The sequence below is a fragment of the Phoenix dactylifera genome, chromosome 8 (assembly GCF_009389715.1).
Source record: "Phoenix dactylifera cultivar Barhee BC4 chromosome 8, palm_55x_up_171113_PBpolish2nd_filt_p, whole genome shotgun sequence".
Classification (NCBI taxonomy): Eukaryota; Viridiplantae; Streptophyta; class Magnoliopsida; order Arecales; family Arecaceae; genus Phoenix; species Phoenix dactylifera.
Genome location: NC_052399.1, coordinates 22252827 through 22370882, shown reverse-complemented (window position 1 = coordinate 22370882; position 118056 = coordinate 22252827). Strand labels below are relative to the sequence as shown.

General features: G+C 41.9%; 11 protein-coding genes and 3 long non-coding RNA genes across 23 annotated transcripts in view; 3 read left to right on the top strand and 11 right to left on the bottom strand.

Annotated features, from left to right (window-relative positions):
- Positions 1–8364: 8364 nt before the first annotated feature.
- Positions 8365–12150, top strand: LOC103718641 (cytokinin dehydrogenase 6-like). Its single transcript, XM_039129266.1, has 4 exons — positions 8365–9042; positions 9154–9584; positions 11288–11553; positions 11636–12150. Exons 1-4 carry the CDS (start codon positions 8415–8417, stop codon positions 11949–11951), a joined length of 1641 nt encoding a protein of 546 aa, XP_038985194.1. The 5' UTR covers positions 8365–8414; the 3' UTR covers positions 11952–12150.
- A 190-nt stretch (positions 12151–12340) lies between these two features.
- On the top strand, positions 12341–16668 carry LOC103718660 (putative pentatricopeptide repeat-containing protein At1g17630). The gene has a single exon (XM_008807580.4). The coding sequence runs from the start codon at positions 14246–14248 to the stop codon at positions 16382–16384; it is 2139 nt and encodes a 712-aa protein (XP_008805802.2). The 5' UTR covers positions 12341–14245; the 3' UTR covers positions 16385–16668.
- A 432-nt stretch (positions 16669–17100) lies between these two features.
- Positions 17101–22674, bottom strand: LOC103718642. The gene is made up of 2 exons (XM_008807556.3): positions 22299–22674; positions 17101–17538 (listed from the first exon to the last, which is right to left on the bottom strand). Exons 1-2 carry the CDS (start codon positions 22591–22593, stop codon positions 17489–17491), a joined length of 345 nt encoding a protein of 114 aa, XP_008805778.1. The 5' UTR covers positions 22594–22674; the 3' UTR covers positions 17101–17488.
- Positions 22675–33725: 11051 nt separating this feature from the next.
- LOC103718643 (nucleosome assembly protein 1;1-like) lies at positions 33726–41838 on the bottom strand. The gene is made up of 12 exons (XM_008807558.4): positions 41636–41838; positions 41501–41544; positions 41255–41350; positions 36003–36095; positions 35695–35785; positions 35550–35611; positions 35271–35455; positions 34956–35133; positions 34817–34860; positions 34344–34542; positions 34225–34242; positions 33726–34116 (listed from the first exon to the last, which is right to left on the bottom strand). The coding sequence occupies exons 1-12, from the start codon at positions 41706–41708 to the stop codon at positions 34060–34062; spliced, it is 1140 nt and encodes a 379-aa protein (XP_008805780.2). The 5' UTR covers positions 41709–41838; the 3' UTR covers positions 33726–34059.
- Positions 41839–43366: 1528 nt separating this feature from the next.
- LOC103718645 lies at positions 43367–52475 on the bottom strand. Its single transcript, XM_008807559.4, has 6 exons — positions 51748–52475; positions 44430–44482; positions 44243–44330; positions 44038–44136; positions 43824–43945; positions 43367–43745 (listed from the first exon to the last, which is right to left on the bottom strand). Exons 1-6 carry the CDS (start codon positions 52249–52251, stop codon positions 43709–43711), a joined length of 903 nt encoding a protein of 300 aa, XP_008805781.2. The 5' UTR covers positions 52252–52475; the 3' UTR covers positions 43367–43708.
- Positions 52476–54161: 1686 nt separating this feature from the next.
- LOC103718646 (mini-ribonuclease 3) lies at positions 54162–60133 on the bottom strand. Of its 2 annotated transcripts, none has more exons than XM_008807561.3 (7): positions 59817–60133; positions 59397–59521; positions 56970–57059; positions 56468–56520; positions 55094–55196; positions 54775–54890; positions 54162–54679 (listed from the first exon to the last, which is right to left on the bottom strand). In XM_008807561.3, the coding sequence occupies exons 1-7, from the start codon at positions 60046–60048 to the stop codon at positions 54649–54651; spliced, it is 750 nt and encodes a 249-aa protein (XP_008805783.2). In that variant the 5' UTR covers positions 60049–60133; the 3' UTR covers positions 54162–54648. The 2 variants fall into 2 exon arrangements, with proteins under 2 accessions (XP_008805783.2, XP_008805782.2); XM_008807560.3 differs by having other exon boundaries at positions 54162–54657.
- A 2719-nt stretch (positions 60134–62852) lies between these two features.
- Positions 62853–76263, top strand: LOC103718647 (DEAD-box ATP-dependent RNA helicase 20). Of its 2 annotated transcripts, XM_008807564.3 has the most exons (10): positions 62853–63183; positions 63293–63543; positions 65146–65325; positions 65421–65582; positions 65942–66096; positions 74509–74601; positions 74698–74783; positions 74865–75091; positions 75182–75415; positions 75803–76263. In XM_008807564.3, exons 1-10 carry the CDS (start codon positions 63134–63136, stop codon positions 75859–75861), a joined length of 1497 nt encoding a protein of 498 aa, XP_008805786.1. In that variant the 5' UTR covers positions 62853–63133; the 3' UTR covers positions 75862–76263. The 2 variants fall into 2 exon arrangements, with proteins under 2 accessions (XP_008805786.1, XP_008805785.1); XM_008807563.3 differs by having other exon boundaries at positions 74509–74783.
- Positions 66221–74501, bottom strand: LOC113463494. The gene is made up of 2 exons (XR_003387814.2): positions 72480–74501; positions 66221–72280 (listed from the first exon to the last, which is right to left on the bottom strand). It is a non-coding gene; the product is annotated as an uncharacterized LOC113463494 (long non-coding RNA).
- Positions 76264–78688: 2425 nt separating the features above from the next.
- LOC113463495 lies at positions 78689–85070 on the bottom strand. Of its 2 annotated transcripts, none has more exons than XR_005513043.1 (2): positions 84245–85070; positions 78689–79709 (listed from the first exon to the last, which is right to left on the bottom strand). It is a non-coding gene; the product is annotated as an uncharacterized LOC113463495 (long non-coding RNA). The 2 variants fall into 2 exon arrangements; XR_003387815.2 differs by lacking the exon at positions 78689–79709 and adding an exon at positions 80843–81541 and having other exon boundaries at positions 84245–85065.
- A 1131-nt stretch (positions 85071–86201) lies between these two features.
- LOC103718648 (cytochrome P450 90D2-like) lies at positions 86202–90795 on the bottom strand. 3 transcript variants are annotated; one of them, XM_026809092.2, is made up of 8 exons: positions 90381–90795; positions 89827–90151; positions 89298–89456; positions 88972–89217; positions 88303–88392; positions 88018–88203; positions 87741–87909; positions 86202–87132 (listed from the first exon to the last, which is right to left on the bottom strand). In XM_026809092.2, the coding sequence occupies exons 1-7, from the start codon at positions 90608–90610 to the stop codon at positions 87784–87786; spliced, it is 1362 nt and encodes a 453-aa protein (XP_026664893.2). In that variant the 5' UTR covers positions 90611–90795; the 3' UTR covers positions 86202–87132; positions 87741–87783. The 3 variants fall into 3 exon arrangements, with proteins under 3 accessions (XP_026664893.2, XP_026664892.2, XP_008805787.2); XM_026809091.2 differs by having other exon boundaries at positions 87788–87909; XM_008807565.4 differs by having other exon boundaries at positions 87788–87909; positions 89307–89456; positions 90381–90794.
- Positions 90796–96917: 6122 nt separating this feature from the next.
- Positions 96918–97272, bottom strand: LOC120111632. The gene is made up of 2 exons (XR_005513042.1): positions 97205–97272; positions 96918–97080 (listed from the first exon to the last, which is right to left on the bottom strand). It is a non-coding gene; the product is annotated as an uncharacterized LOC120111632 (long non-coding RNA).
- A 209-nt stretch (positions 97273–97481) lies between these two features.
- On the bottom strand, positions 97482–98977 carry LOC103700319 (protein CYTOKININ-RESPONSIVE GATA TRANSCRIPTION FACTOR 1-like). Its single transcript, XM_008782269.3, has 3 exons — positions 98598–98977; positions 98073–98444; positions 97482–97947 (listed from the first exon to the last, which is right to left on the bottom strand). Exons 1-3 carry the CDS (start codon positions 98778–98780, stop codon positions 97627–97629), a joined length of 876 nt encoding a protein of 291 aa, XP_008780491.3. The 5' UTR covers positions 98781–98977; the 3' UTR covers positions 97482–97626.
- A 7082-nt stretch (positions 98978–106059) lies between these two features.
- LOC103718649 (sulfated surface glycoprotein 185-like) lies at positions 106060–111464 on the bottom strand. Of its 5 annotated transcripts, XR_005513041.1 has the most exons (5): positions 111155–111463; positions 110827–111063; positions 108601–108876; positions 108405–108516; positions 106060–106588 (listed from the first exon to the last, which is right to left on the bottom strand). XR_005513041.1 is itself a non-coding variant. In XM_008807568.4 (3 exons), the coding sequence occupies exons 1-3, from the start codon at positions 111312–111314 to the stop codon at positions 108815–108817; spliced, it is 459 nt and encodes a 152-aa protein (XP_008805790.1). In that variant the 5' UTR covers positions 111315–111462; the 3' UTR covers positions 108454–108814. The 5 variants fall into 5 exon arrangements, 2 of the variants coding, with proteins under 2 accessions (XP_008805790.1, XP_008805788.1); XR_003387818.2 differs by lacking the exon at positions 108405–108516 and having other exon boundaries at positions 106081–106588; positions 111155–111461; XR_003387817.2 differs by lacking the exon at positions 106060–106588 and having other exon boundaries at positions 106608–108516; positions 111155–111461.
- A 2899-nt stretch (positions 111465–114363) lies between these two features.
- LOC103718662 (cytochrome P450 90B2-like) overlaps positions 114364–118056 on the bottom strand; it is a 4396-nt gene continuing 703 nt past the window's right edge. The window contains exons 2-8 of the mRNA XM_039129622.1: positions 117261–117585; positions 116873–117157; positions 116133–116381; positions 115813–115908; positions 115636–115711; positions 115446–115552; positions 114364–114722 (exon numbers count right to left, since the gene is read on the bottom strand). Coding sequence (XP_038985550.1) covers positions 114498–114722; positions 115446–115552; positions 115636–115711; positions 115813–115908; positions 116133–116381; positions 116873–117157; positions 117261–117585 — 1363 coding nt within the window. The 3' untranslated portion in view covers positions 114364–114497. The remainder of the gene's footprint in view (positions 114723–115445; positions 115553–115635; positions 115712–115812; positions 115909–116132; positions 116382–116872; positions 117158–117260; positions 117586–118056) is intronic.

Sequence of the window (118056 nt, the reverse complement as noted above, 5' to 3'; positions counted from 1 at the left end):
GCCGAGGGGACACGGACGACCAAGAACCCGAGCCGCACCGTGGCTTCTGCGGGTGCAATGCCCGCAGTCACAGGCAGCTCGATGACACCTTCGGCCGAGATAGCGTCTCCAGTGAATCCTATGAGGGGGGTGGATGTTTTGTGCAACAATTGTCGGGAAAAGCCCATCTTTTGGAAGGCCTCGTAATACAAAATATCAGCTGAGCTTCCACTATCCACAAGAACACGCCTTACATCATAGTCCGCCATAGTGAGAGAGATCACCATGGCGTCATCGTGGGGAGTCTGAACCCCCTTTACATCTTCATCACAAAAAGTGATTACATTTCCGACCCGCTGCCTCTTCGCGACGGCCACTCCTGATACTTCCGCCGAGCCCCCTGCGTTCCTCACGGGCCGAGAGCAGCCCCCAGCGATGGTGTGGATCACTCCCGCGACGGGTCGATTCTGCTCCCGAGGCTCCTGAGGGGCCGGGTCGGCTGGACGCGGGTCTGCGGGGGGACGTCGGTCGTTTACATATCGACCGAGACGTCCTCGGCGAATGAGAGCCTCGATCTCGTCCCGAAGCTGGAAGCAGTCTTCGGTATCGTGGCCGTGGTCTCGGTGGTACTCACAGTACGCCCGAGAAGGCTTCCTCCCAGGGATCTTCTTCATCTGCCTCGGAACCGGGAGGTCCTCCCGCCCCTTGACCTCCATGAGGATCTGGGCCCGGGGGGCCAGGAGTGGGGTGTACCGGTTGAAGCGTCGGTGCGGAGAACGAGGGCGTGTGGCGCCGTGGTTCCTTGCTGGTGACGGGCTTCTGCGCCGGCGTTGAGGCGTCGGGCTCCTCCTCTGGGGTGCCTCTTTTCGCCTTTTCTTCCCGGGCTTTAGAGGGGCTTCGGCGGCCTCCTTGTTCCGGTGGGAGGCTGCCTCCTCGGCATCTGCATACTGGTTTGCCCGAGACAACAGCTCCGGGAAGCTCCGCGGCAGACGTTTGTCCAGGGAGAAGGTGAGTCTGCCCTTCCGGAAGCCTCGCTTCAGGGCTGAGAGAGCCACCTCCTGGCTCAAATTCCGGACCTCCAGTGTTGCCTTGTTGAAGCGGGTGAGATAATCCCGCAGGCTCTCTCCCTCGTTCTGCCGGACATCGAAGAGGGAGTCGGAGACCAGTCTTCGCCGGCTACTGACGGCGAAATGGCTGATGAAGAGACGGGTGAACTGGTGGAAGGACTGGATGGAATTAGCCTCCAGGCCGGCGAACCACGCCCTTGCCGGGCCGCGGAGGGTCGCCGGGAAGGCCTTGCAGAGGAGAGGATCCGATGCTCCATGGAGGAGCATAAGAGTCCTGAAACTCTCCACGTGGTCCCGTGGGTCCGCCGCCCCGTCGTAGGGTTCGATCGCCGGCATTTTGAACCCCGGCGGGTTTAGGGTTCGCAGGATCCTTGAGGCAAGCGCCGGCTGGGAGGAGATTTCCAAGTCGGCGAAGGGATCTTTGGAGTGGCCCTTCAGGACCTGGAGCTGTCTGTGGAGATCGTCCACCCGCCGGTCCAGGGAGCGCGACCGGTGGGTGGGAGACAAGGAGCGGCGCGAGGGGGACCGACTGGAGTGCGGGCCCCTCGAGGACTGGGGTGTCTGAGAACGCGCCCGGGTCCGCCTCTCGTACCCCGCGCAGCTCCGATGAGAAGGTCCTGGCAGAATGGACCGCACTCGAGAATCCTCCCCGCGCCGGCGCTCCTCTCCATGGGAGAGGAAGGAGCGCGGGTTGTGAGGAAGAGGCGAGTGCTCGGGGAGCAGCGGCTCCTGAGCCCGCTGCGGCACCCGAGAGATCACACCCTGCAGATTCTGCACTGCCTCCGCGAGGGTGCGAACCTGCTGGGCTAGCTGGTCGAACTGAGCAGGTTCGACCGTCTGAATGGGAGGAGAAGCGGTGGAATGCTGCTGAGAGTGTGTTGGGGACGCAGCAGCCTCCCGGCCAGAGGCGCGAGAGGCTCCGCGACCGGAAGCATTGGAAGCTCCGCGACCACCTCGCCGTGCCATTACGATCGTTCTGAGATTCGGTGCCCTTCCTCTAGCGCCAACTGTTGCTGGTGGTCCAAACCGAGAACGATTGACACGACGGTGTGAACGGGGTTCCGCCTGAGTTGTCTTGGTTGGTGCTGGTTGCGCTCCACCTTCCGCCAAGGAACCTGCAAACAAGCCTTGCACCACCACCAGGGTGGTGATGGCCCTCCGACGGTCAAGTCAGAGGAGATTGGAGGAGGAGAGATGATAATCACAAGTGGGAGAGAGTGCTCTGGGAGGTATTGCTTACCCCCCCCTTCTCCCCCCAGCCGCATATATGCCTGGCTGGGAGGTCTCTCAGGGGGGTTTGTCGTCGTGGGGCACGATAGAATGGCCACTGACATGGCCGTTACGGGGCGTCGTGGAGCAGCGCCGGGTACGGTCATGGCAGGGCGTAGTGGAGCTCCGCTTTGTACGGTCGATACAGGAGATCGTGGGCAGCATCGGGTACAGCCGTTGCAGGGAGTAGTGGAGCAGGAGGCCGCGGCGTGCCTCTGGAGAATAGCCTGTCGTTATCAAAAGATCTCCGATTCGGGGTCGGAATGCTGGATCATAGGGCAGCCGACCCGGGGTCGGGCTGCGGAGCCGAGTAGGTCCGACTCGGGGTCGGAGTGCTGGATCATAGGGCAGCCGACCCGGGGTCGGGCTGCGGAGCCGAGGAGGTCCGACTCGGGGTCGGAGTGCTGGATCATAGGGCAGCCGACCCGGGGTCGGGCTGCGGAGCCGAGGAGGTCCGACTCGGGGTCGGAGTGCTGGATCATAGGGCAGCCGACCCGGGGTCGGGCTGCGGAGCCGAGGAGGTCCGACTCGGGGTCGGAGTGCTGGATCATAGGGCAGCTGTAGCTTTCCTGGATACGCGTGCCGATCACGTGGGGCATGGCGGCTCAATTCCCCCATAACAATATTTATAGTATAATACAAAAATAAAGGTATAAAATATTATAATTATTAGTATAAAATAATTTTTCATAATAATTTCCCATAAAATAATTTTCCGCGGTCCAGGGGCTCTTCTTTGTGGTCCATGCTCGAGGAGGATCTCAGCGTGGGCGCGAAATTGATGATAAAAAAAAAACAATAGATTGATTTTGGAAGGTATGGAAAAAGATTAAAAAAATTTTCTTCTAAGATGTGGTTCAAGAGATGCATACAAAAATTGAAAAGAAAAATACCTTTTCTTACGGAAGGAAGTCTGACGGCTAGGGTTCTTGGCTCCAGCAGATTTTTAGGTTTATAAAGGGACAAACTATGTAATTATGTTATTTTAATATGAGAATTTTTGTCAAAAATACAGCTTTCCAAAAAAGCTGAAACAGCTTCCTCCCAAAAGCTCCAAATTGGAGTTTCCTCCCGAAAGCTATTTTCAGCTTTCCGCAAAAGCTGAAACAGCTTTTCAAAAAATTTACCAAACACAGTTTTTCATCTAAAAGTACTTTTAGAGGGTCAGAAAGTGCTTTCTGGCCCTCCAAAAGCTCCCCAAACAGGGCCTAAGTATAATTGCCGATTTGACAAGCAGTACAGGGCTGGGCTACTTTGACGGATGTACATAGTGGAAGGACGGCCAATGTTAGTTACTAAAATCATTAGAAGTGGAGGCGAGACGTAGATAGAAAACATCAGAGTGGGAAGCGATAACACTAGCATATGATTAAGCTGCCAAAGTTGAAAAACTAGAACTTGGCTATATCCTCAAAACATTAGATATGGTTGCGATCCAGCAAGAAATCTATGTTTTTTGCGGAGAAAGCGAGGCAACGAGAACCACCATGCAAGTTGCTGAAGATACATTGAAACACATGCTTAATTTTACCTAAGCCAAGGCCGAGGCTGGAAGACTTTTTGCTTCCCAAGGCAACAAAAGATCGAAAATTCTCCAAGCAGGTAACCTACCATCGTACAAACGACAAGCAGAGACCCATCAGCAAAATCTAGCTACAGCAAAAACCCTAGCTAGCCCTAGCCATCAATTTCAAATTTCAAGATCCCTTGGAACCTTGGCACACAAAGATATGCAGGTCCCCATCTGTGCTCCCGTGAGCAATCCACCCGCTGGATGGCTGGAGTAGCGTGCGCCGACCACCAGCCAGAAAACCGGATGGATTAAGGGGTTAGGTTGGAAAAGGGGACGACCACTGAAAACTCTCCGCCAAGGCTCCCACGGGAAAAGAAGCTCCATATTGTGGGCGATCATTACACCAGCAAACAAGGCTCGTGTGCTGACGTGTGAGGCCACTATTAGGTGCTCATCATCTTCCCCTCGGTCTCTGGTCTCTGCAGCGCTAGATTCGGGTCTATTTCTTTCTCTGTAGGATGCGATGGGCGCATCGGGTTTGGAGATTTAGGCTCCAATCCCTACAAAGATCTTACGTATCTGCTGTCGCCGTCCACCTTCTCATGAAATCTTTTGAAAAGGGACGGCACGATGTCGCTTCCAAGACCGCAACGGCGTCAGCTCCCATGCACGACGCTATCTCGGCGTCATCCATGCAACGGGCACGGGTTGGATGGACGGCCGGAGGGCAGATTTATGGGTGCCAACGCCAGCGTCGCTATTGGCTCGACGGCTCGATCGGGCGCACATGGATGATGGGTGTCATAATTTGTTGCTTTATTATTTTTTTTTTCTTTTCTTTTTAGTTTAGTGTGGCCTCACAAGTTTGAGAAGAGTTGGAAAATCCAAACCTGCTTTCATCACGAGCGCTTGAATAAAGTACTTATATTTTGCATGCAGAAAGGAATTACAAAATTGATGCACATATTTTCAAATTTAAAGTACCAAAAGATGCATCCTTAATTACATTATTAGAAGGCCAGCAAATTTTAGGTTCCTTTCTAGCTCTAGCTTCGTTCATGCCTATCACGAACTGCAATGGTAATCATGAAATGGATCCTAGGGATTAGCCATTATTGTATAAATCATACATTCCACGTTTTGTTTTTTATATTCATGCAAATCATCTTCAACGCTAAATTAACATAGGTCTAGATATCTTTGATAGATTAGGGTTAGAGAACAACATAATCTCCTTTAAAGATCGAATAACATATTTTGCTAATAACAAGGCAACCCCCTAGTTCTGAACCTATTCTTTCAAGTTTGCTTGCGAAGGGCCATGCTGGTTTAGTTTTTTTTTTTTTTTAATGAAGCACGAGAAATAATTGAGATCATGGAAACAAAGTGTTTCGGCCTCTCAGGAGGATATAGTTCATGATCATTTGACGGTGCTTGTTTAGCATTATTAGCGCATTCGAGAGTACAAAATGCAAAGAAATCCTATGTTAAAGCTCAAAATTTCTACAACTCTACGCGCTCCTATGGAATTCTCTCTCAAGATTCTCTAGCATTCTTTTCTTAATTCCAGAAAATAATCTTGATTTTTTCACCCAAACAGAAGATGAATCTTGCTTATTCATTTATCCTTTCGACACTCACCATACTTTTCTCTCAAAAATAGTCTTCAATAACTAAGCTGGAAGCTTAACTCCATCTACAAGTGGTATAACAGTGGCCTAGGGGATAAGTAATTGGTTTCTTTACTTGATTTCTTCGGCAGCCGTAGGTCTCTAGGGTTTCATCGCATAAGGTATCGATAAAGACACTTCTAAGAGACGAACTTGCTTTCATGTCTCTCTTTATAAAGCATACCTAAAGAAACATGCAGAAAGAAAGAGCACATCCTTACTTGTTTTATTAATTATTTCTAGTGCCCTGCACGAGACCTGTGCTTTTATATCTTGTCAGCCAGCTCACATTTTAGGCCACAGAATGTCACGTAATGTACTGTTCGTTCATCACAATCCAAGACGCTTGTCCTGTGAGATCCCAGCACGTAGTTACACCCAATTGCCTTTCCAAGGCTCGGCACTTTTGATTCCCAGCGCTGAAGAGTGGATTCTGTGTCGTTGGGATTGCTCTGCAGCTGGGATTGATTTCGTTTGTTCAAGCCACATGCAAGTCCTGACCACTTGCACCCTAGCCTATTTATGGTGACCCATCACCCATATTATTAGTATAATTTTAAAAATTATATAATAATTTATATCAATTTAATATTTTCTTATTCATACAATTTTATATTGATCAATATTATATTTTATTAGTATGATCTTATTTGAGTGATTTCAATAATCGCATAACAACTTATATCAGCGAGTAATATTTTTCTTTGTTAGCATTATCCTATATCAGCTTATGTTATTTTTCTTATATAGAGTTTGTACACAAATATATATAAGCCCTAAAATACATCGAGTGAGATGGAATGAAAACAAATAAAATTATTTTTTTTATATAAATATTTTAATACATATATATTGTGTCCGTGACCTGCTGACACATGGCCATGTCACCATTATATTTATCTAAACCACATGTTACACTGTAGAACCCACTAGAGGGATAGAATCTAGTGGGGATTTGTCATTGTGACGTGGCTATGGACTGCCACACATAACGTGTTCTACATGTGCTATTATCATAGACGATGATGCATGAAGAAGAAGTTGTGGGAAAATTGAGCTTCTTTGAGATTTCAGCCCAAGGAATTGATGCTGTTAAAGATGTTCCTGATGATATGCTTGCAGGATTCGATCTCGTAAAGCAATATAACCTGGGCCTATTGCTAGCTAGGAATTATGGGGCCTTCTGTTGAGGGTAGGCCATGTTTCCCTTGAATCCATTGTTTAAGGCATCGTTGTCCATGAAAAAGTGGGCAAAGCAATTGAACTCGGGCCATGTACAAATAGGCTTCTATTAATCATGCATTAACCAGACTTTAGGAGCTAAGAGTTGCAAATAATATATCAAGTGGCATTCTAATCTGGCTTGAAGGCTAAACCAATGTTTTGGACAAACTTATGATCCTTATTTGCAATCCTCTTATCTGTAAAGTAGCACGCGAATTATGCTTATAAATTGTAGATGATCTTGACCAACCTAACTAGCTCCTATTTGCACTCCATCCAAAATTGTAGATCAAAGAATTCTTTTTTAACATCATTATTTCTATCATTTTCAGATTAGGCTTTTTTCAGTCGGTATGCAAACCTTAGTCAATTTGGAACATGACTAGATTGTCATTCGTTGTAAAATTTCATCCTAATCCCTAGGAGTCCATCTTTTCGTGGCAAGTACTATAGATAGACCAGATCTACCAGTACAAAAGGAAGGTTCTTCGGAATATCACGCAAGAACTTGATATATTCCGAGAAAAAGAAGAAGAGAGAAGTGACTTGCCAACGGGGACCATGACACCATGTCCATGTGAGATGTTTACCAATTCGAAGATCATTAGTCTTATCAACAAGCCTAGATATTTTGGCCACAAATCCCCAATCATCACTAGTATATACAGGCTGTAAAAAATCTTGGAACATCCAAATCATCCAATCAGCCAAGTTTTTATGCCAACTTGCCGAGTCCTCCAAGCGATCAGCCTGGACCTATCAGTTTGGACGCAATCAGCTGGATCGGGATTCAGGAATGACCTCACTCGATCTAATTGACTAGGACCAGTTCCAAATAGTTCGAAGCTAAAAAAGTCAATATATGACTAGGCTAGTTATAAGTCACTTGGGTGCAAGAATTGTTATGATTTTTTTTTTGGAAAAAAGCACAAAAAACTTACCTCGACATATTTGAACAATAACAATGCCTGTTTCAGAGCATTATTAGTTCATAAGAAAATTAAAAGCATCATTAGAACAATAATAATGCGTGCGATCAATCCACCCTTACGGTGAGCCCTGCTTCTAATCTTCACAGGTTCCGACGTTCCGTGCAGCAAACAGGAAAAGATTTCATGCCGCTGCTGCAAGCGGGCTTTGCCGTGATTTCTGGAGAAGCTCAACCTTCCAGAGTTCCAGCTCCAGAAGCATTTGACTGGCTTATAAACACTTCACACCGAGTCAAAAATCAAATTAAACAGATAAAGCTGGATCCAGAGGAAAGCTAATTGAGGTCCAGGCTGTGTCGCACCCGGGCAGCATCCCTGAGCATCGTATTCTTGCTTGCTAGCCAGGACAAAATAGTAACAGGAGCCTCCGGACTCGATAATATTCTGAGAAGCTGCCCAATTTCTTACTACTTTTCCCTTCTGTTTTTTGGCAGGCTTCCTTTTTAACCGCTTTCCCTCTACTCTCCTACATATCATAGAATCTCTGGGCCTCGTCCTCCGTATCTTTGAAGACCCACATGTCTGCCCCAGAACGACCTCCGCAAACCAGAAGCCAGGATTTTCTCACCTGCTCCCCAAAGATCTCCTCCCCCATCTTTTCATGAGAATATCTTGTATATAATGACTCCCACCCCCTCCCTCTCTTTCTCAACTTCAATCACCATTCTTACCACCCCCCTCTCCTTTATAGCCAGTTAGTGAAATGGCCTGGCTAAGGACCGGCTCCATCTCATCCTTCCTTATAGTCATCTTCCTCGTAATTACTAGCCTCATGTCCATAGTCAGCCAAATCGGGCCCTGGCCTGGGGCCCTGCCCCAAGACCTTGTTGCCATCGACCTCGCCGCGAAGCTCCGTCTGGACTCCCATGCTACTGCTCTAGTCTCTACCGACTTCGGCGGCCTCACCCAGGTCGCCCCCGCCGCTGTTTTCTACCCGTCGTCGCCCCACGACATTGCCGTCCTGGTGCAATTCTCCTACTCCTCGTCCCGGCCCTTCACGGTAGCCCCCCGAGGCCACGGCCACTCCATCAGGGGCCAGGCCTTTGCTCCTGATGGAGTGGTCATAGACATGCCATCGCTCGGCCGCGGACGCGCCGATCGGATCATCGTGCACTCGGATGACTCCTCATTTCGGTACGTCGATGCCGGCGGCGAGCAGCTATGGATCGACGTGCTGCATGCAGCGTTGGAACACGGGCTTTCGCCGCCCTCATGGACCGATTACCTCTACTTGACCGTCGGCGGCACCCTCTCTAATGCCGGCGTGAGCGGCCAGGCTTTCCGACACGGCCCGCAGATCTCCAATGTATATGAATTGGACGTCATCACCGGTACTGAACCTACCAACTTATGAATCAAGTGTTGAGATATGTGTGAAGAAAATATTACAAAATGCTTTAGTAACTCATTAAGATGGAATTGCTGGACTGCATGTGGAACAGGGAAGGGGGAGATGGTCACATGTTCCAGGGACTACAACTCGGAGCTCTTCTACGCCGTGTTAGGAGGGCTGGGCCAGTTCGGGATCATCACCCGGGCTCGGATCGCCTTGGAGCCCGCGCCCCAGAGGGTGCGCTGGGTTCGGTTGATATACGATGATTTCGGGGCGTTCACGAGGGACCAGGAGCGCCTCATAGCGATATCTGCATCCTGGGAGAGCAAGAAGAAAGGAGGGGGTTTCGACTACGTGGAGGGATCGGTTCTGGCGGCGGATGGAAGTCCTATCGGGAGCTGGAGGTCGTCTTCCTTCGCGGGGTGGGACGCCGAGAGGATCGCCAGGCTCGGAGCGCAGCACGGCGTCATCTACTGCTTGGAAGGGGCCATGTACTACGACTCGGTCAGGGCATCACGTTCGTGGGTGGTGGTGGATGAGGTAAAAAAAAAAAAAAAAAGTACCGACTAGTTTGCCGGTTCCTATTTGTACCAAAAAATTATATCCTACACTGCATGCACCACATGGCCATAGCCATGCATGACGCGAATAACAACTGCTTGTTTCTGCATGCACCACCATGTGCATCGGAAATGAGTGGCTGTGATTATTAGTTAGGACCCACATGCTTCTACTCCAAACATTCTTGATCCAGCAAAATTTTTAGTTGGATCACATCCGCTATTGACCTGATGGGCTAATCCAACCAAAAAGCAACACGGCCATGAATTTCTTTTACGTGGCCGTGTACGCCACCAATAACAACCGCTTGTTCTTGCATGCACCATCATGTGCATTGTTGCAAAAATGAGTGGCTGTAATTATCAGCGTGCAGAACCCTGTGGTGCACAACGTCTACGATATAATTTATCCTTGTATCCATGATCGTATCTTTCGTAGGGCCCATATGCTTCTACTTCAAACATCCTTGATCTAGCAAAATTTTTAGGTCGATCAAATCTACTATTGAGTGGGTGGACCAATCCAACTAAAAAGCAACATGAACCTGGCTCCCTTTTTCCTCTTTATTCTTCTTTGTGTGTGTTTGGCCATGTTGCTTTCTAGTGGGACTGCTCCACCGGCTCAACGATGGATCTGATCTAACCAAATTTTTTTCTTAATTTGTGTCTCTGCCACACCCCAAGAAAAAAGTGTGCGGTCTCCTTTAATCAGACTTCTAATAGCAATATAGTAAAAATAGATTCATGTGAAGCTCCTCCTTTAAAAACATTTACAACCTCTACGTTTACATCTGGTAAGAAGACTGGTGACTCATCTCTCTTTTTATAATCTTAATTTGTTAGGTTTGACTCGAGCCGTTGGTAAACATATCTATGGTTAGCTGGATGGTAGGCTCACGTTTGACAAAGCAACAAACCAAGCCCAAGCTTCTAAATGTTTAGATTTTGACTCCTAATGGAGCCAGGACCAGACAGTGTCGATTAGCTAGTTGTCGATACGGAAAGCTAGGTGTCACTTGGATATATAATAGGCTCCTTCAAGTTGCATCATCATGAAATAATAACCACATCTCACGTTTGTGATTAAGTTGGGCTTAAGATGTAGCGCTCATTCCGTTTACCAACCCAAGCCTGAGCAGCCCAAAGTTTTTCACGTCTCAGCTTATTCTCAGACGGTCCTCCAGAAATAGTCTCACATCGTACGTGTTTGAGCCATTCTCATGAATACTAACCTGCATGTCACACTGTTTTTGTTCATAACCTTCATATATTCGATCATTTGCATTAGTAGTGTAGTTTACTTTTTCAATCCGTTGTTAGTACATCAGCTTTCATTTTGGAGTACCTTCTCATAGGTACAAGTGCAATAAAACTGTTGTATTCAGTACCATTTTTGGCCTTATAGGAAGGCCTGTCCTGAAGTCTTTTAATAGATCGACACTGATCTTTGAGACTTGAGGTTGTTAAATAAGCTGTAAAAGCATGAACGAATAGTTGGTTGGATTGTCCTCGGTCCGTTCATTGGATGCGTGTGAACAAAGAAGTGTTTGACCTATTCGAAGGCAAAAAAAAAAAAAGGAAAGTGTTGACCTTGTATTCTAGTTTGTGTGCAAGCATAGAGTATTGACTTTTGGCATTTTCTGTAGTTTTTCCAAGCTGCTGACAATTTGGACCTACTGACAGGAGCTTGAATTGTTGCTTGAAGAGCTAAGCTTTGTCCCAGGGTTTGCGTTCACAAACGATGTCTCCTATGAGCGATTTCTAGATAGAGTTCATGATGGGGAGTTGAAACTCCGTTCGATGGGCCTCTGGGATGTTCCTCACCCATGGCTTAATATATTTTTACCCAAGTCTGGAATACAGGATTTTAATAGTGGAGTCTTCAAGAAGATACTGAAGCACAACGAGTCAACGGGCCCAATTCTGTTCTATCCTCTGAATAAGAACAAGTACGTAAACTATTCAATTCATTAATGATCCATGGATGAATTATAATATTGTTGGCTAATTATACGGATGCATGTGTTACAGGTGGGACGAGAGGATGTCGTCCGTGATCCCTGACGAAGAGATCTTTTATTCCATAGGTTTGCTATGGTCTGCGATAATGGATGATTGGGAGTACTTGGAGAATCTAAACATGGAGATCATACAGTTCTGCGATCAGAAAGGCATCAAATATAAACAGTACTTGCCTCATTATTTATCTCAGGAGGATTGGATGAAGCACTTCGGTCCCAGATGGGACAAGTTCGTCGAGATGAAGAGGAAGTATGATCCTAAAGCACTCTTATCTCCAGGGCAGAAAATATTTACAACCTCGCTCGTGGACCATGCCACCAATTAGCAGTGTCGTGGCAGATTAGTTAATCCAAATCAAGGCTTCATATATAGAAAAAAAATTAGCCGACATCTATCAATATCTTGTACAAATTGCTTATGATTTGTTAAAGCGTCTTTTAATTAACATTCAGTATCTGGAGCAGAAGAGGTTCTTTAGAAAAAGAATCAAATCTCTATGGAAATTTTGTAATTTTTCTTAGTTCCTCCATTAGCGCTCTTGTGCACCATGCATGTTGATATATCTAACGCGAGGCTGGTGGACTGTCTGTTTAAAGTGCAGCTTTTTTTATTTTTTTTGCTAAAAACGAAAGTATTATATATAATATGTACGGTTATAATTAAAATAATTAAAAAATAGCATATTATGAATTGCACCGAATAATTATTTTTTTATTTAAAAATATTTTTTAAGTGGTTGGTAATGAAAGAGGCCATCCAACCTATGGTGTTATTGGTTCCTTTGAATATGTGCTCTGCCGGTGAGGCTTCGGCAGCTCTGAAAGGTGGCGTCAACGGACAATATACGTCATCGTAAAGATTTCTAACGTTAGGACGAAGGCATTGGGTGGACGTGAGTGCGGACGACTTCCTTTGTCAATGTCCTTGCTCGAACTACTTGACCCTACAAGGGGGATGATGAGTTGATGACCGGAATGGCAAGACTTGCGAGATTTCCATCACGTCATGGGCCACCCTTCACATCATTGTGATTGGGCAAAACATTGAGGCAGATCTGGGAAGGACACTAGAAAGATTCGCAGATACATCAATAGACTGTTCTACGTTTGAAGGAGGACAAGAGTTACGGTGGCCGGATACTCGGGTGGTACGTCAGTCAGTCGTTGTATGATTGGAAACTCGACGGAAGTTACCATGGCTCGATGATCACGTTGTTGGTCATGTCATCGCTGCAATTACAAAGGGCAAGGATAAAAAGGTTCCTAGATTGTTCTGCTCAGACTTTGCTCATCTTTGGTTCCCAAAAAAATCAAAATGTTGTTCTTGTGATTTAGATTAATCATAGTAGGCGATTTTGAGTTATAACTATTCTGAGGCACTTTGTCTTAAATGAAATGGGACTCTTTGAGATGTGTCCCCATAGCAAAATGTTGGTACTATACTTCTTTTTTTTTTAATCTTTAGTCTTATAAAAGTACTCAAAATCTTTCTAGTAAATAATCGATGTGGGATCAAACACACTTATACATATTCTTACATACTTCCCCTATTTAAGTTCCGATGTTCTCGTTAGGCTCAAAGTTAAAATTTATTCAAATCTACTCACAAGCACTACAATCAGCCTCAATAAACTCGTACTGCAATATTTTCTAGTCCACATGGATTATGAGCTGGATCCGCTCTGATATCACTTGTAATAATACAGGACTTCATCCAAAAAGATTAGTCGGAATGTATTTTTTGGATTCGTTAGTTCTATATAAGTACCTAATATTTTTTCAATGAATTACCGATGTAAAACTAAACACATATTTGCACGGATCCTCATAGTTTATTATGAGAAATAATACCCAACATCTGGTATACCACCTCAACGGCACGCCAAGTCAATCCATTTTCCCTGTGATAGGAACCCTTTGGGAGGCCAAGATCATGATCTCACTACTCGCGAGATCAGGGAAAAAAAAGGACCTCCTCTCTAACCTCCTCAACTACAATCTTACCCTCTGGGAGGTCAAGAGTGCAATCTTGCATGCTCGCGAGATCTGCAAAAAAAAAAAAAGGGACCTTATTTTTGACCACCTCGATCACGATCTCACTCTCCAGCGGACAAAAATTCACTAGCCCGCTTGTGTGAGAAACTCCCATGCCACCTATGAGGATGCCGACTCTCTCCACCTCGTCCTTCCGCTAATGGAGGCCATTGCCACCGGCTGGGGATCACCCATCGAGTCGTGAAGAGGGATTCCCATCATAAAGCGCTCCGATTCAAACTCATCTCGAATTAGTGTTCGAGAAAAAGTTGCACCAGAGAGGATTCAAACTAATCTTAAATTAGTGTTCCAGCAGCATAGTTTCCTTATATGTACAGCAAATTTTGAAGTTTTAGAATTTGAGGAACCTACTTTGGACTTCAAGATAGGTTTATGCCGAGCTGATCATGATTTATGCCGAGCAGATCATGAGCCGAGCTTCGGGTCTCAACTATTTAAAATTGAACATCTTCCATGCCCAAGCCCTGATCATGATCAGCTCCAGACTTCATGGTGAGGCTGTAAGACGCCAAAATCTTGCATCCAAATCGCACCTTATTTGTTACTACCGGTGTAGTACGATACAATGTTCCCTCTGGGAGACAAATTTACTACCGCTCTGGGTCGTTACCACCTCCTCCTGACCCCGCCACCGTCCCGTCTCCTCCTTCCATTCTCCTCCATCTCCCATCCCCGCCATCCCACCGAACTCGAGTCCTCCCTCGACTTTCTTCTTCAGCAATGCGCGACCCCTCGTCAAGCCAAGCAAATCCACGCCCAGCTCCTCACCTCCTCCGCCTTCCACCATCCCGACTCCGCCTACCTCTTCGCGCGGCTCGTCTCCGTCTACGGCCGCCTCGGCCTCCTCCCTGACGCCCGCTCCGTCTTCCGCGCCGCCCACGACCGCCGCTCCTCCCTCCTCTGGAACTCCATCCTCCGCGCCAACCTCGCCCACAGCCATTCCCTCGAAACTCTCTGCCTCTACAACGAAATGCGTGCCCTCGGCGCCCTCCCGGACGGTTTCACCTTCCCTCTAGTTATCAGGGCCTGCGCCGCCCTCGGCGTCCCCAGACTGTGTGGTCCTGTCCACAACCACGCTGTCTCTATGGGCTTCCAGTGGCATCTCCACGTTGCCAACGAACTGATGGTGATGTACGGCAACATCGGGAGGATGGACCTGGCCCGCCGAGTGTTCGACGCGATGCCTCTCAGAAATGTCGTCTCTTGGAACACTTTGATTTCTGGCTACTCGCGGAATTATGATTCTGAGGCAGCACACGATGCATTCCGATTGATGGAATTCACGGGGTTTGAGCCGAACCCTGTCACATGGACGGCACTGCTGTCGGCCCATGCCCGGTGCCAGCGGCACGATGAAGTTATCGGATTGTTTGATAAGATGAGGACGAAAGGAGGTAAAGCCACAGCACAAGCTGTTGCGGTGGCTCTATCCGTTTACCCTTACGCGAGCAGCGCGTCATTGCAGAAGGGCAAGGAGATGCACAGCTATGCTATCAGGAGTGGCTTCGAATGGTACTCTTTTGTTAAAAATTCGCTCATCTGCATGTATGGGAAGCTTGGGTATAGAGAGGATGCCGAGAGGCTATTTTTGGAGACAACAGTGAAGGATTTAGTCAGCTGGAATGCGTTGATTTCTAGCTATGCGGCTGCTGGTTTGTGCGGCGAAGCTTATGAGATCTTCTCACGAATGGAGAAAACCGGGGAATTCAGACCCAACGTGGTAAGTTGGAGTGCAGTGATTGGAGTGTTTGCATCAGGCGGGATGGTGGAGCAATCGCTGGACCTCTTTCGGCAGATGCAGCAAGCTGGTGTAGCACCCAATTCGATCACAGCTGCCACTGTTCTAGCTGCATGCGCAGAGTTATCGTCATTGCGCTTGGGTAAAGAGATTCATGGCCACGCCATTCGAGGCTTAATGGATCATAATTTGTTGGTAGCAAATGGACTTCTCAATATGTACACCAAAAGTGGGAGCCTGAGAGAAGGGCAGTCGGTGTTCAATAGAATGGAAGACAAGGATTTGATCTCATGGAACTCGATGATTGCTGGTTATGGGATACATGGATTCTGCGATGAAGCTCTTGGCACATTCAGTGACATGGTGAGAGCTGGTTGTGAGCCGGATGGGATCACCTTCATTGCCGTTCTGTCTGCGTGCAGTCGCTCAGGGCATGTCTCTCAAGGCCGTCGCTTGTTCGTTCAGATGGTTGACGAGTATAAGATCCAGCCATGCATGGAGCATTACTCATGCATGGTGGACCTTCTTGGGCGTGCAGGATTGCTACGAGAAGCAAGTCAGCTCATGGAGTGTATGCCGGTGAAGCCCAATGCTTGTGTTTGGGGGGCCTTGCTGAACTCTTGCAGGATATATGGGAACACGGCAACAGCTGAAGATACAATGGCACAAGTTTTGGGGCCCGAAGGGCAGGCTACAGGGAACTACATGCTTCTTTCTAATATATATGCTGCGTGTGGGAGGTGGGAGGACTCAGCAAGGGTAAGAGTGATGACAAAGGTGAAAGGTTTGAAGAAAAGTCCTGGGCAGAGTTGGATTGAGGTGAAGAATAATGTGTATGTGTTCTCGGCAGGAAGTTCATTGCCACCTGGTGCAGAGGACGTTTATGAAGTTCTCGAGGATTTGTATCGGCATATGGAGAGTGATGAGTTTGCATTGGACTGGCCTTTGTTGCAATGCAAATTGTAGTCAAGGGAGATTGGGCAGTGGACTAAAGTCTCTGCCTACAATTGATGTCCATTTTTTTTAAGGCAGATGAGTTTTTTTGTGCTGTGGTTGGCACATGGCAAGAGACTTCACCGTGCCAATTATACAATGGTTTTCAGAAACAGGTTGGGTTCTCGCAGAAACAAATTGGCAGAATCCTTTTGGTGCATTAACCATGGGATCAGTCAATTTGAGAATAATGCTGAGTTCACTTTGGAGGCATTGGAGAATTCCAGCTTAAGATTTTATTTCAATTCCTGGAGAAATGCCATTGCCTTGTGTCTTTTAACATTGAGATGTGGATTGGTGGGGGATCTTAGTAGAGACCAGCAGAAAAATTACATAACTTAAGCTAGTAGTGATGACCTGGGAGAAGAAGAAAGGCCGGTGGGATTTCAGTGTCCTGGGTCAACACAAACCTGCACAAGGCTATTCATCCATCTTCCTTGTCGGTGCCACATTCTGAAAAAATATTAAGATTGCCAAGGTGCAATTTAAGATAATAAAATGCCCTTGAAATTGTCAACCTTTGGACCTAAAGCAGTTGAGGAAATTTTGCTCCGCACCATCTGACCATATCAAAGCCAACCTAACTGGCACCAAACCTCTAACCATGTCAAACAGAAGTAATAACCATGTCTACGTTGACAAAAGGCAGAACAAGACGGTATCATCGCCCCATGAACTTGGTGATGATATTCTGAGACTGAATGGTGTACCACCAAAAACAACAATGATCAAAAGGCGTTGATCATCCTGTTCAACACAGTTGTTTAAAGGCAATGTTAGGTGCTAGTTCTACAGCAGGATGCATACTTCAGTAAATATTCAATACGCCCCATCACACGGGGCCAAGCCATTCACCATACATGAGGTCCTGCGTGCCAAACAAAGTCGTCATTCACTACAGGTCTTTGTCCAAAATATACCACCACAGAAGAGAAACTTGTTTTTGCTCGCGACTTGCGTCATTTTCTCGGTATGCATTCTTCAGCATTTTAACATGGTTATGCGAGAATGAGCACAGGTTCATGGGCTACGTGCTTATTAAAATGGCCAGACCATCTATGCCAAGTTTAAACAACATTAGGCTATAGTGATTGATTCTTCGGCGGTGGCGGTAACCTCTCCTGCACCTGCAAATCAGATAATATAGAGGAACAACATCAGAGAGCTGAAGATAATTAGCCTTGGAGACAAATCTGCATCTCACCGATTCCTAGATCACCAAACACTAGCAGATAAAATAAGGGGAAACTTCTTTTAGGCTGCCTACTTCGGCAATCAACTTGATGTACATCATCCATTTAATGCACGTTAGGCAAGTAGATTGTCCTGCCTCTATAAGAAAGTAGTCAGCTATATGACAAGAACATCATTAGAATGGTCCACAAAACAACTAGCATTCCAGACTATCCATAATTAATGATTGTTGTATGATATTCTGTCTCCAAATAAAGGATTTAACTTTCTTTCATGCCGATTCAACAAGGTCTCTGGTTAGTCTAAGTAATAAGTAACACACTATGGATTCAACCAACCCTATGATGTAAACTCTAAATTTTTTTTATGCTGTGCTTAAAATACGTGCTGATTGCAGAAGATGTTGTGCAAGCAATTAAATAAGAAGATTATCTGTTTCCTGCATAGAGGACCGCAAAGGTTTAGAAAACCAAATTCTGAAATTGGCAATACATGCTGGCAAAGTAGAGGTAATTTTCCCCATTAAACTTTTGATCTTGAAGGTCTGTAAAATAAGTCTGATGGATTTCCATTAAATAAGGCTAGTGAAACCTCAAGTAGGGATTTTGTTATGCTGTGGCCCTCCCTTGTCTATGGCCCTTGATAGGGACATAAGGAAACTGAGATTTGCAAAGCCAACCTCAGATAACGAGCATATCACTGATTATGATAATTCATGAGGAGCTCGCCCTCTACTTGAAAACTCACTCTAAAACAAATTGTGTCCTAACTATATGGGCAAAAGTACCTAGTACAAGCATGCCGTTTGGGGGTGAAGAAAATTATAAACAACACTATGAAAAAACATTGATAGGCCTTATTATTCATGGGCAGTACTTATTACATAATACAGGACAGTGCAACTTAGGATAAAGAGAGAGCAAATTATGGAACTGGTACAATATATTTAGCTTACAACGAAAATGACCCTTCAGGACAACACTATTTTGGGAATTGAGCTCTAGTAGGCCTCAAATTCTAATACTCTATTTGCATATGTATTTACATATAAATATGCATCACATATATAATGTTGCACAATCTTTTTATAAATGACCCATGGATGTAAGAACCTGCTAAGAAATCAGATAGAACTGAAGAAAATACAAACAACAGAAAGTGCTAAACAAGTAACACAAAAGTCTTCGTTCAAAACTTTCAAGTCCTTTTTATCTTATCTTGGTGCCATGTTCATTGATATCAATTAATTTGCTATGAACTAACCATCAGCGCTGCCAGAATTTGCTTCTTTCTCTCTCTATCTCCCTATGTGTGTGTGTATTTGTTTCTTCTCCCAATTTCATCATGTAAGGATATTCCTGCCATCAAATAGCTATAGAAAAGGCAACAAGCTCAATGATCATCTTATACTTAAACCCAACATTTTCTCCTTGGATTTGCATTTTGGGTGTTATCCTGGACATTGTTAGAGCACGTGTTTAACATCAGGTAGTCTCAAATGGTTTGTTTTTGACTATACAGCCTTTGGGCCTGGATGGAGACTACTTGATCTAGAAGTCTCCTCTGAGGTGGTAGACCTTGATCAAGTCTCTTCAAAGATTGATGAATGTATGTCTATTACTTTCAAATCTGGATAATTACTCAGATTACCACCGTTTTATCTAAGAGGTTGTTCAGTTGCTTATATGCAAAATAATTTCTACCTCAAGCTTATAATGACTCAACATGTCTACATAACCTAGACACTAAAAGAAAAAAATACACGTATACAGATCAAATGAAAGAACATGTGCAACTTTTGTTAAAAGGAATTCCTTTCCACAAAGAAGATAACTGCATTGGTTATTCTGTCTTGCCCAATTTTCTAAGTGCTCAACATATGCATGTTTTATTAAGAAAAGAATGCCTAATTATGTTATATTACTCTTCTCAAAACTTTCTTTCTGCTTCTGCCAATCCAAACAATAGCAAACTTGAGATCCGAATGAAAATAACTATATCATGGGTTATATGGCTATATGAATGTCCTTGACTGTGAGAGGGATATAAGATTAATATGACATATAAAACAGGTGGTGAAAGTAGAGATAGATACATAAAGGGCATTTGGACAGGTAGGTACCAGTTATCCCTAGTATGATCACAGTGCATTGCAATTGCCTCTAAACCAAGTGAGGGTGTAGTAGGCCATAGGTCAGGAGAAGAGGAGAAAGGCACCCTATTCTCAAAGAATTTGACTAAATAGGAAGTGGTCTTTCTCCTTAGTCTTGTAAAAAAAGTTAGGGTGGAGGGAGGAGCAGAGGATAAAAATATTTGAAACTGGTATTCTACAATCCACTCATGAAAGATCATTGCTTTATAGATTAGTGATGAAAAGTAGTGAAACTGATAGGAAATGCTCCAATTAGTGGATTACACATGTGCGAAGAGTATTGAGATGCTTCTATCTATCGCATTAGAAGCTCATGAACACAACAATGGGAAACTCGCCCACATAAATGAACAAAGAAGTCCTGCTGGTTATAGGCGAGAAAACACTTGTTTAGCAGGCCACATGTCCAAATATCTAAAAATTATTAACCAATAGATAAACCCACCACCTCTGATCATCAAAAAAAAACAAAAACAAAAAAAAAAAACAAAAAAAAGGACAGAGAGAAGGGGGCTCCAAATTTATAGCTGGTTTTTGGGGGAGAAGGTCAAAACACCCTTCCCCTTTCATCTGAAGGGCCAGCCCCATGGGGGAAAAAAAAAACTTTGCTTTGAGAGGTGATGAAAATGGGGGCAAGGATTTAGAACTATGTAAAGTGAGAAGTGCTTTGATCAATGTGAAGAGAGGTGAAACACAGGACCATAACATGTGCTAGAACCCGGCCACAAGCCAAGCTTGGACCAGTAAACCAAGGGTTCAAGATGAGTTATTGGTAAGCATGGATGTGGTTATTGATGGCATTATTAATGGCAAGATGTTGGAAGTCAAACCAATAAGGGTTTCCACGAGAAGAGAACTTAGGCTAAGGTGGCTCAAGGAGCAAGCAAGTATGTTTTAAGAGACATGGAAGGTTTCCAAGGAGGAAACCACTAGCCTCTAGGAGACTTTTCTAATGTTCTAGTTCTTCTCAAGGACAGTGGTGAGGAGTCTAGGAAGGAATGGGACACTAGGGCCCTTGTTGGCAAGAGCCTTGGTCATTGGCTATCGATTGATTATGTGAGACGAATGGAGAGATCGAAGATAGGCAATACGATTAAGCTCTCTCCCTAGTGGATGGTATCCACCTATTTTAATTCAAAACAGAGGAGAGAAACACGGTGCTTCTGGAAGGTCCTTGGACCATCACTAGCCAACTCTTGGCCCTTGAACCATGGCCTCCTGATTTCATCCCAGAGGTTGATGCAATCTAGCATGTGGCTGTTTAGATAAGGTTACCAAAACTTTCTATCAAGCATTGGTATCGATCTCTTGTTCATTGTATTGCCACTACTATCAATCAATTGCTACTTGCACAGATCTTCTGGCAAGGTTGGGTATGTGATGGTTTATGTTCAAGTGGACCTTTCCTAGTCCTTGCAACTAGGACCGCAAATCCGAGATGAGCACTGGAGCTTTTGGCAACTCAACATTTACAAGAATATTATCGCTTGTTTCGGATGTGGCCTAATTGGCCATCTTGATCTTGCATGCACTTTTCCAGATCGGTGGTCAACAAATTATCAGCCTATTGTAGGAGCCCTCACCCTTGGCATCCTCAAGATTAGCTTTGACTAGTCCATTAAAGTAGCAAGTGTTGTGACACGGAACCCATCATTAGCAATCATATTGGCAAGCTTCTTGCTATTGGGGGTAGCTTTCAGCAGGACTCTAGGTCCTCCAAACTGAAATTCAAGCAGAGCTTGGGTGGGGATCACCTTTGCTGCGATGCACCACCAAGCTGATAAAATTTGGCTAAAAGGCAAATCCTCCACCGTAATTTCCTAGATCAAGCCCATCAGCTACCATGGACCCTATCCCTTTGTTCCTTCACATCTTTTATCTCACTTGGCGTCTCGAACTTCAAATGTTCTCATACTTATCGAGAAGTTAATCAATGGCTGACTGGATTGCCAATCTTGTAGCCGACAATGCTGTCTTATCTTTTACCTCTTCTACTGGGTTATATTTGCTCTCATCTATATAAGTTCCCTAGTCGACTGGACTGGAGGGAAATGAAGCATCTCAGAGAAGTAAAAAAAACTAAAAATCACTCCTCGGCACGCTGTATCTTTGACGGTGTTAGATAGTATCCAGATTAATAAAATTAAACAAAAATCCTTTCTTGCATGATAGTTTTCAAGGGTATCATATAGAAGAGGTGTGCGGACAACCAAATTAATATTTTTTTTAAAAAAAAAATCACTTCTGGCAGCAATGCTGCATTGGTAGCGCTTTAGATTGAAGGATATGTGGGATACAAGATCAATATTATGGAACGAAAAAAAAAGGCATCTTGGCTTGCTATTTTGAGGGTCTCGGATAGAAGGGATACGTAGATCACCAGATTAACAAAATCAAAATAAAATTCACAGAAAGGGCAAGTGGAGTAACAAACAAATCTGTAAAACTAGACAATAAACGTTTTTGTGTTGTTGTTTTGTACGATAGTCTTCTACTAGGGTTTAGATAGAACAAGGGTGTCCGAGTGTGTCAGGTGGATACCTTGGTCGTCAGCGGCGGCGGGGTCATCCTCGCCGTAGATGGCGCGGAGGCGTGCGAGAGAAATGGGGGCTTCGGAGGGATCGCCCTCGGCGAGGCCGAAGAGATGCTGGCGCCAAGCCCACATGGCGGAGGCCATGGCGGTGTTGGCGGAGCGGAGGGTCGTCTTCTCGGCCTCCAAGACCGCGATCTCCTGCTGCTGCTTGAACGAGCGGACTCCGAGCGCCGCGAAAGTGCCCAAAAGGAGGAGGTGGATCACGTTGTCCTTCTTCCCCACCACCCTCAGCACCGCCTCCATCCTCTCCTCCCGCGGTCTTCCCTCTCGATGTATGTATGATGTATGTCCGTTGCAAGCATGTGCATCATGTGATGTGATGCGATACAACAAATGGGTCTCGACCTGGCTCAATTATGTTGTGGGTCCAGGATTTGGTCTAACCGGTCATTGGCTGGATCTGACCGGTCTTCGGGCAATTGGAAACCCCTCCCCGATTATATGAACAGTTGTATTGAAAAGATCATCGTTATGCTATATTAGTGTTTGATGGGAGGCAAAATGGATTGTCCTATTCCAACACAGAGTCATCCATTTCCGGCCAAACAAACATCTGAACCAAGTAGGCTGATAAGGCTCCCTCGACCGCAGGCGACAACCTCAACCAGAGCCTGACTGACCTCGGCTCCACCAAGAGCTAGAGTCGACCTTGCCCACCAAAGGCCAGAGCCGACCTTGGGTCCTACCTAAGACCGAGCCGACCTCAGCAAGAGGCGACCTCTGCCAGAGCCGACTTCGAGTCCTACCGAAGATCGAACCGATCTCGGCTAGAGGCCCAGCCGACCTCGGACCCCGCTAAAAGCCGAGCCGACCTCGCCAAGTATATGCCAAGGGCCATATCCTGCCACACCGGCCAAGGGCCATACCCTGCCACACCTGCCAAGGGCCATATCCTGCCACACCGGCTAAGGGCCATAGTCTGCCACATCTGCCAAGGATCATACTATGCTATATTTGCCAGGAGCCATACCCTACCACACCTGGCCAAGACCATTCCCTCTCATGATGAGGATTATCTATACGGCAGCCACCTGGTTGCTCTTATGAGGACTATAAATAGACCACACCAACAACACTCAGGAAGTTTTTTTTCTTTTTTCCTACAAAAAAAGACTCCAAAAACTCTGATAGCTTAGCCATTGGAGGGCTTTTGCCGAAATCCTGGTGAAGGCTTTGTGCAGGTCTCCAGGAGCGCAGGAGGTGGCTCCCCTTCTTCATCCCGGACGGCGGCTTCTCGTCTTCCTCCAGCATGGTCACCCTCAGGCCAAATTTCAACCACAATATTGTTAACTGTAGAAAATAGTAGAAAATAATGGAAGAATAACTGTATTTATCATCAGATTTCCTTTTGTTTAATGCTTTTAGAAAAATTAATATAAAAAATTAAATTAAAACAAATAACACCGTGTCCGTGATCCGCCCTTTGTGCATCTAATGGCCTTGGCCGGCCTTTGCATCTAAATTAGTGGTGGCATGAGCCTTCAAGAAGGTGCGCTCTTTGTGGTGGTGACCAGCCTGACTCTTTCATGGACAAACTGGTGAGGTCCAGCCGCACTACCATGTAGGCAAAGTTTATAAATATAAATTCATTTGATTGGGCTAAAAAATACCGAGTCCAAATCCAATCTAATTTTAAATTAGGCTCGAAAATTGAGGTTGGTCTGGCCTGTCAAGCCAAAAATCTTATCCCAAGCTCAACAACATTTGGCTCCATAAGCCAAGCTAGTTTGGCTCAAATAAAATGCTATTCGGGCAGCGGCCTCTAGAGAGTAAAATAGACCGCAGAAGCCCTCCAAACATAGAGAAGAGGAGATATAAATAGCAATATCTTTTGGATTTGCTTGTAGCTATTCAAGTGAATGAAGCTTTTAATCATTCAAAATTATTAAGAAGTAGATAGACAGACAAGCAGATAGATAGATAAATAGATATAGAGAGAGATCACGAGGTGCTTATGTCCAATTCATCTGACCTAGGTAGGAAATTAATCTTCTCTTGCTTAGCGTGCAAAAAACAGTATCATCTGAACTATAAGATTGGATGGTTAAAAAGAAAAATATTGGCTATAGACCTTCGTGTGCAGCAAAAATTGCTATCTATAAAAGCATAAATGATGAAGAAAGTCAATGCAGCACTAGGAAAAGTCCTCACAGCATCACTTAATAATAAAATTGAACTTTTTGTGCCCTTTAAAAAGAAGAAAAAAAGTTCAAATGGAGAGCTGCATTTTCTAGCGAACAAAGTCCAACATGTAACGCTTGACGCGCTGATCTAACCGTGAGCCATTCTTAATGTTGTAATGCTCCAAAGTTTGGTGGTCTTCCAGCTCATGCTCTCCAAATATGAGAATTTGTCGGTCCTTCGGTGTCCCCTCCACGTAGCACATCGCTTCCTTGATATCGCTAATGCTAGTAGAACTCATCACCTCAAGCTCCAGTACCATTGAGGTCCATAACCTAACATATATGGTGAACTCGAATGCTTCTATAGCTTGCTCAACACCTCTTTGAGAACTCTCTCTAGCACCATTACACTTTGAGTTCGCAGCATTAGCCATCTACACGAGGAAAGAATGATAATGAAGATAAAATAGATGGATAACTGTCAAAACATATGATATAAACTAAAGGCATAAATTTATATGGGAGTTCTGGTCTAAGCATTGAAAACAGTTCATTTTGAAGGGGAACCAATGAAACCATTGGTGCAATTTCAACCAACTGGCCTATTGGCAAGGTAAAGTTTGGGGTCTGTGTTTTAAGAACGAATTTAAGATGCATTTGGTTCATGATCGGAATCAGAATTGATTGAAATGAGAATCGAAATGACCATATTTTTTGAGGTATTTGGTTTGTAACTGAAATCAAAATCGAAATTGGAATAGGATTTGAATATTAGAAGAAAGTTAGAATAGACCGAAAATAGAATGAGAATAGAGCTCATTCCAACCGAATGGAGGGTATAGAAATCTCTCATTCTCATTTCTATTCCAGAGTCTAACTTCGACGAACCAAATATGCCCTCAAATTTGTGAAATTGCAGTTTAAATCGGACATGATTTGCCCAATCTACGTAGGCAAGCCAAAGGGGTTAAAAAAAAGCATAAATATTTAACAATCTAGTTATGTTGTTTTGGAGTAAACCATAAGGATTCTATTGAAGGTTGGAAACACAAAACCAACACCATATTCACAAATAAATAAATAAATAAAATGCCAACAAAAAATATATAAAAAAATTTACCGGAGAGAAATAAGTACTAGGAAAGTAAAATCTATGGATTTCTAATGGACAAGGCCTAAGGTATATTTAGTTGCTAGAAAATATATGGGAAATAGAAAAAAAAAGTTAACATTAAAAATTATTTTTTAAAAAAATCACTTTTAATATTGGAATCACTTTTAAAAAATTACTTTTTTAAGAAAAATAAATTCTTCGCATGATTTTTCTTAGTATATGTTTGGTTGTTTGAAAAAGCTTTGGGAAAACTAAAGTTTTCGAGAAAAAACGAGTTTTCCGGCTATTCTTAGAAGTGCAACATCGTTTTCTTCTGCTCTGATTTATTCTACCAATGCAAGAGGAAAAAGAAAACCTAAAAGAAGCATAAGATCGAGAACTATAAGATCATTGTCGTACCTTCTTTGATCGCTTTAAGACTTTTGCAAGTTGATGGCGATGATCCTGGCGGAATACAATCAGGTACAAGTTGCCAACGAACGAATAAATAAAATCCTATCCCTGATGTAGAAGCCGTTGAAAGATTTTTTTTTTTTTTTTTTTTTATGACTCCTGAGAGGCGAAGCCGCTGAGAGACGAACAACAGTGCAAACAGTACCCGATTTTGAAGAGGGGAGGGGAGTTTTTACCAAGAAAAAAAAAGAAAAAAAAAAGAGGGGAGGTGAGTATTCGGTTTTGGTGGATATCTAGATGTAATCAATTGGTGTCCTCCACGTCTACTATCTTACAGGCTGTAATCTTTGAATCCAAATTGAGAGAAAAACATTAAATCCACCGAAATAAATAGAACATCGGTAAAAAGTTTCAAAGGCCAGAGATAAAAACTTACCAATTATCACTTTTTTTTTTTTGGTTAATAATAGAATCTAGTCCTAAAATTCCATGCCTGATATGTTTAGATCTAATGAGGCTTGCTCCATCTATTTCCAAATATTTTGAAAGCAATAGAAAATCTTGAGGCTTTTCGCTATTGAACTTCATTTATTAGATTAATCCATGATATCCAAAACATCGAACCGTCTAACAAACAAATGATTCAGTTAGCATAAAGTGATGTTACGGGGCGTCAGCTTTATGCGCACAAAACTTTCTTTCGGTCGCATGGCTTAAAAGGATTAATGAGTGTCCCAAGGCATTTTTCATTTTTTTTTTTTTTGGTACATCGGCGGCTCACACCCTACGGGTGTGGATACGGCCTGCAAAATCTAAAGAAAGTAAAGCTAAAAGGGACTCCGGCACTGTGTCGGACTCCCTCAAAATAAAACCTCCAGTGTGATGAGCCGCATAGGAAGCGACCCAATCAGCTGCACAATTCGCTTCCCTGTAAACATGTGTAGCCTGATAGGTATCACACGCATGCAGAAGTCTGCGAATGTCCAGAAGCAGCGGTCTGCCCTCACCTGCACGATCTCGGCCCCTGACCCAGTCAATCACAGTAGCCGAGTCGCCCTCAAGAATAATCCGGTCTGCACCTAGTATCTGTCTCGCATAAGATGCACCCTCCCAGGCGGCTCGGAGCTCAGCACACACCACCGACGCATCGAAGATCCGCCGACCCCCCAACGCCACTAGCCTGGCATCGTGATCTCGAATGACGAATCCCACACCTCCACCTCTCCCATCAGCTGTCATGCTGCCGTCAAAGTTCACCTTCAGAAAACCAGGGGGTGGGGGTACCCAGGATACGAACACATATCTGGGCGCTACAAGAGCAGAATGGGTACCCCAGATGTCCCTGGCCAACCCATAAGGTGGCCTCACAGCAGTACTCAGGAACTCCTCTGCATGCAATAAAGCCCTGGCCACCACCACCCCCGCGGGTGATCTGCGGCCCTCAAACACTCGTGCATTCCTGTCTAACCAGGAGTGGTAAGCCAGGTATGCAACGCGAGTCCCTCTCTCCTCCGCCTCGGGCCCACCTCCCGGGATCTCCAGGAAGCGGAGGAACTCAGCAATGGACGACCACCTCTGCCCCGGGTCATAGGAGATCCGTGCCCCCCTCCAGATCTGAACAGCCCGCGGGCACTCGACTAGCACATGATAGATGGACTCCTCCACCTCCGGGCAGACTCCACAATCTCCAGCTATCCGTACACCCCGTCGCATCAGAACACTCCTAGTAGGTAGACAACCCCATGCTACCTTCCACAGGAAGAGTGCGACGCGTGGATGGACCCGTAGTCTCCATATCCAGGCACCGTCAAAATGTCGGGTCACGACTCCTCCTCTCCACTGCGCTATGTCGCGAAAACTCACTGACGTCCGCCCGGACAAGCTCCATATCCTCCTATCCACTGTCAGCCCCACCGGAATCTGCAAGGCCAGTACTCGCTCTGCGAGCTGCTCATGAAAGACCCGTCTAACAAGATCTGCATCCCATCTCTGCTCCCCCTGAACAAACAGAGAACTCACTGTGCGCCCCTCCAACCAAACATGGTCCATCACTGTAGGCCAGTCCCGCAGTATGCCCTCCGGAAGCCACCTGTCCTCTAGAATGCTGATAGTCCGACCATCCCCAATCTCCCACCGGATCATAGGCAGCACCCCCGGGGCACGAGAGCAAATCTCTCTCCAGATAAATGAAGACCCACGTCCAGCTCTGAAAGTGGCCGAAGAGATGGGGTCGCCATACTTCGCCCTCAGCAGAGAAGCCCAAAGACTCCCCGGCTCCAAAAGAAATCTAACTGCAAGTCTAGTGGCCAGTGTCTCCCTGCGCTCGACTAGAGAGGGGACTCCCAGTCCACCCCGGCTGGTTGGCTGACAAATGACCTCCCAAGCCAATAGGTGGATGCCCTCTCTATCCCCACGGTGCCCCTAAATGAAACTCCTGAACATCCTCTCTTGGTTGCGGATAACAGACACCGGTACTAGAGTATTGGACATTAGGTAAATAGGAATAGAGCTCAAAACAGACCTCAGTAGGGTGACTCTGCCCATCATCGATAATGTACTCGCCTGCCAACTCTCCAGTCTCCGTCTGATACACGCCTCCATAACCGTGCACTCCCCCTGCCGCAGGCGCCGGCCAGTAATCGGAACTCCGAGGTATCTAAGGGTCCCCTCCTGCTCGGCTATCCCCAAACTGCTCACGATGGAGGCCTTCACCCTAGGGTCAGTCCTCGGGCTAAAGCTGATGGCTGACTTAGAAAAGTTGACCATCTGACCTGAAGCTCCACAGTATCCCTCCAGGATCCCTCTAATCGTCAGAGCTGACCTCCGTGTCGCGCGGGTCAATAGTAAGCAGTTATCCGCAAACAATAAATGTGAGATACATGTCACACCCCTCGCCGGCCTATATGCCTCAATCTCCTGTGCCGCTGATGCATGGCGAAGTGCTCGTGACAGGTAATCCGAGCATATGATGAACAACAGTGGTGACAACGGGCAACCCTGCCTCAGGCCCACTGATGACTCAAAGTATCGCGATGGGGAGCCATTTATCAGTAATGCAAAAGATGGTGACAGAATACACCCCTGAATCCATCTAATCCACTGTGGATGGAAACCAAACCTCTCCAATGCTCGCCTAACAAAGTCCCACCTCATCCTATCATATGCCCGCTCCATATCCAATTTGACCCCCATCAGACTCCTACAACGAGGAGCACACTGCAGATCAGTCATGAACTCATGAGCGCAAAGGACATTGTCAGAAATCGAGCGTCCTCCAACAAAGGCTCCCTGCTCCTGACAAATAATCCTGGGCAAAACACCTCTCAATCTCTGTACTAGCACCTTCGCCACTACTTTGTGCATAGTCGTGCACAAACTGATAGGACGAAAGTGGCCCGGCTCAACTGGGTCATGTCTCTTCGGGATCAAAGTAATAAAGGTCCGCCTCCACTCCATAGGCATCGATGCCGATACAAAGAACTGCTGAATAGCCTCTATAGTCTCCTGTCTAATAATCTGCCAATACCTCCTGAAGAAAAGTGGGGGAAAGCCGTCTGGGCCTGGGGCTTTATCCTCACCTAGGGACCATAAGGCCTCCTGAATCTCCATATCTGACACTGGTCTGCTCAAAGCTGCATTCTCTCCCTCGGTGATCTGCACCTCTGGAACCAACCCCCACTCATAGCCATCCTCATCCGACCTCCCTATGTCAGTCCATCTGGCATGAAAGAACTGCAGTAAAGTCCTCCTGACAACCTCCATATCCTCTGACTCCTGACTCCTGCTGTCCCTGATCCTACGAATCCTGTTCTGCTGTCTCCGCATGATGGTCGACTGATGAAAAAACTTCGTGTTGCGGTCCCCCTCACGAATCCACTGAACCCTCGACTTCTGTCTCCAGAATACCTCCTGCTGTCTAAGTAAAGAATGATGCCTAGCCAAAAGCCTCCTGAGCTCCCCCTGGTCCTCCTCAAACAGTCCTCCCCCACTATCCTCTTGGGCCTGTGCCGCAGTAATGGATGCTTCAACTTCCTCCACCCTTCTAAATAAATTCCCCACTTCCTCCTTATTCCACCGAGTCAATCGGCGTCTAGTCAGCTCAAGCTTCCGGGTCACCCTATACATCGCACTCCCACGAACAGGCGTCCTCCAGGCCTCCCTCACCACATCCCAAGACCTCGGATAGGACAACCAAATCTTCTCAAACTGAAAAGGACAATGAGACTGAACAGAGTGTGAGGTACTAACCAATATGGGGCTGTGGTCAGAGGCAATCCTAGGCAAGTGGCGCACCCAATAGTCTGAGAATCTCTGGATCCAACCGGTAGAGGCAAATACTCGGTCAAGCCGCTCCCAAACTCTGGCCTGGCCCTACTGGTTGTTGCACCAAGTGAATCTCGGACCTGTGAAGCCAAGGTCAGCAAGCCCATTAGACATCAAAAAATCCTGAAATTCCCGAACCTCAATTTTGTTGGTGAATGCCTTCCCGCCCCTCTTCTCCACCGGACCATCAATGCAATTGAAGTCCCCAGCTACCATCACCGGGTGCCCCAACTGAATGAGGCTTGTGGCCTCCTCCCATAACACTCGTCTCTCCCTATAGTCTATACTTGCATATACAGCAAGTAAAACCCATGGGGGAGCACTACCCTCTGATATCACTAAATTCGCCTGCTGCTTGCACTGGTGGAAGACGTCAATGTTGCACGACCCCACCCTCCACAACACGATAATCCCCCCTGATAACCCCTGTGACTCCACAGCATAAGTCCCCCAAGACCTCGGAATAACATGCCTGACCCGCTCCAGGCTACCTCCCGACAATCTTGTCTCAAACAGAATGCAAATCTCCGGATCATGAAGGCTTACCAATCTCTGGAAAGCCGGTTTAAAGGACGGCTTCCCCGCCCCCCTACAATTCCATAGTAGAACCTTCATCACAAAAGCTGAGTAGTCCTTGGGTGAGTCTCAAGTTCCTGTGACTCGTCCCCCTCCCGTGACCCCTTCACATCTGAGGAAGACCCTGCCTCCCTCTTTAGCAGCACCTCCTTCATCTGCTTAGCTATCTCAGCATGAATCGGGCCACTAATTACTCCTCCCCCAGCATCCCGATCGGTCGGAATCTCAAGTGCCCCACCAGCTGGCAAGCAACTGGGTACATCCTCCCCTGCTGCCGGACGTGACAGGCTACCCAATGGAGCCCCCGCCGGATCCCCGCCGTCGGTCGCCGAAATGATCGCCGGAGTAGAAGTCCCCGGCGTCGCCGTCCCACAGATTGGTACCTTATCGCCGTGGCCCCCCTTCACAGCATCACCGGGATTCAGGTCCACTCCAGGCACCCCACCAGCAGGTCGGACTCCTCCCAAGATCGCCGGCGACAAACTCCGGCTGCGAAACCTCCGCCGGTCAGCTCCCAGGCCTGCCGGCACCCCCCTCGGCACGCTTGGCACGGAAGGAAACCGTGCCAAGCGGGCCGTGCCAGACGAGCGCTTCGTTGGGTCCGAGCCCGTTTCAGCAGGACGGGCCCCGCCCAGGCCGATGACATCCCTTGGCCCGATCCAAATTCAAAGAGCCCACCACAACGTTTGGCCCGCGAACCTTACTTGGCCCAGGGTCTTTGGGTCTAATTGGTGAGTTTGGCACCCGGTCTGCTACAGGGTCTAGCCCGGGGTCCGAGTCGAGTTCCTGGATCGGACTCGCCCCCCGCTGCACCCGGTGTTGGGTTGACTCAGTCATCCGGGATGCCACCGCCGCACCAGTCTCCGGATGCCCTAGGCCCTTCCCCGGCGACCCCCGTCGGGCGAACTTCTTTGGCTTCCGCCACCCCTCGACGTCCGGCGATGAGTCGACCAGAGTCTCAGCCGGCTCCGGAGTCGGTTTCACCGGGCTCGTCCGCCGGGACGCCACAGGCCCCTCCGTTGTCTTCTTCCCTCCAGCCGGAGCGCCGCTATTCCTCCAAAACCTCTGCTGAGGTACCGTCATCCAAGGGCCGAAGATCGACCGATCCTCCACCATCCGCGGGGATGTTTCCGTGCCAATGGGTGGTTCGGCTCGATCTTCCGCCGCTTTGACCCCCGGTTCTGCCCCCGTTTTCAGTCCCGGTGTCTGGAAAGGACATTCACCAGTCTGGTGGCCCAAACGAGCACACCGGTAACACAACCCCGGCAGATCTTCGTAGGCGAAGGTCTGCCAGAACCGCGCCTGTACTCCCTGGACGATGGTTCCCGGGAGTAATGGTTGCCGGGTGTTGATCTCAACCTTCACTCTGGCATACCCAATGCGCCTTCTTTCATTGGAGAAGCGATCGAGCTCCAGGGGATTTCCGACCTCCGCCACTATCACCCTGATCGTCTCCAAGTCCCAGTACTCAACAGGCAACCCCGGCAGCCGAACCCAAACGACTGCACGATTCACCGAGTGGCTGCCCGGAATGAAGTCGGGTACCCATTTTTCCATCGCCAGCAACTGCCCCGCAACCACCCACGGCCCAGCAGCAAGCACCGCCGCCCGGTCGTCGCCAGAGGCAAAACGAATGGTGATGAATCCCTCCATCATTGGCAGGACCTCAACCTCGTTCTTCAACTTCCCCCTGCTTCGGAGGTCCCGTGCCACCAGCTCCGGGGATACCCGCCGCCCCAAGCTCCGTGCAATCACGGCCGTTTCCATCCATAGCTTCCTGGCTGTCGACACCCCCTCTTCCGGGACCACCGCCACCCGAGGGAACCTTCGTTGCAGTTCCTCCAGCTCCGCCGCAGAAAGTCGGTAAGTTGGTTCCTCCAGCCGTCGTGCCGTCCCTCCCGCCACCTCCAACCACAACGGGGTGGTCTTGGCTTGCCCAGGAGCAGAATGTGGGGGCCGAGACCTGCCCGCGTCACCTGGCACCGCCGTGCCAGGGGCCGCCATGGCCGCACACCAGGTGTTTGTCGAGGGTTACCCACCGACTCTCTCTCTCCTCTCTCTCTCTCTCCTCAATCAGGTAGCCTTTCGCTAGCCATTACAGGCATTTTTCATTCAGTACGATGAAAATGGAAGAGAATATAATGGGCGAAATTGCAAATAGCATGGTTATGAAAAAGTTCCCCATATTTCTCGGAGATGATTTCTAGTATCCTAATTTTTTTTTTCACTAAAAACGGAAATATTATACATAATATGAATACAACCAAGAAAATTAAAAGGCAAGACATCGCGAAGAGAACTGAGCAACTCCGCCTCTCACCCAGAGATGGTCTTCAGAGTGGTTGGCAACAAAAAAAACCACTCAATCCCCAGCTCCATTTGCCTCTCTAAATATATGTTTCACCTGAAACACATCCCACAACAAACCATGGTCCGAATATCTCTTAGAAGTAGGTGATAATTGCCGACCCTCCTTCAAAACTTGCAGAATTCATCCAATGTCTGTTAAAGAATATCTCTTAGAAGTATCCCAATTTTTTTGGAGAGTTTTTCCTGGCCTATTTAGGATGGAAAATGCTAAAGCAACATGCCATAAAACTCAGGCGCAAGGTGACGAGGAAGCGCGGAATCAGAGAGACAAGGAAAGGAAAACACCATGCATGAGACGATGCCGCGCACTGGCTGATACATAATTTGACAAGCTGCGTGCTGTCACAATGTTACCAGAAACAGCTTTAACCAAATATAAATTACGTATTCTGAATCCAATCTTTTAAACATCAAAAAGTAGCTCTACGGAACCATACAGAACCATGAAAGCAAAACTTACATCATACTCAAAAACCTGAAGGCATAACAGCAGTCTGCTATATATAATAAATATAAGAATTAATGGTTCATCTGTGTACACACTAGGCAGTAAAAAAAATCTTCCCCAAGGACCCCAACCAACCAAACATGCATGAACATAATACGCGATACCCACACACGAGTAAAAGAATAGCTACCACGGATTAGAGACACCAAAAAAATTCGGTTCCCCCACCCTTCTTTCTCAGTTTTTCCAGATAAAAAGACAGCAGGGAATGAGAACAAATTCAGTTTAATTGACCAACACCTCAAAACAGACCCTCCAAACTTTAATCTAAAGGTCCAGAAAATACTTCATTCATAAAAAGTTTACTGCTGCTTGCATTCAGCTGGCCGATCCCCTTGTTGATCTTCCCCTCCATTTTTCTGCAGTAATACAACCATCATTTAGAAAATAGACCAGGACACAATAAAGGCTATTAAAATTAAGAAGAGTGTACAGACTAAGATCAAGAGGATGAGTGGATATCTCACCTTCTTTGTTGTAGCCATCTGCTTGGGACAATAAAACAGATCAAAATTAAGCATATGAGTATCAACTATTAGAAAACCAAAAGAGTAGAGTTAGTATCTTAGTAATTTCAGAGATATACCTTCCTCTTGGTCTTGCCTTCATCCTCAACATCATCGTCCTCCTCCTCCTCCTCCTCCTCATCCTCTTCTTCATCTTCATCATCCTCCCCATCTTCATCTTCATCATCATCTTCTAAGTCTTCAAAATCATCCCCCTGAACAGCCTCCCCCGTGAACCACAAAACAGCATGAGGAATTATTTTGTCTCTAATAGCGGACCTGCAGGACAATGACGCCATCAACTCAGTACGTGTATAGGGAAATGCATGAGCTTGCATGATAATGAGAAGGGTTCATCTCCACAATAATCCTATGGGCAAACCATTGCCGGTACTTGCAAACAAATGTCAAGAGACAAGATGGCCAAATACGATTCTGAAAATGTTATCTCGATTTCACTTTTTTCCTGTTTTAACAGAATAAATACATCCTTTTTGCCTGTCTTCAAACTGTAGTAGGTCTGCTCAAATGCGAGAGAAAAAGAAGGGCTCACCCAATATCATAATCTTGCTCCATTTGACTCTGTAGCTGCTCAGCCTGTTCAAAGGCAGAAGAAGACAAGTTACTAATCTGTTTGATTTTCTTCTCATAGTTTCTTTTCTCCGGGAAGGTAGGTCATGATGTCAACTTACAGTGTCTTCATCAATATCCTCATCATCATCTGGGACTTGTGGTGGGTTAAAGAAGTTGAAAAAACTTTCACAATCTTCAGTTTTGGTGATGGGCTTGGCATTCTTTGAACCCTTCTTGGGCTTCTTTTTCATAAGCTTCTGAGTCAAGCACATCCCTGGCAACCATTCAATTTGAGTCCTACAACAGAAGGAAAGAAAAATGTGATGAGATTTTCAATAAAGAAAAATCCTTAAAAGATAAATATTTAGCAGATAAATAATAAAAAAACTACTGCCTTGGATAAATATTTAGCAGATATATAGAAAAGAAAATACCCTATTGCTTTCTCTAAGATTGGGTCTTCTTCATCAATCATGTGATATGTTTTTGACAAGATGGAATTCTTGAAATAAGGGTTAGGATCAAAGAAAAACTCAAGCTTGAAACCCTTAGGATTATCAATTCTGGACCATTTGATATCCTTTAGATACTTGAGAGCTCCCTCATCACGCTCTTGAATCTGGGTTCAAGAAACATAATTCAACTCTCATAGGTTACCTATCCAATTCATAAGGACTAAAAGAACAAAAAACATGGCACTATACACTCATTACCTCCTCAGCCAGCACTTCATTTGTTTTCATAGCAGCAAGCCAAAAATTTGGCACACCTTTTTCTGATGCATGAAAGCTCAATAAGCATACAAGAAAATAGAAATGAATTCAACAAACATTTGAGGTCACCAGTTCCGCCACAAACCTTCACTAGCTTTATCTTCACTTGGATTTTCCTCTACATGTTCATTTGTAACACCTTCAACTTCAGCCAATCCATTCACAATCTCATACCTCTACATTTTTTGATGAGCAAAGACAAAAATAATGAGATTTGCCACTAAAAGCAGTAGAATAACAATAGGTTACACTTTTGGTGATGTCTGTATAGCAACCAAAACATGCCACCAGAAAATATTTACCAAGTCTTCGAAATTTTTGAAGCACCAGAGAAATGCTTGTGGAAAAAGTAATGACATATTTTACAACATTATTCATCATTAAAGAGCATACCTTGCTGTATAGTGGCTCATAAAGTTTCTGATATTTAGCTTCAAGAGCAGCTCTTTCCTCAAAAAATTTTGCCTCAAGTTCATCATGTTGGCCCTAGAAAATAAAACGCAGTCAGAATATTCACAATTCGGTGTAATTAAACTTGCAGGCCTACTCATAAACTTGACTTGAAACACACACTACTTCAGGTTACAAGCAATATCTTTGGACCATTCAATCACACAAATCATCAATGTGAGGAACTAAAACTACTTAGCCATTCAATAGAAAGGCAAAAAATTAAAAAAAAATAAGCAAATAATAAGCGAACTTATTAGGGCTGAAATCAGATCGGATATAGATCAGATACTAGTATATCCATATCCATATTTGTTTTGTTTGACATATACAAATATGGTTACAGATGTTAGTCGAATTCAAAAATTTATATCCATATTTGTTTTAAATAGATACGAATACAAATTGGATAATGGAAGCATGGATATAAATACTTATAATTCGGATAATTAAACTGTATAATCACAGAATCAAAATATTACTAAGTGGATGATAAATTAAGTTCATAGCATGTTAATGTGGTCATTTATTTCTCTTACAAGTTCATGAGTGCTATATATAATTAAATAAGATTACAAATCAAATCGGATAATCGGATACAGATCAAGTAATTATCTCTCCATATCCATATCCGTTTTTCTTTGATAGATATAGATACGAATATTAGTCAGATGGTCCAAATTTTATGCATATCCGAATAGATTCGGATATGAAAATGGATCCGGATGGATATTATCCGATTTACTTTCACCCCTAAAACTTATTTCAAGGGTCATGAATATGAATAAAAGGGGGATCAATAAGGAAAGAACAGATTAATTCAGAGTATATGCCTCCTCCCTTCACTCCCCATCTGTCAATCATTTATCTGCTCTTACTCATATGCAATGCATATCTGAGCATCATCAAGACAGTCAGATGAACCTGAACTATACCTCACACCAAGGCAAGTTAGGCTCAAGCATCACCCTATGCAGGTAGAATTTGGGCCATGTTATCCCGTGCACAATTTCTTTGAACATAATATGATGGTTCAATGGTGGAACAGTTCAGTTATGCATTCAAAACTTAGCCAAAAAAAAATTGAACCAATCCAAGCTAAGCTATGATTCGTGACTAGGACTATGTGGCAGAATAAACCACCAGACTTCACAAGCCTATTGTAGATTTAAGTATACAAGCAATTCATATATGTAGTAGAAAAGAAGGGGCACTAAATTGAGAAATGAATTTCGCTAAATGTTCAAGAGTATTATTCTCATAGTCATCAAAATTTTTTTACTTGCTCCCTAGAAGCAAGGAGCTGGAGTTGAATAAAAAATTTAATGGAGCAGTGCTGTTCATTTTTTTAAGGTGGCACAGGAAAAAAAGGTGGTGTAGCAATGTAGTTCAAGAGGCATAGTCCAAGAACCAACTAATGATACTTGCTTCAATAGTTGGACCACTAAATAACCTTAACGTGTAACTTGCACACCTGTCCTGAAGTATATAAATGAATAGAAGGGCCAATCGCTGCAACTTTAAATGCGATGGTTATAGGATGGCTATATCAGATGCGAAAAATCTGAGTAGCTTGCTGGAAGCCAAAAGTCAGGATGTAATGGTCATACCAAAGATGAGATGATGAAAAATATATGTATCTAATTAAAAGTTACGTTTTTCACTGAAGCATAAGAAACATCAAGACCATGAAGTTATATTACAACTCACAAGTGGACTGATTCACCACAAGCCACAAGCCTCACCGCGTCAACTTTCCTTGAGAGTCATTCCCATAACAACTGAAATTTGGTATTTCACCTTTTCAAATCCTTGGTCAGAACTTCCATAAAGTTTAAACCTCCCAATTGGATTCCCAACCTTTCCACACAAGCCTTCAAATTTTGATTGCACATGCAGTTAGACTCTCGATCTATCCTAAGTAACAATTATGGATGCTTTATTATTACATCGAGAACTAATAAGTATAAATACAAAGAAAATTGAAACAGAACAAAAGACCCAATTTTCAATTAAATATGAAGTTTGAATTGATGAGAGGATCGTGCAGGCTTTGAAACATGTTTTATGATCTTTAAAACTGCTATACGTGAGTATTCTGCCCCTCATTAATCCCAATCCTAGAGCTTTGACACATGATTTTATCCCTACTTTACCACCTTTCTGCAAATAAACTTGAAGCAGTAATCAAGACGGTACCTGCTACAACAACTGGTGATCCAGACTCGATGTGACCACTTTGACTACTACGAGCAGGGCTGGACAGGGTGCAAGAGCGAGATTCGGTATATCGAGAAGCTGAGTCGCAGCTAAACTTTTGAAAGCTATAACTTGGTCATATGATGGTCGATTGAGATTTTTTTTTTTTAATTGGGTATCTTTTCGAGATCTACAACTTTGGGCAGGTTGAATCAAGCTGATATTCAATCATTTAGACCCTGAAATGGCCTAGTCAAACCAAAAAAAAAAAGGGTAAAACTTTGACCAGACATAACTCTCTATCCGATTAGAATTAGGCAGAGTGACAAAAGATAGAGTTGATGTAGAAATCGAGATCTACCTCCTTGAAAGTTTTAGCTTTTTTCTATTAGAGATGTCTTTTTTTGGAAAAAAGAGTCTTACAAAAATTAGGAAAAGAAATCCGACTCAAATTATGTTAGGGCGGACCTCACATTATAAATAGAGGCTATGTATCTCGTTTTTTTAAAGATTAATGAAAAAAAAGGACTTAAAACCCTACTTTCGAGATTCCTCCATCTTCTTCTACTTATCTTTCGAAAGCTTCGAGTTAAGCGGATCGAAAAAATCTTCCTTCTCTCTGATCGGATCAAGTTGGTATCAGGGCCATGCTCTTACTTGGTAAAATTCCAACTTGATCTGATCAGATCAAGTTGGTATTAGAGCCTCGATCCTCTACATCTATGGGAGCCTCTGTTTACAGTCCCAATGCGTGAGCAATACAAACAATTAGGAGAAGGCCTATCCATGCTTCAAGTACATCGAAGGACAAAAGCGAGTATGACTGCTAGTTCTTCCTCAACGGGTGATGATGAGATACAAGGACGTCTCATACAGCTAGAGGAGAAGATTGCCCAACTCACCGAGATCGTTTCGAGATTGGCAATATCTTCAACACAAGCACCAACAACTCTTGTTGCGAAGCTCTCCTACAGCTCGAGATGAAGAACCACCATCCAGTGAGGATAGTGAAGATGAGCAACCTATGGGTATGAGAAATCTCTAACCGTTTGAAGTTAAAGCTTGAATCAAGATTCCTGTACATGATGGGGTTGTTAATGCGGAAAAGCTAGATAACCGGCTAGACCCGTTAGAGACATACTTTACTATCTATAAATACTCTAGCGCCAGAAGGTAGCTTTTGCTCGTCTTAAGCTTTCTAGCAATGCTCTTACCTGGTAGAATTCGTACATGAAGAATAATGGCATTTCAAATCTAACATGGAACAAATTCAAAATCCTAATCAAGAAACAATTCTATCCAATCAGCCACGAGGATTGATGGATCAAGTGGCAATACCTACGGCAGAAGTATGATCAGTCTATCTAGGACTATACCATCGAGTTCCACAAGCAAGCAATCTCCCTCGAAATCTCCATCGACAATAATGCAATTTTTATGAAATACATCGGAGGTCTCACGAGAGCATCCGAAAGGAGTTGAAACTCTTCAAAGTTGAAGATATCAGCGAAGCCAATATGAAGGCCATGAGGATTAAAAAGAAAAATCAGCCTACGAAAGGTACAAAAGGCGACAAGTTTAAGAAAGACAACGAAAAATCAAGCCAGAAGGGGGAGCAGGGCAAGAAACAGGCCAACACAGCTCAAAGAATTTATTGTGATCATTGTGACCTCCGTGGATACACCAAAAAGAAGTGTTGGAAACTTCACCCCGAGCTACGACTGAAGAGGAAGACGCAGAAAGAAGAGGATTCCAAGAAGAAGAGAAAGGTGGTTCTCAATTCTGTCGAAGTTGAGGAGTTACGTAAGCTTAAGCAAGCAAACTCCAAATTGAGCCTGATAGTGAGGAAACCCAAGACAGCAACCGAAGCAGATCTATAGGCACAAGAGAAACTCTTCCGCCTGAAGATCCAGATGAAGCATAATATCATTGAGGCTATCGTAGATTCTGAAAGTCAGAAGAACCTCATCTCTAAAAATCTGATTTATAAACTGGAGTAGCAGACTAAGCCTCCTCCACGTCCCTACCTCTTGGTTGGATTCAGAAGGACGTTCAATTGAAGATCACTAAGCAATGTACCTTCAAATTCGCTGCAACTGAGAGAGATATTGACGAGGTAACTTGTGAAATAATTTCTTTGGATGTTTGTCAAGTTATCCTTAGGAGCCCATCCTTTTGGGATCGAGAAATTTCACCAAAATAGCTACATTAGCATCCCTGTGAAATTAAGTCAGTGAAATTTCTCATCCCTTGTGAAGTAATTCCTCATCCCTGTTTTGAACTTGAAGTTATCCTTGGGAGCCCATGTTAAGTCAGTGAAATTAATACTGGTTCAGATTTCAAGAAACCAAGCTTCCACACCCCCCCCCCAAGAAAAAAAAAATCTACAAGTTCTCCTGTGGAGCATATTTTTTTTTTCAAAAGAAACATTTGGTGAACTAATTTTTATGCACCTAACCCCCTAAATCTTCTTATTTCAATAATACTTTTTCCACGATCCTACATTTGTTAGGATCATCTGATGAACCACGTGACCTAAGCAGCATGTCCTTTGCAAGATAATCATGGACCGTGAATGAGAAGAACACTAAATTTAAGCATGCTGCCAATTAAAAGTACACCTACTTAAAAAAGAAAAAAAATATCATGGATCAAAAACCATATATACATGGAAGAGTTTATGAATCTAACAATCTAAAAAAGCACGCACATAACTTATGATTCTCGGCATTCTTGTCAAATTTTAGCATGCAAGTCTTTCCTTCCTTGTATTTGGTTTTCCAAAAATAGATTTTTTCCACAACTAAGTTGCAGCTAAAACCTAAGATGCACTTAAAATAACAGAAACCTGAAACCCTAATAAGAATCGCCAAAAGAATATGGGGACCGTCAAAAAGAGAAAGGAAAGCTATAAACCCTAAGAAGCACCAAAAAAAAAAGAAACCTTTGAGACGAAAAACATATTCAAAGGATCAAGATAAGATGAAAGATCAAACCTGGATCTCCCTCAGCACCTCAACGCGCTTCCTGACCTTCGGCGAGAGGGTCTCCAGCACATCAGAGCGCTTCCCTGTCAGGCTCTGGAGTTTGTTCTGTATCAAGAACACATCAACTTATTATTTTTTCATTTTTTTTAAGAATTCTCAATATAGAAGCAGAGCAAAGAAGAAAACGCAGACGAAGCAAGAAATAGTGATCAAAGTGCGAAAAATCAGTTAAAAAAAGAAAGAAAGAAAAGCCACCTTGAGAGCATTAACAAGACCGGCTCGGTCCTCCGCGCCCATAGCTACATATCAAGAAACAACCCAAACACATAAGAACAGAGATCAAGAAGTAAAAAAGAGATCCAAGGGAATGAACGGAAGGAAGAAAGAAACCTGGAGTGACGGCAGGCAGAGCGGAACCGAGATCAGAGAGATTGATGTTGTCCTGTTGCTTGTCGTTGCTCATTGTCGTCGCCTCGCCTCCGCCGAGATGAGAGAGGGAGAGAGGAACCCTAGAGAGGGGGATATGGAGGCGAGGAAAAGAGGGGGATAGAAAGGGGAGGCAAGGCCGGTTTATATACTGGTGGGGGGAAGCCGTGGGTGTAGGGTTTTCTTCCTCGCTCTTAAAACGGCGCGGCCGGACGGGGCCCTGCTTCTTCTTTCGAAATTAGAGACCCAGAGGAACCCTACTCTCTGAAAGTGACGTCACCGCAGCCAGGGGTGGCGGTGTGGGTTCGTTTCTGGGTACAAATTTGGGTGAGGGAGAAGTAGTCTGGAAATAGTAGACATCCGGCGCGCAACGAGCGAGAGCGGGGGCGAACCGAACGGGGCGCGGCTCCGGTCGTCTTGTTTCAGACAGCGGCGCAAGGTGGGTCCGCTCCAGCCAATAGTGAACCGACGCATGGGCTTATACGGCCACGGTGAGTTTCTGGAGCTTGGATGTTGAAAAGCTCCGAAGTGAGCGGGGGAATTGGGTCACCGACGGATCCACTCGAGAGGAGCACTGCTCACTTCTGGATTTGTTGTTCCAGTGATTTGTCCATTTAGATTTACTTAAGAGACAACTCGTGGCTTGATTTACGGGCCTGAGTTCTAAATTAAAGACGCCGGTGGACCATTTGACAAGCCAAAGAAACTTCCGTATGTCACGTTGAAACTATCTAAAAACTATCTAATCAATGTACCTCTTGCATGGATGCCTAAGGTGTGTACAAATGGCATAATGAGCATTATGGTATGTCATTATAATGGAATAAACAAATGGGCCAGGGAGTTTTTTGTTTTTTTTTCTTTTTTTGGGTGTGTGGCTAAAATTGAACTTGAGATGTTTCCTGGATGGTAATTATTTCAATTTTCAAAAGAATCTACCCCCTTTCTTTCTTTCTTTCTGGCTACAACACAGCCGTGTAAAATTCAGAAACCATCGTGTAATTTACAGCCATTTATTTTATTTTATTTTATTTTTTTTGGTACATCGACTGCTCATACTAATCTCATATAAACACAGCCAATTGAATCACTAAAAAATAGACTGCACAGTAGCAGAAAAACAAAAGCATGTTCAGTCCAGAAGAACTCCCCTTGATGGTGGGCAGCACCTCTTATTTGAGGCTGCTCCCCAGCCACATCGACCCTTAATTCAGATTACCTAGCAGATCGAGCCTCACACCTCGAAGGATCTACCATCTGTACTAAGGTTGGAGTTACAGCTACTTGATATCTATGAACAAAGCAATAATGGCACGATCTTCACTGTATCCAGCTTGCATTGAATATATACTTGTAAAGAAATGAACCCATCGGTACCAACTTGCACTCATCAACAAGTAACATAGATGATAGCTCGCGCACAGCTGGAATTGTCCTTTTGGATGTGAATAAAACCAACAACATTGATGTCAAGCAGGATTGCTAGGCTTCATCTCTCAATTGTCCGGCAGTGGGAAATCCATTTCTACTAGTTTGCTGAAGTACTCCTGGCAAATTACTTATACCTCCGTAGGAACTATGGATCCAAGATGCTCGCAAATCTGATTCTATATAACCTAAAAAAAGTTGCATGGTATTAGCAAATTTGCTACCATAACAGCGGCCATTATCGCCAGCTTTGAAGCTTAAAACTCATCCATGACAATCGTCAACTAAAATATTCCTCTGCTACTCAATATCAGCAAAAGGAGACAGAACCAATGCTATAAGAGGGGCTAATGTTTTTTCCTTCCCCCGCCCCTCTCACTACAGTATATATAACATTTGATCGAGGCCAGGAGAATGATATCATATCCTCTAACCTTGTTCGCACCCAGATGTTCTTCCACCAGTAAACCAGTATTCAGGAAAATAAGTTTTAACACAAAATTAAACATGCACAGACACAACCCAAAAAAACAAAAAGGGAAAAGAAAACACTTGCAATTGTACAAACTCTTTGAGCTGCAGATGTGCATGTCAGAAATGCTATGACCTTTAGCTTGCAAATGATCTCAGCTTCCCGTTTTTTTGCCTGCAAGGAGATGGGACATCACGCAACGAATGGAATATCGCATGAGTGCAGCTAGCTAATCAAGATTAATAACCCTACCAAAACAAGTCCTTCTTTTCCTGTGCTAGTAATTCCTCAAATGAGATATCAGGAAGTTCTGTTGCCTGTGTTTCCTGGTCTGAAGTAGCTTTCAACTCCATGTTCGAACTAATCTCAAGCATCTGACATGAGGTGATTAGCAAAAGTACATCAGAAATGTATCACGGCAACATAAAACTATATTACCTGAATTGTAACTCAGCTGTAGTAATACCTCGTTATATGCAGGTGAGAGCTTAAGCTGCTCTTGCAGTAGATTATAAACGGCTGCATCTGCCTCTAATCTCTTATGTTCTGCCTCTAACTTGTATATCTGCAGATATAAACACAGATCTGAGGTGATATACACTAGAACATGCAATATGGAAAACAATAGCTGCCCAAAACAAGCAATTCATGCAAGCAGGAGTCCAGCAAACCTGTTGCGCAAGACGATCAAATGAAGACCTGTCAGCCTTCACGAGTAATGCCTTCTTTATTTTAAAACTACGTTGGATGATATCAGACCTGACAAAATGGAAATGTATAAATAACTTTAACACTCATTACATGATATGACAAATAAGGACAGCATTGCCAGCTAGCTCTCTGAAAAAAATTACATACTTGTGCTGCAATTCATTTCTTGCCTCAACTAGGCAGTTGATAAATTGTCCAACCTGCACACAGTCGGTAGCAAAAACCATTTATGCCTTTGCATGTTTAACACTATAAATGACATAGATACAGGTTGATGGTATTCCCATGAGGTCGTGGAGCTCATAAGTTGCAGAATGTTTGCATGAACAAGATCCACTTGTGAGGGCTGGTTGTCCTACAGAATAAGCAGATACAGAAATAGTGGGGGATGGGGGGGAGGGATACTAACATAGAGCAAGTTCAGATAGAAAATTTATATGCCAAGAACTGAAAACCATGACAGGTCATTAAATCAACTGTAGTTGCCATGAGAAAATGCAATTATAGCATCTACAATAATAACTGCAGCTGCTGAACAACAATGAAGAACACAAGGTGAATATGGTGAAGAAAGAGGGATTTATGCAAAAGCCTACGCTGCTGATGCATATGGTGCAAACAATTTGGGATTCATCATATTCCATATGAAAGTGTGGACTTTTTTAACCATTTCAGGAGGCAAAAACCATGAACATTTTACAATTGCAACTGACATACTAGTATGCCTCAAAAGAACGACTCTCAAATTGTCAACAACATATATCCTGCTGCCCATAACCATGAAACTAAAACACATTGGTCAACTATGAATCATCCATATTTGCATCTTGATTTCTTTTTTATCTCACACATTTCATTGTAGCAACTGATGCGCTTGAATTCTTCCCTGCCCCCTGATTGATTTCTTTGGTTGTAAATATTGCAAGCTCAACACAGCTTTCCAAATAAATTCATGATTCCTGTGTTCCTCTGTAATGGGATCAAGCAACAAGGCTCTAAATATGGTCATAAATGCATAGGATTTTTAAACTCATTGTTTCCTTGTTTCAACTCATGTTCTCTTATAATCTAATCTTCTGCCGAGTTACTTTCCTTAGGACCTGAGTATTTCAATTTTTTGATGGAGATTTATTCAGAAAAAAAAATTCTGTAACAAACTTTGAAAACTGGCAACAAAGTACCACTAGAGTCAGTTAAAGATGTCTTTTCTTAGAACTAGGTAAAAATATTCAGTCAGTCATCATAATGGTGATCAGGATAATGCTTTTCTCTGACTCAAGGTTTAAAGAATACAATAGCATAACAGTATTGCACTTTCGGAACCATCAGGCATGTGCTCTACATGGAAAATTGTGCATGCAAATTAAAAAATGGAATATTCAAGGCCTATTAAAAATGCATTAATGGAATGTTTAGGAGACCTATCATTTTGGTTACAATTTTTTTATCGCTAAACAGTAAACAACCCACACTTTTCAAAAATGTAAAACCACATTTGTCACTGACAAAGTAAATCTTACATCCTCGGTCATCTAGAGCATGCATTTTGATGCATTATGCCAAAATGAAACAAAATTCACAAAAAATTTCAGTTGGAAATGATGTATCTGTTACAACATTGTTCCACAAACATACTGTACTTTGAAAGAAGTATAGTGGTGTTCTCCATCAAAGGATCAAGACCCATGAACAGGACCCATTAAAACCTGGACGGGTTGACCCACCCTACCAGTGACTCATAAGCCTACAAGGATTGGGTCAACCTGAGACCCAGATTTCCTAAAACCCGAGCGACTTGCTGACCTGTTATTCACCACCCGTTTCAACCCACTATTGGCCTGCCCAAACATCTGATGTCAGGAAGCTCAAATAGCTATGAGAAATAAACATTTATTAGCCGATTTGAACTTTGAACTATTGTTGTATGGAGTTTTACCAATCACATCTACTACAAAATTACACTATGGTATTCCCCCGTATCTATTCATGGTTTATCGATATGTGCCGATATAGCACATTGTACGTGTTGATATGGCACATAATACAGGGTGGTACATACCATGGTATGGGGCAATATATACTCCGAAGTTTTCCCTTCTTTACCAGTACAACAACCATATATGTGGACCAAGATTGAAGTTTTCGCTGAAACCAATGTGTTTCGGCTGAAATAGATTGATTTCAGCCTGAAACAATTTAAAACTGATCAAGTTTATTTGTTTTAGTCAGTTTCACCAATTTAGCAGGTTTGACTGAACTAAGTGAAATGGTCAAAATTATCTCAAAATTGGATTCCATTGTTATTTAGGAAGTGAAGTGATTTTTTCTTGTTCCATACATTTTCAAGAGAAGAAGAGAGAGACTATTAATGTCACCTTATTTCCCCCACTTGCTTCCTTTTGAAAGTTAAATAGCAGGAGATGGAACAGACATTGTTCATCCCTCTCCACAATGAGCGCAGGTTGCTCAATACCCTTTCCTTGCAATTCCTCTCCTCATTGGTGATCCAAAAGGAGTAATTGGCCGAAACTCGATGGAATCGATAATGATGATGATGATGATTTCTTAAAAAAAAAAAAAGACGATGACCATCATTATTTAGATGACCATCATTATTTATGTGACCCACCTCGCAAAAGTAATGTGGTATTGAATGGGAATGTTTAGCTAATTTATACTCTTCCATGCTTGTCTTGCTATTTTATGCTTAATTAAGTGATATTTGGTGCTGATCCTCTATAATTGATACATCCGCACAATATATTTAACGTATTTAGCTTCAATAATCAATAAAATTTACCTTCAATCCAAAACTACCCAACTACACATTCAAGATACATGAAAATGATGTGAAGTGCTTGCCTTGATTTCTTTAATCATATATGGATTAAATTAAGTTTTGATAGCCTTATTTGATCGAAGTCAAATTCTATTTCTAAGATCCAATTTCTGGTCAGAGGAACTTGGATGCAGCTAGTTCAAATCCCAAAACCCGATAACCCGAATATATATACACAAACTATATATATGTAGCATATATAAATATAGGAATATAAAGAGAATTAGCTACATGCATGAATTCATTCTCTATGTTTGTATTTGTGCCTTTTTCTCACATATGCTCTCCTAATATCTCGCCCATTGCTATTTTAGTTCCACAATCTCATCCCCACTTAGATTTTGATTATTGTTTCAATCAACTAAAAATAAATAGATATTTAAATCTAATTCAAATGGGATCGGATTTTTCTGAAATCAATCATTCACTTCCTATATAGTGCTCCTTTTCCATTGAAATATGCCACTAATTCAGTACATATGAAGGACCATTACGATAAGAGTTCTTTCAATTTTGAAAATTGTTAACCTTGTCTAGTTGGGCCCCTAAAATCATGTGCTAAATCGAATCTCAAAAACTCAAAACCGATTATTTTAAATGAGTTTGAATGCGAGTTCAAAGCTTACTAAATTAATGGATCCGGTCTCGATATTTTTCTCGAGTTCGGATGCACATATAGCACAGATCTGACTCGAGTCTGACCGATTTGTAGCCCCAAGTGACACCAATAAATAGCCTCGCATGTTCCCGACGCCATAGACCATTTCAATCTGATAATGGAGACAGCTTCATGTGGTTTGACTTCCTGTGATTCTGGGCTTAACAATAATGGGCAAGAATTTTCTTTTATCTCATAATAAATAAGTACAATCCATATCCTTTTAGTTAAAGAATGGGAATCCATGCATAAAAATTAACACCATTCATACTTCGGTGTACTCTTTATTCATAATATATTTGTCATCTCTCATGAATCATCAATTTAATTCCTAGCTCCCTAACTGGTCTTTTTCTTTGGCATAAGTACCTTTCTGAAAGATAAAAGAAACAAAAGCAAAGGACTTGACTCAAAAAATTGGGACTTGGAACCCGAATTCCAATTGGCAACTGTCATGCTACAAAATTATGTAATTTGAGCCATAATGCATTAACACGCTGTTTGGTTTGAGATAACTAGAAAGAAGAGAAAAATATCCACTGTTTTGTTCAGACAAAGAAAAGAGGAATCCATTTTCTCTTGTTTGGTTACAAATTGAAGGAAAAAAGAGAGGAGAAACCTAAAATCCCTCATTTGGAAAGTCAGGAGAGAAGAGACAAGAATCAAAAAGAAGTGATTCTCTCCAAATGCTTTGATAATCTCTCTAAAAGAGGAGAGATTTTGGAGAGGAAAGAAAATGTCCTCTTCTTTTTTCCCCCTTTTAATTTTGTTATTCTCCTTTTCTTTTCTTTTCATCTTGGGTTCAAGATTCTCTTCTCCTCTCATGTCACCTTCTTTTCTTTTCTCTCCCCTATGTATCCAAACAGGACGTAAGGGCTTGTTGCAGGGTCGGCGGAGCCGTCCCGAATGGCCCAATTCGGGGCATCCCGAACCATACTAGTGGCGGACCGAGACAGTTCCGGCAATGAACCGAGACTTCATCGTCAGATGGGGAGAAGGAAAAGGAGAGAGAAGAAAAGTGAGAGCGAGCGGCGGCGGCGGCGGCCGGGGGGGGGGGGGGGGGGGGTGGAGGCGCTTGGGCAGGATACAAAGGCTGTGGCCGAATCTCCTGTTTCACTCGAAACAGTGGTCCGGCCGCTAAAAAAGTTTGCAATTTTTAAATAAAGTCGGCAAACGATTTGCCACCCTCCGCTAGCCTCCTTCTCTCTCTCTCTCCCTCTCTCTCCCCCTTCTCTCTCTCTATCCTCTCTCCCACGGTCTGTGTTTACCATCTCCTGTGTCGGGCCCGATCCGGCATGGCATGAGTCCGTACCGACTCGTGCCGCCGGACAACCGGTACAGTGCCGAGTACCAGCACAGTAGATCGTGGCTTGTTGGATGTTAAAAGATCTTATTAGCGGATAAGATCTTCTGGATAAGATTTCTATTTTATAGACACGTCAAACGGCACGTGCTCCAAAGAGATTAGGCAACACAACTCTAGCTAATTCCTGATTTCCAAGAATAGGGCAAATACCTTGAGAGGAAGGGTTTGATTATCCCTGAAAATTGGGTTAGATGAGGACAAACTAGTCAACCGATGCTCTTTAACTCCTCTTCACCTCTTTGAATGCAACTCTCGGTCATCAACCCTAATTTTCAAATAGTAGTTTTCAGCATCCAGACAGACCATAACTATTCTTTTCTATATATAGTATCCCTTTTGATAACTGAAAGGCAAGGGACATGCCTAGCACGTTTGGGTCCTGAGACCCATTTCTAAATTTTGCCTTTTTCATTCTTGAGTCCCCAGTATAAATGCTGCCTTGTTTTTTCTAACCCCCCACCTGCTGACTGGCCCTTTATCAGATACAATGTATTGCTCTAAAAGATAGATAAAAATGTAAGACTATCTCACATACAAGACACTGAATCCTCATTCTCTAATTAGTTTCCTCTTAGATGTTAGAGGCCTATTTATCAAATAAAAAGACAGGGAAATGACCTTCTTCACGCATATTTAAAATTCGAGACTTCATTTGCATGTCGCCTTCTTGTCAAGGAATTACACTTAACATCCATCTCCCAAACAAAATAGATCCTCCATGTCCTTAAAGTGGACCCATCTATGTACCACCTTTATGGGTAAATCATGAGATTGGGGTACACTCTAGGTAAGTCATGCAAGTGAACAGGAATATTTGTAATAGAATATGTATGTTCCTTACTTGAACTTTAATTTCCATGTGCTTGTTTTAAGATTATTGAATCGAGGTACCTGAGTAGCAGGGCAATTCTCAGTTGTGCCATAGTTAGTATGACATGGCACAATATGCTTACCTTGCCAACCCCTAATCAGCATGATGACAATACAAGATATTAACATAAAGAAAATAAAGTACTGGACCAAATGGATGATGTGTCCTACAATATAAGAACAAGTTGTAATAACTTGGCAGGCCAAAGTAACAAGCATAAGAACAAGTTGTGATAACATAATGAGAACCATGAGCATCGAGTTGCCGTAGGCTATATCTGTTGAGAAGTAAACTGAGAATTATATTAAAGAGCGAGACTGTCAAAAAAATATATAGCAAAAACAATGAGCACCAGTTACATAGTGAAGGAAGACAATGGAAAGATGAGCTTTTGACTATCAGCCAGTTAAACCAAACAAAAGCATATAAAAATTGACAACCAAGAAAAAACCTCCTTTCTTCACTATGTTATTTTCCATTGAAGGATAAGGAAAGAGATGCATATAGTAGAATTAGAATGTGGTGAATCAAAGAAGGTGCACAAATAATGTCGTGCATTTGCCTCGTGCTTCTGGGTTTTAAGGAAACATTATTTTTCATAAAAAGTGATAAAACCATGAAGGCAAGAATAAATGCAACTTTAAGCTTGTGGAATCCAACCCTTTCCCATAAAAAATTTGAGGTCATGTGCACAGATGAATAAGCAACCACTTATGAATAAAATTGTAATAGCTTAGATCAGAATTCTCAGTTGGATATGTTGCTTAAAACAAGAAAATTGGGAAAGAACCAAATACATTGAAGCAAGCTAATACAAAAGGGCATGATGAAAAGTCCGATCAGAAGCAGAGAGTTGGATTAGTCAAAACTATAAAGTGTATAGTAATGGAAAGTTAACTGGATTGGTTTTTCGTAATAGATGGGGACTGCACCATCAAGGACAATCTTTCAGAAACTATTGAAGAGAAACGAGAAGCACAAAACAATAGACGCAGAAATTGGAGTTGTAAGAAACATCAACAAGGTGGAAGATGTCAACAGCTAAACGTTGTTTGCACTTGCTTTTATTCTGTGAAGTACTACTTGCGTATTCCTATGATTAGGGCATTGAACCTTTAACTTCAATTTAACTCCTAAAAAGGAGGGGTAATTTTTTTTTTTAAAAAAAAAGAAGAAGGGCAAACAAACAAAGAATTCGACTTTTTAGTTCAGACTAAGACAGACAAGTACCCAATAAGAGACAACACATCACTCAAAGGAAAAAACATATACATAAAGGTCCTAGACCATGATAAACTCCAAATCTATTACATTTGTGACTGGCTTCACACGCTAGAAAAAACGATTAGGATTAAAGCAAAGCTTCCTTTCAAAAAAAAAAAGAAAAAAGAATGTGAGCCTGACCTTTGGACGCCTACAAAATGTCCAATAAAGAAAAGGAAGGAAAGAACAAGAGTTCCCAGATGGCACTGAAACAACACAGTAAAATAAAATTCAAATCTTTTTCTAGAAGACAAGCCTCAAGCACTAATTTCCCATCTCAACCATTCCTTCCCCAAACGCAAATATCAGAATTTAGGATTCAGAGATTATTATATGAGTTGGGAAACACATCAAGAAATTATTATATGAAACTCGGCCATCAAGAAATTTCGAAACCCAATCATCTCTTTAGAAAAGAAAAGAAATGAGAAACATATCAAGAAGAGAGGGGGAAGAAAGCAAGACCACCTGCACCGCCGTCAAGGCGTTGGCCTGGTTGGATTCCACGAGCTGATCGTACTGCGCTTTGATCTTCCTCTGAGTTGCACTGGCAAACGAAGAGAACGGGTAGATAGAGCCCGCTTTCCCCTCTCCTGCCTTCCCCATCTCCTCCGCCCCCGCCCCAACCTTCGCTTCCTCTCCACCCTCCAATCCCCCACCGGACTCCTGCCTCTTCTTCTTCCCCCTCTTCTTCTTCCGCTTCTCCTCCCCCTTCTGCCGCTCCCCATCTCCACCGCCACCCGTCGTCGTCGTCGCCGCCGCCGCCTTCCGGTCGCCGCCTGGGAGCGGCGGGAGGTCTTCTTCTTGGGCTCCGGATAGAGCGATGGCGCGGTGGGCGCGTTCGCGTTCTTGGGCTTGTTTCCGCGCGGCGCTCTTCTTCTTGACGAAGTAGAGGGAGGAGAGGATGAGGGCGAAGGACATGGAGATGACGAAGTAGTTGACGAAGGCTAGTAGCTGCTGGTGGGGCGCCATGGATGGAAGCCCGTCATGCCACGGAGAGAGTGCGTATGCGTGCGCGTGTTTGTTTCAAGGTTTTGGAGGATTTGAGAGGAGGCGGAGGCTGAGGCGGAGGTGGAGTCACAACAAGACTGAGGACGCCGATACGCGGCTCGCTTTTCTTTCGTCAGGGCGACGAAAGAATACGTGTGAGGAAAGGGAGTGGGGGAGACCGAGATCAAACAAGTCGGCTGCATATGCGAGTCCAACGGACGCCAGAAGGATACCATCTCCTGTGGCTTGGTTTTCCTTCTCCGGTCTAAATTACGGACCTCAGGAAGACCTAGAATTCTTAAGCCTGCTCTTCTGAGTCAGCGGGATTGTTTTGGCACGTAATGGTATCCAAATAAACTCATCTGGGTAAAAGGGGGTTTTACTCCACCTCAATCCATCGAATACTAGAAAAAATAGCTATTTTGTTTTTACGACGAATGACAAGTTAAAGGTTGATATAGAGTAGTTTTTCCAAAGTAAAATTAGGTTCCAAGTAAATTGATCTATTTTCTTTGAGGAGCCTGCTTTACGAGAACAGCTATTTCGTAGGTTTTGTGATCTTCAAGTCTTTAATATTTATTGTTGTAACATGAGTCTCTCATGATGTTTATAGTTCTCTATACAATCTAATCCATATTGCATGTTAGTTTCACTACATAATGGATGATTTGGACGTAAAATATACTGTAAATTGGGATTCATATCATCATATGATGTGGAGGAACAACGCAAAGATGATAAAGGGGCCATTCTAGCATGGTATTTTAATGCATTTCAAAAGCATTTCTCTGAATGAGCTCTATTGTTCCATACAAGTTTTGTCATCCCTAGCATGCATATGATCTCCATGTTGAACGTTCTTTTTATCTCTGCCCGGAATTGGTGCTTCTGGATGTTTTTTTTTTTTTTTTGCAAGTCCACGGTCTAACCTTCTAAAGAAGAGGTAAAATCCGAAATGCATGCAAATCCCGGAACTTTTTGCATGTTCAACATTTTATAAACGTTTGTTAGAAGATCATTTATATTTTATTGAGGTTTGACAAGCATATCCATATTCAAAATGGGTCAAGCTCCAGATGATTTAACCCATGCTCTACTGACCCCAATGTCACCAATATGTAAAAGAGTTAAATAGAAGAGGAGAAGGAAGTCTCATTGTTTTATTCTTTCATCGCTATTTATGCTTGATTATTAAAAACAGATAGACGTATAAGCGAAGGTTGAGAGCAACATCCCACTCTTCTTTCTAATGACAGGTTTTGACTTCATTATTTTTAGAATGACGCAAGGGTCATGCGAGTCTGCAAAGATTTTATAATTCCTAGGAAGTTGGCGTCAACACGCTAAGTCTAGAGTCCACACGCTTCAAGAGACCGTGAGCCCGTTGAGTCGTCTCTCTTTTTTGTTAGTGTTCTCGAAAGACTTCTTACAAACCAAAAGCTTAATTGGAACACCGGCAAAGAGTCATACCAATGGGGTACACCTTTTAGTTGGGGGAGAGAGAGTTGCCACTGGCTCTCGTGAGCTAGTGTTTTTTGACTTTATTGGGTGTATTCGTACACGTACTATATGAGAACCCGTTTTCAGCAAAAAAAAAAAAAAAAAGAGTCATTCCAATGGGGTAAGAAGCTTTTGGTCATCAAGTGCCATCAAATACAAACAGCTACACACACACACACACACCGTGCTCATAATATCAAGAATGTGAGAAGTATATTCTGATATTAAAAGACCATAATAATAGCCTTTTGTCATGTAATGCTCTGAGATGTACATGAGTGCATTTTGTGATGCATCGCATCGGAATCTACTGCGGACACAACACAAGCAAGTTGATGAAATGATTGGAACCTGTTTTGGAAAAACATGGATGACAGAGATCACCATAAACATGGGGGATAAAGCTCAAGTTTGAATGGTTGCAATAAAATTTCAAAATGGTCACTTTATCTCGATTATGCTTGCATTGCATCGCTTTAACAAATGACGGCTACTGCTACAATCAGAAGGGAGTACTGGTTGATCCAAATAAGGGATAACCACAGCTTCATAGTTTGCAATCTCTCTTTCTGATACAATAGATTCACATACACATATCTATAATAGCTTCAGTTCCAGAGCTGTGTCTCCCTGCATTCTTGCAAGACTTCAATGCTGACAGTCTTCTGGCTTGGATGCCTCTCCCCATATTTCAAGGATCGTGAATATATCATGTCAATGCTGTTGTGCTGATAATAATGTCAAAAAAGCGATGGAATTGTTGGTTCCAGCAGATGGGCGACCACCAGCAAGTCACCATGCTTCTCTCCTTTCCAAATTTGCAAATGATAACCAAGGTTCACTTACTGTGTAGTAGGTTTCTGAGAGCTCGAGCATTTACTAGTTTTTCTGCCAAGGATTATAGTGCACTCTTAGTCATAGGCAAAAGGAGACACAGGAATAAGCAAGCCAACAGAGCAACACACCAAAAAAAAGGGCATAATTACACACAAAAGAAATTCTCACCGGAGATTCATGCGAAGTTCCTCTGCAATAAAATCTGAAGAAGCACCAGTCGAGAATCCTAATCTAAACATGAGTTCTTCCAAGCGTTTCGCATCAGTTAGGTAAAGATATCCAACCTATTAAAAGATAAAGTTCAAAATCCTCGTCACATAGGTAACCCAACTGTTTTACATAGTTATGATCACTGGTTCCAACATCAGCATGCCAGACATTAAAACAATTAATTCAGAGTTCTTTGCAGAAATGGCCTTGCAGCCATGACAGACTAACTGATGCAAAATTTTCTCACCCCCTTGAGTTCATAGACAATGCTACCTACCAGCGTTTCAAGTGAAGATGCTCTATTGTAGACAGCTACACCAGCTCGTTTTGTAGTTCGTGATTTGCTGGTAACCACATTTTTTCCCCAACGAAGAATGTCCCTGTACCGAAATTATGGAACACATGATGTCATATGCAGCTATAGTTAAATAGCCAGCAGTTGTACAACACTACCAAAATCATATGCAAAAGATAATTAAAAAGATATAGCACAGGAGTATAATTTAATGATTATTAGCCAAGAATTGCGGAACTAAAATCATGAACGAAGCAATAACTTTACAATACAAAGGTCAATTTTAAAGGGTATTATCTTAATTTGCACGTAGAAATATCACATTGAGAATGCTATCACATCCCTCGTGAATATTTGTTTATCATTTGCAAGAAAGGCATGATTCCTGCATGTTGTGTGAATAATGATCTAAATCTTAACTATATGCACGTTCGTGATATGTTACTATATCTAAAGGTGGCAATCAGGTCAGGTCAGGTTGGATACAGGTCGAGTTTGTATATGGGTCAAAACACTGTCAACCCAAAACCGATGTGTTTATGAGACAAGTCAAAACTCTAGACCCGAACTCGACCTTTTTATCAAGCAGGTATCTCGATCCAACCAGCATAACTCGTTTAACAAATGAGTCAAATCAGATTAAATAGGTTAAATGGTTTAAGCAGGTCTTAAATATGTTAAATGTGTTTCAAATGGGCTAAGTGGCTCTTAAATAGGTCTGATCCCGACCCAATCCAACTATTAAATGAGTCAAAATAGATTAAACAGGTTAGAACTCTAAGCTTGGACCTGGCCTATTTAATAAACAAGTTAGGTTGAGTTGACCTTTTATGACCCGGACCTGTTCTTGCCATACCCAAACCTGCTTAAATGGGTTGATTGCAGGTTAGGTTGGCAGGTCGGCTCATAAATTGCCATCCTTAACTACGTTCATGGCTAGTTGTGAATGTGATATCTATGGTCCAAGTCTTGAAATCAAAAAGGTTTCCCGTTAAAAAACCATCTTCGCTTACATTTTCTATTTATAGAATTCTAACACATACTTGATGAGTCCAATACCCTGCATGACATAGAAATACAGACCATCCAAAAAGTTGATTTGATCAGATTATAGCAGAAAAAACAAATATATAATAACAAATATAAGCAATTGAGTATAGAGTTGTCAAATTCCTGAAAGAAAACAATTTGAAAGAACAGGTTTGTGATATGATTGTCATGACTGAAAAATAAGCATGTATGACAATTGAATTAGTAAGATTTTGAATAAACTATTTAGCTATAGTCATCGAAACAATTCAGGGTTTACATGAGCAAGGAAAAATAGCAACTAAAACTTAGGAATCTTGCTTTAACCTTTCTTCTTCGGTTAAGTAGTCATCATCAAGAAGCTTCTTAAACAGAATATCCTGAAACACAAGACAAGTATGAGAACTTCCAAGGCATAAAACATCAAGAGTAGTAATGCATGAAAATGCTCAACAGGAAAACATACACCAGAACTATTGATATGAAAAATAAAAAACAGTCAAGCGATGAGAGATACTAGCATGTACTGTCAACATGAAACAGTACATGAAAAATAGATTTAAGATTAAAAACATGAAAATGGGAAAAGAATGTAATTTGACTTCAAATAAGGAGGAAGGTTGTGCTGGAAATGGACCCAAAAGTAAGAAAAGAATGGCACAGATGTCTATATTAAAAAGTACATCTAAATGCTACACTTACAGGGTAAAAGTCCTGAGAAGATGTCAAGTCAGGCAGGTTTACATTTAACTTGAAAACAGTATGCTAACAAAGCAATGGAACAATCATCACATAACTGATTTTACTAGACATACAGTTAGATGCATACCTGTGCTTCACAGCATACTACTTTCATCACGCGTTCATTATACTCGTTGATACTTAAAGGTGGATACAAAAAGTGCCTCCGAGCATACAGCTGCATATTTAGACCAAAACACTTCTAAATTTTGGAGCAACAACATATGAACTAACAAATCAATAGAAAGAAATTAGCGACAGATAGTATTGTCCAGAAACTTTTTGCTATATAGGCAAGAAAACTACAGCCCACGATCTGATGGTACCAGTTTGACACAATTGGAGTTCAAGGGAGTCTCAGTAAGCATTTCCAAGGAAAAATCTTGATAATCACCAAAAAGACATGGTTTATTGTATTCCATGATAAGACTGCATTGGAATAATCCCATAGATCTACAAAGTAGGTATCTTACATTTTCTGAACTTTACATCCTCAATCAATATATTGACATATTTTATCTTAAAATTTTTTTTATGATCCTGGAAAATTTAGTATACACTTCATAATGTAGTGTTTCAATATTATAACAGACAGAACTTTTCTGCCCCATAATTTAAGTTTATTTAAATAGGTCATCTGTTTGAAAGGAAGTTTAATATGTCACAGCGCATCAAGTATTTTCACATACTAGCTATGCGATTTTCTGATATAAGGTAATCCTGTCATTAGGTTGGTAAACTGATGCCATTCAGTAACAAAGAGGGCTGAAATATTGAGATACACACAACTAAAAGAAAGGGACTACTTTACAAACAGAAGAAACCAATAGAGATTATTCCAAACCTGAAGTCTTCTTAAAACAAAGCCAATTGATAGGAATCTTGACAACACAGCACCTGCAATTTAAATAGGTCGGCTAAACAGTTCAAGGACAGATATGGAACAACCAACCAAAAGAGGATCTGGAAGATATGTGGCAAGATAAGGGAAAGCTAGGACACATTGTAGTCTTTCTTATCAAGAATTGACTAAAGAATACTCAATAACATAAGAACCAGCAATATATAAAGTGGACAAGTAGTTCGACGACAGAAAAGGAACAGTAGATATGAAGAGGACATGGAATATCAGTAGCATGGAAAGTTAACCTTCAGCGCTAATATACTAAGACTCTCGGTCATTTAAAATACAAACCTTTAGAGGATGAAGGTGCGCAATTAAAATTGTGGAACCAACAAAGAGCAACAAGATCTCAAAGTTAACATAGAAGGGACTCGTCAACGACCAGTGAATATGCATACTAAAATGCCCACGTGGACCTTAAATTATGATGTTCGAGAATAATAGATGCAATTGAATCTTGCACTGAGTGATTAAAACAAAATTTCCATGGCACCATATTCCTAAAGACACCTGATGAAACTGAAAAACAAAGAGACCATAAAAAGGCTTAGTAGGAAACCACTATAATACACTTGGATCTGGTGTCTACTGTCTAATAAACAGATCATAATGGATAATAGTGCTGTGATCTCTTAGCAAGCACACTTAAACTCTGAAATGCTGCTCACTTAATCCAAGCTAGAAAAGCATCATGAAAAATAAGAGCCTATGTTACAGAAATTGGCTCCTCCTCGACTGCCCATGGTCTTCATGGCTAGCCTCCCTTTCATAGACTCTAAATAAAGGAGATATCTATAGGCTCCACTATGTATGGTTGCTGTACGAACCTACCATTATTGGTGCTAAACGTGGTCTTCAACTGGTAGCACTCCCACCACAGCTCCCCAATATTTCTAAGCTTTCTAATGCTCATTGAGATAACAATTGATATCAGAATTCCTGTGAAATAACTTTGATTTGGTTAATATTATGCTCACGCTTTTCCCCATTTAGTAGCAATAACAATAACACCACTGTTTTTCCCTTCCAAGATGTCATGGTTCCTATTGATAGTGAGATTGTTGATCTTTTGCTCCAACAACCCAATCAATTCTGATTTCTACTCTCATTTTATTGAATCAGAGACCTTCCCCAAAAAGAATCATCACAAGATGAGCATAACAATCCATACAGTTCAGTTGTTTAAAAAACATAGCATTACACAATCATACAAACGTGCAACATCAAATGAGGAAGCACTTCGATAATATGATTACTGAAAGAAAGAAGCAGAGGCTATCAAAGTCGATACGCAACGAATCAAATATAAGAAGCTGGCACTTGCTTATTTGAGGATGGAGTAGAAGCTAAATTGCATTAAAATCCTATGGGCAGGCTGGATCCCGGAGAGAAAAAACTTTTGAAGGCCTTTTCCAGATACAATACATTCAGTATGCAACTAAATCAAATAAAGTAAAAAATGAGAGAGAGAGAGAGAGAGAGAGAGAGAGAGAAAGAGAGAGAGAGAGAGAGAGAGAGAGAGAGAGAGAGAGAGAGTTAAATCTAGTCACGGTATTGTCAAACCAAACATAGGACCTAAGAATCCAGAAGAAAATCGAACACCAGTTCTACCTCATAGATGCAATCTCCCAAGTATGCCAAAGAAGCAGCATTATATATGGACCGGGGCTTTTTCACTTTAGGCGCAACCGGCAACCACCATCTCTCGTAACCCAGATATTGTTCATCCGATTTCTCTGGTTGCAAGAAATACAAAGTCGTAATATAACACCATATATACATGATAAACGACAGAAATTTCCCAGAATACAAATAAAACACAAACCATTTTCATAAGTACATTAAGAACCCACAAATTCGCACCTATGGGAGATGTTAGACCAGAAATTCTCCAAAATTTCTCCCTTTTTTCAAAAAGGGAAAACGAAAAGAAGAGAAAATAACAGAACTAGAGCTCGCTCGAGGAAAGAGAGAGAGAGAGAGAGAGAGATTGAGGGTTTATGAGGGGTTTTGATGGCAGTTCGGAAGTACCTATCTGGGGGCCGGCGCTGCGAGAGATGAGGGGGGCGGAGGGCAGCTTCTCGTCCCTATCGAGGACAGCCGTCCTCGCCATCGCAGGCGGCCCCGTCGTGGTCGGAGGAGTGGGGAGGCGCGCGGGCTTGGGGGGTTTTGGGATGTGGAGGGGCTTGGGGCTGGGGTTGGTGTCCCACGAGGCCCGGACCAGAACCCCTACTCTCGCATAAGCCATGGCGGTCATGGCCATGGTTCTTGGAGGTCGATGGACGGGGTCTCCTCCCTTCTCTCTCTCTTCTCTTCTTCTCTTCGCTTACCAAATGCAAGGAGATGAGGCGGTCCGCATCCGATTAAGCCGAAAATATCCATGGCCGCAAGTCTCAATCCGAGGGCCCCCAGCCCACCAGAATTCTGACCTGGTCCAGTTATCCATGGCCGCAACTCTCAATCCGAGGGCCCCCAGTCCACCAGAATTCTGACCTGGTCCAGTTCCGCATTTGAATTAACGGAGGTTTTGACCCAGCCCGGCCCGGCCCGGCCCGCTTCAAATATTTAGGCCTCGAACGACATAGCAAGGCCCAGACATACGTGGGAGATTTCTGGCCGGAGGAGGTAGGGTTTTCTAGAAGACTCCATGGAACTTTTACTGCTTGAGATATTTTAGCAAAATATTTAGGAGTCTAGATGTTTGGGTTAGATATTTCCTTAGAGCAAGTTTAGATGGGATTGGCCTTTACTTTCTTTAGAGATTTAATGTTCTCATTCCACATAATTATTACATTTTTGTTGGGTTTTTTTTTTTTGGATGCATGCATTTCGGATATAGGAAAATGACGTTCAGATGAAATTTGAGGATAAGTACCCAAAAAGGTGAATACCAACTATTCTTCATTTATTTGCATATAAATTATTTCAGAGAATAATTAAAATATTATTATGATGATAGAGGATATTAATTATATATTTGTAAAATTATATTTCAGTCATGGTAAGAAATTGCAGTAGCTTTATTTATATTATAATATTCATAAAATGTGGTAAGATTAAAATCTTGTAATATTAGCATACAATATTGTGATTGAATAGGTACAATAGAATTGTTGCATATACAAAATAATATAGTATTTGTAATATAAAAAAATAATATTGTAAAATATGAGTTTTATATTATACGATGAATCATTATATCTTCATCGACGGTAGATAAAAAAAAGTCAGGAAGAAGCCTCCAAGGACCTGATGAAATAGACCTCATAGCATCGAGAGAAGTAATGGTGGATCGTAGATTAGGGTTGTTGTGGCCAGAGCAAAGAGGGGGCAGAGAAAAAGGAGAGAGAAGGTAATGAAAAATGATAGTGGATGGTATCATGCATGAGTTATTACTCCACTCCTATAATCTTCTTCATCTCTCTCAAAATGGGGTTGTTTCAAAGTTCTCATCTCCCGAAATGTATTTATCCCTCCGGTGATCTCATCCTTATGTCCGCTAAACTGTTGGTCTCTAAATCTAGTTAGGATAAATTGTTTATTCAGACATTATCCAAATAATAGATGGGGATAAAAATATCCTCGCCGCACTTTGAAACTAGACTTTAGGATTTTTTATGGATATTTTTAGGCTTAGATATCTTTTTTTTTAGATGTATTTCTAGGACTAGATATCAAATAGCATAACACATGTAGGCCCAGAAATAAGGAAGAGAGCTTTATTTGTAACCAACTCAACTCTCCAATAAGAAAGTTTTTTTTTTTTCCCACTATCTTCTTTGCCAAGTTTTAATCATAAGGAACTTCTTTTGCCAAGTTCTTTCTAAATGGGATATATTGCTGCCAAAGGATCTGGCGCAAGTCTCACGAAAGGCTTCATATAAGATGGAAAAGCTTACTCGCAGCCACAGGCCTTGACAAGGCATAATTCGTAAGTCCGTGAAAATAGACTCAAATTAGGTGCAGCCAAGAAAATAGTTTGAAAATAATTTAATTTTTCTTTCCTGATGCAAAATAAAAAAAATTACTCATCTCACAACTGCATATTTGAGTTATGATGAGAGATGGTACTTTTTTTTTTTCAGACCAAGTATATTTTCAAAGAGGCAAATAGAGCCGCGAATTAAATGACTTTATATGTGGCCAGCCACTTTTGAGATATCTTCTCGGGAATGGTGGTGGATCGCGCTGTGCTACATGTAGGGGAGATCACCGTGGCCACTGCTTGGTTCACTTCTGAGATGGCCAGGAACATCTCGGGTACTCTTTTCGCTGTTATAACACCTAGGTTCGCCCTTATTTCATGGGTACCCCCATCCTTTGGTCATCTCAAGGTGAATTTTGATGGTAGTCGGTCGATGGATGGTGTCTCTGAAAGTGTGGGATTTGTGATTAGAGATTGTGGGGGCAGACTCATAGCCGCTGGTGGTCGTTGACGCATACCAGGGCTTACCGTTGTTGGAGCAGAGCTGCGGGCTGCTTGGGAGGACTTATCCTATGCGAGGAGGATTCTCGGCGCCGCTTAAGTGCATCTCGAGGGGGACTCTTCAGTGGTGATCGATTGGATCTAGGGGGTAGATAGGTACGGTGACGGTCATCCACTCATTCTTGAGACCAGGAGACTGGCTCAGGAGATGGGTGATTTTCATGCTACACATGTGTATTGGGAGGCGAACAGAGCAGCAGACTGGGTCGCCTCCTACGTCGCCTGGCATTTCGGAGAGCTTCTTTGGACATCAGTAGCTGATTGTCCCATTTCATTGTTTTCTTTACTTTCTTTTGATATGGCTGGATGTAGAAGGAGGAGGAGGAGGAGGAGGAGGAGGAAAGAAAGAAAGTAAGAGAAGTTGCCTAAAGCATTTAAAAATTTGTTGTTTATAATTTTATTAGATGTATCAATATTAGGATGGTATAAAATATCTGTTAAAAAAAAAAACAAAAAAAAAAGCGCACGGGAGGCCGTTATGCAGCGCCGCGGGTCGCCGACGATAAAGCGAGTCCGAATCCATCCATCCAGCCGGACCAGCCCCATTCCGCAAAATATATCGAACTTTTATATATATATTTGGTAAAAGGCAAAGATATGCAACGATCTTAAACGAGGCGGACGGACCCGGCCCTCGCTAAACCCTCATCCTTCGTTTCCCCTCGCCTTCCATTCCCCCGAATCCCAGTCCTCCGACCACTTCCGATCCCTTGTTTCGGTTCGGTCATCGTCGAATCCATTCGCTTCTCTTCTCTCTTCCAGCCCTTGCCGCGCCTAGCCCGTCTCCTATCTCATTCTAACTGAGCGACAGAGCGCGGAGAGAGAGAGAAAGAAAGAGAGAGAGGAGAAGAAACGGGACGACATGAGCCGCTACGACAGCCGTGCCAGCGACCCCGGATCCTATCGGCGAAGGTAATCCCTAAACCCTAACCCTAATCCATCAATAACAGGGGGAAGAAGCAGAATAAGGGGTTTCGATGGGTTTTTTCATCCTAGCCATGCCTTTCCTGTTTCATTACAGTGATGCGGGATTCGGGGGCGGTTCTCAGAGCTACGGCAGGGGCTACGAGTCCTCGAGCAAAAGAGAAGCGGTGGTTACCGCCGACCTGGACGGGCTGACCCCCTTCGAGAAGAATTTCTACGTGGAGTCCCCTTCCGTGGTGGCCATGACCGAGGCCGAGGTGGAGGCCTACCGCCGCAAGAGGGAGATCACGATCGAGGGTCGCGACGTGCCCAAGCCCATCAGAGAGTTCCGGGATGCCGGATTTCCGGGTAATCTTCCTTTGCTCATCTTTCGTGGAAAATAATCTTGTTCTTGCTCTGCAATTCTTTAAGTTGGGTGGGAGGTACTTTCTTCTTCCACGGAATTCTCGGTATGTGCGGGTCCTGAAAGATGGAATCTTGAACAAGAATAAGTCTTGGGCAGGTCATGTAATGGTTGGTGGGGCGAGTGAGTCAGATCTCTTTTGTCTCTTCATACATGCATATTCAAACATGTGTCGTTTCTCTAATGCATGTTTTCATGAGAATACCTGCTGAAGGGGAGAGAGTTTGAACATTTTTATTTTTATTTGGCTTTTAATGATCAAATTAGTCAAGGTGCATACAGTATGTATTAGTTTTTTTAACTTGATGGGTCTGTATTCGTGATACTTCAGGGTGATTAAAGAATTGATGCATGCCTCGCCAAGAATATCAACATACCTCGCTGATATATCAGATATGATTATTAAGCAATACAGTATAATCAGTAAAGCTCAGACTGCCCTTTTTAGATGCCAACTTAGTCTTTCTATTTAAATTTATCCCGATCATCCGAAAAATGTCATATAAAATAAACCATGGGAAAAGAAGAGGATAAGGTGGCATCTATTAGGAACCAGGGCCAAGAAATATTGCACGGCGCCCCAATTTATGCAAACTAAGATGACGTGGATATATAGCTAAAACTACTATTTGACTGATGCTTAGTCTTAATGCATTCATAAAAAAATTTTAAAGCATTTTATTCTTGATTTTTGAATGCACACATGTTCTGGTTCTGTTAAACAATTTAAATTCTCACTTGAGATTCCACCTTATGTATTGTACAATATCAGGGTTTGGTTGTAATAAAACCATGAGAAGAGAACCTCCCCAGGCCTCAACCCGTAGCACTTAATAAGTCAGAGCAGAGTAGGGTTTGGCTATTGTAATAAACTAATCAAGTAAGAACCTATCCCAGTTGTGTTCACTTATCATCAGAGCATGTGAATTGAGACCTTAAGGGGGATGCCAAGGAGACGCTCGCACGAAGTCTATGTGGAGAACTTATTCCTTGGAAAACGAAAACAAGCCAGTGGCTTGTGTACATTATCTTATTTCTTTCTTTCTCATTTGATTCTTTTTCTCTCATGTTTAATTAGACCATTTATGTTTTATAGAATTCATGTGCCTTGACATACATATGATAAATATATACATATTACATAGAAAGTTACATATGACTATATAACTATATTTTCCTCATGTTCACTAGAAGGCTTGGTATACAGGGTTCGCAAATTGATGTAACCTCATGCTCACATCGAGGATATATATGTTCTTTAGTTCATGAGCATGTTAGAATTCATCTATTTATCACGCCTCCTTGATTTTGTCAAGGACTGCACTCTGCTTTCCCGCATCATTGGACAGAATGGTAATCCCTGGACAGAGAAGGGAGAAGTTATTATTTTCTTTTTTTCTGACAGACCTATTATTATTTTCTTATATTATCTTTCTTTTTTATGTTTCTGCAAAATAGCTGCTCAAAGAACAGTTCTTTGTGATTTTATATATGCCTTATGTCTTGTTCAGATGATAACCTATTTTTGTATGCTGTCAATTCTTCAGATTATATTCTGCAAGAGATTAGTAAAGCTGGCTTTGTCGAGCCTACTCCTATTCAATCACAGGGCTGGCCAATGGCTTTAAAGGGTCGTGATCTTGTTGGCATTGCTGAAACAGGATCAGGAAAGACACTTGCGTATCTGTTACCTGCGGTTGTTCATGTTAATGCTCAGCCAATTTTAGGTGGAATTATTGATCCATTTCCTGTTGATTGTCATTTAAATACACTTGGTGCATGTACAAACATCTAATTTTTCTGCTACAACAATTTTTTTAAGCTCCTGGTGATGGCCCAATTGTTTTGGTATTGGCTCCTACTCGTGAACTTGCTGTCCAGATACAACAAGAAGCAACTAAATTTGGGGCATCATCAAGGATAAAGAGCACCTGTATATATGGTGGGGTTCCAAAGGGTCCTCAGGTTCGAGATCTTCAGAAAGGTACATGATAATCATTTGATTGTTTATGTCTTGGAGTTCTGTATGACTATGCTTTTTATATATATGAAAAAACAATATTAGTGTTGGGGAACTGGTTGAGGTGGTATAATCAAGTTCAGTAAAGACTGAGAAGTCTGTTGTAAGAAGGTCGACTTAAATTTGTGTAGGGGGTTATGGAAATAAACAGATATACTGTGTATTGGCAGTGGTAGCCATTGACAAGAATGAAGAAAAATTATAAAACTGACTCTAGTAGATGAGATTCAACTTGCCAATTAAAAATGTTGTTGTGGTTATGTTATCTTGAAAAATGGAAAGCCATGATATCAATGCTTCTGTTTTTTCTAACACTTTATCAGGAGTTGAAATTGTTATTGCTACTCCGGGACGATTGATTGATATGTTAGAATCACATTATACAAACCTCAGAAGGGTAACCTATCTTGTTTTGGATGAGGCAGACCGTATGCTAGACATGGGTTTTGAACCTCAAATCAGGAAAATTGTTTCCCAGGTATGCTGACCATTCTTTCAACCATGAAAGTCTTTTGGCTTTTGGCACATATTACTATTACCTTCCATAATCCATATTAGACTTGTAGATTGAACAGGATAGTTGGCTCTCTTTTTCACATATCTTCTCTAGTTACAATGTATATCAATAGCATTTAACTGAGAATAACCAGATAAAATGGCATTTTAATAAAGGAATGGCCTTGTAAGTCTATAATCTGATACTTTACTTTTTTATTTTTTACTAATAAGAGGAACGAGCAGTGTGTCTTTTGTTGTGTGGCACACAGTTGTAGCTAATTGGCTTTGCTGAGATGTCAAAAAAATGTATCTGATGCACAGAAGACAATTTGCAAATTATGATATAAACAATTGCTTACTCTTCTTTTGTTTTATTAAGGGAATGGTTGGGGTTCTTGGTATCGGACCTCGTACCGATACCATCTTGGTGCAATGTTGGTATTGCCTGGCATGGGGTCGGTTTGGTATGGCCCATGTCTTGTGTCCTGGTTTGGTATTGATATGATATGCCTGGTATGCACTAGTAGAGACCGACCTTTTCACTCTATTTTATTATATACGCTTAGTGAAAAGTATGGTATGACATCCCATGGTTGGGATTAAGCTGACTTCAACAAGAATAACTTTAAACAAGAATCATATTCAATCAAGGCTTCAAATCTGCCGTGTGTCTTCAAGACATTTACATATTGGTGCTATACGAGGGTACCTCCCCTGTGTCTACTCATGGTTTGCTGATTCGGATGACACCCCTATGTTGATATAGGTCAATATTGGTGTAGATACAGGGTTGATATGTAAGAATATGGTCGAGATTTGAAACCTTTTATTCGAGCACTGCACATTATTTGTCCTTGCATATTCTACTTTCTGTGAGATTAATATTGTTTTAGTAAAGAAATTTGTTAGTATTATGACAACTTCGTGTCTTTTTTTAGTTTTTGATGTTGCTCTATCTTCTTTTTTCTTGTTTGTATGAGTGTGCCTATATGCATGTGGCTGTTTGATGGTTCTAAGTCCCTGGATGCATGCATGTAAATGCACACACAGGCTTGAACATGTGCTTGTGTCTGATGATATGCTCCATTATCGCAAAGTGGGATGGGGATGCATTATATGCATATACATTCAAGTTTGCAAGTATAGCATTTTTTTCCCCATGAGGGCGTGCACATGCATGTGCATGTCTTTGCATGAATGGATGCCATATATGGTGTTAAATCAATTAGTGCAAGGTGAGGACTTAGATGCATGATTTACACTTAGATTTAGATTTTACTGTATATATTTTAACTTGTGACACTTTGCGATGACTTCATATGTGAAATACATTTCTGTTACATGCGAAGATTCTTCCAGTTGCTAAACATAAGATAGATTAAGTGAATGCAGTCATTCTAGAATTATATTTAGTTATATGAGATAAAAACAACATTATTTTGGACATGTGAGGGAAACATGCTTGTGTGGAACATGATACACTAGATGCACATGTGTTTTTTTTTTTTTTAAATTTTAAAATATTTTATTCATATAGCTTTTGATGGTTGGATTAGTAATGATGTTAGTTATAGAGCAAATTAGCTGCAGTTGCTAAATCCTATAAAATTCTTTAGTGGTCACTTGCTTACTCTTCCATGACTGGTATTGCTAATTTTTGTTGGTTTGAGTGAGTCATATGAAGAACTAGCATGAAACCTTGCACTTCATGCATGCAACAATATTCCTTTTTCTGACATAATGTAATTTTAGCAGTTCTTTTGTAAAACGTGTGACTATACTGTATTGATTTCTTGTTTTCATATTTGAATACTGTCCAATGGGTTTATGCATTAACAAACATTAGTTTATTGGTTCCTTAGTTCTTATGAATTAATGCCAATTCCATCAGTCATAACAAATACAAAGGAGTTCCGTAATATAAGCTTTCCTGATAAACAAAGTCTTAAGTGATTTTCTTGAAAAGTTGATTTAGCTTAAAGAAAGGTTATTTTAGATCTGGGAAAGGATTCTCCAGAAGCACAGTGCACAAGTGCAGTGTGCTAGGTCAGATCTTTATAAAATACAAGTTCCTTTAGATTTTTCTTTTTTATTTTGACATGGTATTCTCTTTTTTAAATGAATAATCAAACTTTTGATGGAATTTTGCTCATGTGGATTTTACATTCATGTTATGAATCTCCAAGCTTGTCTCAATATTCTATATCCTTAAGTACACCTGGGAATCAACAAGGCTGAGATAGGTGTATGCTGGCCTGAGGTCAGGACTAAGGGCCTCCAAGTTGGCTTTAACTGGTCCTGTTGTTAAATTCCAGGTATAGTAGTGGTTTCACTTGACTCAAACAACCCTTTAGTATAGATTGGTCCTCCCGATGTGTTGTGTTGGAGAGTTATGACAACAATGGTTGGATGATGTGGAGGATGGATGGGATAGCAATTAAGTCCTGGTGGATGATGAGAGGAGGTGGGCTTGATATGTAAATGGTGAGGTGATGGTCATACCATGGTGTCATGTGTGTAGATGGGGGGAGGTGGGCAAAGGAAGGGTGTAGAAGTGGAGTGGGGTGGATTTTTGGTAAGAGTGGGAGAAGGTTGAGATATATATCACGTCGACGAGTAGATGACATTATAATGATTATATGTATGCAACGCTTTATATATAAATTGAACTTTGGATTAGGTTGAGCTAGTACAATGTCTAGTTAGCTTGCATCCTATGTTACCGATGAGCCAGAAACCATACTCAAGCTTGCTCGAATATCAAGCGGGGTGGATTGGGGGGCTGAATTTTCCAGGTATACTTACCAATAGTGCAGTTTAGCATCCCATGTAGTGCAACAATTAATTTTTTTCAAAAAGGGCTTTCCTGTGCATACGACTACTTCTATTGCATGGTTTAGGGAGGGTCAGATATATGCAACCTTATCCTGCAATTTTGCGGTTGCCTATGTATACGACCTCCTATTGTACATGTTGCAATAGTAATTGTTGACATCGATGCTATAAATGGAACAAACATTAGAAAAAAACACGTGCAAAGGGACAATTAGAGAGGTTGATAGAGAGCATCATTGAATTCAACTTTGAGAATAGTTATGCTTGTGGAATGAGAGGAAGGTCCTGGAGGAGGTGGAGGCTAGGAGAGTTTGCTGAAAGTCTTGCATGTTTCCATGTTTGGAGGGCCAGTAATTTTGCGCTGAACCAACATGGCGGACATCCTATAAGAATTATGGGAATGGGATTTTTTCGTTGAAATTTTACTGACCTTGCAACACCATTTTGCTTGGTAATATTACAAATAAGTAGATGAGCGCATTGACATATCAACAAAGAAACAAAATTGATCCTCCTGCCTCGCATTGACAGCAAGAATGGATCTGAGGAGCAGGGCAAGATGTGTGGATGGTTTGACGTACTTTGTCATAGAACTTTAGAGAAAGAGAAAATAAATAGAAATACCTGGCCCACAGCAAAATAAAGAATAGAGCGATAGGAAACCAAAAATGTGTACCTCTATCATGCATAGTCAGTATCTATCTTCATATCTGGCACACCCACTATGATGGATGTTAGATCAGATGGCTATACCTTGGCACCTCATTTGATGTATCCTGAACCTGTTCTATGGTAGTGCAACATGTATTAGCACTGCATATTCGATCTTTGGGCCCTATTTGATGATAAACCTGAATAAAGTTCACCTTTTCAGCTCCAGTATGGTTTATTCAGCCAAACAACTTTGTACAGACTGAGATAGAACTTCATTACTGAGCGGTGCTTTTGGGATTTCAGTGACACCTGTTTGGTACTTATTCAGCTTTAACTGGGTTAGCAATATTTGGAGGAAGGGGTTGAATAGTTTTACTGGGTTAACAAGGAATAAATGCTTTTTGGAGTAAAGTTTTTCAGATATTTGGCTTAAGTGTTTTAGGAACCAAGCAGGGCCTAAGAACATCATGGATGAGCAGTTGTAGAATTGATGATCAGTTGATGTTACTTGCAAGGCTATGTGACATGCATGCAAAAGGGATAAGGTTTTAAAAGAACTTTTTCATGACTATGAATACCTTTATTTCATAAATAAATTAGTAAAAATGGATGCATGACTAATAAATTGTCGCTTCGTTAATTTATGGAGACTTCTTGCATCTGTTTCTTGCAAAGTCTGTCTTGCTTGTGTGCTTAGTGTTAAGGAAATATGGTGTTGTCCAGGTTCTTATAAAAATTGATATTTGTGCTGAGGATCTAATTAAATTAGCAAACATGTCATTCATGACAAAAGTAACAGAACACACTTTTACCTTTTCTATGATTGTGATCCCCCCCAAAAAAATCAAAAAAATAGATCAGAACGAATGCTTGTTTACTTAATGGTGCTTAGTACAAACTACTATGAAGAATAGGCAACCTTCGCAAAAATTTATTACTAAATTCAGACTAAGGTTTCAAGTCCTAACCCATGACAGTTGGCAAATATCATTCCTGTCCAATGTGGGCATGCAGCATAGGTGAGCATGAAGCCTCTTTTTTCGGTAAAAAAAATCCAATTATTTTTTTTTGAAAATAAAATTATAGAAGAGTAGTGAGCCCTTTTTATTTTTTTTTGTTTTCAAATTGATATGGCCTGGCAGGTATTCCAACATGTGTTGTGCTGCCTGGTGGCCGACACCAGCACTTTTGTCCTTAAGTCAAACTATTAATCTTGGACATTAGAGAGTCCAAAGGGTGTTGTTGTCAATGGAACTTGCATTCAATGGAACTTATTGCAGGCAACCAACAGTCATGTTCAATTTACTTGCTAACATGAAATACTGATGGTTCTATCATGCGAAATTCTGTTAATTGTAGAAGAAACTACATACGAGGTTTTTCTCATTTCCTTTAATCTTATTGCTCATGACTTCAGAAGCTTTATGCTAGATTTGAAAATGTTGACAGATACAGATGCCAAGTATCTAAAGTTCATGGATGTCTTAATGAATTTCATGCTTGATTGAAAAAAAAATGATAAGGCATTAAGGCTACCCATCTTGGTTCCATTTAAAGGACATTTTTACATGCATTTATAGTGTTTTGACATTGACCTTTTAAATTCAGGAGTGCTTCTTTGGCCCTTTGATATGTATGAGAAGGCTCTCTGGTTTTAGTATAGAGTGTTTCTAGAAATTGTGGGGTGCGGATAGGAGTAGGAGCGAAGCCAGAGATCTGGGAAAACTTTGGATTTGGTCTTACATATGGTAGGAGGGCTTATCTATCATTATGGGGCTGAAATTATTTTTGAATCTGTTCTATATCTTAATTGAGGTTTGGTTAAATTTAAAGAACTCTTTTTTTTATAAGAAGAATGTAACAAGAAGAGGGATAAAGTAGGTGTTTCATATGACTAAAATTAATAAAGGAAGAGAAAGAAAAGGAGATTCCTGCTTTAATCACTTTGATGCTATTGTTGCAATGAGTTGAAGTAGATGCTGAAAGTTGCTATTACCATGGAGGGATTCATTAACAAGGAACATGGTTGAAAATTTACCATGGACAAGAAAAAAAGGAAAATTGGGCCTCCATAAGAATCGGTAGTTTTTTGAGAAGAGAAGGTAAGGAGAAAGTGAAAGGAAGAGAGGGATAAGGAGAACATATTTAAAATTAATCTTAGGAAAAATAAAGCAATAATCAATATCTGAGTTACAAATTGGACCTCCTAAGCATGAAATATTATGAGGCCAATAGCGTGGGAGGGTGTGCAAGACATGAATATGAATGTGCATGCATACAAACTAAGGCAGATTAAACATAATATTTATTAAGTTGATTTAATAACATTAATACTGAATGGAATAACATATCTATGGCATTCAAGTGTTCAAGTTACCATGTGGTCTAATTTTTCCAGATAAAGATATACTGTTCAGATCCTTACTGAAAATGACAAATCAACAAGTTAATTATGTTATATTTCGCTTAGGGTTGTCTATGATATGTCTGGGCCCAACATGTTACTGTTGCAATCTAGCCGGGAAAAAAGGTAAGTTATGGTAATTTGCAATTCTGATCTATTAGAAAATTTGAGTCCTAGACCTTTGGTTCCTGAAATACTTTTGCTTCAAGAGTATGAGATTGTATTTTATATGTGGCTAAATCCAGGGACCTGTCCCTTGTAGGTCTATAACCTAGAAAATGCTTTTGGAGCGGGTGACACTGTTGCAATCTAGCCGGGAAAAAAGATAAGTTATGGTAATTTGCAATTCTGATCTATTAGAAAATTTGAGTCCTAGACCTTTGGTTCCTGAAATACTTTTGCTTCAAGAGTATGAGATTGTATTTTATATGTGGCTAAATCCAGGGACCTGTCCCTTGTAGGTCTATAACCTAGAAAATGCTTTGTAAGAGGAAATTCGGAAACCAATTTATTTTTAACCTTTTTATTTAGGGAATGACACTGGCTATAGCCGTTAGCTTACCCTGTTGGTCATACTGTTCAAGCACATCCAACTGAAGAGCAGCCCTTGAGGTTCCATGGACCTGGAAAGAGTCTAGATGAAGAGGGAAGAATGCCAGTTATGATACGAACAATTTCTTTTGCATTTACAGCTCAAATGATAAGCCAACAGGCCAGATGAAACCCCGTTGGCAAAATATCAAATCTGCCATGATGAGGAAAATGAAAAATAAGGGGAAGAAATAGAGAAAGTTCAGGTGAAGAAGAATTTAGCAGATCTGGGCAATTGTGATGGCGACATTAGTGAAGATGGCAAGCCTATTAGCTTTTGCCTCTTGTCCCTATTTTAGTGTTTTTTAAAAATTTTTCTCAAGGTTGTTTTATATTTGATGAATCTATATAAGAGTTAGCTGCCGACAGAAGGTCCATACAGTTGCATATTTTTGAATCTTAAGTTAATGTTCTATTATTTGGAAGCAACATACTCAAAGTCAAAGCGCTTGCCGAATTACATCTTGATTGTCTAAAGCCATATCATGCTTGTTTTCCTGAAATATGGCTCGGCTCATGTGATATACATGACTGATTCAAACATATGAGTACTTGAGGGATGGCTATTAGTTTATCAACTGACTGTATATTTGAGATTATATTGTTGTCGTGATTCTTCTTTTTTCCCCTTTTTATTTGAGTTGATAACAGTCTTTTGATCGACGTCGTTCTCTTGCTCCCTCTATGTAAAATATTATCTACAAGAGGAGAATTAAGATGAGTATATTCTTTGAATAGAGAATTTGTAGAGGTGATCCTTTAGATTATATGTGCTCTAGATACCAGTATCTCTTATTTGTATGGGTACTAAATTTTTATCAAGTCTTATTGCCTTCGTGCAATATGACCGCCTTTATCTTTCAAATTTCTTCAAGAAGAGGACGCTAATTGGTGAGGCACTGTCTTGCAAGTGAATGAGGAGACATACTTATTTTTCGGTTAACTAACTGTTCTTGGAGAGAGCACTTTTGAACTTCAATGCCTGTTGAACTGCATGAAAATTAGATTAGAAGGTGTTTTTGTTTATAATGATGAAATTATATTGTGGTGTTCTAGGGCAGAGGAGGCTTGGCAACAAAATCAAGGCTATAAGAAATTCTTTTTTGTTTTTGTGCTTATGCTTTTTCTTAGATATACTGCCCATTCTGCTTTCATTTTAATCAGGTTTTTTATGCTTTCAAAGCTTGTACCATTTTTCTTTGCCGCTATAAGCCCTTACGCATTTTTTTAGTTGGTTGTGCATGTTTTTTCTCAAGAGATGAGTATCAAGCATCAAATTACACTCTCGTTTTCTGGTTCTTCACCATAACCAGGAATGCTGTTTGCTGGCTATGATTTTAGAGAAAATTTATAGCATTCAAATATATATAAAAATTCCTACACTGTATCAGAACATCAGTGAAACTTTGTGCTGGAGAATTTGCTATCAGTTTCATCATCCAGCCAGCAAGCCATAAGCTCTTGAGATGCAAAATCTTATTGTTTACATTATATTTACATGTTGTTGTGAAAATATCTGATTCTTTGAATTGTTCTTTTTTCCATGGAGTCTTGTGGATAACTAGATTGCATTTTTATTTCCATTTTAATGGAATTAAGTTAGGGAATTGGTCTTTTTCTTCCCTCGAGAGGGGGGAGACCAACCTATACTATAATAACCCAAGTTCAGATTTTTGGGAATGCACCACGCAAGAATCAAGCCTAAAATCTCTAGTTACTAAGTGAGGATAGTGACCAATGGGGCAATCCCCAACTCATAGGAAATAGGGAATTTTTTCAGCAGTAAATGATGTATAAAGTGAAATTAGTCAGTTCATTGATTCTGTTTGGCTTTTCTTGTTCTGCAGTTGTTTGGAATATAAATATCACTTTGGATCCCTAATGTTTTAGTTCATTTCCTTCCAATAGATTCGTCCAGATCGTCAAACTCTTTATTGGAGTGCCACTTGGCCAAAGGAGGTCGAACAACTTGCAAGGCAGTTCCTATACAACCCATACAAGGTAAATGTTGGGGCCAAACAAGGCGATGCACAGGTGGGTTCGTTGCATTATATCATCTTTACCAGATCTGACAGAATTGGCCCTGACGTGACACAGGTGATTATTGGTTCCATAGACTTGAAAGCTAATCATGCAATTCACCAGCGTGTTGAGATTGTCTCAGAGGGTCAGAAATATAACAAGTAGGAAATCCTATATATTGGTAAGTTTGTTTGGATGATATATAAATCTGCATGCTAATTCACCTCTCCGGTTGCTCTCAGATTGATCAAACTTCTGGAGGATATTATGGATGGCAGTCGGATTCTGATATTCATGGACACAAAGAAGGGCTGTGATCAAATAACGAGGCAACTACGCACAGATGGCTGGCCTGCCCTGTCGATCCATGGTGACAAAAGCCAAGCTGAAAGGGACTGGGTCCTCTCTGAGTTTAAATCAGGGAAGAGTCCTATAATGACTGCTACTGATGTCGCTGCTCGTGGTTTGGGTATGTGAACATGAACGAAATATTCTTGTGAAAGCTCTGAATGCAAGGAGTTTTGCTTCTTAACTATACTGTTTTGTATGTTGGTGACAGATGTGAAGGATGTCAAATATGTGATCAACTACGACTTTCCTGGATCATTGGAGGACTATGTCCACCGCATTGGTCGAACAGGAAGAGCTGGGGCCAAGGGAACGGCATATACCTTTTTTACTGCAGCTAATGCAAGATTTGCTAAGGATCTTATTAATATACTGGAAGAAGCTGGGCAGAAAGTCAGTCCTGAACTGGCTGCAATGGGTCGAGGTGCCCCACCTCCTCCTTCAGGTTAGTGCTTCTTGCACTTTGTTTTCTCTTTACCTTCTCCCAAATTCCACACACTGCTACCAGCCATATCTAATGAACCATAAAGTTGGCTATCAGTCAATGTCTTTACTAGCACTAGTTGCCCAACTTTTCTTATCAATAGGAGCAATATGACTGGCTAAGACCAGAAATAGACTGATCAGTCCATCACTTAAATTGCTGTATGCAATGGCCAGCATGCTGGATCCGTATTTGACAAACTATGAAGGTCTCCTGGCCAGTGGATTCTGGTTTGTTGATTGTGTCATTACCAGTTGAAATTTGATGGGTGAATTTGGAATCCTACGAACCTCATCAGACTAATCAGATGGTTAAGAGACCGTGGTCTAACAACTGAATTGTGAACAGGTCATGGAGGATTTCGTGATCGTGGGAGGGGTTTTGGTGGTGGTCGTCCTTGGAGCTGATACATTCCTAAGTTGTCAATTGATTGAGCAATCATTTAATGGAAGGGCTGATTGTTGCATTCAAATGGTATGTATCTCTTTTTAGCTGACATTGCTATTATTTTGCCATTTTGGCATAGTTGACTCTTAACCAGTGAACTGATGGGGCATGAGGATGGAGCTGATGTTTTCACACATGGAACCCCATTCCGAATTGGGAAATGAAATATGTAGCATGTAACATAAGATGTGGCTGCTTTTTTAAAGATCTTTAGGCAAAGGGTTCACAAGACTGGCCTTTAACATTACGAGGTTAAAGTTTGAAAAATTCGGATATTAAATTGATCAAGTTTTGTTCTGCACTTAGCAATGTACGCTTATTTTACAAAATATAAATGAGAATGTACGAACAATTTTCAACCCTAGCACACTAGAATTTTGTCGATCATTATAAGGCCCGTCATGTGGATGCATCAGCACTTGAGATGCACCCATGCACGTCCCACGAAGGTTACGACTGGTAGGTAGGTCCTATGCTATACCATTAGTTGGTTTTGTTTACTGTGCAGTTTTCAGAGAACTTGGATCTTCTGCCTTGAGCCCCCTTTTGTCTCCACGAACCATGGTAATGCCATAGTTTAGGCACACATGATAATCTCTCGTTGTTCGGGTAAATCCTATGTCTGCCTTCATTTTTAAATTTCTAGGCAAGCTGAATTCGAGGTTGCATTAGAATGTTGGTTCTTTTCTACAATGCGGGTCCTCCCACTTTTTCCCATATTCCATACATCATTTCTTAGTTGCTGTCTAGCATTTTCGGTGATCATACCAGGTGCATTTATTGAAGAGGGGGGCTTCATGATTCATTACAAGTATGGTGGTTGCCATTGAGGCACTTTTTCCCATATTCCATACATCATTTCTTAGTTGCTGTCTAGCATTTTCGGTGATCATACCGGGTGCATTTATTGAGATGATTCATTACAAGTATGGTGGTTGCCATTGAGGCATTTGGGGCTCGTTTGGTTCGCGGGAAGCATTTTTTTCTCATAGAAATATGATTTCTGGAAAGCAGATTTTTAGAAAGAGGATGTTTGAAAAAGTATTTTTAACATATTTGGTTGACAATGGGAAAGTGACAGATTTTTAGAGTGCTTATGTTTGGCTGACCATTTACTTTTTTGGAAAGTTATGTATAATTTTTATTATATCTTTAATAAAAATTAGGTTTTTAATACTTTGGATCAAATAAGGATAGTTGAAGAGTCTTTTTTTTTTAAAAAAAAAATAAAAATATTTTGATTTCCGACTCACGGAAAAATAACATTTTCATGTTTCTCATGGAAAAGACTTTTCCATAAAACGTGGGAATCATATTTTCATGGGAATATAACTTTTCTGTTTTTTTCATTTGAAAACTCCAATCAAACAAGAGGCATTTTTTTACTTTTTCGTTGACCACATTTTTTTCCATTTTTTTTCTGCAAACAAAACGGGCTTTTGATGTCGTGTCCCGACCTTTTCCTTGGTTGTTCCCCGTTACATAGATTTGACATTATTTATAACTTATCAAAGATTTCATTCATGTAGCGTCGGGATATCATGCAAATTGTTATTAGATTTGCCGCATCAGCCAATTTTTAATCAGAAGCTTGGTCTAAGCTCTGGAAAGTGGTTGGGAAAAAGGGCTAATGGTTGCAGCATGGTTCAAAACTGCCTCAGTAGGATGTATCTCCTTCATAGATTTTACTTTTGAGCTGAGATACAAGAATTATTGAACTGCCATTATATTTGCAGTATTAATCCATTTTTAATCAGAAGCTTGCTCCAGGCTTGATAAAGTTGGTGGCAAGAGGGCTAATGGTTACAGCATGGTCGAGCCTTATTTCCCTCGCCTTGTCCTGTTTGTGTTTTGCAAGTAAACCCTCAAAGTACGTAGGGCGCTTTTGGATCGTTATTCTTGGTTTTAGTTCGAGAAAGAAGACATGATGCATCCGGCATCCACCTATTGCGGTGTCGGTTGAACAGTTTGAGACATCTATTGCCCACGTAAAGCATCACACTTGGTGTCGGGAGATTATAATTACCTCCATCTTAGATACAGAACTTCAAACCACTTGGTGTGGTCTGGCAACCAGATCTTGAACAAATGAGCAGGATTATATAGGAAGCAAACTAGCTTCTGGTTCAGTCTTCAGCATGAGACTTATCGTTGCACGATTCCACTGAGCTATTGATATATGTTAAAGTTTATGCTAAGCTGACCTTAATTAACTCCACCATTAGTAAGGGCCAGTTTGTTTGATCAAAATTTTCTCTGTAAAATCTCACCACAGACTTGCCACAACCTATTCTACTTTTTTTGTGGCTTCCTTTGGTAGGGAAGGCTTTGGATGGGACAAGTCACAATTCACCCAGACCCCTTGGGACAGGCCTCGCATATACCCATCGTCCCAACTGACTCCACTTGCAAAATTATTGGGTCCTAGTATCCAACTCCCTTTTTGCCCAGGGACACCTTTCCTCTAGACGAGATCATCTTTTTCAGTGTGAGCGGCCAGAGAGGTCATTGTCGTTGCCTGTAGGATCTCTGTTCCCATAACAAGTTCTTTTCTCAACATCCCTGGAGGGCATGCAACTGAAGCCTTATCATGAACCAAACGGCTTTTGTATCGACTGCAGTTGGTAGAATGCATCCTCTTTAATTCAATGAGCCGACTGCTGTTCTGAGTGTTGTCTCTATTGATACAGTGACGGCTGTCTTCAGTTCATGGAAGGTTAGCACGAAATTCCGTAACCTTGCATCATAGTATTTTCTTTTTCAAATTATCATACAGAAGATGATATGAAAGCAAGCAAAGGATAATCTAGATGATAACGAAGCATCATACTTGGACAAGGAAAACAAACACACACACCACGACTCCACGAGAAGCGAGAGAGAGAGAGAGAGAGATAAAGAGCCAGCTGAGTCTGAGATGGTGCGTGGGTCGGACCACCCCTTTAATTTGCAGGCCACTACAAGATCCAAAAGTACATACGCCTTGCTGATTTGAAAGTGTGGGCATGTAGGGGTCCAACTCCACTAAAGCACCGAGCTCTGTTGCTGCTGCTCCTCCTCCTGATCCTGAACTCCCCCCTCCTTTTGAACTTCGCGCAGGCCAACAAGGCTGCAAATGCATTAACTGGGGAGAAACGCATATCTATGTTTCCACTGTTGGAATCCACGGCCAGATCCTGTCACAACCTCTTTTGTTTGGTCATCCAGATTCACCCATTGGCACCACCAATCCTAAGATGAAACAGCTTCACTGGTACATGACTGCTGCAACCTTTCCCAACTTCCACAATGCTGCTCCTTTAATTTATCAGCCTTTGGGCCCAAAAGGGAGTTCCTGGTTCTCTAGGCTACACGGTCTGGAGGAACGTTTTACCTGCGAATTCTCAGTGGAGAACAACTTGTCCATGTCTGTAGGCGTCGCCACTTACTAGTAGAACAAGGGAAAGTTGCTTGGTCCTGCTCATGCATGGCATATGGCATAAGAGAACTTTTCATGTGCATGATGCGGACTCAGCATACCATAGCAGACAAATGCATCAAGATGCCTTCGTGCCATGGAGGCATCGAGGGGAGAATCTACCAGCAGCTGATCCCACTTCTTGCATGCAGGATGAGAGAGCGACTTACGAGGGCTGTTGGGGCTCAGCTTTACACCCTTATGGGTACCCTGATGTGATGGCATGGCATAATGATGCTGGCTAATTGTTCCCTTTAATCTAGAGCTGGCACGGGATCTGATTATGGAGAGGTCACTGGATTTTCAGCTCCACATGCTGTCATGGTGCACCCAAACAGCTTAACATGCGAGCTAGAAAAAAAAAAAAATCTTCCTCCATTTTAGACTCGAGCATATCTCCACTTAGATCCAGTCAGTCATATCTATATTAGATGATGGAGATTCTACATCGATGATATGACATATTGAATGGGATATATTACCTCTAAACTGCTTATACACAAAAAAAAAATATAATTTGGAGATTCCTAATCTATGCATAAACTGATAAAAATTGTTCGAATGGTTGAATGACCTCGAATCAAATTTCTCTATATCATATATATATATATATATATTTGGCGTGTAAATGGGTCGGGTCAGATCATGCGTGACCTCGACCCAATCCGATTTCTTGTTCGGATTCTAATTTTGGACCCAAACCTGACCCGATAGAAGATTGGGTCGGGTCGGGTCCACTGCTTCAATTTTTGATCTAACGGGTCATTCAAGTCGGGTCGGGTCAGGTATAACCCGGACCAACCTAAAAAATTTGGATTCATGTATAACCTGGACCCAATCCAAAAAATTCGGATCCAGTTCGGGTCAATCCATCCATAGCTTCAGAACTTGTGTTTGCACATCCGTGAGCCCAAATAACTTTCTAGATTTGGGTCAGGTCGAGTCGGGTCGTAAGATTGAAAATTCAAAATTACCTAAATTTCAAATGGGTCGAATCGTGGCAGGTCTGAATTTAGTAAACTTAGACCTGACCTAGAAAATGGAATAGATTCAATTTTAGAATCCGATCTAACCCCACATGTCCTTAAAAATGAATCAGATTGGATCTAAGTTGGTTGGATATGAAAGAAAGTCGTTGTTTAGTACTTTATATTTTTTTTTATTTTATTATTTTTGAATTAAGTCATTGTCTGTCCAGCCTGGAGATTTGACAAACCATGGAATTAAGATGATCCAGAGTAGGGGGTCAAAAAGAAAGCAAAAAGGAGTACCCCTCGATCCAGATCCGATCTAATCATAGCAGCAATCTTGTCATGTCGCCATGGTAGCGTCATCTAGTATGTTGGAAGGCATAAAAGATCATAAGATTAGGATTCGCTTTATGATAATTTATGACGGGTTGCATTAAGACCAGATCCTGAAACAGTTCGTAGCACGCAAGCATGTTTTGGCCTTATCCCTCAGATTCATTGTTTTGGTGCGAAAATTACCTTCCAACGAGCAACCAATGCAATGTTGACTGGATTTTATCAGTGTGATTGATAAGATCGAGTCCCTCGCGCAAAAGTCAGCAAAATGATAAAATTCTAGATACGTTGGAATCGTTGCAGTTTCTTAGGCATGTCTTTTGCGGAACGGATAAATGCAAGCAATGCCTTCGGACAGCCGTTTTTATCTCCACATCCAATGAACAAAACGGATGCTGCGTGCAAAACGTGTGTTCGATCAGTAGGATAGGATGGATGTCAGGGTGGAAGGTTACTCGGTCCCAGGAGGCGGAAAATGGTGGCTAATATTTGACTAATATTAGTTCAATTGCTTGAACTTCCTATAGAATACAAATTTGATAAAGAAAAAAGAGCGCTATTGAAAAGGTAATAACTCGTAAGTAAAAATAGATTGATAAGGATCTAGGATGCGAAATCCTCCTTTTTCTTCTTCTTTTTCTTTTTTTTTTATTTTTTTTATTTTTTTGATAAATCAGCTACTCACACAGCTTTCGAATGAGCATAGCCAACTACATTACTAGCAAAAAGATTACACAAAATAGAAAAAGAAGTTTGCGAAATTTTTTTGATGCTCGATCAAATCTCCTCTTAAAAAGGATGAAATGCCATGTTGGAGAACTTTAAACCAGGTTATGAATGCAGAACAATCTCGAAATATATGTGAAGCTGAAAATCCTACAAAAGTATATATTTGAAGCATAAGTATGCCAGAATATCATGGAGCATTAAATAATAGGGGATTGGACTTGAGTTCTGGCTTCGATGCTGCACACAATCTTGCAATTACCGTAATGACGTGACATAGCCATACTAAAAAAAAAAACAGTCCATAATAATATAAAACCAGCAATATAATTTCAAATAAAAATAAAAATAATGCCAATTCAAAGCAGCTAAATTTAAATTTAAATATCAAAATTTATAACCTCAAATTCATAAGTCATTAACTACAAATTCGTAGTCAATTAAATAGCTAAAATTATGCTACAAAATCGTTAAGTTTGCTAGTGCAAAGTTCAAACCTAAGCCATTTTTTATCCTTATTTGTTTCAAAAAACAGAAGAATATAGAGAGAAATATGAGCTACACAGCTCAGAAAGTAAATTTTACACTTTCTTAATGAATCAAACATATATTTTACATGAATTAATGCATTATTTAGAGAAAATAACTATCATTATAAAATAAAATACTTCATGGTACACCAAGATATAGCAAGTCATAGAAACCAATCATATATGCATAAATCATGAAGATTTCATAAACATGGTTCTAAATGTATAATATAAATAAATTTATAAACATTTATCGTTTTATTGGTTCATAGTGCCAAATATTGTTTACAAACATTTAATGCTATAGTCACTTTGTACCCGTGATAGGATCATCTTCGTAATCGACAAAGTATTATGATTTTGTCAGGATCAAGCGCTACCATTACACCAAAACCCGCAGGTGTTAGTGAAGGCGCAACTTTATTTCCTTAAACTAGCGCAGGGGCCCATAGCGCTACGAGTCGACTCCGACCAAGCCTCGCCCAACTCCGGACTCCGACAGGGCCTCGCCAGTGGGTTCAGGGACCCCCTAGTGGTATAACCCACCCTACTCCTCCAGCGCATCCACGTTGGCAGGCGGCAGGACTGACTCGGCCCTCCAGGCCTCCGCCAACGTTGACTCGACCCCTTAGGCCTCCGCCAACAATCCCCCCCCCCCAACGTGATGCCTGGGTTTCGAACTCGAGACCTATGGCTCTGATACCAATTGTCAGGATCAAGCGCTACCATTACACCAAAACCCGCAGGTGTTAGTGAAGGCGCAACTTTATTTCCTTAAACTAGCGCAGGGGCCCATAGCGCCACGAGTCGACTCCGACCAAGCCTCGCCCAACTCCGGACTCCGACAGGGCCTCGCCAGTGGGTTCAGGGACCCCCTAGTGGTATAACCCACCCTACTCCTCCAGCGCATCCACGTTGGCAGGCGGCAGGACTGACTCGGCCCTCCAGGCCTCCGCCAACGTTGACTCGACCCCTCAGGCCTCCGCCAACAGATTTGTATTCATTGCTAACTTTATACCCATCGGTAGAGGGCTATTTTCGTTGGACGCTAGCTCAAAGGTATCAATTGACCCTACGTTAGTAAAGCTGTTATAGTTATCTGAAAGTTTTTAAACATATTTCTAAAATTATATTTCTTGGGTTATATTTTCTTTTCTTTCTTTTTTTTTTGCTAAGGGGGTTATATTTTCTTTTCTTTTCTTGTCTTTTTTTTGCTAGGGGGGTTGTATTTTCTTAAAACACATGCTCGTAAACCATACATGAAATAAACACTAAATATCTTTATAGAGTCTGTAGTCCATAAATAAATCTTTAACAGGAAAGCAAACATGAAATCAATCTTTTCATAACAAAAATACAAATTTTATAAATATGGAGTTCATATTTCATAAATCAGCCATTAATATTAACATATTCATGAAACTATTATTTCGCGATAAATCATGAGTTCTATAATATTGTATGCTCGATTCTTAATTTTAAGAAAAAACACAATATCATTCTATTTAAGATAAAACGGCCAATAATTTGAAAAGTAGTAAGGAGTATCGTGTTACTTACCTCTTTCGCTTTGGAACCTTCGAAGTTTAACTATGCGAATCACTCAAACTTATTTAAAAACATTAAAATCCATCATCAATAACTTTGAAATCCAAAAGAATTGAGAATAGGTTAAAATTGGGCAAGATGATCCAATTTAGGATACTGCAGAGTGTAAGGCTTTATATCTAAACTAGGATGGATGAAGAATAAGGTCGGCTAGGTAGCGGAGCTCAACTGCAAGTCGGTCTGAATAGGATGAACTCAACTGATTAATATTAGCTTTGCCTTAGGTGACTCAATAGGGATCGACAGTGATCAGATTCTAAGGGTATCCAGCAAGGTCGACATGCCGTACAACCCCTAGATCGATTTAGGACCCCCTTTTTCCAAAAGTTGACTAGGTGTCCATAGAGGAGGTCAGAATCCTTCACTAGGATCCATGAATCAAATAGAGAGAGAGGGTGTAAAGATTGAAAATAAAAGAGAGATATGGTAGTGGTCGGGATCCTTCACTAGGGAGCACGACAGCACAACCAAAAGTGTGGTCGTGGTCGAGCGGGCAACAACCAGTCACGACTGGCTGAACATGGGCTTTTTGTGGCTCGATCATTTTTGGGTCCCAGCCTGCTTGCCGGTGGCTGGGGCTTCGGCGCAGGCCACAGATCGGTGCAAGGGAGAGACTGAGGGCCTTGGCCATGAACGCCGATGACGATAATGGTCGGAAGAAGAAGAAAAGAAAAGAAAAAAAGAAAACATAGGCGGAATAGAGGAGAAAGCTTACCATTCTTAATGGGACAATGTGCTCTCAGCCAATGATGGTGGTTTGATGGAGGGCAAGATCAGGCAAAGGTGGCAGCACTGCTACCCAACTCTCTGTGAGGCCTCGTGATGGTGGATCGGATAGGAGATAGACGGTGAAACGAATAAATTTTGCCTTGAAATTGACGGCAAAATCAACAACAATTGGTGGTGGCTTGAAGGGAGGGTTGGGGTTCATTATATGGTGCCTCCTTCTCTTCGTGTTCGAGCAAGGCTCTGCCCTGTTTGTAACTCGCAATGGACCTTTGGGCCATTCCCGGCCGGTCAATGGATAGGGCCTAGTTCGGGTTCACATGAATCACCCTCCATCCAAATTCTAGTGGCCAAGAAGTGATGCAAAGGCAAGTTGAAGCCTGCCTATGGTCTTCTCAACTCAGCCAGGGGATCAGTAGTAGCAATAAAACAAAATCAAACAGCGCATGGTGTCTGACCACAATGGCTTCTAACGAGACAATTAGCTCCGGCTATAAATTAACCTTCAGCCTACCGAACTGCAGAGGATGCCAAGATACAGGAAGAGAGTGGTTAAAGGGGTGGCAAGAGAATGCCGTGGATTCCCAATGAGCTGATTGAGAAGGGTTGTGTTTGTCATGAAGGTTTGAGTTGCTCATTTGCAGCACATCATCAATTTGATGCCGATTTCTTGCCTTCCATATATTGTATAAACCATGTAGCAGAGGAGCAGGGGATGCACTACCTCACTGCTGCCCACATGAGTAACTTGGGCCATTTTTTGAGGAAGGTCAAAGTAAGACCTTCATCCAAAACATTCTTTCTTGATTATTAGCTCCATGATGACTAAGGAGTATGCCATTGGACTTGTTCACATTTAATAGACGTCAACAAATTTTCACATAAAAAGTGCTTCAGGTATGTGCATGCCAAAAAATTATGCTGATTTGGCAACTCTATAACTAGCCAACTGCCTTATTTTGCGACGAATACTTCGAGCTGCACTAATTCTCCTGCTGAGAGAATTGTTTTTATATAAGGAAGTAATTTTGTCCTGCAGCATTACTTCTTTTCATAGGATTTCTTCATCTATCGACAATGGCGATCAAAATCTATATTTTAAAAAATTAATAATTTTTTAAAAATATTAGTATATTTTTTAAAAAACTATTTTATCTTTTTTATATGGATTTCTTGTAAGCAAACATAGGTTTTAAAAAAAAGATAAAATTCAACAATTTTATAGCAGTGTCTTGGCAAAAGAAAGGGCGACAAAGCGATGCACTTTTCTTTTCTTTTTCTTTTAATCCGTTTTGCTTAGAGAAAAAGGGGGAAAATTCCCCTAGATTCTTACCTAGGATACTCTCTGACCATCCTGAAGACAGAAACAAAATGAATAGGCCCCACATCCACACAATTTGTCTCCCGAGCCACAGAAAAACAAAGTCCAAACTATTTTAAAATCCATAGTCGTTCAAGTGGATTGGATCCCAGACCTCCACGGAGGACGGAAGAGGGTGCCGGCCACTTGGCTAAGTCACTCGTCTCTGCTACATCTTATTTATAATAGCTATAGAGAAAATTACCACAAGAACAAAGTTGTCTCAGAATCATAATTAGCATTCCGGAAAGTTATCTATAATTTATATATTTTAATTGCACAGAATGTTTTTTTTAGGAGGTTACGTTATGAATTTGAAGTTCCTTATCTTTTCTTTTTTTAAGAATCATTATCTCCGAGCAAATAAAAAATGAGGAGTCATGAAAAATATAAAACTTGTTTAGTGCCAAAGACTTGGAATTGAAAAAAAAAAAAAATCTGAAGCTATTAAAAATAAAAAAAATTCATGTAATCGCAAATTTATTCTATCTATTAATATGAGAATAACTACGGAAGAGCAAAAAAAAATGGCATCACTGATTTATTGAAGTCACGAAACATCTAGAAACACAAAATCTATGAATAGTTAAAGTTGAGAATAATCAAGCAATTTTCAATAAATTTGGAGCAAAAAAAAATTTACTATATGCTTTGCCATAAAAGGGTCCCTATCACATCTTACTACAATTTACTAATAGCACTTGCCCATGCCTTCTTTTATCTTATATTTCACCTCAAAGTGGGATCCACCCACCCCTTCCCGCATTTATAAACAGCTGCCAGAACCAAGAACAGAAAAGATATTTTAAAGAGAAATGAATACAAGAGCATCCAAGGTGATAAGATTAGCCTTCTCTCTCATCAGTTCTTTCGTTGGATGCGGTGCACATCTTCCACATTCTCCCACTCGCAGCTTGAAACTGGGGCAGAGCCAACCGGTGGAATTCCCAAAGCCATAGCTTGCTTAGCCTTCTCCAGTCCCTGCATACCCTCCCCAAAACCAATCTGCCCCAAAACCAGCTTTCCCTGGTCAAAAAGTCTCAGAACCCCTTGACCCGGAACGCCAAATAAACAAAGAAAAAAACAAAAGAACCCATCCCTGCTCTCACTTGATTCTTTTCTTGGAGCTTGTGAACCTAAGACTGTGTGACATGGGCAATGGGTCCATCCTAATCTTTCTCTGTGTACTCTCATATATATATATATATATATATATATACAGGATCTTTATACTGTGTATAGGTCTACAGAGAGGCCTCTAGGTGGGGCCCTCCTGCAATTGACAATGGCAGAGGCAGCGCCCTCGGGGATAAAGATCACAGCCTTTGGTGCCGCTTTTTCGCCTGCGCCCGCACGTGTGCAGACTGACGGACCTTTTGCTGCCCCCCCCTACCTTTTTTTTTTTACGTTAACCGAGGAAGGGCGATTCCTTGATCTTCCTTCTCACCCGGATAGGCATTCCTCCCTTCATCCTTACGGTGGGAAAGTTAATTATGTGGTCCTGCTCGGCCACCCACCTGTGGGCACACAAAGTCGCATGACTCATCAACTTCCTCCATCATGCACTGATGATAACATATAAAACAAAAGAAAAATTTAAAAAAAAATAAATCCATACATGCATGCAGTGTCTTGATCTTATCTTCCTACTATAATAATAAAGCTGATGGATGATAAAGAATTATATATGGTAGAGAAATTAATCGGTCTTGTGGATTTAATTCAAGGTGTGATGCATGGCGGATTTGGAGATCCGAGATTCAGGGTTATAAGGCTGCCCATGGGTCGATAGGACGCAGATTTCAAAGCCCGCCGTGCACCACAATCCACCAATTGGAACGCTTTGATTCCACCACAAACCCGGACCCTAGGAAGGTGTACCGAGGGCAAAAGTGCGACGGTACACAAGGCCATGTGACCGAGCTGACACGGTGAAGCCCGACCCGACCAGCCGAATTTGTCGCTTATACTGCCCATCCACATATCTAGTACACACGTGTGGGTCAGCGCTGCCCCGTATGGGAGTTGTGTACGTGAGCTTTGACCTAAACAGGTGCGTGGGACACACATGCCATGAACACGTGCAGGAACAACATACATCAGATGCAATACAGTAGTACCATACACAAGGTGGTATACACGAGTGGAGGAGATATTTGTGGCCATCCTTACGTGAAGCCGGTGACCAAATGGTGGAGAAAGATGGAAGCTTCCAGCCTGGCCAGATCAAGCCCGGGACACAGCCTCTGCCCACCTCCAAAAGGAGTAAAGCTACAAGTACTCATGTCCTTGTCCTGTTTGAGTTTCAGAGAGGAGGAGAAGAAGAAGGATTGCACTCGGATAAGCAAGTAGAAGAAGATCTAGAGTAGTCCTGCATGAAATTTGTCCTTCCTTTCCCTTACCTTCCACCTCCATGGATTGAACTTGTAGGCCTCCTTGTAAAGGCTCTCGTCGAGGTGGACCGATCTAAAATACGTCAACACGCACCATCCCTCGGGTATGAAATGCCCTTTTATCTCCACATCTTTCACTGCCTTGCGCATGATGCCGCTTATGATGTTCCCCATTCGGAGAGTCTCTGTTATGACCTATTAATTAAGCAGTACAAATATCAGCTCGGATCAGCCTAAAATAAAGATGGCTTTCATGTACTTCTTGCACTCGTAGATGCCAAATACCATACTTACATCCTGAGTGAACGACAGAGACATGTACTCGGTCCACTGCAAGTTTTCCCCGGTCACAGATTTTTGCTTCTTCAAGTTCATGTTCTCTTCCTGAGATAATCACCAGGTTAATTAGTGCCACAATTCTATTCAAAAATTTCTCGCTTTCCAACTACGTACTTGGACTCAGTTTGATCCACTCTTATAATATTCATTATCCGTTTTACCGATTGAACCTGTCGGCGCAATCTACTTATGCAGTGGTATATCACTAAAGAAGGTGCGTATATTTTAATTTCTTATGCAGTGCGTACCACGAGTTCAATCATGAAGTTAAATTATAGAATTCAAACATGACACAGGTTCAACAACTGTTTATTAATTAATAACTATGCTTTTCCCCAGTAGAAGAAGAAGACTACCTCATGATAAGTGACATATAGAATAAAATACCACTTGAAGATGCCCTGAATTGAAAGAAGATAAAAGAAAGGCCAGCAACAGAGGGAATGAGCCAAATTGGCATCTCTAAGTGCATTACTTCCTACCTACTCATATATTCTCGTCTTGTAATCTTCACCTATTAATTAAGTTGGGGTGGTGGGGTCTACCGGAACCCCTGTTGCTGCTAAACGAATCGCTAAGATAAGACTAAGAAGAAATAAAGAGAGCGTGCTGCGGTACGTGTACCTCCAGATGTTGGAGAGCAAGCGGGCATTCGCTGAGGTACTTGATCGCCAGCGTTACAAGAACAGGCACAGAGTCCTCGGCTGGTATCATTAAATCGATCATGTTGTCTGATATGAGATCATCGGTTAATTGATCGCTGGCATCGTTGATCAGAACATCGACGACGTCCCTTTGGGTGCACCCGTTCCTGTTGTTCCTCTTCTCCTGGATGATCTTTTCTATCAGCATCACCATCCTCTTCTTTGCCTGCATGATGACATAATTAATTCAATCGATGTGTGCATAAGTGCCCGTTAATTTTAAGTAGTGTGTATATATATATATACCAGACTTGCCTGTAGTGATTTGTAAAGCCTACTCCCGGGTAGCTTCAGAGGCAAAGACATCAAACCCGCAATAAATTCCCGGAATTGCTGCTTTAAAAAGTTCATCTCCTCGCCTGGTTCCAAGCCGATCAATCCTTTTACTAGAATTTGGAACACAATCTGCGACATGGAAATAATGCCTGTTTGAGTTTGACACGTGTAAAGAGAACTGCATGTGGAACCAGGAAACTAATTAAACCAGCTACCAACCTTATTAACAGATAAAAAAAACTCTGATAATCGAGAGAAGGATATTGGCGTATGATGGATGATTGAATGAAAAGTTTTATCTGGAGACTCTACTCGGAGAAGAAAGATGGAGGAGGAGACCCACAAATTAATGATGATAACAATAGGTAGGCGCAGAAGCAATGCCCAAGTCTAGGCTCATTGAATGCACCCACTTTGTGCCGACCCCTCCGGCGTGGTGCCACACGCGTGCATTCATTCTTAGTGAGGGGAAGAAAAGAGGGAGGAGGAGAGGACTGACCCTTTTGCTTTCATCTTGGATGTGGATAAGCTGGTCATCCTGCCAGTGGTTCATGGCTTCGAGCACGTAGCGCTGCATGTCGCGGGTGATCTGAGCCTTGAGGTGCGGGGATTTGAAGAAGGTGCCAATGAGGCCATGGACCTTCTTTTGGAGGCTCCCATTGATCAAGAGGATGGAGGACTTGCCCATCAATTCGGTGAGGGATTTCGGGTACCACGGCACGAAGGTCTTGGCGTCGCTCTGGAGGACGAACCGGCTGACCTCGGCGTCGGTCGACACGATCGTGGGGCTCCCGAAGATGTGCGATTTGAACACCTTCCCGTACCTGCGAAGATTTCGGCAAAATTGGAGCAGCGCCCGAAGATTTTTCCAATCATGAGATGACCGAAACCGGACGACATGAAATCACAAAACGAGCGAAGATCGAGAAGGCGGGCTGCCTTTTTATGTACACAAGAATTGGCGGTTGGCCCAGGAGGGGCGGGGGGTGGGGAAGATGAATATTGGAATTTGGAAGTGGGGAAGAAGGATAGATAGATAGGAAGCAAACTCACAGGAGCCGGCGCTTGTCCATGAAGCTTTCCGGGCGAGGGGAGTAGGCGCAGGACACGAAATCGAGGGTCTCGCCGACGAGGGGCCACCCGAAAGTCCCTCGAGGGAGCTGGGCTCTTCTCGTCCTCCTCCTCCTCCTCCTCCACCTCAGCTTGTTCCAACTCGTGCAAAGGATAGTTGCTAGCACGATCATAATCGTAGCCACCCAAGTGATCACGAACAAATTGTCCATCTTGCACGGATTTGATCCCTTCTACGCTTCTCCAAGGCGTTTTAGTATGTTATGTTGCTACGGGGATGGTGATGACGACGATGAGGAATGTAGAGACAAGAGAGAGAGAAGATGGAAGGGAGAGGGTGGAAGAGTTAATGTGGAAATTTGGTGTTCGAGAAGCTAAAGTACAAAGGTGCATTTGAATGGGCTTTTGGCAGTCCCCACAATTTAATGGTTGCATAGTCCCCACGTCTATCATTGTATCGTGCCACAGTCCTTGAGAGTCCCTAGCAAACGCAGCTGCTCACCTCGTGCACACATGTGAGGTCCATTCAATGAAAAATCCAACCCACCTCCCATCATCATCGCAAACCGGCCTCTTTTGTCCCTCTCCCTCTCTCCCTCTCTCTCTTTCTCTCTCCCTAACACACACCACATACCAGATAAGCTATCCTCTAATACAACCTTCTTTCACACAACAAAAAGACTTTCCTTAAGGGCACCCCTCCCTTCCCATCTCTCTCTCACACACACATGCACAAACATGCACTATTCATTTTGTTTTTGTTTTCTTTATTGAAATGAATAATTCATACAATTTTACTTTGACTACATTCAAAAAAAAAAAAAAAAGTCAAAAAAACAACATATTTCGAGCGCACTAGACAGCTTTCTTTTCCCAACCCCTTGTTGTTTTTCTCTTGCTTTGCTTGGTGATATATGAACGATATAGTACAGCTCTTAATTATTCTCTCATTGGTGGTCCTCTTGTTCTATGATATTACCTAACCAAAAGTATCCATCTCAACAGATATATTGTCCCCACACCACATTGTATAGCCTATTAAGAACGCCGTTCAGATATATTCTCCTAATTGGACACATGCCCCCTCATAAACATGCCCACAGAGATGACCATAATGAACCACTTATCACCCATATGTTTTAAGCTAAAACCAACATAAATGGGCAACAGCTGATCTAAATAGACTGAGCTTGGATGGAAACAAAACCTGAGAACCACAATTCCAGCCCCATTCCTTAATTTTTAAGCATATATTGGTGTCCTGTCGCTGGATTTATATTGAAGGGCCTTGTAGCCCATGGCAGTGCAATTAGGTGATACCTCCCAAGCCAGCTGACAGCAAATAAAACATCCATTCCGACCTATTATATAAAAACCAGAGAATGTTGTCGCATATCTGGCTTTCTTTGTCATAGTTGCGTTACTCCATGGTGCCTTGATACGGCCACCCGTAAACCCTCCCGTGTAACCTTTCGCTGTCGAAAAGGGAGTCCCTGACGGGACGGAGAGAAAGACGCAGTACAGGTTAGGTGGCATATCAAAACGTGATGTGACCATATCAATTCCCTCCCCCTCTAATATTTATCACCCACCTTTCTTTCTAATCAATGATCTGACACCAAAAGATGGATGCCCATGCCCTTCCCTTGGGGATTTTTTTTTTATTCCTTGCAGCATGGAAAGCAGCCGGTCGATCGGCAAATCAGAGCGTCAACTGCAGTTTTATCATTAGTTTAAGGAAGCAGGGAGATTTGGATTTGGCCATAACAGTTTAGCACTAAATGATACACCCATTTGCTCATACTTTAAGCTAGAAATCTTAGTGGGATACCTAATGGCTAGCTGCACGCTCGAGCAGCAAAAGGGAAGCATCTTCTAATATAATTTAGTCCAAATCATTCGTATCCTTAGTTATAGAGAACCGATCGAAATCGAATGTTTGGTTGTCCAATCAAATATATTCCTTTGATCGGACAACCAAACCTACATTCGAGAGCAACTAATTAAATAAATATATTTGTAAATTATATTTATTTAAAAAATTAATTAAAATTTGTCGATCGAATTGCTCGTGACGGAGATTTACAGGGATAAAAAGAGCGCCTTGCCTAGGCCCGCTTATAGCTGATAAAAACCTGCGATCGACCTAACGACGCTTTTTTCTTACAAAAATCTACCCTACATCTTGGGATATAGAGAATATCCTCAGGGAATTATCAATCATGTGAAGAGAAAGGCAGCATGCATCTGGAGATGGATTGGTTGGCATCGATCTTTAGATCGATATTCTCGTTGGTTAGATCCAGCCTGCCTCTCTTGGCCCAACCATCACTAGTGCGTCATGTTACAGGAACGAGGGTACAGGAAGGGGCCCCGTATGTAGCTAAGTTTTCTCTGGGAGGAGGATGGATATATAGGATGGAAACACGTCCCGGGGTGGGGTTTTGGACATGAACTGTGGAAAAGAACGACATGGAAATAATGGAATGGGTTGTGATCTACGAGCAGTGCACGTGTAGGCAGAGGGGAAAAGAATCAAGTAGTGAGACAAACGGACAAGGACTCAGGAGTCCATTACTCTCGGTTAGTTGCTATCAAATGTAAGGATTAATAGTGTTTGTGCGTCCCTCCATGGCTACCAGAAGTCCTATGGTAATATTATTAAGCAGGCAGTATCTGCCCTTGTTACTGTTTGTAAATAGGGGGGCAAGAGATGGTGGCATAAATAATGATGTAATGGGGCATGGGATGAACTTGGACAAAGTCCATATATCCCTGCAATAACAACGTGAGGATCCGTGCAGGCGTGTGTTTAGTCCCACATTAGTTATTTGCTGGATAGATCTTAGATACTTATACAGAATTAAGAAATCCAAATAATACATTTTAGTTAGCCATCCTGGATGAGATCCTAAGTTGTTACAAATAGTATCAGAATCAATCTAGCCCATAGCTTATGTGAACTAAAGAATACAGTAGTACGGATTCATTAGAATATTAGGACATGTGAAAATCTGTACAGATATATATTTAGTTTTCATCGATAGATTTTAGATATTTATATAAAATAAAAAAATTTAAATAATATATTCTGACCAGCCAAATGGCATGGGACGAAGTTGGATGGAGTCCATAAATCTGTGCAACAACAAGGTCTTGGGCTTGGGAAGTTGGAGCGGATTTATGGCTTTCATTTAAGTCTCTTTATTAGGGGATTCCCTTGCCTTTGCGATCGATTTCTTGGGACAGCAAATTCCCTGAGCTGTTAGTATCCTAGCATAATGGCTATGATTGCTTAGTCTTTGTCAACCTCAGAGGCATCTATCTCTCTTCAGTGACGCAATGCATCTTTTCCTCCCTTTTTCCGTACAGTTTCTATCATCTTTAAGATCATCGATGAAGATCTGAAAAGAACTTGACCCAGAGTCTGGGGACTAGAGAGCATAGCTTTTGGACCTGGGCTTGCCTTGAGGCTGCAAAGCAGGTCCCAAACCCACTATATGTAATGGATTCTCTTTTTTTGCCTTTTTCTTTTTTTGATGAAAACTGAATGTGGTGAATTCATATCCACTTCAGTTCGACATTGGACTGGAGAGGGCGGTTTGATCAATCATGGCCATCCATGCATGATACAATGGTCATGCCCCACATGGTACATGAGCAGCGCAGCATGCAACATGTGGATCTCATACGTGCCACTTCACCCCCAAATTAGAGAGGGTCTCTGCTAAAGTTATTCTAAGTAAACTCGACAGTAAGAATAATTCAACCGATAATGTTTCCATTCCATATTGGATGATCCGTTATTGATTTTGGAGACTAGAGAAATAGATGTTCTCTTCTTTTGAAAAAAGAAGCAAAGTATATAAATAATGGAACTAGTTCTCCCGAATCCTGCTGTTCGTCATTTCCTTTCTTCTTTCTTTTCTCAGCCAAATATTAATCAGTTGAGTTATATTTCATGTAAGCTTATGGTCGAACACCCATGCTCGATGTTTTAAAAAATGTTTTATGGGCATTTTCGTGGTTCGTAATATCCCTTCTTGTTCCTTGATGCACATTTAGACTACTGATATGATAATGCTATAGGAACCAAGGCTAATTGCATTCTAGAGTAGTTCTACGTTCAACTCTTGAGACAAGTTTCTCAAGTGTTTGACACCTATATATAGTAGTAATTCCATCTTTCCTATGAATTTATATATATCCCCCATCCCTCAACCAAAAAGAGAAAAGGAAAAAAAAAAGAAAAAAGGAATGATATTCTAGACAATACGTTTTAAAGCTTCAATAAGGGATGGCAGTTAATGTGTGTATACAACGTAGGACAGCTTTGAACACATCAAGGTCTTCTAAGGGGACCAATCAACTGTTGATATGCTGTCCTTGACATCCAGACTAGATTCTCCGTTCGGTCATGAACGATGCGTATCATAATGCTCGATTGTCAAAGGTTGCGACGACAAAAAAAAAAAAAAAAAAAGGACCAGTCTTCTTTGGAGTTCTTGAATTAAGGAAGGAAATATATATCATCTTCATGGGCCAATGCAGACAAGCAAAAAAGCTTAGCAAGCTTGTTAGCCTCTCATTTTAGGCCTTATATAGGATCAAGGTGCTGGCTACGTGCACAAGGGTGATCCAGAACTAGTCTAAGCTAGATGCCGTTCGGTCATAGACTTCATATTTAATTTGAAGTACGTAGCTCGGGCTAGCTTTCAAGAACTTTTTGTAGCTACTCTCTGTGTGTGACAGCGAAATGGCTCTCATCCTTGCTATTTGTGGTTTTGAGACCTCCACATGTTCACCTGACCATCTAAATAATCGAACATTATCTTCCTTGCTATGCTAAGAGCCGGCTATTTGCATGTAAGATATGAGATAAATTGGAAGTATACGGCAAAAAGTTGATTGGCTGGATAAACCTTGATTAAATTCTATGCTGGATTTCCGAACGCCTCGTGTCATTCCTACTACCATGCACTTGGTATCTGCTTCCAGAGCCTACGCTTGAGCTCGATCGCCGTTCCATTGGCTGGAAAAGAGAGAAATGTTATCGAGAACTTACTGATAGGGACACGAGACATCTACAGCTACTTGGGCCTCCCTCTGATGGTGTTCGCTTTTGGTTCATTCGCTATCTTCCTTGGAGTTACCTTCTTGGACAAACTACATATTTGTACATCATGCTAAGCCAATCAAAGCTTTCTTGGTATTATATTGATCATGAGAAATTTATGGCTACGATGGCCCTTACATCATCACTTTGCATCTGCCGTAAATTTGGAAAACTATCTGAAATTAATTTTTACTAATCTTGTAGAGTATGCCACAAGATCCATAGATAGGTTATCAATTCCCCATTTCCAAGTTTATGCGATTCTAGCAATTAGTTAGTTATTCGCATGTCAGAAGAAGTGGTAAAGAAGCAATTGCAGGTATTCGGCTCGAACTCGAGGTTTCTTCATTTTGGAAATATATTACCTTGGTTTGAAATTGTAATTGTGTCAACGGATCATCAATGCAAAGTGAGGCTTATCACTGTGCATGCTGGAGATTGATATAATAAAGGCGTACAAATGACCCTTAGGTGATTGTTATACAAAGTTATGAGGCTTCAAAAATTTAAGGGTGAGCAACACCTAAAATATGAACAAAAGTCGATTTGCCCCTTCTATGACCAACATAAGTTTTAGGGCTTGCGAGGGAGCGTGTAATAATAAAGATATGGCTAACAACTAATTACTTGTAGCTAAGGCTACAATTCTATTTGAGAAATATGAAGATATAAAAATTTAGCACCACGACTCCCATACCCGATATTTAACATATATTTACACCATCTCTAGACAAAACCAGATTAGAACACCGACGAATTTCATCCTAGTGTATAACTAGGTTAGTATCAATCAGGTACTTGAAACACCTCGACGAATTGTTTCATCAATTTTCCCCTGATAAGGACGTGTTAGGCTTGGAGAAACAATTTTCCAGTTAATTACACGTCATGGCTGAAAATAAAATCGAGATATTGGTTCACTAAATTTCGTTAGTCCAAGATTTATATAATTAACCATCCAGAGTATTAGACCAGATCATGGCACCCAAATTTTGGATGCCAGTGGCCCAGTGCTCTTACCAGAAGGTACAGAGAGTGCAGTCTAGCCTGGAGCATTCAAACATCTAAAATTTACCAACAATGAGCTTGGTTTTGTCACAATAAAAAGTTTTAGGCTTGATTAAAGTTTCATGACAGCAATGGATTGCAGTATAATGTTGATATAGTGATTATATTATAGTTAAACCCATCATTTGATTCTGGGCATATGTTGACGAGCTCTCATACAGATACTAACTTCTGTCGTCAGTGGGCCTGAGCTTTGTTGGTTATATAGAATAGTACCTAATGTACATCATTCCGTGCCTTATTTAATAGTATAAATTAAGAATGGTACGCTAGAACTATGAAATGATATACCTGGGCTTCCAGTGCCTCAAACGCCTTCATCATTAGCTACTATAGAAAGCCATAATGTTTAGGATATTTTTTTTCCTTTTCCGAAAAAAAAAAGTACAAGCAAATTACATTCAACACAATTCAACTCCATAAAATTTTAATCCTAAACTAATTGGGATCAGCTACATGAATCTTTCCTCAATTCTGCTTCGTTTAAGTATACACTCTCTGAAAGATATTAAGATATGTATCAAAAATAAATTATAATAAGTCAAAGTAATACTAACGATAATGAATCAAGTAGAGAAGCCTGATATGATATAAAATTGAAGAAGTAAACATCAAATGCTACCTCAATGCTTCACGGACCCCCTCCTCCGATCCCCTCTCGCAGCAAATATATATATACATATTTTATATATATATATATATATATATATACATATATATATATACATATATATATACATATATATATACATATATATATACATATATATATACATATATATATATATACATATATACATATATATATATACATATATATATATATATATATATTATATATATATATATACATATATATATATATATATATATATATATATATATATTAGCCATCAAGCTTGGTGGAAAATTTTGCTTTTCATAAACTTACAGTCTTTGCGGCATCCTATTCTTATTCCACAAGCACGTACACGCTGATCCCACTAGAGCAAGAAAAATTACTTGATGGGAAAAGAAGAAAACAAAAAGAAGATAAGCCAATGATCAACTGCAAATGATGCCCCAAGATAGAGCCATCAGCAGGAGCGCTGCATCCCTCTCATCCTGTGGGAAGACTCGGTGGACCGCCGAACTATTACCTAAACTTATCAGAACATCATCAAAACATAGATTCTTTTGAGTAGCAGTGGCGGTGGTGGCGATCTTGCACCGTTTCTTGAATGGTAAGGTGCGATCAACATCTGAGTTCTTCTCTTTTCTCATCTTACTGGGTGCTTCTCTAGGGATTATTCCTCCACTTGCAGCTGCTGTATCCATGGCTCGTCGCGCCTTCCTTTGCCTTATTCCACAGGCATTACAAAGAGACTGCACCATGCGGTACAGCAAGAAACTGGATGTTATGTCAAAAGAAAGAAAGAAAAAAAAAACAGAAAAAGAATTGGAGATAAAGATAGCTAGATTGACCAATGGGAGGAGAGGGAGGTGGATACCTTAGGACCGCGAGGACCACTCCTCCACAAAGGGGTCTTTGTGGTGTTGCAGTCCGAGCACACTCTGATGATACCACTCGGAGAATAGCTGCTGCTGCTGCTGCTGCTGCTTGTGCTTCTGTCTTGGTTAGCCCGAACTTGATCTTGAAGTGCTTGCATGTTTCTTCTTGGTTTGCTGACATGATCGGAATTCATCATCTTCCTCATAAACCGCATCTTGGAAGACATCCAGTTACTGGGGCCATGCAGATCTTCCTGACTAACGCATCGATCATGAGAAAATTCCTCGTTGGTATTGTTGTTATTGTTGCAGTCGGTTGGAAATGTGACCTGGCGATCGCTTGATTTACTGATGAACAGATGCTCCTTGGGCTGTCAATGGAAAAGGAGATGGAAAAATTATAGACTAATCAAAAGTCATTGCACTTTTCACTAGTTTATCAGATAGACTAGATCACACATGAATTATATTGAATAGACCATATCACATGAATTTTAATATTGGATACGGAAATTCCTAATTACCTCTTGCTGCAGAAGGTGATGATCTCCATTGTTTCCTCCTCGTTCTTGTGAAGTGTTCAAGAGAATGGGACATGAGCATGAAGAAGGGGCACTTGCTAGAGTGAACGGAGTAAGGTGGCTCTGATCTTGATCTCCCTCTGCCAGAGGGATAGGAGAAAATTGGTTCATAAAGAATAGAGACATGGTGAGAGAGAGAGAGAGAGAGAGAGAGAGAGAGAGAGCAAGGCTATAGATATGGGTAGGGAATGGATGAGGGGACTAGAGGAAGGTGTTAAAAGGCTAACTATTGAGTAACTAGTATCTAGGATTAATAAGCCAGGGTGGGATGGGGTCTAGATTCCTTTTATAAGGAAAAGAAAGGAAGTGAAAGCACAAAAAGAGAAAGAGAAGGGCCTTAGAAGGCGTTCACGTGACTAGACGATAAGACGCCACAAAGCATAAAAGAGATTGATAAAAGAAATATCTCTACCTGCAACCTCGCAGTCCATTCCAAGAACTCAATTAGGAATTCTGTAAAGATTTGGAAAAAAAGGCTCGCACGAAGGGATTTTGACAAGATGGCCCTCTAGGATAGTTTTTATTATTATATAAAAATAGGTGGACCACTCCAATAATCACTCGCCACGTTATTCCGATCTTCTATTTGCACAATTCAAGATCAAAGCAAGGGTGAGAATTCATTCTATTATTCGCTGTACATGTACATGTGCCCCGTAATTTGGAGTGGTCCACCGGATTTGATCCATCTAATAATTTCTCCGCCAATAGCCTCAGCACCCAACCTTGCCCAATCTTCTTTCAAGGGACCCCCCTTTCTCCCACAAAACCACATGCTTCCATCCATACAAGCCAAATTAGGCGAGCTGCAGCTCTCGTGATCCCACAGAGGCCAAAAATGCCAGTGTACTAGCAATTTAACTGCTTGAAGACCATTGTTCAACTCATTCGAAGTTACCACTTCCAAACAAACAGGCAGCCCATGGCAAAGTAACTAATGAGACCCTGGAGATATTTGTTACTCGGCCAGCTAAATTGCAGGAGATAAATATCCAATAAATCAAATGGAGACGTGGAAAGCTTATGGCAAGCTTGCATTGACGTAGACCGATGAACATATCGCCAGCTTCAAGTTCCTTAGATAACGTTCCCGTGATTCGAGAGGCCGCATTAAGTTTGTGCGATCGCTAAAGTCCATACGTATGGGGTGTGTGCATCACTCGTCAGCTTAGAGGAAGAAGAGAGGAGAGAGAGAGAGAGAGAAAGAGTGCAAAAAATTCATTATCAAATGTACAAGCTGGAGGGCTTCATGATCGAGTATGTCCAACAGTCCAGCTTTAAAAAGGACGCATGCATATCCAGGGATCATGGCCCCATTCTCTCTCTCTCTCTCTCTCTCTCTCTCTCTCTCTCTCTCTCTCTCTCTCTATTTCTATCTCTATCTCTATCTCTAAGTAGGCTTTGATTTATTTATTTTTTTGCTCCAACGGTCGATTCATAGTAATTTCGTATGAATACATTCAAAAAAATTAGAAAGCAATAGGTCACGCAGTGCCCTCGGCAGCTTCACCTCACCCGTACGTTTAGAAGACCCCACCTGAGTGATCCACCACGAAAGAAGTCATCTAGTCCGCAGCTCCGTTCGCCTCCCTGTATCTTATGCCTTGCCCCGAAGAAGATGCTCTTACTAACCAAGCTCCAAATGTCCCGAAGCTGGGGGTGGTGCTGAACTTCCATAGTATGCCCCTGGATCCAGCCGACCAATGTGGCCAAGTCGCTCCAGCAAAATGGTGTTGGCTCTCAACACATGCCGAGTATGCGCAAGGCTAGCCTAGGCTGCCCTCAACTCCTCCCCAGGGACCGAGATGTCTAATATTGGGCTCCCTCTAGCAACCACCACTCTAGTGTTAGGCTTGTCATCACAAGTTTTTGATCACAAATTTCGTACCACCCCTCTTGCCACCATCCATCATGCATCCATTGAAGTTGACCTTGACAAAACTTGTAAGTGGGGGCTCCCAACTAATAAACATTGTCCGAGACGCTACAAAAGTTTAAGTAGAGTCTCAAATGTCCTGAGCTGTCAAAGGCTCTTCAAAAGGACCTACATGGATGATCTAAGGAGTCTGCACTCGAGCCCGCTCCAAGACTAGCCTAGGCGGTAAACTGCTCTCTCTGAAGATTTGGGCGTTCCTAATCATCCAAATATAATAAGCAACATAAGCAGCCATGATCGCCCCAGGTCTGGAGTGAGGTGTGACTGGCCACCTCCTCAACCTATGGAGGAAAACATCAGTTGAGATCATCGTGCGATGAACCCTCGGCAGGATATCGGTCAATCTCTACGCCCACTTAGCTCTACCACATTGAAAAAGGACATGATTGAAGACAACTTTTCGACTTCGATCCCCGGTCCACCTGGATCTGAAAAAGTCGAACATCACCTGTTTGATCACTCCTTCCTCCACTCTCTGCCCAGTGTCATTTCTCAAGGATCGAACGAGATTCCTCTGTCTTCTGATGACAGTCGACTGATGGAAAAACCTGATATTCCTATCCCCATCCTAAACCACTGAATCCTCGACTTCTGCCGCTAGAAGACTTCGTGCTGCCGCAGTAAGGAGTGATGCATAGAAAGCTTTCCTCGAAGATCAACTAGCTCATCCATAGACAAACACTATCCTCTCTCCCCTAAAGGACATTAATAGATGCTTCCACCTCGTCCAGGCACTTGAAGATATTGCCCACCACCTCTCAGTTCCATCACTGCAACCTCCGCTTGGTGAGCTCCAATTTATTGGAAACCCTCCGCATAGCATCCTCTGCACCAGAACCCCCCAGGCACCACGAGCACTGTCCCAAGACTGCAGGTAGGATATCCATAACTTCTCGAAGCGGAACATGTTGTGGTGATTGGGGTCGGAGGCAGTACTAATCAATAATGGACAATGATCAAAGGCAATTTGAGGAAGATTATGAACTTGGTAAGTGGAAAATTGTTGGATCCAACTCGCTGTGGCTAGAGCCCTGTCAATCCTCTCCCAAACTCTAGCACTGCCAAATTAATTGTTGTACAAAGTAAACCTCGAACTAGATAAGCAAAGATCAACCAACCCATTGGCCCCAATAATGTCATGGAATTCCCTAATTTCGAGTTTGTCCGTGTAGCCCTTGTCACCCTTCTTCTCCCGAGCCCTTGGAGGCAGTTAGAAGTCACCGGCAACCAAAGTCGGAAAGTACAATTGTAGAAGACATCCACAATAGCCATACCCAGCTTTCATAAAGCAATAATCCCTCCCACTAGACCTTAGAATTCAATGGCATAGAAACTCTAATTCGTCGTAAGCCGACATTGGATCCAAAGAAGGCTTCTCCTAGATAGCCGCATCTCACATAGAAAACAAATCTCTAGGTCATGCACTTGAATCAATCTTTTGAAGGTAGAGGAGAAGGAGGGCTTACCACCCTGCAATCCAAACTAGGATCTTCAACACAGAAGGACCCTCCTCCACTGCACTCGGACTTCCCTTCCCAAGCTCCCGCTCGTCATCTTGGGCTGGCCCACTCCTCGAGTTTGCAACCGCCATCACCCTCAACACAATTGTGGCGTACACCCCTGGCGCTTAGACGGGCCGACTCTGTTGCCACCTCCACCACCACCGAGACCATGCTCCCTTCCGCCTTAGTGGAGAGCAACACCGGAATACATCCTTGGCGCTTAGACAGGCGACTCTGTTGCCACCCCCACCACCACCAAGACCACGCTCCCTTCCGCCTTAGTGGAGAGCAACCCCGGGACACACCCCTGGTGCTTAGACGGAGCTTTCTACAACCTCTTCGAGCAAGGAGCAGACGCCGCCTCTGTCAGACAACATCCTGATGTTGGAGCCGGAGAAGAAGACTGTAAACCCCAGACCAGATGGACCGGCTTGGACCAAAGTCGGCGGTCCATCTGGTGGTTTCGGGAGTAAGGGCCCGTGCTGGTACCGTACCATTGAAGAGTGAAATCCCGCCCCTGATCATGCCTCGAAGAAGGCAATTCACGAGGAAAGGTCCCACTCAGACATTCAGTCTTACATGTAAAGGGTCCTGTATCCATGACTCAAAATTTCCTTGCCTAGTTCGGGACTGACGGGGCTCGAACCCGCAGCTTCCGCCTTGACAGGGCGGCGGTGGAGAACCGCAGCTGTTGAGGCAGTTAAACTGCCTAACAGCCGCGGTCCCCCACCCCTCCGAGGTTGATGGAGGGCTATAAAAGCCCATGGAGTCACAGAGGACTCCATCATCCATCCTTACCTTCCTCACTCTTTTCCTCTGTGCAAGGAGCTGGATCGGGAGCAGTGGCGCCGGAGGAGGAAGGATCGCCAGTTCGACGCCGCACTACACTGCCAGAGCAGACATAGCAGCTCGCCGGGAACACTTCACGGCTTCTCGGAGCTAGGTAAACTTCTAACTCCTCCATTTACATGCTGTTAAGCTAGATTTAACCTAGCTAGGAAAGGATTAACAGAGGAAAGAAGGGGAAGATCTCACTGTGAGCGACCGTCATCCAATGTTGGATCGGTCGATCGAAGGCCATGGACGGCCTAGGCCGAATTAGCCTTTCCCCCTTCCACTCGACTGCGATTTTCCTCTTCCCATTAAACCCTAGAGCTAAACCCTAAATGAATACTTACCTCTGATGCACGGAAGAGTCCTCGGCTCGGACCGATCGGATTTCCATAGGTGGAACCGGTGTTGGCTGGAGAGGATCGGAGAAGGAGAGCCAAAGGGGATCTCCCTACTGGCCGTGGACGCTACCGGCTCGGGCCACCGTGGAGGCCATCGGACCGACAGCGGGTGTCGGCCGTGCACTGTGCGTGCACCACCGGCTTCGGCCGGTTTTGCCGCTCCTCGACGGGTGGCCATGCCCATCTCCCCGACCGGAGGTGGAGGAGGAGAGATCTCAGCCGCCGTAGGCACCGCAGGTGGAACCACGGCCGCCGCCAGTGCAGCCGGTTGGCTGCAGCGCCGCCGGCTTCGGGCCGGCCTCATCTCGAGCCCTTCCGAGCTCACCCCTAGCTTCGTGGGGGGAAAGAGGAGAAGAGGAGGAGGGGATCGGGATGGAAAAGGAAAGAAGAAAGAAAGAGAAGAGAAGAAGAAAAGAAAGAAGAGGGAGGAAGCTTCGGGAAGGGAGAAGAGAAGAAAAAGAAAGAAAAAAAGGAAAAGAAAAGAAAAAAAAAAGGCTGTGGGCCTGATTCCGGAGTGGGCTTCAAATAAACTTGGCTTTAGGAGCCTGAGGCCGGGCTGGGCCCTGATCCAAGCCCAATGTTCTTAAAACCAGAACTAACTGGGCCTGAAGAGTTCAAGTTTTAATATAGGGAGTAAATGGAATATAGTTTAAGTTTAGGCCCCCTTTAAATTAATTAGAATTGATAAGATTTAATTAACTAATTGTGTTTCTGGGCCTGAGTACAAATGGGCCCAGTAATTGAATCAGGCCAAGGGCCTGATCCAGAATCTAATTAAAAGTCGGGCCTGAATACAAATGGGCCCAGACCTGAACCAGAAGCTAAATCAGGCTTGAACCAGAAATTGAATTGGGCCATGGGCCTGAACCAGAAATTGAATTAGGCTATTAAGAAAGATAGTAATTAAATGAAGTCGAATGTGTAATTAACAAGTAATTTAATGATGTTGCTAGGTAATTGAAGAATTGGCACTCAAACCTAAGGTTGGTGGACGAACTAAGGTAAGTAACCCTGATATAATCTTATGAGTTATCAAATACTTGTGATTACGAAATTGTATATGATTATGTATGTTCTACAAAATTAGGATCAAGCATGTGTTAGTAGTAGTTGCATGATTTTAATTAAATGACATTCATCATGAATATCGTATTATGTATATAAATTTATGATGATATAGAAGTTGCACGAAAATCAGAGTTTTCAGCATGATCATGAACTCTATTTAGTATGATGCCATTATTCATTTTCCAATGTTTCTATGAAAGAAAATTTATGAAAGCATGATATGTTTTAAGAACTCTCAGATCGCTATGTATGACCCCCGCCAGTGGGTAACAGTAACTAGGCATAAGACCCCCGCCAGTGGGTAAAAGTAACTTGGCTTTACGACCCCCGCCAGTGGGTAATAGTAACTGGAAGATGACCCTGCAGTGGTAAAGGCCTTGCCGTGGGAATAAGAGCGGCCATAGCTACACTACCATCTGAGAGTACGGATTTCAAAGCATGGAATAATGGCAAAAGTTTTATGATGCATGATCATATTTATGAAATGGCATGTATAGTTTTTATGACTGGTTTGATTATAGAAAATGCTTTCTTTATTACAATTGTCTGTTCTTCAAATATTGCATTAGCATACAAAACATTATGCTTGATCCGATAAGATTATGCTTGTTTACTTACTGAACTTTTATAGCTTACACCATTTTATTTATGTCTTTACAGATGAATAGAAGATGCTAGGAACAAGGAGCGTAACATGCTCCAGGGTTATGGGAAAGACAAATGTTGAATGTTGATATTGTTTTTAGAAGTTTTGTATGAATTTTAATACATGAACATCTAATGACTTTCATGAATATAGTTGTTTACAATTTAAAGTTTTAAAGTGGCTGCGTGTTATTGTATGCTTTACTTGGCAATAACATGGCCGTGTCATGAACCAAATTCGGGGCGTGACAAAGACACCCCCGAGTCTATTTCCAGGCCTTAGCTAGGGCAGAGGCCGGGCTCATTAGTCCCCGGAGCACCCACTGGGCTGGATAGATGGACCTTCCTAGGATCAGTCTTTGAATCCCGGAACTTTATACATATTGCACAGAAACCAGAGAATATATCAGTCAACATCTTGGGGTATCATTGACAAAATAATTATCGAGTGGACGTACTCTCAAGTTCTGGGTGGCTCTCAGCCTCCCTTCCAATCCAAAAAAGAGTAGATGTACCCTCTCCAGTCTATTTATTTTGGAAATATAAAAATTTTACGGTAAAGAAGAATTTCACTTCTTTCAACTCCAACGTGAACAATAGGACATCCCATCGAAAATTCATTCGGTTGATGGTGACTTTTATTTCTAAAGATACTTAGAAACATCAAGTTGGTGAAAACCTAAATATGCTACGATTGAAAAATTAAATTTTTTTAATTTTCAATCAACATCATCTAATTTTTTATCTACATGTAAAAATTAATAAAATATATAATATTTAATTTTTAAATATTTTTAATAGTATAAGTCATGATCGATGTAGATTTTTAATTTAAATATTTTATTCTCGATTTTGAAATTGAGAAGAAAAGAAAAGTCCATCCAAAAGGGAACATAGATAAAATATATCAAGAGTTGGTATATATTATTGATCTCTTCATTAAAAGTTTAAGTTTTGAGTCGATCTAATTAGGTTTAAATCCTTAGGTACACCAATTTTTACTTCATATATAATTTACCTGTTTGTTATGTTTAATATTGTTATCAATTCCAAAATGATAGTCAAAAGAGATCTATAATTTTTGGACCAACATAGATAAAACAGAAAAGAGATTAGCCAAGTGAAGAGGGAAATATCTTTGGGAAGAAATATCAAGAAACTTAAGATTAGATAAGAAATCAAGAAAGTTACATTAAAATCAAAAAAATTAATGTCACGTTATATACCTCACTTCCCCACCCCCTCTCCTCTCTCTTTTTGTGCCCCTTGTGACCCCAGTGAAGTACTTCGCAAAACAACAAATACGATTCTATTCAAGACAAATTGGTAGCGGCAGGAAACCGGCTGTGGTGGTCACAAACAATAGCTGCAATTCTATTCGCATCTTGTAACCACGGGTAAGACCAAGGAGACAATGAAGCCTAAAATAACGAGCAAGATAAACTTAAAAACGGGACTACGATGTACCCGGGGGTCCTTCAGATTCCTATCGTTTTGCTTAAAAGAAATTGTGGTGCATCCATCCATCGTCATAGTTGCCAATTTTTTCCCCTGAAAACAAAAGGTTCTGTCAGATTCCTAACTAATTGGCAAAGAGAACATTGTTTTCTGAAGAGAGAAACGGATCACTTATGGTTACAGATATATATATATATATATATATACTAATTGCGAACAAAACGTTTTAAATTTCAAGTTCAATCTCCTGCATCATTAACCATAACTCCCTCCTCTCCTAGCGACCAACAGAATTTTCTCCTGTACAGTATAATTTTCCTGGTTGCTGAGTTCCTTTCAGGAATACCTCCACCCGAGTTTACAGCAGTGGCAGTGGCAGCCAAAGTAACTTGGAAAAACAAATCATGACAATTTCCAAAGTACTGATAGCCTACCTAACAGCCATGACTAAGCCTAAGGTCCTTAGTTTGAGGAATTTCTGGGGTTCCAAGTTGCTCAGATTCTAAACCCATACAAGAAACCCATTCCTTAAGAAAGATAAGGTGTATGTCTTCCGCTCATTTATATTATTGCCAACAGCTTCTTCTAAAGACTAATATTTCTTGTCCTAATTTTGTTCAATACACATTAATATTCGATTAACACATCTAGATTAAAAGATGGCCTTTCTAAACCATACAATATCTATCCAAAATAGTATTAAAAAAACACGTGTTTCGAGTCAATGTTAATTCTTGTTAGACTCATGAAACTGATATTATGTCCCCATTGCTCTGTCTCTTCATAGATGAACTAATAACAGAAATGAGAGGTATATAACTCTTTCAAGATTCAACCATGTCAAATTAACCAGAAATCTCTGTAACTTTTGCTGAAGGGTTCTAAATATTTGATGATCTGATCCGGTGAGTAAAAATTTATGCCGCATACTGAATTAGACATCCAACAAAATGAACAGATTCCACAGCTATAAGTTGGATTCCCTCTGAAAAGATGTTAGAAAATGAAACAATTTCATGTCCATTGGTTTCAGCAGATATTCTATATTCTTAGTTCATGTGCATGTAAGATTAACTACAACAACACAAAAAACCAAACCAGTATACATAGTCCTGAAGCGAAGGGTGTTTGGTGGTAGTTCTAGAGGCTGTGATACATCCCATGGTGCGAGTCTAAAAGGAATTCCATAGATAAAGCCAATAATCTCCAATTTACAGAAACCTCAAAAGATGGCTAGTGAAAGCATGGCACCTCCATTCAATTGACTGAGGTCACAAAAGTTCCAGTGAAGAACAAGGACCAAACCTCATCCTTTCATCACTTCAACTGCTAATTATGCATTTAGCCTCAATATGTCTCTTTGGTTTCTTCTACAAGAGATAACCATAGTTGCTCATATTCATTCCTAAATTTCTTCCTTCTATCTAGACTTTTCTCAAGTCTGGAGAAAGTATTTACTTGCATAAGTGTAAATTCCATGACCAATAAAATAAATTTTTACCTACCAACTGGCCTTCTAGATTTTATTGCAGGCACATCACTGAAGTTGCTTTGTACAAGGACGCACCGCTAACTTAACTAGTTAATGCTAGTTGAGAGAAAGAAAGAACCTGGTCCAGGGTATTTAGCTTAGGTTATATCAGGCTCAAAGTTACATCGGACTAACCAATGCATCAAACTGTTTCCATACTAGCAATATTGGTTTGAAAAGGCAAACTATCAACTCTTAACCAAATAGGTTATTGTCTAAACTTTGGTTTCACTTGGAATCACATTCTTTCAGTTTGTCTCCTTCAAAATTTTCAAGCAATGGACAACTAACCTTGTTAGTTGGATATTGCATGCCATTCCATCAGTGCAGTTATAATATGCATTTCTGCCATTATTCAAGAAAGAGGCAGAACTAAACCTATTCCTCATGGCAAAGAAAAACAGAATTCTGCAAATGTATCCAAAATGGCAGATCTTCAGAATTCAATCCAAAGAGGCATTTGCTGGCGCTGCATTTATCTGCCAGGCACCTACAAGTTATGTTAATGTAAACCACATTCATACCGAACCCAAGAATAGAATTACAGAAAAACTCTATAAGTTTAGTTTCTTACTCAAAATCTTTGGACAAATGTGCCCAACTACATTATGTCTTCTTTAACAGGCTACCAGCCTTGATCATCCTCTTCTCTTATTAAAACCATATGAAGAGCCAATACTGGTCCCCGTATGATGAAAGAAGAATCTTTACAGGTGAAGAAATAGGTCTGATGGAAGTTTACTCAGGAACTGTAACCTCTGAACTCTCAACTGGAACAGAAGAAACCTCTAGCCCAGCTTTTCATCCTTCACAGCTAATTCTTTCTCTGAGTTCCTCATTAGTGCATAAGCTGCAATTAAAGGATCATTAGTTAGAAGAAAAACAGAATAACTATTATCATGCATGGACATAACTATTTTCTTAAAATCTGTTGTCTCCCAACAAAAGCAGATCATTGCATGTTGCAATGGCACAAGGACAACTTATAATTGAATGACCTCTGAATTGTCAGAAATGCTGCAGCATTGACTTGCTAGAATATTAGCTTCCATGCATAGTTGTCTACTATGTAAATGTACTTAAAAGTTCTTGTTTGAATGTGCATCTCTAGCAGATACCATAAGCTAGTATTCTCAGATAAAGGCATGCATGAACAGCACAAAAATCTCATCTCGGTACAAAGCCTTAATGCAAAAACTACCAATAGATTTCTGCACACCCAGACGAACCGAAAACAACTCCTAACCATAAAAACAAGAATATATTATGAGATTTGCATGCATCATCTAGTATGAGGACATAATTCAACAGATCCCTGAACATAAAATCTGTCAAAAGAGAATGGTTATTAAATTTGGGACTAAAAAATGAGTGAAACTAAATTAGGTACCAAGGCATATAGCCTACTGAAGGTGGAGGTAGATTATACTAATTTTTCATATGGTTTCCTTGTATCTAGGGAAAAAAATGATATAGAAATACGACTTCAACTAGAAATGCATTCAGGAAAGAGTATTATCAACACATAAAATCCTTCTATAATACGAACTAAAGGGCTTCTAAAAGTCACCCCCGACATTTGTCCCAAAATTTTCATTACATATAGTTTTAGAGTCTTACATAAAGCCAACTACTCTCTCTCTCTCTCTCTCTCTCTCTCTCTCTCTACAGAGTCCAAATACTCAATCCCAAAAGCATCATCAGTCGATTGGATCACATCCATCCATCAAATATTGTTTCACTTTGACTCCATGCATTATAAATACCATCTACTAGTAAATGGCACTTTCAAAGGAGTTGTCTGCAGCAATTATCCACATATGGCAGTTCATGCATAACTCTAAAACGTGCTCAATGCCCAACTACTAATATAAACTGGATAATCATCCCCAAGTCTTGACTGAAGAAAAGCCCGAATAGACACAAGATTGACAACTGTAATGATGCATCCCATCCAAGAAATCCACTTATTTGGAAAACCGACACCGCCTAACATTGTCATTCAAGTCACCTCTATTTTGCACATACTGATACAAGCAGGTATTTTTAGTATAATCTTTTAATCTCAAGGTAAAAAAAAAAACGATATAAATTCTTGCAAATTCCATCAACAAGAGTATTATGGTGATGGTCCTGATCATTAAGAGACATGCTTTCCTGCAAAGTGGTTGTTACAGTTGTCATGTTTTCAGTTTGCAATATGTCAGCCTCCTGAAGAAATCATAGACAGTCAAAGACATCATAGTTTAAGAAAACCCAAAAGCTCATAGATAATTGCTATGCGACTTATTCAGGAGTCCTTTTCTTTTTCCTTCCTGATAACTTCACCCTTTCATGGCTAAGCGGTCTCGAACAGCACAATTAAGCAAAACAGACCTCAACAAACAAATGCGAAGTGAACCGAAGGAACGACTATGTGGTGTTTGCACGTATGTCTATGAGAGCTACTGGTGAGAGAACTAGAAGATTGGGACTTGCACTGGAATTTCATCGGTCATATCATCTTTCAGGGCCTTCCAGTGTTCAATTTTCCCCTTGATTGACCTATCTTTTAATAGACTCATGCTTTTCTTTCCACAGCGCTAAACCCAAGAAGCCACCAAATCCTCCAAAAAAATGATTTTTTTTTGTTCAAAGAGATCATCAATTAACCATATTTTTGAGTTCTTTAGAGAGCTGATAAGAGGAAGAAAGAGCAACGCGTGCGTGCTCTGCTATCAAGATTCTTTAGATATCTGGGATTGCAGAACAAACACAGTCAATATAAAGAACTGCGAGAAGAGCGAAGCAGATGACTGACCTCCCGAGCCCACGAGGAGGAGCGGCATGATACGACGAAGGAAGCGCTTCCTGGGCATCGAGGGGGGAGGAAGAGGGGTGGAAGAAGTCGAGGAAGGCGAAGGATAGGTGCGAAACAGGAAGGGAGGCGGAGGGGGAGGCGGCGGCGTCGGAGGAGGCGGGGGCGGAGGAGTGGGAGAAGGGATGGGATCGGAGGAAGGGGGGAGGGTGATCTTGGCCTTCTTCTTCGACTTCCCTCCTGCACGCAAAAGAAGTCCAGAGTGAGTGCTTGTTATTCCTCTCTCGATAAATCGATCGCTGACTCGCTCTTTCTCCGGGATGGTTGCGACCTTTGTTGCGGGGCTTGCGAGGGAAGAGCTGGGGTTTTGGGGGTGGCAACATAATATTCCGTCCGGCGTTCCTTTCTTTCGCCTTCCTCTTCCGCTGCACGCTAATTACATCCGGTCCCCGTTTTCTCTGGAGGATTACTACGTTTGACCATGGGAACATGCGTTCTAACCAATGTTTAAGATTGGTTGAGAGGAGGTTGGGGAATGCTCTCAAACTCACAGAGATTATGCTGGTCTGTAGAGCTAAAGGCCAGCATAACCATCCCGGACTGCTCGGTTCGGGGCATCCTGGCCCATGTAGGCAGCGAACCGAAACGGTTCTAGAAGAAGGAGAATAGAAAAGGAAGAGAGAGGCCGAGGATGGAGAGCGCTTTTTTTTTTTTTAAACGGCAATTTAAATTACTCTATCATGAGTACAGTCAGCCAAAATTAGAAGAAAGCAAAATATTCAAAAGAAATGGAACATCTGCTACAAATGTCCAAAGAAACTCTTCGGAGTGTCGGGCAACGAAGGTAGCGACCCAATCAGCGGCCTTGTTTGCCTTCCGAAACACATATGCAATCTGAAATTCGGCCGCCTGCTGAAGCAGCCTCCAAATCTCCCGAATGAGTGGATGACTATCACCGTACCTATCCACACTCCGTATCCAATCGATCACCGAGGAAGAGTCTCCCTCTAGATACACCCACTTGACATGAAGAACCCATCTTGCATAAGATATACCCTCCCAAGCTGCTCGAAACTCTGCCCCAATAGTAGTAAAACCTGGTGTGCGGCGCCCACCAGTAGCTATCAAGCTGCCCAGAAAATCTCTGATCACGAAATCCATACCTTCAGACGTACCATCCCTCGACACGCTACCATCGAAGTTCACTTTAAGATAACCAAAGGTTGGAGGCACCTAAGAAATAAAGACAAACTTTGACGATGTGACAACGGAAGGAGTGCCCCATATGTCCCGGGTCAATCTAGAAGAGAACGTAGCATGAGCAGCGATGACCTCCCCTGCATGTAGCGTGGCTCTATCCACCATCCTCACAGAATCCTTCCTGCCCTCAAAAAGGCCAGCATTTCTGTCCAACCATATATAATAAGCTAAATATGCTTTAAGGATCCTCATATCAACAGAGCTGAGACTCCGCATGGAGACTCTCAACAAGTAAATCAGATCTTGCACCACCTCCACTGAGTGGGGTAGGGGCACCGGTGACCTATCCCATATCTACCTGGCCCTGGGAAGAAGAATGCAGGCAGCAGAAATGCAAAAGAGTTGGACAAAGATTCCCGACCCAGAGTTCACCTCACACCACTGAGGAACCCCCATGCCATGCCTAGCAAGCAGACTCCTAGTCAGTAGGCTCCCCTATGCTACCTTCCAGATGAAGAGCACTACCCGTGTGTGAATCCACATCCTCCAAATCCAACCTCCATCTATTTGCCAAGCTGACCACCCCAACGGCAGCCACACTAGCCTGTCAAGCTCCTCCCAGGCAGGAGTCGGAAGGGCCAAGACCATCTCTGCTAACCGCTCTTTAAACACCTTCCGAATGAACCCATCCCTCCACCAACCCCCAACTGGGTCTAACAGATCACTGACCCTGCACCCTGCCAACCTCGCCGAGTCCAGCATGGTCGGCAATCGGCTGATCGGCTGCTTAGTTACCCAACTCTCCTCCAAGATATCGATAGATCGCCCATCCCCAATGGTCCAACAGATCACCGAACTCTGTGAAGGCCGGAGAGCCTTTATGTAAGAGATGGAGGCCGGAAAGACACAGAGGCAGAAATGGGTTTGCCGTCTTCAACTTAAAAAAATCAAAAATAAAAGGGTCCGGAGGCGAAGTCCTGCCTCCGAGTCTCCCCGGCCTCCGCCTCTTCCGCGTGGAGGCTCTTTAGCTTCTGTCGGTTGATCCCGACCCTCTCTTTCCTCCTCTTCCTCTCCCTCCCTCCTCTGCTCTCTCTCTCTCTCTCTCTCTCTCTTTCTCTCTCGTTCTCCCTCTCCCCCTGCCGTAGAAGATGTGTCGGTACGAGCTTAGCACGGCACAGTGTGGGCCCGGCACGGCACAACGTAGGCCCATACCGACTTATCCCACCAGACAACTGGTATGGTATTTGGTACTGGTTCTGCCGAATACCTTATACAAAGAACAATACTTGTTGCTTAAACTTTAGCTTACAATAAGTTGTGATACCAAAGTATGAGTTAACTTAGAAGAAGCACTCACGTTGAAGTGAATCTAACAAACTATTTTAGATGATCAAGACTAGATCTATGAGTTAACTTAGAAGAAGCACTCATGTAGAAGTGAATCTAACAAACTATTTTAGATGATCAAGACTAGATCTGATCTCTCGTTCGCTATACCTTGTTGGTTGTTTGTCTAGAGTCAATCAGTGAGGTCTTTGTCGGTTGGTTGGTACCCTTTTCTATTTGGAGGATGTCCTTGTAACAACCTAGAACCTCGCCCAAAATGGCTAGCCGGAAAGTATTATTTGGGTTTCTTGATCCTGTATAAATACCCAAGATCTATCCAGCGAATAACCGATGTGGGACTAAACACACGCCTGCACGGGTCCTCATATACTCTCCTCGTTCAAGTCCTGACGTCCTCGTCAGGCTAAGGGTTCAAATCTATTCAAATCTAATCACAAACACCACGATTGACCCGTGGTCAGTCCCAATGGATTCGTACTGCAGTGTCCCCTAGTCCACATAGGTTATGGGCTGGATCCGCTCTGATACCATTTGTAACAACCCAGAACCTCGTCCAAAATGGCTAGCCGGAAGGTATTATTTGGCTTCCTTAATCCTGTATAAGTATCCAAGATCTACCCAACGAATAATCGATGTGGGACTAAATACACGCCCGCACGGGTCCTTACAGTCGTAAGTCTCAAAACTTGTAACATGCTTAATGATTTCGAATGTGATGCTGCTTTAGAATCAACAACTATGGCATTTGGAAGATCATATGCTGCTAAACTAAACTATCGGTGCTTTCGATGCTTATTAGCTTTCGATGTTTGTCAGGTTAGTGAAAGAGCATAAATTCGGTCGAAAACTTCGCATATCATCTCTCAGGACGAGCTGGTCTTGGTAACCAAGAGCAAACAACAAAATGGTTTATGAAGGATTAATTTGAAAAGGAAAAAAAGCTTTTAAGCTTCTAAATCCAATCATAATTGTAATTTTATTAGCTAATATCGATCATTATTTATGCGTACATTATTACCGATCATTTAAAAATTCTGAGTCCAGTTCGGATCCAAGATGCTTCTCTTCAAAATAATGTCAAATATAGTTCGGAAGCTGGCATTCATGATTCTTTCTAATGCCATTTGCTATTCAAGCAACAATGCTTGGACCTTCACCGGCAGTCCTTTGAGGAAGTCGACATGTGGTGCAGTAATAGGGCAATCGGGCGAAATTAACTCCCAGTTATAGTTCAGGATCAGGTGGCGGATGAAGACAATGATCTCCAATTTTGCAAGCTCTGCTCCGGGGCACTGCCTCATCCCTCCTCCAAATGGCATGAAGTGCTTGAGTTTTGCTTTACCAGATGCATCCTTCAAAAAAGAAGAGAATATAAGAAAAACTGTCTGAACATTCTTATTTCTTTATCTTTTAGCTATGCTACTTGGCAAATGAAAATATTTGCGGTATTAAAGACTGGTTTCTTTCATGTCACTATTAGCCTCGAGAAATTAGCTTGTAAGGGTATTTCAGTAGGTAATGACAAAAAAGGTAAATGATAAGGGAAGAATCTATAAATACAAATCATGTGAGTCTTTGAAAGTGGCATCCCAGTTTATTTCATTTGATTTGTGATGTCTTATGCTTTTTTACATCCATGGGAAGGTTCTGTATTGATATATTATGAGGCTTTTTTTCAGCATTGGCATGTTTAATCTCCTGGAATAATGAAATAGTGCTGCATTGTTAAAGAAAGTTACATATGCTGGCTTTATTATCATGGATGCCCCGAGAAAGAGATTCAATAAATCAATGTGGAATAGGACAGGTTTGTGAATCAAGGGGTGAAAAAAAAAATTGCATCAACTTCATTTTGAAAGATGTTTGTTATATTTATATAGGCAGGTTGCCTATGTTGAATCTTTCCTTTATATAATCCAAGCGATCTTGAATTCCTATCAGCGAAAACAAAAAGAAGAATAAGAAGAGCAGCAGCAGCAGCAGCAGTAACAACCAAAGGATTTTATTTTATCTGCCTGTCAAAAATTCATTCTGATGAATGAGAAAAAGATGCAAAGGAAAAACTAAACTCTCACCAGCCATCTCCATGGATTAAAACTCTCAGGGTCCTCATACAACGAAGGATCCAGATGCACTGCTGAGATGTTTGCCATAACAGTGCATCCACGCGGAATCACATAGCCTAGGCAGTAAAAACATGTAAATACACTTTGAATATTTAATTTATTCTGATGTTTTCTTGTAAGATAAATCTCAGGGACCTACCTTTGTATTGTATATCGATACATGCTTTCTTTGGAAGAATCGAACCACTGCCAAGTCGTAGCGTTTCGTTGATAACCTACATCAAGAGACAGTTATATTAGTAGCAGTGCATCTTTTTGTGTCTTCTTTGTTACTTCCTGTTCTTATTCTTGCAGAATTTTGCAGTTCTCGTCAGTTTACACATTGAGTGAATTTCAGATGTTTGTAGTCTTCCCATGTCAGCTTGCCATCTCCTCCCTTACTTTTGCTTCGAATAGATCGAAGGTGCTCTTCCTGAAAGAAACCATAATGTTTCTTATCGAAGTACACTTAAATAAGTATTTCAATCTCAAAACTCTGCGTAGTGTGCAGAGATCATCATACTGGTATGAGAAAAACATTTGTACTTTTATTTTGTTGAAAGAAGGCTTGAATAAACATTAAAAATGTTAGGAGTGGGAGGAGTGTATCCAATTATTTTGAAACCATTCGCATGACTAAATGAAGGGTCATTTTACCCGTAATTGTTCGAGTGCCCTGGGACATCTGCCAAGGAAATAGATCACTATAGGTATGACCCTCGATGTTGTGAGGTAGGCTGAGGCAATCAGATTCCTCAATAAATCAATGATCTGCTCCCATGAATAAGAGCTGCTATCCAAAAGCCAGCCAAGGAGATCATCTTCCAATTCTGCATTGCTGACTCCCTTCTTTTGCACCCTCTCTTCCATTTTTTTCTTGATAGTGTTTGAGATGATGGTTTTTGACTGTGAGAGAAGATAGAACTTTCAATCAAAATCCTCAGATTATTAAAAATTACAGAGCTCGATTTCTTCTGTTTGAACAGTGGAACTAATTGGGTCCATTTCAAACCGACAGATTGATATAGTTTTCTCAAAAAAACGGAAACAAACCAAAAAGAAACTGGGATATGACATTTTGTTTGTGTCTGATTTCCTAAGCAAAAAAATATTGAAGTTTCAAAAATGTTTTCTGATGCTATGACTTCTTTTTAATTTTTTTCTCAAATTTATACAAGCATACATACATAAGAGACGCATGAATATAGACAGAGACATCTCATCTTTGAGTTTTGCAGCCTGCATGTATATTTGTGGTCGTTTCTCTTCAGGCAGAGCAGAACAAGGTGCTTAATAAAAAATTTACAGCCATGGTCATAACCCATCTACACCTGCTACTTGCTATCTAGCATATTTGGGGAAGCTTTTAAGTCTTTTAAACATTGCAGTCTTCTTTATGCTTTTCTTGTTTTTGTGTGTATAATGAGATTGGAGCCAGCTTGTGTTTCATGTGAGAGAGATACATCTTTACTGTATATAATAGGCAGAAGAAGGAATTGGCTATCACTGTATTCATACTCTGTACCCACCCGTAAGGCCTTCCAATATGCAGATCCCGGCAATCTTAGAGGAAGTGAGAAAAGCCCTGCTAAAAATGTCTCAAACTCTGTCCGCAGCTTCTCAGTTTCAGGCACACCTGGTGCCATGCTCAAAGTTTTCTTTGCCATAATGTTGAAGGTAAACTGCATATACTTTCTCCATTAGCTCAGTCCTTCAATAAAATTTTGTTTGTGCCCAATGCAACTAAGCAAATATATGGAGTAATTGTTAAATTTCCAGTGTTACCTTCATTGATTCATCTTTAGCACGTATAACAGAATTATTCTCCCAAGAGCTGATGAGAATCGTGGCAATCTGTTCAGCATCCGGCAAAATCCATGATTCAAGCCTCCTGCTGCAGAAGAAGTTGAGGAAGATAGACCTCTGGAACCTGTGGGCATCTCCTTGTGCTACTGGAGTGGCAGTCTCCCCAATCATCTTAACAACATGTTGTGGCCAGCCATGTCCAAACAATTTCGTATCATTTTGTAGTATGAGATGGTTCAGCTCAGCATCTGCAGAAACTACTGCCAGGTTCCCAAACAAGCTTGTCGTGAAGATTTTTCCGAACCTGCAAGTACGTTTGAATTTTCTCTAAACAAGTTAACAATTTCATCCTAATTCACTGATAATCGGCTAATCAGTTTGTGAGATATATATCTCTTCATTTTGAGCACTGTTTATGTATGTATGTATGTATGTGTGTGTGTGTGTGTGTGTGTTTGATGATAAGGGAGGCTGGAAAAGCAGCCACCCTGCTTTTAATGGTGTTCAGGAACTAGTTACAGAGGGTCGTGCGGAGGAATACAGAAGGAGAAGGTATAAGAAAGTGAGCAAAACATTACATCCAGCTTTCAAGAGAACAAATTATGCAGTGAAGAAGACATTAAAGTGGGTCTCCTCCTTCATCTGCAGAATCCTTCGTATGCAGGCTTCTTCAGAGGGCAAAAAATAATATTCTGTTTCTGTATTTAAGTAAGCTTTATATTTATATTGTGTCTGTAACACTTTCAGAATCGAGAATTTCGACAATTTGATTGCT

What these genes read in the sequence shown, in the direction of transcription:
- LOC103718648 (XM_026809091.2), bottom strand. Translation starts at nt 90,610, where the DNA reads ATGGACAATTTGTTCGTGATCACTTGGGTGGCTACGATTATGATCGTG. An exon ending in TCCAAGATGAAAGCAAAAGG is followed by an intron (nt 89,457 to 89,826) that starts GTCAGTCCTCTC and finishes TCCATGTCGCAG; the next exon opens with ATTGTGTTCCAAATTCTAGT. An exon ending in CTCTGTCGTTCACTCAGGAT is followed by an intron (nt 88,204 to 88,302) that starts GTAAGTATGGTA and finishes CTTAATTAATAG; the next exon opens with GTCATAACAGAGACTCTCCG.
- LOC103718660 (XM_008807580.4), top strand. Translation starts at nt 14,246, where the DNA reads ATGTTCCCTCTGGGAGACAAATTTACTACCGCTCTGGGTCGTTACCAC.
- LOC103718643 (XM_008807558.4), bottom strand. Translation starts at nt 41,708, where the DNA reads ATGAGCAACGACAAGCAACAGGACAACATCAATCTCTCTGATCTCGGT. An exon ending in ATGAAGTGCTGGCTGAGGAG is followed by an intron (nt 35,456 to 35,549) that starts GTAATGAGTGTA and finishes TCTTGAACCCAG; the next exon opens with ATTCAAGAGCGTGATGAGGG. An exon ending in AGGATATTGATGAAGACACT is followed by an intron (nt 34,861 to 34,955) that starts GTAAGTTGACAT and finishes GCCTTTGAACAG; the next exon opens with GCTGAGCAGCTACAGAGTCA.
- LOC103718647 (XM_008807563.3), top strand. Translation starts at nt 63,134, where the DNA reads ATGAGCCGCTACGACAGCCGTGCCAGCGACCCCGGATCCTATCGGCGA. An exon ending in TAATGCTCAGCCAATTTTAG is followed by an intron (nt 65,326 to 65,420) that starts GTGGAATTATTG and finishes AATTTTTTTAAG; the next exon opens with CTCCTGGTGATGGCCCAATT. An exon ending in GAGGGTCAGAAATATAACAA is followed by an intron (nt 74,784 to 74,864) that starts GTAGGAAATCCT and finishes GGTTGCTCTCAG; the next exon opens with ATTGATCAAACTTCTGGAGG.
- LOC103700319 (XM_008782269.3), bottom strand. Translation starts at nt 98,780, where the DNA reads ATGTCTCTATTCTTTATGAACCAATTTTCTCCTATCCCTCTGGCAGAG. An exon ending in ATCACCTTCTGCAGCAAGAG is followed by an intron (nt 98,445 to 98,597) that starts GTAATTAGGAAT and finishes TTCCATTGACAG; the next exon opens with CCCAAGGAGCATCTGTTCAT. An exon ending in GTGGTCCTCGCGGTCCTAAG is followed by an intron (nt 97,948 to 98,072) that starts GTATCCACCTCC and finishes CGCATGGTGCAG; the next exon opens with TCTCTTTGTAATGCCTGTGG.
- LOC103718642 (XM_008807556.3), bottom strand. Translation starts at nt 22,593, where the DNA reads ATGGAGGCGGTGCTGAGGGTGGTGGGGAAGAAGGACAACGTGATCCAC. An exon ending in CGCCGCCGCTGACGACCAAG is followed by an intron (nt 17,539 to 22,298) that starts GTATCCACCTGA and finishes TCTGATTTGCAG; the next exon opens with GTGCAGGAGAGGTTACCGCC.
- LOC103718645 (XM_008807559.4), bottom strand. Translation starts at nt 52,251, where the DNA reads ATGGCGCCCCACCAGCAGCTACTAGCCTTCGTCAACTACTTCGTCATC. An exon ending in AGAAATGAATTGCAGCACAA is followed by an intron (nt 44,331 to 44,429) that starts GTATGTAATTTT and finishes CCATTTTGTCAG; the next exon opens with GTCTGATATCATCCAACGTA. An exon ending in TTGATCGTCTTGCGCAACAG is followed by an intron (nt 44,137 to 44,242) that starts GTTTGCTGGACT and finishes TTATATCTGCAG; the next exon opens with ATATACAAGTTAGAGGCAGA.
- LOC103718646 (XM_008807560.3), bottom strand. Translation starts at nt 60,048, where the DNA reads ATGGCCATGACCGCCATGGCTTATGCGAGAGTAGGGGTTCTGGTCCGG. An exon ending in TGGGAGATTGCATCTATGAG is followed by an intron (nt 57,060 to 59,396) that starts GTAGAACTGGTG and finishes CTAAATATGCAG; the next exon opens with CTGTATGCTCGGAGGCACTT. An exon ending in GAACTTCGCATGAATCTCCG is followed by an intron (nt 54,658 to 54,774) that starts GTGAGAATTTCT and finishes AATCCTTGGCAG; the next exon opens with AAAAACTAGTAAATGCTCGA.
- LOC103718641 (XM_039129266.1), top strand. Translation starts at nt 8,415, where the DNA reads ATGGCCTGGCTAAGGACCGGCTCCATCTCATCCTTCCTTATAGTCATC. An exon ending in TGAATTGGACGTCATCACCG is followed by an intron (nt 9,043 to 9,153) that starts GTACTGAACCTA and finishes CATGTGGAACAG; the next exon opens with GGAAGGGGGAGATGGTCACA. An exon ending in CGTGGGTGGTGGTGGATGAG is followed by an intron (nt 9,585 to 11,287) that starts GTAAAAAAAAAA and finishes ACCTACTGACAG; the next exon opens with GAGCTTGAATTGTTGCTTGA.
- LOC103718649 (XM_008807566.4), bottom strand. Translation starts at nt 111,314, where the DNA reads ATGTTCCCATGGTCAAACGTAGTAATCCTCCAGAGAAAACGGGGACCG. An exon ending in CCTCCTCGTGGGCTCGGGAG is followed by an intron (nt 108,877 to 110,826) that starts GTCAGTCATCTG and finishes CTTTAATTGCAG; the next exon opens with CTTATGCACTAATGAGGAAC.